A 118,458-nucleotide genomic window follows, 5' to 3' on the forward strand; every position below is an offset into this window, starting at 1 on the left:
TTAGAATACCGAATGCAGTGCGTAGTAAAGATTTCAAACGAGTCGAGTATTGGAGCATTTGATTAAAATATCCAAGAGAATTTAATGTTTTCAGTAAAGTGATCGTCTATTCTGGATTCCGACGACGTTCTTATCCCGGTTCGCGTCGATGTCGCTTGGAGCCATCCTCCTAACGACCGTTTCAAGTATCTACACAGTAAAACAGCGAGATATTCATTAAAAAGAAATTCGGCAACGACACGATATCATTTCATTTCAAACTACGGCTTTTCTTTAATTACTTGGAGTACGGATCCGCCTACCTGAATTCTACAAAAATCATCGAATCAAAAAAATGATTTTCACCCCTCCTAAGTGTTTTCATCACAATTTTTCAATTGAAATATATCAAGGGTATTTTCGGAAAAATTTTAGGGCTTCCGTATGAACCCTGGGGCCAGTTGCATAGTCGTGGCTTAGACTTAAAACCAGTCTAAGACTAACTTAGTTCTATAACCAATCAAATTAAGACCAGTCTTAAGATTTAAGACCACTTTTAGACTTAAGTCACAACTGTGCAACTGGGCCCTGTGGAAACCGAGCATTTATGTGCACGTTTTCAGAAATGTATCACTTTTTAACGAAAATATTTTTTGGCAATAAAGTGGACTTAAAAACTCGAGTTTAAAGGAACATCACCGATGGAGAATAAAACGACGATAGTCTGATCTGATGCCGCGCGCTGTTGTTGGCCTTACATCTGACAAGTTGATGGAAATAATAATTATTACTACGGGCGTTCTTCTTTTTTTCCTAAGAATGTTTAACCAGTAGCTCGCACAGTTGTGGCATTGATCGACAACACCCACCACATAAAATATACTTGTCATCATTTTATCAAATATGAAACACTTTATTCATAGCTACAGGGCGTGACGTACTTTTTGAACCCAGGATCGCTGTCGTAGAAAAATTTGAGGCAGCTATTCTACTGGTTCGACCACCTAGAGGAATTTAATGATTTGTGTAGGCGACCGTATTCTTAAGAAATGTCTACAAAGGGCAGTACCGTGATGAAATATTAATGATTGTCAAGCAAAATGCCACCGTCAACTGCTGAACGGCATTTAGAAATGTCAAATGGCGAAAATGTCGCAATTTCAAGGAGGCCGCCAGGCAGCAATAAAAAGTGACGCACTTTTTCCGTTGTATTTGGTGTGACCTGAGACGTACGAATTCCAATTTCTCGATGAAGCTGTGTAAATGTTTCACGATGCGATCACGAAATTCCGAGCGAACAGTCGAAAAAATGAGGCGACGATTCGTGACCGTATTATCAACTCGAACCAACGCGCTGCTAAACCGTGTTGGAATTTCATCGTAACTAGCGATTAACGGCGCTGTTTGAAAATTCAAAAAGCTCCTCGTTAGCCGTTAAAACCGTTAATGAAATTCGAAATTCAAAGCCGCCGTCGCAGACGTTTCGGAGAGAGAATGCGCGTTGGATGAATATCTCTTGAGTAATCTGTTCGCGTGATCAGTGATTCTGTAGGGGGACTAACTCTCCTCGGGGAGGCGTCGAAATACGTGGAAATCAAGCCGAAATTAGATACTTTATAACGAGTATTTTTAACTGAGAGGTGCCGTGGTCGTGGCAACCACTGTTATATAGTAATATCATTTTATGTTACCCCGGTCTCTGGTAGATCGTGTTGAATGCGACCCGGAATAATCCCTACGCAGACCACTCATGCGCAATCTATAGATTGACCAAATAGGTCAGTTTTTGATTGTTCTGGTACAAACCAGTTCGTGGCGTGTACGACAAAAGGTGTCCGTGTTATTGTGGTGACGGCTCTGTGGGCTCAGTTCTGTACGCGAGAATCTTACAATGAAACACTGATTTGAACATTATGCCATACTTATACAAAGTTTGATTTGTGGAGAGAAAATGTTTCAATTCAACTTAAATCTTCCAAATAATTCATAAAACAATTCCTGCCGTAAATTACACAATGGAAAATTTGTCGCAAGAAATTCTGGGAATTATTCTATTGAAAAATATCATGAAAAAATCACGAAGAATAGAATTCTTTTTATAATTCGGATCAAAAAGGAGCGTTCATTGCGAAGGAGCAACTACGATGGAATTGATTGTTAGTACAGACAAAAAACGAATGCTTCAAACTCGCAAAGTATCATTGTCCACTTAATCACCCCTGTGCTATCCGATGTGTAAAAGAGATCGTACCACAATCCACAATCGCCCCGATTACGAATCATCAATTTATTTCAACAAAAAACTATTCGACTTTTTATCTATTCGGGCACAAAAAAAGAACGTACGGTGATAACTAAATTACAGCTGATGGACCAGTGGTGATCTTTATCAGGTAATAGAAACTAATAAAGGATGGCTCCGGCAATTTGCTACTAGGCGCTGATATGGTTATTGCTGGTTTTATGGCCTCAGCCTCGTTTCAAGTTCGATTCAATTAATCGTCTGCCTCTGAATAAGAGATAAATAGCGACCACGTGTTTGCCGTTAACGACGACACGGTCTACTGCCGTCGACGGCTCGGAGACTCTGACGGGCGCATCTGCGCAGATAATCTTAATTGGATTTAAGCCTGGTATGATCCCGGATCGCGAAGTCAGCCAGGGCTAATCGCCGAGTTGTAAAAAGATCGCCGTCCGCCAAACGGTACTCGCTGCTGAATTTATACCGATAAGCTCTGAACCAATAACGTCTCTTACGTAGGATTAGTCGGCTAGGTTTCTTTAGATGGTCCGAATTAAATCCATTAATTAAAGATGACGATGACCCCATGTGAGGAGACCAGAACTAGCCGACCTAGTGCGATAGACCCAAAATGTTTTGAATTGTTATTTTGTGTAACGCTTCTTAACTTGTTACTGCCGTTCTTGTACGGTCTCCAGTGATGGAGAAAGGTTTTCCTGGAAGCTGTCACGACACCCGGTGCCGGCATCTTCTCACCAAAAGTGAGGGATGCCTTGCTGATAAGCTTAAAAATGTGCCTTTTCAATGACCTAAACAGCCCAATCTCACTTAGTGTTCAGTTGATCTGCACCACCGGAATCTGGCTGGGCTGCGACGACCACGGTGGAGGCTACAATGGAGGGAATGATTCAGTATCTGTATTTGAATTGGCCCCAGGTTCATGACCATATGTCCGAAAGTGGTCTAAATTCTTAAGACTGCTGTTAAGGTTGTAGAACTAAGTGGTCTGATACTGTCTTAGATCTAAGCCATGACTGTGCAAGACTCGGCAACGGGGAGGAGAACGTTGATTTATTGATTGGTCAATAATTGATTTCTACCAATACGTGTTGTGCGCACTGTTGTGTTTTTACCCGCAAAATATAAATTGAATCATTTTACGTTTAATGAGCCGCGATACCCGAAAGATTTCACAACAACGGTTTCGGCCGATAATTATTGCAACGAATTCAATTCAAGTTTTATTGTCTCCATGTCGTTTTCCGTCGATAATCACCAATCCAAGATGGCCGCGCCCATGGATTTCAATTTTTAATTTTCAGCGCATACGTGGCCGAAACATCGTCGTACCATCTGCCCAACGATTGCCTCGGGCCCCGATTTCGATCATTGACATTTCGATCAGTTTTTAAAGTTGGAATATGTTGCTGTGCGCGACGATTTCTCGAGTAAACGATGGTTTACCGCTGTCGGCCACGACGGATAATACAGTGAACCAGCAATCTGGTGTCGTGGACGCTCAAAAATACGTGAAAATCATTTCGAAAAGAGCGGCACAACTTCCCGAACGGTCGATGGTGAAAGGTGATGCATTTGTTATCTGGTAAGTTTTTGGTATGATCAGAATCAGATTGCTAAACCTGCCGTGGTGTCGGGCCACACAAGAATGGTGTGATTTAATGACCCATGGCCTCAACATCTTTCTATCCAACCCCAATTGTACATTTATTTATGGCAAGAAGGGGACGTAATTAATTGTTCACAGAACATAAACTAGTCGCAGCAAAGCAACATTGTCCGTGCAAACAAGAGAAAACTGGGTTTTTTTACTTTTTGGGGAATACCATATGGAATTCCCTAAAATCCCATACAAGCGGCCACATACCTGGAAATTCAGGTAATCAGATAAATCGAGAAAAAAATCAGGGAAAACAAATTTTACCCAAATACCCAAAAAACTCTGTGAATTTGATATTCTATTTAGATCATGTTTTCCTTTATCAAAGTACGAAATTCAATGAATAACATTTTAAACCTAAAAATTTCTCTGAACTTTGTGTTAATCACATTAGAAACGTCCGGGGTTTTTGACAAACAGCGCAGAATAACACTCGCGGTCGGCAGTATATTACAGCTGATAGTAATCGAAGATGTTTATCTTTTATGTTTTCAGTTTTGTGACGGACGTCAACAACGTTTGTTACATCGTAGTGTCGGAGTTAGAATTCTCGTCTACGATCGCGTTCGCGTTCCTCGACGAAATTCAAAAACAATTTATCAGTACATACGACCCCATCAGAGTTAAAAATGCGCAAAGACCGTACGCGTTTATACAGTTTGGTGAGTATGGATGGCTCGAAACAAGTAGCAATCACGGCCAGTTTGATAATTGAAGTCGAAAGATCCTCTTCGATCTTTAGGCTAAATAAAAATGATACCTTGTTTCTCCGCAGCGGCCGGGTCATTTTTGTAAAATATGATAAAATTTATAAACAGTTCATTTCTATAGCGGCCGGGTCTGTTATGGTGAAATTGATCACGATTTTTAAAAAAGTAATGTATTAGGGTAGATAGGCGGCCGGGTCAACATTTAAGCTCAGCAGAGCGGAGAAACAAGGTATCAATTTTTTTTAGCCTTAGAGTGGTCTCTTAAGTTGCCGGGTGGCCAATAACCTGGAAAACTCTGGGAATCAGAAACATCTAGAAATACTCTGGGAATCTGACAAATTTTACCAAAATCCTGGAAAACACATGGAATTTGGTTAATGCTATTGACCGCGTGTTTCATTAACCCTTTCAGTGCGTCTACACCGCAGTGCGGTGTATAAATCGGTGATGGATTTTGCTAGTACACCGCACTGCGGTGTATTGATGTAATTAGTAATTTGTAATTATCTCTATTGAAAAATGGCAGAAAGTGTCAAACATAGTGAAATACTAGTAACTAACGATACACCGCACTGCGGTGTAGACGCACTATAGTGGTATTCCCATTGTTCAACACACTAGGGTGGAATTTTTTAGAATTTTCAAATTTTCTCCAGCACTATCGGGTATTAATTAGTCAGCACTGAAAGGGTTAAATCAGTACGTGATTCAATGAAAAATGAATGAATCGTAACATTTTAAACCTAGAAATTTCTCTGATTCATTCGGGGAATTCTGTGCAATCACATGGAAAAGTCAGGGAAAACTCCAATAGGATTTGTAAATGGGCGGAAAGTGGCCATCCTGAGTTAATATATTGTTTACATAGGAATAAGATGTATATGGTCTTAGACTGGGCTTAATTCTAATATTATAAGCCATTACTATGGAACCAGCACCTGTAGCCTTCGTTTAACCCACTCCACTCGGCCTGGGACAACCTTTTCGGATATATTCATCATTCGAGTATGAAATGTAGCATTTATACTATATTAACAGATACAGTTCTACAGAAAACGAAATCGAGATTCAATAATCGCGGAATGACGATGAAAATGGATCGATTAGTCGCCGTACAACACGACTTAGCGTCGAATCCACCGCAGAGAATCACGACTGAGGAATTAGAATCGATGTACTACAGCTCTCCACAATCTCAATCAAACGGAACATCGTCGTCGTCATCGATGGTGAAAACATGGAAATCACGAGGTAACGTTTTTAAAATAATGAACTAGGCCTATAAACACCCGGGTCCGGTTTCATAGACTGAGCATCTAAGTTTTCCCTATGGATAAATCCTCAATCTGGGTGACAACCACGATAGTAACAATGAGAAACCACGGTTATAACTGACAAATTTCAAAATGTTCTCAGGGACTATTTTTCTCCCATATCTATGAAACCCAGCCCAGGCATTTAACATTTTGTCAGTCACACTTTCAAAAACTGATCGTCCACACTTCACATGTGTTCAGGACTTCACCTGAGATATTTCTAATTGAAAGTTAACTTCAAACACAAGACATTAGACATTTAATCAGCACACTTTCAAAAAATGATCATCCACATTTCACATGTGTTCAGTACTTCATCTGAGACAATCGAAAATTAGCTTCAAACATCAGATATCAGACATTTCATCAGCATACTTTCAAAAACTGATCGTTCCTATATTGCGTTGAGCAGATTGTTTGATATATTTACAGTATCCCCGAGGAGAATGTTTATGCCGTTGACGCTGAGCGGTTTCGTTGCTGGTATTCTGTGTTTAGTTTGCGGTGTGTTGAATCTTGTTCGCGGTATGTCGATAATTAACGATGGTCATATCGACACCGGTCAGGTACGTGTCAAATCTGCTAGCTTGAAAACGGTCATTTAGAGATGTACCAGTAGACTCAGTCTTACTGCTCAAGTCAGTAGATTTTACTGAATGAATCTATTTGCAAATACTTCTACTGACAAGTAGACCCCTCACACAAATCATTTGGAACAGTGATTTGTGTTAGAGTTAAATGATAATTTGACTTAAAAGTATTCGAGTTAAGAATAGTATTTCCCAGATTCTTAACTCGGTATCGAAATATTTATTCCTCAACGCTACCGAGAGTAGAGCAGAGTTTACCAAACCAATTTGGATTCGTCTACGGTTGCCCGACGTTTGTTCCATCTATTTTCAGACGGACAGTTCACACAGTTTTCACGAGGAGAAAGATGTCTATAAATACGGAACAGTCTTCCTAATGGCCTGCTTACTGTGTCTTTACCAGGTAAAAATCAATTTTACGTCTAATGTAGGACCCAGTTCTATTGACTGGTTTTGACTTTGACCCGGGGAGTTTTTATTTAAGTAGCTTTACTAACACGAGAACAATTTCACAATATGTAAGTATGCTTAAGTCTTTTGGAAAGAAATTATCGGCAATAGTTAGCCCCCGGGTTGAAGGTAATACCAGTCTATAAAACCGGGCCCGTTTTTAAGATCATGACATTATTATTTTGTACGATTTCCTTTTCTCTCCGTCTGCTAGGTCTACCTGTTAACTCATACGGCGCACTGGAGGAAATACCAGGCGTATGTCGTGCTCATCTTCGTTTTATTGTGCAATTTTTATCTGTCGGAGTTGAGGAATTTGCTGCAGTTGACGTTTCATTGCGCCGTCTGCGGTTTCTCGACCGTGCATATTATCACCAGACAATTACAGGGAAAACTGCCGCAGTACAACGTTTAAAAAGTCCAATTGTCAACTTGTCATCTTTATCAGTCAACTTATCCGTCAATGTTATAACTAAACATCCGTTCGGACATCGGTCCGAGACCAGGCATTCAAAAGTTGGATGAAGTCCTGAACACATCAAGAGTAGATGATCAGTTTTTGAGATTGTGCTGATAAAATGTCTAATGTCTGGTGTTTGTAGTTCATTTTCAATTAAAAATGCCTCAGGTGAAGTACTGAACACATGTGAAGTGTGGACGATCAGTTTTTGAATGTGTGCTGATAAAATGTCTAATTATCTGGTGTTTGTAGTTCATTTTCGATTTAGAATGTCTGTGTGCTGAATTCTGAGCACTATTTTCTTGATTAGAAACTTAAATCAAAGCCAAGCGCATAATGGAGGATCTCGTACCCTGAGGAGATTCACTACTATAATGTATAAATTTGGGCCTTGCAAGCAGCCCAGCTGCCTTGACGACAAGTGTGATTGTGACATAGCTTAAAACAATGAATATATGAATTTGAAATAGAGCATTAAAACTGTCAAACATTGATTTATATACATGTACCATTGAGTATCGATAATATATTACCAGTTATATTTTTAAAAATATAGAAATACATTATGTTTACAAGATTAGAATGAAAGTTCATATTCATCTTTGATGTTTTCGAGGTCTGGGGAACCGACCACTGAGGAAATAATCGACACAAAATTTCAGTAGACTTGGCTTGCCTCAGATCTGACCGCACCTATGAATTTCTATCTGAGGTATCCAAGTTCTGGGTTGCAGTCAGAGTATGATGATTCATAGTTAGAAAATTTGTGAAGTTTGGTGTGCGCTTATCCGAGGCAATTGACTCCAGGGCATGCAGTTATCCACTCCAGGGTCCAGTTCCACAGTTCCGAGTTAAAATTTGACCCCGAGTTAACTCACTGAAAATGAACTAATTTTAACTCAGAGTTAACTCTAACTCACAACTGTGGAACTGGGTGCAGGGCGTGTGGTATTCCAAGGCAATCCACTCCAGGGCATGCCGTAATCCGAGGAAATCCACTGCAGGGCATGCGGTAATCCCCTAAATTCTCTGAGGTACGCCAGTTCTTAGAGCAAGCAGGGAAGGGATGTTTTCACAAATTGTAGTGAAAATTTGTAAATGTATTTTCACAGAGTCAGGCCCCATACGGTACCAGTAATTCAAGTTAAAATCAGTCCTAGAGATGAAATAAAGAAAATACATGAATTTATTTTAAAAATGTTCTCTTGATCGATTGCACTTTATTGAAATGTAACAAATATCATCGATATATTTGATACAGACTTCATAAACGTGTGGGTAAAATTCAACAATTTGAAAGTTTTTCACAGTTGAGAGTATTAATACAGTCTGATCTAAACCCGGGGACCACGTAGCAAATCTAACAACTTGAAGCCTAACTCAGGTCGCACAAGATCGGATCGGAGTGCACTTAAGACCGATCGTACGGTCGTAGCCAATGAACAGCGATGTATACGTCACATGATGACTTACCGTAAGTAGCTTCGGTGGTTTAACCCTTTCAGTGCTGACTGATTAATACCCTATAGTGCTGGAGATAATTTGAAAATTTTGAAAAATTCCACCCTAGTGCGTTGAAAAACGGGATTACCACTATAGTGCGTCTACACTGCGGGGCGGTGTATGACTAGTTACTAATATTTCACTATGTTTGACAGGTACTGCCATCTTTCAAGAGAGATAATTACTAATTACATCAAGACACCGCAGTGCGGTGTACTAGCAAAATCCATCATCGATTCATACACTGCACTGCGGTGTAGACGCACTGAAAGGGTTAAAATGATCGTAGATTTCAGGTGACCCGCGAGTGCAGCCGAGATCCGACAAACAAGTCTCAGATCAGATCTCAGCGCGACGTGAGTTAGGCATTAGACTAGTCTAAACATGTAAGACCGGTCCGCACTCTGTCACGCTGGACCGGTCCGCACTCTGTCACGCGACCCGAAGGTCCGGCACACAACACCTATAGTAAATAATAACGAATAATTTTACCTGATTTCGTTTAAAAAGCAGCAATATTTTTTGTACCGATTTCGGTCAGCGAGTGAAGCACCCACACTCAGCAGAATTCCGACTGAAATCTAGCAGGTTCTAAACAACGAGATTCATTAATAATAGATTTATAAATAGATTCTATATCACATATCTAAAAAAAACACGGAGACGTAAAACTAGGAAAACGCACTACAGTCAAACTTGATCAAGTCATCGTAGTTGGGAAAAGCATTTTACATCTAAATGATGACTTACACTTAGTACATTGATTGAGACATCTTCAGTCACGTGACGACTTATCCAAATGATGACTTAAAACCAAGTCTAACTGTACAAACACACACTGAGTAGTTAACCTTACATGATTCATTCAAAATCTGTAACCCGAGTTTTAACTAAACATAAAACTCGGTCCAGTTAAGCAAGGTTTACTTGAAAAACAACCGAGAGTTAAAACAATAATACTGATTGCGAGGATTCGATAATATGATGATGTCATAGGGGGAATTCCTGGCTGAAATTGACTCGAATCCCGGAATGGATTCGGAAACGATACGAAGCATGAATTTCGATGAGGTCAGCTCAATGACCTTCGTAACGAGGTCACCGCAATCGAGGTCAAGGTTGTTGTTGTTGTTGTTGGAAAACTTTGCGCGCGAGTTGTTCCTGCGAGGCGTATGACCGCAATGCCGTCAGGTTACACATCAGCTGCTGGTCGACCGACATTTCGGCAATGTCGCAATGTTTTTCGTTGTAGAAATGAATCAGACCGGGATCCAAGGCGCGAATCACCTAGAAACAGACAGACGGAGAGAAAGAAAGAAAGAGAGTTTGAAATATTTTAAAATTGTTAAGAAAATCGAAAAATATCAGATCACTTGATATAGGCCTGTAGCTCTTTCATGGCTTAGTTTCACAGAGGTAGGCAATTTTTTACAGACATGATCAGTGTTAATTTGCAGCAGGATTTCACAATCTCCATCTTGACATACGCGGGGTAACCGGCCCAATGGATAAACAGGGGTTGTCCCCCTATACCATCCTTGCTTGCCAGGGTTTGATTGCCACCCGCCGAAGGTGACAGAGGGCACGTTTCCAAATTTTGCCTGCCTGTCCCTGCTACATGCGGTCCCGTCAGCTGTGCCTGTACCAGCGCACCCGGGCTAGTCGCACAGAGTTTCGTGTTGTGGTGCAGTCTCGTGATGCGATCAGGTTGGAATCACTACCCACTCCCCTTATCCTTGGCAGGTGAGAATGCCCTATACTAGATCAACGCCTTATATACGCAGGAATAGAGATAGTATAACGAATATTACCTTCAGATTATGATTGAGCACATGTTTTTTGTATAAACTACGATCCTCTCCGCCCCACGCGGTTTGTTTAGTATCAAACCCGGCCTGATCGTAATCCTTCCTGTATAAACACACCATACTGTAACTGTCAGTCGCCCAACGACCTGCAATTCAATAACATGGAGTTTGAATTTAACTTACAACTGCCGAACTAATTCCAGGGCCTGATTCACAAAATCAAATACATCAGACTCAAATGCTTGGTTTATTTGCTGTTGGTTACTTCATGCTCTCAATGAGGATAACAATTCAGATTTGTGGAAGTCAATCCAGTGGTATTTTGAGTTCAAGATTATGGAGTAGGCCTACACGCATGAAGCAGAGCTCTAGCAGATCAGGGAATCCAAAAATCCCTGATATTTCCCCGACACTTGACCAAGTTCCTTAATCAAATTATGAGATATCCTCAGTGAAGGCTGTGTCTTATCAAGGTTCCTTGTGTCACTAGTCACCAGCAAGAACAAGACACCAAAAATTCAAATTCCCTGATTAAATTATAAGATATCCTCAGTGAGGGCTGTTTCTTATCAAGAGGTTCCTTGTGTCACTCATCACCAGCAAAAGTAACAAGACACCAAAAATTCAAATTCCCTGATTAAATTATGAGGTATCCTCAGTGAGGGCTGTTTCTTATCAAGAGGTTCCTTGTGTCACTCATCACCAGCAAGAACAACAAGACACCAATATTAAAATATCCTGATTGAATTCCTGATTTTCCAATAAATCCAGAATTCATTGAATCATAAGAATCGTTTAAAAGACCCGCCCCTCACGAGTGTTCTTACCTGTATATTGGTTGATATCAGTGAGGTGAGAGTCGTGCTGCACGAGGAATCCACGAGGCGTAAAACGTTCGACCATCGTCGAGTTGTAAAGCGAGAACGGTACCGGGTAGTAAACAGCGACGCCGAGCTCGGCGTTCAGACGACATCGCGTCAGAAACTCGCGCGTCATCCTGACGTGCAGATCGGCGAAAAACATCAACGAATTCCACGCGACCTGCTTCGACGCGAGGTCCAAACCGAGGGTGCGCGAGAACGGCCGCCGAGTCTCGATCACGCGCAGTTTCACGTTCGCGCGACGCGTCATTCTCAGACGCTCGAACGCCGCGCGCACCACCGCGGCTCGAGTCCGCGTCGCGCGGTCCTCACCCGATACGAACAACACGACTAATAGCGTTACCCGCGAGTCACGCGACCGGTCGTAACGGTCGACGAACCGACGCGACAGGTCGACGATCGCGTCCGAATCCAGTCCGCGTCCGACGAATACCGGTAACATGACCGTCACCATCGGAATCTCGGTCAGTCGATAACGACGAGTTAACTGAATTGAGTCGACCGGTTTGACCAGTTCTAGCCGATGTCGCATAACCTGTCCGGACTCCAGTCCGGCAGACGATCCGGCAAATTCTAAATCCAGGATATACTCCTCGCCGCGTAGCGGATCGAAACGACGGTATCCGTTGACGACCCGTTTTAATTTATTCTTCGCATTGTTGTCATCGCTAAGCGACAGGAACGATGTAGCGCGAGCGACTAGATCGTGAATATCGGCCCGTTCGTGCCCGCTGAACTCATCAGTCGCCCGACCGTCCGGGTTTTTATAAAAATATTTCCCGTCGAAATATTCGTACGGTATGACGTCATTGATAGACCCCGGGCGGAACGGTTCACGAAGCTGCACCCGCACGCCCGGCTCGTCGACGATATCTTTCACGTCCAGGGGGCGCTGACAGTGAATCTGTACGCAGCGCGTGCAATCGACCGGGTACGGCCTCCACAGATCAAACAATGCTTTCATCACCATACCCGACACGAAAAACGTCAAGAATTTAACAATTTCTGTCGTTTTAATCCGCATTTTGTTCGTTTAATTCGTCAATTTCCGTGATTTACTCGGATTCTTTAGAATTCTCCATCGGCATCGCTTGAAAATTCTCGTTTCCACTCATTCTAAAGAATTGGAATAGGCCTATCTATTCTTTGCTGCTAAGAATCTGAATAAAACATCGTTCGAGCTGTAAATCAGTCGAAACCCAAATTACATATTCGTAAACACGTAGAATCTCTTGAAAATTTAATTGAATTGAAAAATTCAAGGGCTCGATATTGTGTGGATACCGTAGGTGGCAGCACTATCCAGTAAATAACTTTTCAGACCGACTTGAACTTCGTTGATAGAATTTGTTTTTTTACGACGAGACCCATTTTTACGATGATTTTTAGCATGTCACAGCTAACATTCGGGATTTCGGTGCAGTAATGGACAGGCAACCAGTCTAACCGTCCAATCAGACCATAGTTCTATGATCAGACATACACTCTCATTCAATGAACGGGTTCTGGGCCGCAACCCCCACGTGACGATTCGTTCGCCACACGTGTTCGGGAGGATGCGAAAGCGATAAATGACAAAAATGGTCTACGGCGACGGAATAGTGGTTTGAATGGCGTTTAAAGATAATAACAACAACTGAATTTGTCGCCCAAACCAGTTTTATCATTACGTTAACGTTCCAAAATCTAGATCCGGGTTTCGGATATGGAAGATTGACAATCGAGGATTTGGACAATTTAGTGAAATGATGATTTAAAAGTTTCAGATTAGCGATTTTAGACTTAAGTTCATCCAAACATAAACATAAAACTCTGTTCTATGGTCTAAACTACAATGGATAACATCGGATCCAGAATTTTGGAGGGAGTTGACATTTAAAAAAACTTGAGCGGATCCCGTGATTGAATCACCACAGATCGCGCTGAATAAACAACACAACACAAAAATAAATACATTTATTCAGGTTTACAAAATAGATTCTGCGATTTCAGTTCATGTGAACATCAATGACAACCACGTTTTGATTGATGAGAGTTAAAATAAGAGTAATTATTATAGAGATGAGATAGAAGTGATTGTGTAAGAGGTTTAGAGGTGATTGTGTAAGAGGTTTAGAGGTGATTGTGTAAGAGGTTTAGAGGTGATTGTGTAAGAGGTTTAGAGGTGATTGTGTAAGAGATTTTATCAAAACATGGCTGTAACTGATAGGATTAAAGAACAGTGACATTCACAAACAGAAAATCAATCGTACAATTATACTGGCAATCTGTAATCGCTGGTCATTGCCTGGCCATTGGTCATTTCTGGTCATCTGGCAATTGGTCATCCCTGGCAATTGGTAAATTGGTCATCCCTGGACTTCTGGTAATTGGTCATCTCCTAACAGGTTAAAACAAAATGTAGAATCATAAACGATACAAGCTGGTCAGCCAATCTAGTCAGGTAAGATGCAGCTCCAAACAGTTACTGAGAAGCTGAAACCGAGGTGAACTAAAGACCCAACGTCACCTGACCTCCTTAAGAGCGGGCAATCTGTGATTGCAGGAGGACTGATTGCTTCCTCAGGATGCACACCGCTACTGAGGAGGAGGCAGAATTAGATGATGATGATGAGGAGGCAGAACTAGATGATGATGATGATGATGATGATGTAATGATGATGATGATGAGGCAGAACTAGATGATGATGAGCTAGATGATGATGATGATGATGATGAGGATGAGGAGGCAGAACTTGATGATGATGAGGAGGAGGCAGAGCTATATGATGCTGATGATGAGGAGGCAGAACTAGATGATGATGATGATGATGATGACGATGATGATGAGGCAGAACAAGTATGATTTATTTAAATTGTATCCATACACATGTAGTACATACCGTTAATGTGTGTAGCTGACTGTGAAAATCAGTTCTATATCAGATTCTACAACTCCTCAGCAATGATTGACACTGAAATGAAAATAACAGATTCTTCAATTTATCAAATTCATGAAATGAACTGTTGAAATTCTGTTGTCATACACATACCAGTTATCGTGTGGAGTTGAAAACATGTTCAGGACCAGAATTCAGTTAATCTTCAAACGGACTAAAACAAAATGTAGAATCATTATAACGGTTATTGAATTTATCTCCAGCAAGTATCTGTATCCATCTTCAGCTCACTTCACACACAGCTGTAGATCAGAGTTCCTTACAGCGACCACTGAATCAACCTAATCATTACAACTGAAATAATGATAACACATTCTATATGAATACATATGAAGCACATCTGAAACCAAAGTGATAGAAAAATAGAAAGTTGTAAAATGTTTTCTGACGCAGTTTGATTTGTGTCAGATTGTAACTGTAGAAGTTTCAGTCTAATAGAGATATAACTGATGTACATGTAACACTGACTGTGTAAAACTGCAGTCATTTATTCACTTATTCCTCCTCAGTTTGAAGAATTTTTGTTCTCTCATCTTCATTAGCGATAAGAATCATTCTCATCCGTGTAACTACAACATCGTAACATTTCTACTTATTCAATCATAGAGGGAATGAGTAGTATGGCGCTTGGGTATGGAATGAAACAGGGTATGGGAGTTGACACGTTAGGGGAGGATAGGACATTGTGATAAGGTAAGGTCAGGTTGGATGATGCAGGGTTGTTTGATATGGTTGGATTAGATGATCAGTTTAATATAGAACTGTTTGGGGTGGGTGTATGTGGTAGTGTACGATGTATAGTTAGGGAGGTGTATGATGATGGAGAAAGGTTGCCGATAGAGGGTGGTACAGGTGTGATGCTGGTATGGTATGTGTAAGGTAGGGGGCGCTGTGTGTAGAGTGTTAAGGATATAGTAAGGTACAGTTAGAGTAATATGAAAGTGTAAGTTTGGGTAATGCAGGGTCAGGATATTTGGTGTTGTTGAGGTGAGGGTGAGGTCGGGGGTGGTGTCTGTGGAAGGTACGTGATGTGATATAAGGGGTGGAGCTAGGACAGTACAGAGTGTGATGAGTGATTGATGGGGTCGCTCCATCTCTCAGCCTCCTCCAGGCCGCTCCCTTTAGACATCTCAATGCTTCTCCAACCCTCCCAATCCCTCAAACTACTCCTCAATTCCATGTGAAATACTAGATGATACCTGCAACATTTTGAATATCAAGACACATCAAAACAATGACAAATCAGTAACAGTATTTTACATGTGTGTCACATGATTCATTTTAACAAGTGAACGATTCATGAAGCAAATGACGGCAAAATCTTCTGATTCACAAATCTCTGAATAGTTTTTACCAGACTACAAGCTTTACAAATAACAAACTGATGAGAAATGGACTCTGAACCCACAACACAATTATTCAAGATTTTCTGTGAATTATTTCTTATATTTGTCACGTTACGCCCAGTGATACATGAAACTCAGCACCTCCTCTCTCTCTCACTCTCACTCTCACTCTCACTCTCACATACTTTCTTATTTGCCATTTTGGTGAACATTTTTAAGCACGTGAGGTAGGTGTAGACCACTGCCCGCTCTCTAAGCCAGTAGTGGACTACCCTTTGGACCCAACTTTTGTGCTTGGTGGCTTTTAGCTCACCTTTCTTGAGTCGAGGTAGGAATAGACCCCTGCCCGCCATCTAGGCCAACAGAACACTAAACCTTCGAATTGCTCTCGGACCCCACTCTTTACATTTTTTTTTTTTTTTTGAGTCGAGGTAGGAATAGACCCCTGGCCGCCATCTCAGTGTGCAGGACTCTAAACCTCCGAATTGCTCTCGGACCCCACTCTTTTCATGTTCTTTCTTTTTCTTATGGCTCTCTATCTCTCTCTATCTCTCTCTCTCTCTCTCTCTCTCTCTCTATCTCTCCTTGCTCTGTATCAGTACCACCCGGCAGTACGTGAATATATAAGAAATATAGTAATTGAACTGGGTTTAAATCCATCTCAATCAGTGCTTTTACAGAATCCCATATAAGGAATGAAATCCACTTGCACGGGGGGCAAGCATATCTGTAATCTCGTTGTCCCCTACAAAAATTGCTTGCCCTTCACAGGTAGTCTGATTGGTAGCACTATCATCTGTTGTATCGAGTGGAAAAAAGCTTTTTGTGACATAAAACTGCACTAGGGCAGTGGTTCACTATAGTCAATCACAATCATATCATTGTTTGATGATATTGTTTATTTGCAGTGACATTTGGTTCAATGAAACAAGTTTCAATTCCTAAATGAATCAATGAATTCAATCTTCAATAGCATCATACTCGACGTATCTTATATAGAGATTGTGGAATAGTAAGCGCGGGAAGGAGGAAGGGAAGGAGGTAATGCCAGTCCGGACTGGACCACTTTCTCTGAATCACATTTGCCTACCCCAACATCACCCAGGCTGTACTGTCCTATCACCATCCATGTCACCATCACCAGACATATATACACAGACAAATAAGACAAAAACAGAATTCTATCTGGAGATTTCTATCTAAAGAAGTTATGGGGGGACTTTCTCCTGGTGAGTGAAACGCCAAGAGCATCACTCACCATTGTTCAAAGCATGAACTGTGGCTCCATCTATTACCCCCCTACGTAATCAATGAGTCTGACTCTAATCAAATAATCCTAGGTCAACTGGATCACACGAATCAGACCTGAATCCATTTTTTCCAAATTTGCCACATAGTCTTTTTGATTTTTGGTTCTAAATGATTTTGGTTTAACAATAATCTAACAACTTAAGACCAGTCTACGCTCATCTTGGTTCTACTGCCAATCTAACAACTTAAGACCAGTCTAAACTCATTTTGGTTCTATAGCCAATCTTACAACTTAAGACCAGGCTAAGACCATTTTAGTTCTTTAGCCAATCTAACAAGACTGGTAAAATGATTTTAAAAGCCCATTTTCTTAGATTTAACTCAAAAATAATTTTCCAAATTTGCCACTTGGACACTTGACATGGATAAATTCTACTGAATTCACCCTCACCTCAACAACACCAAACATCCTGACCCCACATTACCCAAACTTACACTTTCGTATTACTCTAACTGTACCTTACTCTATCCTTAACACTCTACACACACCACCCCCTACCTTACACATACCATACCAGCATCACTACTACACATCCTCACTCGCCAGGGTCTGGTTGCCTTCCACTGAAACTCAAAAACACTGATGAAACTTCCTTCATAGCCAGTTGCTCTCATGCGCCGAAAACTGCCCGGCAACCAGTTGTCTCCAATCGCAGTGTCGATGAAGGCTAGGCTTTAGACCACTGACGGGCGAACAGGTCACTGCCAGGGGTCGGGCGGGTGGAGAGTGGGTGGGTTGCCGTGTGGGCAGACAGGTCACTGCCAGGGGTCGGGCGGGTGGAGAGTGGGTGGGTTGCCGCGTGGGCAGACAGGTTACTGCCAGGGGTCGGGCGGGTGGAGAGTGGGTGGGTTGCCGTGTGGGCAGACAAGTCACTGCCAGGGGTCGGGCGGGTGGAGAGTGGTTGGGTTGCCGTGTGGGCAGACGAGTCACTGCCAGGTCACATGATTAGACCTTGACCCTTGACCTGACTCAGACAAATACAATGATTTCCTGTGATGTTGTTTTCCCGATCCGGAACTCCGTATTCTCCGCTGCTGACATCAACTTATCCTTTATTGGAGTTTATTGAAGGATATTTGCCAACAGTAAAACATGTACACCTCATTGTGACTGGCATCACTGGTGGTCGATAGAGTTTTTGCTTACCGAGGGTCCAACACAACAATAACGTATATTTCCATAATTTTCATTGGCTGGATAATTCCTCTGTTTTCATTGGCTGGATAATTCCTTGTATTCCAACAGACCGATGGATAAAGTTGCGGGCAGCATTTGTGTAGACGTGAGCTTCAGCAGGAAGCAACACGAGCCCTGGTGAGTGAGGATGCTACTGTACCACCCTCTACCAGCAACCTTTCAATCCGTTATCATACACCCTCCGAACATACACACCGTACACTACCACATACATCACTTACCCCCAAACAGATCTATATAAAACTCATCATCGAATCTAAACACATCAAACAACCCTGTATCATCCAACCGACCTTACCTTATCACATTACCCTATCCTACCCTAACTGTCAACTACACCATACCCTGTCCCATTCCATACCCAAACCTCATACTACTCATTCCCTCTATGATTGAATAAGTAGAAATGTTACGATGTTGTAGTTACACGGATGAGAATGATTCTTATCACGATGAGAAGATGAGAGAACAAACTTCTTCAAACCGAGGAGGAATAAGTGAATAAATGACTGCAGTGTTACACAGTCAGTGTTACATGTAGGCTACATCAGTTATATCTCTATTAGACTGAAACAATGAGTGAAACTTCTACAGTTACAATCTGACACAAATCAAACTGCGTCAGAAAACATTTTACAACTTTCTGTTTTTCTATCACTTTGGTTTTAGATGTGCTTCATACGTATTCATAAATAGAATCTGTTATCATTATTTCAGTTGTTATGATAAGGTTGATTCAGTGGTCGCTGTAAGGAACTCTGATCTATAGCTGTGTGTGAAGTGAGCTGAAGATGGATACAGATACTTGCTGGAGATATATTCAATAACCGTTATAATGATTCTACATTTAGTTTTAGTCTGTTAGAAGATAAACTGAACTCTGGTCCTGAACATCTTCAACTCCTCTATCAATAAGTGGTATGAATGAACACATAATTCTAAAACTACTTATCTTGTCTCTTCTGTGATTCATTCAGCTGCTCCTGCACTGCTCCTACGATACTCCTGCTACTCTTACGATACTCCTGCTGCTCTTACGATACTCCTGCTGCTCCTACGATACTCCTGCTGCTTCTACAATACTCCTGCTGTTCTTACGATACTCATGCTGCTCCTACGTTACTCCTGCTGCTCCTACGATACTCCTGCTGCTCCTACGATACTCCTGCTACTCTTACGATACTCCTGCTGCTCCTACGATACTCCTGCTGCTCTTACGATACTCCTGCTGCTCCTACGAGCTGCTCCTGCTACTCCTACGAGCTGCTCCTGCTGCACCTATGATGCTCCTGCTGCTCCTACAATACTCCTGCTCTGCTGCTCCTACAGCGTTGCGCTTGACTCAATCTTGTTTCATACCACAGTAAACAGGAATTGTGCCTGAAATAAAGAATATTAGATTTCAATGTGGTATCTGTTGATTGTAGACTATTTACAGATATCAGTTACACAATTGAATGAATGAGAGACAAACCTTTTCTAAAAGATGATTAATAGATCTCAGCCTAGTTACAGCCAGTGACGGGGGGGGGGGGCAGTTTATATTGTTGTTTTTATCTGATTTTCAAACCGACCGTTGAAGGAAGGATTGATGAAATCTGTTGTTTGTATCTGTAACAATAAGAAAAGGAGGTCACTGTAATTATTCCTTGTAATATTCACCACAACATAATCTGTAAACAGTAATAACTTATTTAGGTCATTCATCACAACTGGCTGTACTGCTGTTGTTACTGTTTGTGTCGAACATCGATCTTCACACCACAACTAAAGCTTTTTTAGCAGATTGATTGCATTTGCCGTTTTCATATTATTTGTTTTGAACAAGCAGGTCACATGTAACTTTCACATTTTCTCCCTCATACGTACGTGTTGTGTAGTAAGCAGAGAGGCGAGGTGCGGACCACCGAACCGTGACGTACTTCAAAAACGACTTTGAATATAGTTTGGCGCCGGGTCTCAGGTCAGTTTTAGAGTCGGTGTTATGTACCTGCATCTCCGGGGTTTATACCGAACTGTTAACTAATACGTAGATATAATTCAAGGATAAAAAAACTGGAAAAATTCCTAGACTTACCAAATTTCAATATGGCGGGTCATGACTCCACACCGGAAGTGATGACTCGCGGATTCGCCATGCATTGTGCTGTTACAAGTTAAGATCATTTGCCGAGCTACAGATTTATTTTCGTATTCATTCTGATTTATATTGTGTAAGAATTACATAATCATGATTAAAACTGACCAGTGTAATCATGCACGTGGCTCGATCAATGCATCATTGCTTGCCAGGGATGGTTGCCTCTGCTATCGGAGCTTTCCGGCTACCATCAATGGTTTTACTCGCTTCCCTGTATACACTCAGCATCCTCTGCAGGTTGGTTTTATACCGGAGCCAACTCACGCTGGCCTAATTGTTAACCGTCAAGTGCTGCCCCTTATAAATCGTAGACGGTAAATGTGTGAACTAACGTTTTACTCATATGCCGCAGTAGGAATATTGTATCATATTGTAAGTGCGTGTATTCACCGCTAATGATAAACTCAGAGGCAGCACTAGACGGTTCAGATCTGTAAACGTTGGGACCGAAGATGGTAATTAGGTACCAATAGTTCATCGGTTATTGAGCATTATCAATTAGCTGGGGTCCAGTAGGTAAACTGCATCTCAATCGAGGATAAAATGTCTATCAGGTAACGTTTCGACCTCGCGCCTGAGTATATTACAGTCTGTAGACTGAGATGACGGGCCTTGACGCATCCCGAGTCCAACTCGTTTATGTCTCAGATGGAGCGCGCGGGGCAGGGCCGTCATTATATTGCTGACTTATCCAAATTACACTTACACAGCGCAACGTTTTTCAGTGTGTAAACTCCGTCGTACTCGGCATTATAGGACAGTGAGGAATTGAATTTTAGCCACCTGAGCCCTTGGCTTGATTCGAGCAAAAGACCTTAAATGATTCACAGAATTTGATTATGAGTCAGATTTTCAAAATTTTTGAAGAATGCTTTCTTTGGTTTTGAGATCAATTAAAATTCACTCCTGAAAACATTAGTAAACTAGGGGTCCATCTGAATATGTCATTATACACTTATTCTGATATTTATGTGTTAAAAATAGAAAAATAATAGAATAATCAAACTTTTTAATGAAAAAATGTTAATAGAATGATAAAATGTTTAAATATAAAAATTGTGAGTAATGTGTGAGTAGAATAATTTTAGGTTTGCACTGAAAACATAGAAAAATAGTGAAAATAGTAAAAAATTTTAATCAAAAGTAAGGAGTGATTAACGAGTTGTTAAAAATAGATTCTTAATGGAAACATTGAAAATTAATAAAACAGTACAATAATTTAGATCTTCAACATAAAAGTGTAAGTAAAGTGTGAGTAAAATAATTTAGATTTTAAGTAATAAAAAGTTTAAGTAAATAATTTAGATTTTAGAATATAAGTAATCTAGAAAATTCAATTTAATAAAATTTTGCTATATAAATGAAAGAAGAAACCGAATTCAAAATTGAAATAAAAGAAACTAATAACTTCTTTTCACTATTTAACGTTAAAAATCACTAAAGAATTTAGTGTATGCAAGATCATAAATTGATAAAATTGATAATATCACAATAAGCCTTTTTACAGTTTCAATACTATTTAATGAAACATATTCAATTATTGAACTTATAGATACTTCAGATAATGGCGTAAAAATCCTAGAATATTTAGTACAGTTTAAAAGAATTAGTTGATTTCAACATCAGCTGAAAACAGCTATAGTTGATTTCAACATCTACTGAAAAAAACTATAGTTGATTTCAACATCTACTGAAAAAACAATCAGTTGATTTCAACATCAGCTGAAAACAACTTCCATCTAAAAAAATTGTTCCGCGTAAAATATTCAAAAGTAAAGTCCCCGATGACGCAATCCCATTATCTCCGGAATGAGTGAATTAAAGCCACAAATATTATATAAATTGGGCCAAAAGTTTCTTCATGACGAAAAGGTTGATTTCAGCGGTGTGCATAAAAAACACAAATCTTTTTACTAACATTTAAACACGAATCTGTTGAGAATCACAATATCCGTGATGAGGCAATGATTAAAATCCCACAAATAAATGAATAAATCTAAAAAGTTTATTTAAAAGTTCGAAATATTTCGGGTGGTTGCTACCACCCTTATTCAGTCTAAAATGACTTGCCAAATAAATACACAGTATATGTATGAATATAAGTATATATGTACACGTGGAATAAGACACTAACCACTGCACATTAAGTTATGGGGAATTAAGTGCTGACATATTCGGAAAGTAGATTATTATGGGGGCTGAAACCTTTGCTAAGGTTGACGGAGCGTTCGGAATGAGTGATAATCAAAGCAGATTCAACTATGTGTCTTTTAGTGAGATAACTGTTAGGAAAAATAATATTGGCTCCGGGGAAATTAAAATTATGTCCGGTTTTCAAAGAATGAAGGACACTACCCCGCTTTCTATACATCCCGTTTTTGTTCCTTAAATACGATCCTTGAGATTCCTTCCCGTTTCCCCGATACAGAAAAGGTCACAATCAGAACAATTAATTCTCTAAACTCCACAATGTACATTAGGGTTCAGATTGTTATTGGAGCAATAATTGGAAATTCTATTTTTTTTACTTGAAAATTAAATCGGTATTTTATTGGCGAAGAGCAGGTTTGAATCTACCAAGACAGAGAACAAAAGGAACTGTAATTTTGTTACGAGGCTTAGATGAGTCAGTAGGATTACGTGGTTGTGAAGGAGAGAAAAATACGTTTTTGGCTTTGTGAAGAGCTTTCTCTAAAACATTATCCGAGTTTTCTATAAATGGTTTGAATATGTAAAATCTCATGGTCTAAAAAAAAAAATCTATTTGAGATTTTGTGTCCCGAATCATCCACCATACATACGTAACGGATAAAGAAACAAAGGATTGTCTCCGTGATAAAACTGAATGTTGGTTTTACATTCTTAAAATTATCCAGGTTAGAAAATTATTTTTCAACCCGTTTCAACCTCAAAAAGCAACTTAAATTCTGGTGACGGATATATGGGATGTATTCACAGTGTAGATGGTCTTTAAATTCTGAAAGTACTGGATCCAGTGAGGGCTATGATTTTCTCATAAACAGTTGTATAAAATCATCGTATATAGGATATAGTTGGACTGCGAACTTTCGTACAAATTGTATATGATACTGCTCGGTAATTAGTCGGAAGATCGATGCAGTAGATACTGGATTTCAGAAATGCTGCCGCAGGGCAGAGAGAAAACATCAGAGTATCAATGACCGTTTTTCATGATTATTGGATTGAAGGAAGTCATTAGTTCGAGTCACGCCGATGAAACATTCCTCGGGTTTCACGAGTGAAATACGTTTTGTCAATAGAATTGACGTTGTTCGGTATGGAGCAGCGACTGAGAGCGCTGTTTATAGCGTCACTGATCGTCTGTGGAGTTCGCATCGCGCGCTCTGATCGCGCTGACTCCACCGACGAATCATCTACTGTAACGATCAGTTCGTCTTGCAACAACACTTTGCACCCCGTCGATTCTACGTCCGGTTATATCGTTTCACCGAACTACCCTTCGTTATCGCGCGGCATTGAATGTCGTTGGTTCGTCAACAGCTCTTTGTCGGGAACTTTCAACGTTCGGATATTTTACGATATCGAGTCGTCGATATTCTGCAGCGATAACTACTTCAGCGTTCGCGAATCGGGTGACAGATTCTGCGGTGACGGGCAACGCGAAATCCGTCGTAATGATTCGATATCGTTTATATATACGAGTTCTGTCGATAGCACGCGAGGTAGTCGGGTTTATATTGTGTATCGTTTCGAAAAAAGTCGATTGAAAATAAGTCACAACTGTGGAAGGTCCAAACTAAGAATAGAGCCGTTAGAAACAACTTCCGGGTACAAATTCGCGATTACTCGTTTCATGAAATGTCAGTTGTTTTTGGAATTCGCCGAAGTTACGCCGGGATTCGCTATGAACTTGACTTTCGTCGACTTGAAATTTGAAATGATACCCGGTTCTGAACGGGCCGTATTCGTGGAAATCCACGATGGATGGAACCAAACCGGTAATAAAAAACCTATAGGTATTTTAAAAGAACAAAAAGGACATCCTCCATTATCATTTTATACAAGATCAAACCGGGCCGTTATAGCCGTGCGACACAGACAAGTGAAGTTTGAATCGTCGCTGTTGTTAGTCCAGTTGTACAAAATATCCGATTGGAACATCTTAAATCCACTGATTCAAAACTATCACAACGGGTCGGGTGTTCTGATTCCCGATGACAACAGTTTACACGTTATAACCGAATCAAGACACCTGCACTGCTGGTCTATCACAGTGCAGGTGTTACAGTACGTCGTCTTCAACTGGACACGTGATCTCGTCACATACGGTGACGTCATCGGTGTGTATAAACTGGAAGGGCTACGCGTTGTAGGAACTGATATTTTACTCGGTAACAACTACCTGGAATCACTGAGTGTCAAATCTGACGGATTTCTCGTCATATTGTGCATTTTAATAAAGACAAGCCATGTAAATTCTGATATTGCAATTCATTTTAGAAGAAAGTTTTATTCGATACAAGACTTGCATTTGAAAAGAATTTATAAGGTAGGTCGCACGAGCAGCCGTGTGCTACTATCACGTGACCGACGCCATATTGACAATCACAATTTTTTCTTACAGTTTCCAAGGTTTAACTGAACATTTTCGTTTTACTGATGATGAAGTTTTGTCAAAATTTCGAAATTTTCAAACTAAATTGTTTGAATAATCAACAACTGTGGGTTTAGTTCATTAGCTTCGAAATACTGATACTATTGCCAGTCTACCATTATAATGAAACATCTTTCATAGTTGCCATGCATGTCAATTTCCAGTACATCTGGGCAAACTACTCGGATGTGTTTCTGTACACGACTGTAGGACAAATCGCCATCGATTCTACCCAAATACAAGTTAGAGTTTATTCATTGCAAGAAAATAAAAATAAAATCATTTTATACAGGGCCCAGTTCCATAGTTCTGAGTAAGGTTTGACTAAAGAGTCTAAGTAAGTCAATTCCGATGTTTTTGATGTTAATCTCGGTCAGAATTGTGGAACTGGATCAAGACATCCAATTCCAAACATTTTCAGACTATATTTGAACAGAGTTTGATGTTTAGATAGACGTATGGCATGATGAATGGGATATGAGTAAATAGACCCACCATTGCCCCACACCACATTGGAGTTAATGTCTCCCAATAGGAGCTTATCACGCTTAAGTCAAACCAATCTGAATTAAAATGTGTAACTTTTTGTTGTTATAGATGCAGCGGATGAAATCGATTTCAGTCAACTCGTTGTTTCCAACAAAAAAGAACACATTAACCTATCGCATGAATGTATTACAATTTAGATGGAAAGTCGATATCTATGAAAACAATTTGAAATTAACGGTGATGTCAGAGAACTGCGAGCGGGCTGGATTTTATATATTTGATGGTGGTAATTTCACGGCTAGGCGCTACGGTCCGTATTGTCCGAACTGGAGAAACAGCCGTAACGTCGTCAGTCTGATTACATCAGGAGGACCGGTCATTGTAGTGGGATACGCTTATGAATGGAAAGGTTCAATTATCGATAAGACTAATATTCCGAGTTTGGTATTCCGTCCGACAGACTGCGACGGATATGTGTTAAAGGAGGGAGAAAGACACATCAATGTGTCGTCAAATTGTCTCGTGATTACACCCGAAAACCGACGTCTTCCCTTGTCAAACATCGTCGTGTTATCAGAACACGAATATCAAATTGACCGGTGTTTCGAGGACAGTTTGTCGACACCGTGCACGTTCTACGTGAACCTGAGCGTCAGCCGTTTACCCGATATTGGTCGCGTGATGAACACTGTGAAAATACGTCGTGATTACTTCTTTTGGCAGATTCCGCTTAAAGTCAAAATACGACGTATTTGTTACGCAGTCAAGCGGGCAGATGTCAACGATAATACCATGTTGTTACCGCACAGAGATAGCTGTGGAATTCTACAGTCGCCGAACTATCCAGGATCGGGAGGAACATTTCCTGTACATGCATACAGATTTTCTCTGCTTTCGAACTCGAACCGAATTCAATATTACAGAATTGTCATAAAAGACATCGAAATGCGGTCTCCGTGTAAAAGGACGAAATCTGACGATCGAGATCCAATTATCTTCAAACAAATCATAACCTATAAGACTGCTCGAAATGGAAATGTTCTCGTAAGGAAAGAAGCCCGACACGAATACGTAATTTGTGAAAATAGGGCGCAACCTGCGACTGTATTTCACAGTCTAATGGTCGGCGCACCTTGGTTTGAAGCCGAGAGCCAAATACCTAAGTTTCAGATTCAGTACACTCTGGAAGAAGAGTTGCTTCCAGTGAATGATAGTAATGAAGTCTGTAAATCGGGGTTTCTCGATGCGGGAACTTCGTGTATAAGATACATCAGAGGTGAACGTCTGAACTGGGTGAATGCGGATGAATACTGCAGACACAATTATCGAGGGTATCTACTGAGCATTAACTCAGAACGGGAAATGATTTCTATTAAAAACGAATTCGCAAAATCGACTACCCACCTGAAGGCATATTCGCAAAAAGCAACCGTGGTGATGATTGGATTGAAATTGCAGGTAAGATAAACCAAACAAGGATTTATAGTATAGATGCGAAGGTGTCCTGTAGAATCATGTGCGTCCGACACACCCAATTCTAACCACAGCCCGCAAACGGATTCAGCTCGCCCAAGACTGCTATCGGTCGTAGACATAATGGTAGAGTGATCGACTCGTAATTTTATAGGTCGATCACAAATTTTTGTCCGGCTAGAGGAGGATTTAATGTAAGAGAGAAATTCATTCCATATTTCAAGATCTAATTGCATTGCCTGCATACAATAGGACACATCTGGATAACCTGGGATGACCTGGTGCTACATTCAATTACACTACTATGGATAATTGATCCAGTGCAATGGGGTTCATGAAATTAATTCCTTAAGCTATTTTGACGCTAATGTTGTCAATTCTAAATTAATATTTTGAAATTTAGGATATTAGTTTAATCCAATTTTTCTATGTAAGCGCTGAAAGCTTATAACAAAACACCTCAAAATCCTGTTTTTCTCTTTATTACGTAATATCGTTTTGAATGTTCTAGCTTAACACTGGGTATTACACTTGGACTGATGGAAAACCATTGAGCTACACAGAATGGTTTACACCAACAGCGCAAAATGAAACTATTCCAGACGTCATTCAAGGATTGATATCTTCACAAAGGAAACAACCGATAAACGACGTCAATATGCTGTGTACGGCGATGATACTGAATAATCCACGAGGATCGGCGAACTGGGTTCGATTCCCGTGTCTCATCGAGGAAATTCACACGACATTCGTATGTGAAACGGATAGACTCGACAATAGAACGCGCAGAGACAATTCAACTAATAATCCATCATATGAAAATAATAATTCAACAAATGGTGAAACAGTCTTCGAACAAAGTATTCTGAATTTCCATGTTATGACTAATGTGACGTGTACAGACGGCTGGTTAAGCGTCACTGGACAATGTTTTCAAATATTAACAGACTGGTCCAATGACAGGAATATCACTAATCATACTGCCTGGGAAATGTGTCGCAATATCGGCGGTGTATTGGGAAGGCTGTCAAGAGGAGTTGATAGTATAAAAAACATCGTTCAAACATTTCATTATGAACATCAGTATGGTGCTATATTAACTAGTGATGAAAACTATGGTTTACAGATTGTAAGACCTCGGGTCACCAGAAATGAAATAACTTATGTTCAAACGGTTGAATGGATGATAACAAGGTTTGACGAAGTTGAATATACGCCTCATTCTGTGCTGTGTTCCTACGACGCAACTGGCGAAGAGTTAGCTTCTGTAAGCGGTTGTAAATCGTGGCAATTCGAATGCAACGATCAAAGATGTATCAGCGAGCATCGCGTATGTGATACTAGAAACGACTGTCAACACGGTGAAGATGAATTCAGTTGTACGGATATAAATTCACACAGTCAGTTCCGATGCAACGATGGTCAGGTGATATCAGTTAGTGGTTTCTGCGACTTCGTACAGGATTGTGTTGATGGTTCTGATGAAAATTCCTGCATTCACCCTCTTTGTTTCGCAAGTCAATTTCGTTGTAAAAGTGGCCAATGCGTCGCTAGCTCTAACCGATGTGATGGGGTCGCAGATTGTGGCGATGGATCCGATGAAATCGGATGCACCGCTCAACTGTGCCAGGGGTTCATGTGTATTAGTGGAGACTGCATCAGTTCTCAGTTGTATCATGATGGTGTCGTGGATTGTAGCGGAAGCCTTGAAGAAGACGAATTAGTAACAGATATTGTCAGTATAGTGAATCCACCGATCCAGTGCAATAACGAGAATCACTGTACGACTAATTTCACGAATCTCTGTACGGAACTTGATGAACAAAGATGTTCTTTTGATTCTCCGCATTGTTTTCCAAGACGCCAGCGATGTATTCTAGAAAGGATGACGCTCGGTTATCCGGTATGTAGAAACCTGGAACATCTATTAGACTGTAATGACTTCGAATGTCCGGCTGGTACAGTTAAATGTCCAGCATCTTACTGTTTACCGATCAGACAGGTGTGCGATGGTCGATCGGATTGTCCTAATTCGGAAGATGAAAGAAACTGCAAAAACAAATCGTGTCCTGGAATGTTAAAATGTGGCCATGAAAATAGCTGTATTCCACAATCGGACGTGTGTGATGGTGTTGTTAATTGTAAACATACAACTGATGACGAGTCCTTCTGCAACATCACTTGCCCTAGCCGCTGTAAATGTCAAGGCCATTACATCGATTGCGATGACGGTAATTTTACAGATATCAACCACCTGTTCTCGGCATCGATGCGAGTTTTGATTTTGTCACGTAACCAAATTCTTGTGAACGCGTTGACATTTTTTTCCTTCTTTTACCTTCGCGTTCTCGATATCTCGCGCAATAAATTGTCGTATATCTTACCGAAATCGTTTTCGAACCTGCATAATCTACGCACATTAGATCTAACTTATAACCGCATAACATCGTTATCTGCGAATGCGTTCGTCGGGTTATACAGTCTAATAGAATTATTCATAACCGATAATCCGTTAAGTGATGTTGAGGAGGGTACCTTCAATGATTTGAGATCGCTTAAATCTCTCGACCTGCATGACCTCTTTTTACTGGTACTGGGTAAAAATGTGTTTAGAGGTCTATCTGCATTGCATTCGTTGAATATCAGCAGTAACAGAATCAATCATATCGATCGATATGCTTTTTCCGGATTGAACAAACTTGGAACGTTAGATCTTCGCAAAAATGCGCATTTCATTTTTGTAGAAATAACTATTTTTGAAAACCTAACATTATTAAATTCCATAGCTTCTGATGCGTATAAATTTTGTTGCATGGCCCCGACAATTGACCACTGCATTCCCGAAGCTGATCAATTTTCCTCCTGTTCTGATCTGATGGGTAACACAGTTCTAAGAGCAATCATCTGGGTTATTGGCGCATTCAGTTTTCTTGCGAACACTATTGTCATTTTATTTCGACTTCGATCAATTCGATTTTCATCTTCAAAAATGCATAACCAATCATCCGACATTCTTATCATTAATATTGCCACCTGTGATTTCCTGATGTCTGTTTATCTGTTTTTGATAGCAGGAGTGGACTATCATTTCAAAGGTACATATTTTCTGAATTCTGAAACTTGGACAAACAGTTCATTGTGTAGTTTAGCGGGAGTTTTGGTCACTACGTCTTGTGAAGGGTCGTTGATATTCTTATCCATTCTAACGCGTTACAGATACTCAAATATTGTCGATCCATTTTCTGGAAACCCGATTCTATCGCCGAGATATGTGATCATTGTTTGTTCGGTATGTTGGCTTATCATGGGAATCATTTCCATAATGCCGCTGTCCCAACTATCCTATTTCGGAGACAAATTCTACGGTACTACTGGAGTTTGTTTACCTATGAATTTGATTTCCATTGATGTCAATGCGTGGCAATATTCATTCGCTATATTTACGGTTTGCAACTCGGCCATACTTGCTACGATAATGGCGACTTATGCGCAAATGTACAGACTCGTATCTGGAAGCAGGTCCGGTACGGGCAGAGTTGATCCGACAGAACTGATTTTGGCGCGTAGGAGTTTGGTAATAGTTCTTTGTAATTTATTGTGTTGGTTGCCGTTAATAATCGTTCAAGTTTGCGTTGTATTTCGGGTAGAAATACCGAATCAGGTGGCGGCTTGGCTGACGGTTCTTTTTTTACCGATCAACTCGTCCCTCAATCCCCTTCTTTACACGATACTCAATATTGATATGAAATCCATACGTGAACGACATAAACGTGGAAGACGTCATTAGATTCCCGGATAGAATATCCCATCAGAAATCCATCTTTAAAATATCAACGTCATGTTATTTTAACGTATCGATGTTCACAAGTCCCATATAATACTACATACATTTTTATGTACCATAATATTCGTTCTAAATCTATCACAGCACAATCAAACTGATGAAACAGATCGACATCCGTGGTGTTACGATAATAGAATCCCAGAATGCGAAAGAAATAGTATTTTGAAATGCTTGAAATGTTCAGGTGGTGGTGGTGGTAGTGGTAGTGGTAGTGGTAGTGGTAGTGGTAGTGGTAGTGGTAGTGGTAGTGGTAGTGGTAGTGGTAGTTTTGGTACTCTGGTTTACGTAAACCTTGACCTCTTCTACACTATTAATACTGCAGCCGTAGGTTGGTGCGCAGTTTATATATTCGTAATTCGATGCTCTGTCCGCTTGCTATTTCGTTTCCACTAATGTTTCTTACAACAAGATAATAAAAGTTTCTCATATACACGTAACATATATTCAGAGTTAATCCTTATAGGAATACAGCTTCGTATTGCGGACTCCAATGTCTGTCAAGCCTGACCTTAAAGCAATCCACCAACGGTGCACTGACGACATCTAATGGTAGCGAATTCCAGATCTGGACCGTTCGGATGCTGAAAAAATATTTATCTACAGTTCAATTTTGCTCTTGACAGAAACAAATCAAACGAGTGACCGCGAATTCTAGTGGACAGTACCCTGGGTAGGAAATCTGGCGGGTAGTGACATATACCATGAAAATAGGTATAAGTATTGATTGCATCACTCGCTCATCCTATAAACAAGCGTTGGGAGTTTCAGTTCAGGCGCTGTTCATAAGATAAATTCTGTAATCGGGGGACCATCCTAGTCACTCTCTTTTGTACTGCTTCAATAGCGTAAATATCCTTTTGATATTGTAACGACCATTACATTTGCATACTCTAATATCGGACGAATTAGGGCCTTATACAGAGGTATCAGTGTATCCCAGTCTAGTTGGACGTATGTGGTTTTGATAGCTGATAGTGTTCTATAATATGTTCACTACATTTCGAACTTGTGATTCACATATCAATTTATTGTCGACGTCTGCTCGTCTCTCTCACGATTCGATTTCTTACAAGTAATAGCCGAGGAATATAGAATCTTATCTGACTATTGACATATACACATGTACTATTATCGTATTGAATACTATGAATATATGTGCGCAAAATGTGATCGAGAGCCAATATTTTGGCTAAGATGAATATGAATTCTGGTGGTCTGTCCCAAACGAGTACATGTTCAATAAAATCTAGATTTACATGAATTGAAACCGCGAATCAAGCCCTGGCAAGCCTCAAAAGTCCTGAAGCCGTGTTTTACAAAATCAAACCATGGCAAGCGAATGAAGTCCCAAACCAGCGTTTAGTGTCACATTGAATTGAATTGAATTGCCCGTATGCAACATTCACCAAAATAAAGATCGAGAAAAATATCTATTTCGATTGAAAACAATTAGCAAAATCTGAACCAATTAACCGATCAAGACCCCGTGTGATCAGTGACAACCAGCGAGCTTCAAGATGGGGAAAGGTTTCAATAATTATATGACAAAGAAGTTCTTCCATCCTGGAAGCAAAGAGAACATTAAACGAGTAAGATACAAACATCATTATTGAAAAAAAAAATCCATTTCAAATTCATGAATATTGAATGCAATTAATTAATGAACTGAACTCTACTATAAGCTGGCTGTTTATGTTATTGTTAGGTATGGATGGCCGAACAAAAAGCTGAATTTGATAAAAAGAAACAAGAAGAATTGATGAATCAATATCAAAAAGAGCAAGACGTCTTACAAAACAGGTATAAATAATTCACCTCTTCCTCCGCATCCACGCTCCCTGACAGTTTCAGATCAGTTCAATTATAATCCAACCTGCCGACAATTTTCAGATCAGCTTCAAAACCGACGCAACAGCTTTCAGATGAGCTTGTTAAAGATAATAGATTTGTGTTTCAGGGCTCTTCTCGGTGACGAAAAAGCTAAACTCGGTCTCAGTTTTCTGTACGATGCGCCACCTGGTGCTAAAAAAGGTAATTATGCCCATTACCCTTGTTTATGAATCGTGTTGGAAGAACACTATTACTCAAAGAAAGTTAACGGGAAACCTCCGAATCCTACTGTGGCAATTGAGGAATATAAGGGTTTCTTTGACATTTCAGTTAAAATCGAATGAAATTTTCCCTTGATAAATCAAGCTATTCAAAACTATACCAAATACTGAGTGAAAAATAAATTCTGAGTATATTTGGTGGGGACATTTTGTAGACAAAGAAAAGGAAGACGATGAACCTGAATATAAATTTGAATGGCAGAGAAAATTCAACGCGCCTCGAGAATCGTAAGTGCACGCGTAATGATGATGTCATAGACATTTCTTTCAAAATACACATGTATCGATGATGTCCTACACGCTTTCTGACAAAATACACACGTAATGATGATGTCATGGGCACTTTCTTTCAAAATACACATGTATCGATGATGTCCTACACGCTTTTCTACAAAATACACACGTAATGATGATGTCATGGGCACTTTCTTTCAAAATACACATGTATCGATGATGTCCTACACGCTTTCTTACAAAATACACACGTAATGATGATGTCATGGGCACTTTCATTTGAAATACTCTCACAACAATGATGTCATACACACTTTGTTATGAAATACACTCACAATGATGATTTCATACACGCTTTGTTATGAAATACACTCACAATGATGATGTCATACACGCTTTGTTATGAAATACTCTCACAATGATGATGTCATACACGCTTTCTTATGAAATGGGCTCGTAGTGATGATCTTGCACACGCTTTCTTTTTAAGTACTCGCATATTGATGATATCGTACGCACTATTTCAGGTACGCGAAAGACGATGACACAATCCGCGATCAGCCGTTTGGTATTGAAGTGCGTAACGTACGGTGTATCAAGTGCAAACGCTGGGGTCACGTGAATACTGATAAAGTTTGTCCGCTGTTCGGCAAATCATTGACAATGGAACCACCGGCAGGTACGAATCGAAATTTCAAGGGGGGTGCCACAGAGGGGGAAACATAAATCGGCTTAAGTAAACTCCACTCAAGATCGGTAGCTGCAGTTGCTCGAAAGTTGGTTAAAGATAACCGGCCGATATCTACCATAGTAACAATGAACTTTCAACTGTCACTACAGCATTTATCTAACCCTAACTAATTTTTCAGCAACTGAAGCCCCTGGGGTGGGTTTCATAGATGTGGAAGAAAAAAAGTAGTCCTTGGGAACATTTTAAAATTTGTCAGTTATAACCATGCTTTCTCGTAACTATACAGGGTCCAGTTCCACAGTTGTGAGTTAAGATTTGACCCTGAGTTAACTCAATGAAAATGAACTAATTTTAACTCAGATTTAACTCTAACTCACAACTGTGGAACTGGATCCTGGTTGTAACCTACAGATTGAGGATTTACCCCCAGGGATAACTTTGATACTCGGTCTACGATACCGAGCCCTGTATAGTACCCGGTAGTGGTGTTTTTCAGTCGAGCGCCGCATTGAAGTTAAGACGGTAAAAATGCGCGTTAAATTTCAGAGCCGATGAAAATGACCGATTTAATCGAAGGCATGAAAACGGATTCTGGATTACGCATGAAATCGTCGGCAGCCGGAAACGTTTTAACCGATGAAAAACTCGTCGATCAGGTAAAATTGACTAAGTGTCTGATACGATGGTGGAAAGAGGCCCTGAACCACGCTCTAAGAACTGGCATTTATTTGGGCTCTTACAGATCCAGGAAATCAGGGAATTCTGACTCTTGAGTTCTTGTGGATCGGGGGAAAACTTAAAATTTGAATATTTCAGTGTCTGGGATGTTCTTGCTTAGGACGAGTGGCACAATCAGGGAATTTGAATTTCTGGTGTCTTGTTCTTGCTGGTAACGAGTTGCACAACCTCTTGATTAGAAACAGCCCTCACTGAGGATATCTTATGATTTAATCAGGGAATTTGAATTTCTGGTGTCTTGTTGTTCTTGCTGGTGACCAGTGACACAAGGAACTCTTAATAATAAACAGCCCCAACTGAAGATATCTTGTGATTAAATCAGATAATTTTTTCGGTCGAGGGTCAGAGGAAATATCTGGGGATTTGCGATCACTGATCAGTAAGACCCCTGATTAAAAACCTTGAAATATATGTTTTGGTTTTCAGAATCTAGATAACGCAGCTGAGGGTGATGACGACCCTGAGGTCGAATTCTTAAAAACATTGACGACGAAACAAAAGAAGAAATTGTTAAAGTAAGCTTTGGTCGGGTAGATATTTGCCGTTTTCTGTGGGTCGGGTTCTGTTTAAATGTTCCGTTGTTTCTTCGAAGGAAACTGAATCGAATTCGGAAAAAAAATGACAAGAAAGATAAACACAAATCGAAGGGCAAGAAAAAAAAGAGCGATAAAGAAAAAGGAGGTAAACTTTTGATTAAATCTGATTAGTTGTTCGTCCATTCGGCTGGCTTCTCTCCTCACTGGTGGAAATTGTATCCGAAAACTTTTATTATCTTCTAGAAAAGAACAAGAAAGATGAAAAGAAAAGTCGCAATGAAAGTTCCGAGGATTCTGCGAGCGTTGCGACTCCGTCTCCAAAAAAATCCCGTAGATCATCGCAGCGCGGGCATATAGATGATCATAGGCAAGATAGATCACCTCAGCGCAGACAGATGGCTGATCACAGGCAAGTGAGATCACCACAACGCGGGCAGAAAAATGATCATAGGCGAGATAGATCACCTGAGCGCAGGCAGATGGGTGATCGCAGGCAAGATAGATCACCCCAACGTAGGCAGATGGGTGATCACAGGCAAGATAGATCACCTCAGCGCGGGCAGAAAAATGATCACAGGCGCGATAGATCACCTCAGCGCGGGCAGACGGATGATCATCGCAGAGAAGAATCGCGTGAAACGAAAGCCAATAAAAGAACGTCTACAGATGAACGTCGCGGTCGAATAAGAAAACGTTCAACGAACAGTGAACGCGATCCCAGTCGATCAAGGTCAGATACGCGTAAACAAAGATCTCAAAGTCGCGAGGCCGAGAATCTGAGGAAACAAAAGAGGTCTCCGAGCAGAGAGAGAATGAGAGAGGCAAGAGGTCGCCGGTCTGAAAGTCGAGAGGCCGAGAAAAGGCGTCGGTCTCGTAGTAATTCTAGAACTCGTCGTCGAGGTAACCCGAACCGCGCGAAAAATCATAGATCTCGAAGCACGGAGCGTAAACGCCGGTCGCGGAGTGCGGAGCGTAAACGCCGGTCGCGGAGTCATTCCCGGAATCGCAGTAGATCACGTTCTATTCCTAAATTCATCAAGAAAAGACGTTATTCAGATTCTTTAAGCGATTCGAGCGATGATTAAATTATGAAGATGTTTTTCAGATATTTCGTCGACTTTTTCACTGTTTCTCCACTTACAAAATGGATGAAGTTGAGAACCACGACCCGGCTCGGGTCCATAATTGTGCATTCAGTTGCAATTACAATAAACTGCATGTTTTTGTTTGCCTCGGATCTGGACCAATCGATCCTCTCTGAGCTATTTCCATGGTATTTGATGGGTCGTTATCAAAATGAATTGAATGAAGAAAATTTGCTATTTTTTTATCATACACGGCATGCAATAATCCGAGACTCCGGAATAAAGAGAATCTTTGTTTTCAAATATTAACCAGTAAATTTGCTTTTAAGTGAAATTGTAAATAAATCACATCTGTTGAACTGCATCCAGTTATCTGTGTAATTATATTGTTGCCAATTAGGAAGTGGATATTTTGCCAACGCGGCATTATTTTAGTAAACGCCATTTTGCCAATGGCTGTTTATAATAAGATATAGTAATAAAATATAACAATAACGGTGCGCGCATGCGCGGTGTCAATTAGCCAATCAAAACGCACCATTGGCAAAATAGCGTTTACAGGAATAATGCCGCATTGGCAAAATATCCACTGCCTAACCATTATGATTAATATTTAATTGTAATTATTATAAATATTTTCAATGCTGTATAATTTAAAACTGGTGTTTGTATCGTATTATTGTATTGTGAGAATAAAGTAAGGGTTTTTCAATAGAGAAATGTCTCCTGCTGAAGTGGATTTTTACGAAATCAAGGAAGTTTTCAACTCAACTTGTAGACTCCATCCAACCAACATGCAATCTCTTCCCATGTAGTAAATACAGCAAGTGCTACGTTATGGAACAAAACAGTCTCGGCAGATGCCATATGTTGGCCCGAACTAACGAACTGGATCAAATAAACGGATTTTTGCAGCAGGACTCCTAAACTCTTTACAAGCCTCCAGCATTATTGGAATGGATATAAGGCTAAAAAAATTGATACCCTGTTTCTCCGCTCTGCTGAGCTTAAATGTTGACCCGGCCGGCCGCCTATCTACCCTATACATTACTTTTTTTTAAATCGTGATCATTTTACCATAACAGACCCGGCCGCTGTAGAAATGAACTGTTTACAAATTTTATCATATTTTACAAAAATGACTCGGCCGCTGCGGAGAAACAAGGTATCATTTTTGTTTAGCCTAAATGGTGCATTTATCGAGATCTATTACCCTTCGGTAATTTGCAGAGTTGAAACACCGTCTACTCCATTGTATAGTGCAGTACGCCGGGACTCGGGAGTAGTGAATGGAGCATCCCGCCGGTGTGTAGGTATAAATTCAATAACCTCAACAGGAATCCTTTGAAACATCGAGCAAACGAAACAAATTTCTTTTTTCTTCCATTAAAAAAACGGACTTTAATAATTTAAGTATAATATTTTCCATACGAGTACAGAAATCGTCTCTTGGGAGCCTAAGATTTCTGCGGATCCTAAACGGCGGTAGGCTGCGCCACGAGACTCCGCCAGGAAGCAGAATTCAGACTCCCCGAGAGCAGACTGCGGCAACCCAGGCTGACGTTTCACACTTAATTTTTTACCCTTACACACGAATCGTATCAATTCTACTAAAATCTGAAATTACAGTAGAACCCGCGGAGTTGGGAGCGATGAAATTCATCTGGTGGTCGAGAAATTTCAGATTTTTCCAGATAAACTAAAAATAATACAAGATCGAAATCTGGGTTCTAACTGTAGTTTCAATAAATTAAAAACATCGAAAAAGTTGATGACAATTTTTCGTTTAGTTTTTCGTTCTAGATTTTAAAAGCAGTTTTTCCGTCAGCGTATAATAATCAACGGGCGCCACGCAGTTTAAGATGATAAAATTTATACCATTGTGGATTTCTACTACAGTTGGTTTAGGTTCGTTATGAACATGTTTTTACGAGACAGCTCACAGACACAGACACATTACAACGAGACTCAAACCATCATACCAGGGTTCATTGCGTCGGCCGCTTCTCCGGTTTACTACAGATTTTGCCATCCCCCGGAGAACCAGTCGGGCAAAACGTGCACCAGGCTTAATCGGAAGGTTTAAAACTGCGTCTAATTCCAGTTTGAAGAAAAAGCGTAAGCTTAAAAGTTCCTCATTGAAACCATGATTTAAACAATAGTAATCAAACCAAAAATTCTAACTTTTTCGCGAAACTCAGCCCCAAGATATTCTGGAGGGCCGATTTAATGAATTGTTTTCGACTGCCACCTCCGATTCTAGCAGGCCCTTCTTCAAAATTAATGGTTAATCGCAGCCTTGAAACAATATTTTCATCAATGTTGCTGCTTCCAATGAACCCTGATATCCTTAACGAGTCACTTTTTATCGGGAAATTAAGCAATTTTTTTTTCTCTTAACGTTTCAATCGCACTCGGCTAAAGTAACACAAACTCTTTCGTCTTTTCTTTAAAGCTACAAGGCAACGACAACATCTTTTTTCGAGTTCGAAATTTCTGAGCGGTCAGCCGATCGGAAAATGGCCGCACCGCGCTACGACGCACAGTTACTAGGACCTAAATTTGGGACACGCGCGCGCGCGCGCGCAAAAATAAACAAATTTTCATCGTTTATTCCAAGATATCGCGGCGGATCAATAAATTCTATATAATAAGCCACGATTTTGAATGCAGATTTTTGAACAGGTAACAATGAAAATTTACAATATAATTATAATTATAATCATAATAACATTCAGATCACAGAAAATCAAACGACAATTTTGCGCTACTAAATGTCATTTTCCTAAAGTAAGCCGTCATTATTTACTGTTGCCGTTCAATTTCAGCATTTCTTGTTGCGACACTTTGTTGCAGCGTTTCACCAGTTTTTGTTTGTACGAGAAAATGCTGCCTTCCCACTTTGTGACCTTCTGCTTGTCGCAAATCCAAATTTCCTCCGCGACCTACGAGAATTTTGAAACGAGAGAAAAATTTAAATCTCTGATCGTAGCTAATTGAAAATGAACTACAAACACCAGACATTAGACATTCTATCAGCGCACTTTCAAAAACTGTTAGTCCACACTTCACATGTGTTCAGTGCTAATTGAAAATGAACTATAAACACTAGAAATTTTATCAGCACAAAACTGATCGTCCACACTTCACATGTGTTCAGTGCTTCACCCGAGACATTTCTAATCAAAAATGAACTACAAACACCAGACATTTTATCAACACGCTTTCAAAAACTGATCGTCCACACTTCACATGCGTCCAGAACTTCACTTGAGACATTTTTAATTGAAAATGAACTACAAACACCAGACATTTTATCAGTGCACTTTCAAAAACTGACACTCAACGGTTCACCCTATATCAGTAAATGCCTGTAGGAGTTGTTTCAGATTGATTTGAACATTTGATTCAAGTCCAATCCCTAACCAGTGCGTATTTACCATTGTCAGTTGCAAATATGTAATAATAATTCACCTGAGCTATGAGTCTGAAGTCGTGACTAACTAAAACCATTCCTCCGTCGAAATCATTGAGAGCTTCGGCCAACGAATCGATCGTTTCGATGTCCAAATGATTTGTAGGTTCGTCCAGCAACAATAGATGCGGCGATTGCCATGCCAACCACGCGAATATCACTCGACAACGTTGACCGTCGGATAGATTTTGCATCGGACAAATCTAAAATCATAACCGCAACACAGTTCAGTAAACTATTTCAGCGTTTTAGCAAATCAGGGAATCAGAGATATTAGTTCAGGTATTTTCCATTAAGAAAGAAAAAGAATCAAGGAGTCGTAAGAACCCTGTAGAGAATTCCCTCTCATCTCTCCCTCCTCCCTCTCATCTCTACCTCCCTCCCTCTCATCTCTCCCTCCCTCTCATCTCTCCCTCCTCCCTCTCATCTCTCCCTCCCTCCCTCTCATCTCTCCCTCCATCCCTCTCATCTCTCCCTCCATCCCTCTCATCTCTCCCTCCCTCCCTCACAATTTACTGTATACACCAATGAGGGCTTGCCACTCACCTGTTGTTGACCGGTTAACCCGAATCGACCGATAATCTTCCTCATTTCCTCGCGTTCTTTAATATCTGGGAACTGCTTCATCATCCAGTCGAGGGCGGTTTGCTCCAGATCTAACAATTCCTAAAACGACGCGAAAAAACGAATACAAGACCAAGTAACTACCGGTACTAGCGACACCTGGTGGATCCTCACTTGCCATAGTATTCTTACCTGTAAATGCTGATGATATCGGCCTATTTTAATATGCGAGTGACGTCTGATCAATCCGTCTGTCGGATGTAGTTGCCCGGCGATCAGTTTCAACAATGTTGATTTGCCGGCACCGTTCGGCCCGACGAGCGCGACTCGCGTGTCGAGGTCCATCCCGAAGTCAAGGTCGCGGTAGATGTACGGTTTATCGTCGGAGTAACGGAAACAGACGTTCTGTACCTGGATCACCGGCGGTGGCAGTTTACCGCATTCCGGGAAATAAAACGTCAACGTCTGCAATAAACAGCAGCAAGAGAATTATTATTTATAGTTTAAAATAATCACTTTTTATCATGAAAATCGGCATCTTAGGCGTCAAATGTAAAGTCACAACTGCCGAACTGAGCTCAATTTCAAAGAAAATCAATATCTTCGGGATCCAGTTTCACAGTTGAGATCACTCGGAGTTAAAAATAGTTAATTTTCGACGAGTCGAATCTTAATTCACAACCGAGGAATTGCATCCAGAATTTCACGTCTCCAACGACACTGACCCGGTCGGTTGTGACTTTCTGTGTGAGACCTCCTTCGACCATCTTCCGCAGTGTTTTCTCTTTACTCTGAGCTTGTCGCGCTAACTTCGCGCTACCGTGACCGAACCGAGCGATATAATCCTGAAATATAGACGCATAAAATGTATTTAACTACAGAGAAAATTAATCCGCAGTGTGGCCACTAATTGGACTTAGACTTGCTTTTCCCCTGACTTCCCAGCTGACAAGTTGTTTTCCCTGACTCGATCTGCTAAGAATCCAATCAATTAACACAGTCAAATACGTAAGGCATAGATGGAAACTGTTTGATTTTATGAGTGATCTAGAAATCTCAACTAACTTTTCTGACTTATCCCTAATTTTTAGCTCTTTTTTTTTTACAAATTTCCCTGACTTTTCTGAAGAAAACATAAACCCCCGACTTTTCCCCGGTTTCTATGTTAAGTGGCGCCACTTGACGTGAACGGCGATAAAAAAGATCGAAATCGACCGATCGTTGATTTACCTTCATGTGAGCGATTTCACTTTGTTGTCGTTTGTAAGATTTCATTTGATTTTCCTCTATTTCCGAGCGAGTTTGAACGTACTGATCGTAGTTACCCTAATGCGTCACAGAAAAACAATAGAAAACTGTCTTAATCGCACGGAAAAAAAACATCATCAAAAATTACAAAGCGACCAATGTTTCGAGCGACTTAAAAAACATCTTTCCGCAGTATTATAGTATTTCGTAACTGATTGCTCACCGTATAGAATAGTATTTCGGTACTGATTGCTCACCGTATAGAATAGTATTTCGTTACTGATTGCTCACCGTATAGAATAGTATTTCGGTACTGATTGCTCACCGTATAGAATAGTATTTCGGTACCGATTGCTCACCGTATAGAATAGTATTTCGGTACTGATTGCTCACCGTATAGAATAGTATTTCGGTACTGATTGCTCACCGTATAGAATAGTATTTCGTTACTGATTGCTCACCGTATAGAATAGTATTTCGGTACCGATTGCTCACCGTATAGAATAGTATTTCAGTACCGATTGCTTACCGTATAGAATTTGAGTTTAGTTTGATGCATGTGAATGATATTCGTACAGACTCCGTTGAGGAAATCCTGAGAGTGAGACACGATCACTAGAATTCTCTTATACCTGCACAGACGAACGAAATACATATAACCATTAGAACTACATTCAGACGCCTCATTAGCATTAAACGTACATTTTCAAGCCACAACTGCGGATAAGGATCCAGTCGCTTAAGATATAAGTGAATCTGAGGGTTCTCATAGATCAGTGAATACAATGACTAAATATACCCTGGTTGAATTGTAAGATATACTCAGTGGGGTGGGGGGTTTCTTCTTATCAAGAGGTTGCTTGTGCCACACGTCAACAGCAAAAACAACAAGACATCAAAAATTCAAATTCCCTTATTAAATTAGGATATCCTCCATCCTCAGTGAGGTTTGTTGTTTCTTAACAAGAGGTTCCTCATGTCACCTGGTCACCAGTAAGAACAAGACACCAAAATTTCAAATTATGTGATATTTCCGGACTTTCAAGAAAAGAGCAAAAGTTTGCGAACGCCGAGATATAAAAATTTGAGAGAAACGGAATGCTTACTCCTTAAGTTCCGATTCGAGCCAGACGCAGGCGTCTAAATCTAAATGATTCGTCGGTTCATCGAGTAACAACATCGTCGGTCTGATGAACAACGCTCGGGCCAGAGCGATCCTCATCCTCCAACCTCCGGAGAAGTCCTTCACCGCTTTCCGCTGCATTTCTGGAGTGAAGCCGAGACCGTGTAGAATCATACCGGCTTTATACTCGGCCTTATCGGCGTCCATCTCCTCCAGACGCTCCGTCACGTCTTGTATTCTTTCGTGAGCATCTGTAAACGCAGCAAAAAGATGTCACACGGGGAATATTGGAGGTAGGTGATGTCATAACGGAGAACTTCAAATGATGGGGAATAACAAAGAATGATGATGTCATAAGGTGAATTATGCAGAAATAATTCAAGGGATTGAGATGATGATGTCATAGGGAGAACTTCGAATGATGAAGTCATAAAGGAAATCATGGAGGATGATGATGATATTAAAGGGGAAATACGGAGGCATTTCAAACTAACTGCAGAAAAATGTGACAGGGGAATAGTAGGCGGATAATGATGTCATAAGGAGAACTTTGAATGATGAATTCATAAAGGAAATCATGGAGGATGATGATGATATTAAAGGGGAAATTATGTTAGCTGATGTCATAGGGGGAAAAACGGAGGCATTTCAAACTAACTGCAGAAAAATGTGACAGGGGAATAGTAGGCGGATAATGATGTCATAAGGAGAACTTTGAATGATGAAGTCATAAAGGAAATCATGGAGGATGATGATGATATTAAAGGGGAAATTATGTTAGCTGATGTCATAGGGGGAAAAACGGAGGCATTTCAAACTAACTGCAGAAAAATGTGACAGGGGAATAGTAGGCGTATAATGATGTCATAAGGAGAACTTTGAATGATGAAGTCATAAAGGAAATCATGGAGGATGATGATGATATTAAAGGGGAAATTATGTTAGCTGATGTCATAGGGGGAAAAACGGAGGCATTTCAAACTAACTGCAGAAAAATGTGACAGGGGAATAGTAGGCGGATAATGATGTCATAAGGAGAACTTTGAATGATGAAGTCATGGAGTGAATTATACGAAGGATGATCTCGAAGGGGTAAATTACATTAAGCGATGGGGGAATTATCGAGACATTTCAAACTAACCGTCGTCTCCGCGTATAATTAATTCCTCCATCTCTTTCTCGAGGATTATTCGCTCCTTGTCGACTTCCATCACGGTTTCTAACGCCGTTTTATCCGACGGCGGCATCTCTCGTTTCAGGTGGAATACGTCGACGTGGTCGGGGATCGGGATCTCGTTGTTACCGAGCGCCGCCAACAACGAAGATTTACCTACAAACATAAATCATAAATAAAATCCCCTTTCAAAGACAAGCGACTGTAACTTAATCGAAATAAAAAATCGATAATTTGAAGTCAAACGAATCTAGAGAAAAATGTTTGAATTTTGGCTTCCATCTGAGTTGAAACATCAAAATCGTCCGTAGGTTTTACTTTTTTCTTATCATCGGATAATCAGAAATATCGTACCGCAGCCGTTAAAACCGATCAGTCCGTAACGTCTGCCGCAGTTCAAGGTCAGCGTCGTTTCCGTCAGTAATTCGACGCCGTGGAAACGCATCGTTAGTTTCTCGATTCGTAAATCGCGACTGTCTTTATACGAGGCTAGAACACCGGTGCACGACCGTTCAGCCGCTCCGAGGTCGATGCCTTCTAGTTTAGCTGCCACTTCGTCTAAACCATTCACTACAACATATACATAATAACCCAGCGTTCACTACTGACGACAGTTTAATACATTACTGAAAACAATTTGAAAATTCCACCGCAGCGATTAACGAACGCACTGCTATCTTTCCTTAACGCCACAGCGTGGCGTATAAGATATACAGCTTTAGCCGATAGAACTGTATAGTATTACCTCAACCCCATAGTGCGACGTAAAAGATATACAGTTCTATTAAATAGTCAGAACTGTATAGAATAACCTCAACCCCACAGTGTGATAGAAAAGATAAACAGTTCTATTAACTCTACCCTGCAATGCGGTGTTTAACAAATGCACAGCTAATTTACCTTGCAGTGCAGCATATATGATATACAGTTCCATTCAGTAGAATTAACCCCACAGTGCGGCGTATAAGGTATACAGTTCTATTCTATAGAACCCTACCCACAGTGCGGTGTATTAGCTATACAGTTCTATTTAATAGAACTAACCCCACAGTGCGGCGTGTAAGGTATACAGTTCTATTCAGTAGAACTAACCCCACAATGCAGCGTATAAGGTATACAGTTCTATTCAATAGAACTAACCCCACAGTGCGGTGTATAAGGTATACAGTTCTATTTAATAGAACTAACCCCACAGTGCGGCATATTAGATATACAGTTCTATTTAATAGAACTAACCCCACAGTGCGGTGTATTAGCTATACAGTTCTATTCAATAGAACTAACCCCACAGTGCAGCATATATGATATACAGTTCCATTCAATATAACTAACCCCACAGTGCGGGGTATAAGGTATACAGTTCTATTTAATAGAACTAACCCCATGGTGCCACGTATAAGATAAACAGCTGTTTACAATAGAACTGTATAGTATTAAATCAACCACACAGTGCGGCGTATAAGGTATACAGTTCTAGTTCAATAGAACTAACAAGTCAGTCCACCGGAACCACCATCAAATACACACAATATAAAAGATACTTACATGTACCATTTTTTTTAACGGGAGTCGATGAACCACTCCCATTGGCTGTTCCGTTTGCAGTAGATGAAACTGAGGCTGCCGAACCGCGTCTGCTGCCGTCTGTTTTTTTCTTGGATGCGTCTTTCTTAGCGGCTGCGCGCTTTTTCTTAGCATCTGATGGCATGTTTTTAACTAAAATTTAATTTTTAAAAACTTTTCAATCAAACAGAAAATAGATCAATATCAAAGAGTGGATGGCCCAAAAAAAAAGCTCGGCAGGGGCTTAGCTCTAAGTAAGGCTTACAAAAATTTTGAAAATATATTTATTCAATCAAATGTTCTCAAGTTGTGACAATCAGAAAACAATGGTCTCTTTGGAAAAACAACCTGAATAGAAATATATGGATTAATGAAATGTATTTTTTTCAAAAAAATTTATGACGTCAAAGAATGAGTGATGACTAAACATTCAATAGTAGTAGTAGTACGAAAAAGGGTATTTTAAAAACGATTTTTAACTAATTAAGGGTCGGTTCTAAACCCAATGAAGGGCACACAACGATAGTTTATCAGTTTATGAATATTAATGATTAACCGATTGAATGATTATCAGCGGATTAACGCGTCAAACTCACTTTAAATTGTCACTATTTTATGTTACCAGACTGTAGAAAATCCCCACATGGGCAATACCAACTAATCAGCTGTAAGGGGCACCGGACGTTGTGTCCGGTCCGTAGTCTGTAAGCAGCAATTTCTGTTTACTCGGCCAAAAAAGGACTTCTGCAGCTAGAAACATAGTGAAAACATTTAATGAATTACTGAAACAGCATTGACACCCAGGAATTTAATTTCTTATGTTACTGTAGAAAACTATATCGTGACCCGGCCCTGGTGGTACACGCTGGAACTACAATAATTGATGAAAATTTCTATCCCGTACAAATATTATCAAATACTCCAAAAACGCATCATTTTGGACGCAATCAAAAAATGGTGGGGTTTCGGGGCACCCCGTGCACCAAGCAGCGGTCCCAAAATTAGATAAGGTCCGGGTCGTAGTCAATGAGTCCGGTACCACTTGAATTCATCCGGGTATGCTCGTTGTCAGAAGTCACGTGGTTCACTCCTCCATCATGCATGCGATCAGGCGCTGTTGTTATTCCGGAGCTCTGAGGGCTTCAAAAACCTTCCAGAACACCTCAGCCATCAGCGCGTACCACTCCAGTACCGGTTAGTTCATTCGAAATTCAAATATAACCGTTTTCAACCGATTTGATGTGCGAATTATGAAAAAATTGGACTCGTTTTTCGTTCCCGACGAAAAAGAAAGATGGCCGCCGGTCGGTTTTGCCGGCGCGTTCAGCCATGACCTTGGTTACACTCATTAGAATCTCTGTTGTCACTGCTGTGTGTGGTTCATTTAAATGGTTACGAAATGTCTGAATTTTTAACCGTCCAATATTTGAATTTTGAAAACTTGGATCTATGAAATAAAAGAAAGATAAAACTTATAATCTATGAAAGATAAAACTAAGATGGCCGCCAGTAGTAGTGACCTTCAACCTGAGACGTGTTGGTTACGACCCCTAAATAAATAAAATGTAATTCTTTAAAAACTTGAAATGTTGTCAGGAATTGGACTGGAATTTTTGAGGTTATCCTGTGGAGGGGCATCACTGAAATATATCTAGCTGAAGTAAATATAGAATATTCTATTTGACACACCCCCTTTTAAGTGAGGAGGTTCTCAAACTCTACCTGAATTTTCTTATACCCACCCCTGAGTTACTGGGTCTAAAGCTTTGTGGCTAATTAATGAAAATCTTTTATTTCAGGGCGCAATAATGCTGCTGCAGCCACGAAGCCCGCGGCTGCCAAACTGCCCGAGGGTAAGATCGTCGCGGTTATCGGTGCCGTCGTCGATGTCCAGTTCGAAGAGGATCTGCCCCCGATTCTGAACGCTTTAGAGGTCGAAAACCGAAGCCCGCGATTGGTCCTCGAGGTTGCCCAACATTTAGGTACGTTTCTCTCGTAAACCAGATGAATTTCATTATTTTCGAATAATCCTTAAATTAAGCAGGTTTTTACTGTAAAACTAAAATTACCTAAGACTGAAGGCTATTTTTCCTGGAATTTTCTTTTCTTGATTTTGAAAATTAGGTGGGGAATTTTGTGAAAAAGCTTAAAAATGAGGGAAATTAGTTGTTGAAATTGGCAACGCTTTTCATCCATGTCGCAATACATATTTGACTGTGACATCTGACTGGATTCTAAGCAGATCAAGTCGTGGAAAACAATGCACAGTTTGTGTCGGGGGGAAAAGCAAGTCAAGGGATCATTCATTTATTATGTACGCATAAAATTCGAATTTTTCAACCCCCCCTCCCCCTCTGTACGCAAAATCTGCCATTTTTTCATATACATTAAGCATTACAGTACGCAATTGCACTGACCCCTTCCCCCACCCCTAATGCGTACGTTATAAATGAATGACCCCCAATTAATAGTCGTCATGCCTATTCAGATTGATGGATTGTATCCAGGCTGCAATATTACGTAGATACGATATTTTATGTCTCTGATTTAATTGGTTGTTGATTGACTCTCTTCAGGTGAGAACACGGTCCGTACGATCGCTATGGACGGTACCGAAGGTCTCGTCAGGGGTAACGTGTGTAAAGACACCGGCACGTCGATCAGTATCCCGGTCGGACCGGAAACGCTAGGACGTATCATGAACGTGATCGGCGAACCGATCGACGAACGTGGTCCGATCCCTACCGACAAGTACGTTTTATTTTTCATAACTTCTTCTGAAAAGAACCCGGAGAAGAACGTAAATTTTAACCCTTTCAGTGCTGACTAATTAATACCCTAAAGTGCTGGAGATAATTTGAAAATTTTTAAGAATTCCGCCCTAGTGTGTTGAATAAGGGGAATACCACTATAGTGCGTCTACACCGCAGTGCGGTGTATCGTTAGTTACTTGTATTTCACTATGTTTGACAGGTGCTGCCATTTTTCAAGAGAGATAATTACTAATAACATCAATACCATGCAGTGTGGTGTACTAACTAGCAAAATCTATCATGGATTTATACACCGCTCTGCGGTGTAGATGCACTGAAAGGGTTAATTTTGTCCCTTCTTCGCTAAACCCTCTCGTTAACATCTGTCAAAATTTTAATACGTGTGCATAGTTGTTATCAATGATTGCTTGCGTTAATTCACTTCGGCGTGTTGCAGGGTTCATTAAAAAAACCCAGCGACCAAAACCAATTCCAATAGATCAGACACTCAACGTAAATTCATGCGCTGCAAATTGAGTGCAATAACGAATTTTCCGTTGATTTTGCGAGTGAACTGTATAGTTACTTAAAAGATTTAAAATGTTGTTGCGGTTTTGATTCGGGGGGGGGGGGCAAATTTTTACTGATAGGGAACATTAGAGTTTTCTGTTGAACATCTGATCGATGAAACGATTGATATAATTTCCTGTTTTAACAGACGAGCTTCGATTCATCAAGACGCCCCTGAATTCGTAGATATGAGCGTCCAACAGGAGATCCTCGTCACCGGTATCAAAGTCGTCGATTTACTGGCACCGTACGCGAAGGGTGGTAAAATCGGTAAGTCGTTACTTGGCTACCTTGTTATCAATGAAACGCAGATTTTACCTCGATGTAACGAAAGGTGGTCGCCAAAATCCCAACGCCGAAAACTGAAGCTTTAATGGCGGTTCGTGCACCTCCTGGATTTGCTGGAATTTGAGCGAAATCGATTCCAGGACGTTGAATTCCTGGAAATTCAGGGTTATTTATCTTAGAAAACTCCTGGGCTCGGTTTCATAGACTGGGTATCAAAGTTATCCCTGGGGGTAAATCCTCAATTTGGGTGACAACCAACATAGTTACAATGAGAAACCATGGTTATAACTGACAAATTTCAAAATGTTCCCAGGGACTATTTTTCTTCCACATCTATGAAACCCAGCCCTGGAGTTCCAGGATCTCGATCGAAGTTAGTTCGTTATGAACTAAGTTAATATTTATCCTCATAAACTGGACCGAAATGTTTGGGTTATTCGTAGTTGAAGTGGTTGACGAATGAATTCTGTTGTATTTTGTAGGATTGTTCGGAGGCGCCGGCGTAGGTAAAACCGTATTGATTATGGAACTGATTAACAACGTGGCTAAGGCTCACGGAGGTTACTCCGTGTTCGCCGGAGTTGGAGAACGAACGCGTGAAGGTAACGATCTTTATCACGAGATGATTGAATCGGGAGTCATCAGTTTGAAAGATGACAGCTCCAAGGTGAGTTCAGTAGAGTCGCCCCAATCACGGTTAAATGAACTTTAATGCGCGGCCACTTACCTGGTATTCAGGGATAAGTCAGGAATTTTGTTAAAATTTAAAATCGTCAGGGATATTTGTTAAATTGCACAAACTGTTTCTGTCCATGTTTTACATATTTGACCGTAGTAATAGGATTCAGATGATATCAGGGGCTACGGGATAACTGGGTCCGCCCGGTTCTGCAGCTGTTGCTGAATGAGTGTTTATCGTTATCTGCAGGTATCTCTCGTGTACGGGCAAATGAACGAGCCCCCGGGCGCGCGTGCCCGTGTCGCCCTGACCGGTTTAACGGTTGCTGAATATTTCCGTGATCAGGAAGGACAGGACGTGTTGTTGTTCATCGATAACATTTTCAGATTCACGCAGGCCGGTTCTGAGGTATGTTTGCGGGGTTCGAGGGGCTTCGATCGGTATTTAAGTTAAGGTGGCAGCTAATATTAAAGTTATTGTGTAGCGAGTCTTTTTGTTTAAATTTTTGTTTTAAATTAGGGGTGGTGAAATTTTTCCTTGATAAAGTAAAATACAGTAAAAGTCCTTTACAACGAATTTAAAGAATGATATTTTCGTTGAATTTGAGTTATTCGAGCAAATTTCCGCTCTCAAAAATGTTGGCCTTGTTGACTATGTTTTAACGGACTTCAGCTGTACGAGCTCTTCTTTAAACGCTCTTCTATTTCTTAAACATCTATGAATATAAAAAGATAAAAGCCCACTATCTACAGATTAAAAGAATTTAAAAACAAGAATTTATTTATTAAATCTAAAATATATGAAATACACGACGTTTCGATCTCACCCTAGAGATCGTCGTCAGGTGTGAGGTAAACAGTATTATTAGTTGGTATTATTTGGTATTAGTTGGTTATTATTATCAGGTTCACCTGACGATGATCTCTAGGGTGAGATCGAAACGTTGTGTCTTATATATATTTTAGATTTAATAAATAAATTCCTGTTTTTAAATTCTTTTAATCTGTAGATAGTGGGTTTTTATCTTATTATTCGTTCACCACATTTGAGTGTGGTTATCGTTCTATCTATGAATATATTTAGGTTTACGGTTTAGGTTTAAGTAAGTTGTGCGTAGGTGTAGGTGTAGGTTCTCTATTGGTGTTGTGTTTCAGGTGATGAACTGCTTACATATGGATTCCCCTTCTGAATCTGATACTGATGCGTTCAATATGTTCTGATGCTATTTACACGCAACACGCGTTGAACCCGTCGTAGAATCGCAGCCGATTGCGATTTCTTCTTGAAACTAACGGTTTTTGCCGGGTATTTTGTAGGTATCCGCGTTGTTAGGTCGTATTCCGTCTGCTGTCGGATACCAGCCGACCTTGGCCACTGATATGGGTACTATGCAGGAACGTATCACCACCACGAAGAAGGGTTCGATCACATCCGTACAGGTAAGAGAATAGTAGTCGATATGGACAGTGTAGTTAGACTAGTGGCTCAGTCCAGTTCCACTAAAAGTTGAAGCTTTAAAACTGAACTTTCCATATTGTGTTCTTGAAATATGGAGAGTAACAAATTAGCGATTCTAGCAAAAGTAAGAGTTGAAAAATTCTCAACTCACCTCGAGTGCGTAAAATTTGGATGAGAAATCGATTGGACGATGGATGTCTTAATGAGATGAGGTTAAAAGTTGATTCAGGCAAATCATGAGATTTAAGAATCTGACCTGTGGTCCCTTGAAATAGAGGGTCAGTTGGTGGATAAGTTAATTAAATGAGCAACTGGTCCCTGCTTGCCAGAAAAGGATCATGCGGCGCTCAAACTCGTTCTCTTCCTATACCAGAGGATTCTAGGACAACTGCCCCCCGGACAATTGCTCCCGAATGAAATACTTTTGATTTGGATTAACCTATATACTTAACTTAGAAATTCATTTGTATATTATTGAATATAGATTTATAAGATATAGAATTACTGATGTTGTGTGCAGATCAAAAACTTTAAATCGGTCCTCGAGTAATTAGCTAGCATTGGCTCGCTTTGTCTAATTATTTAGAAGTAAATATCTGTGTTATTTTAAGATAAAAAAGATTTAATTTTGGGGGCAATTGTCCTGATACCGTAACCAGAGATTTTTGTTGAAAAACTATTTCTATATAATTTTTGCTATATAATTGAATGATGTTCATTGAATTGTTTGTAGGCTATCTATGTACCTGCCGATGATTTGACGGATCCGGCGCCGGCTACGACTTTCGCTCATTTGGACGCGAACACCGTGTTGTCGCGAGCTATCTCCGAACTGGGTATTTACCCGGCCGTCGACCCGCTCGACTCCAACAGTCGTATTCTCGATAAGAACATCGTCGGCGAAGAGCATTATAACATCGCTCGTGGTGTACAGAAAATATTACAGGTACAATTTATTTCGACGACATTCTAAGAATGTTGTAAATAATTGTATGCAAATAAATGAATTTTCTTTCATTTATTTGCATACAATTATTCTTTTGAAAAGAATAATTTCTTCGGAAGAAAATTCATTTATTCGCATCTGATTGGAAGAACTACTGATTCTACTTCACTTTCTGCTCGCTCACGCTGTTTTACCAAATATATAGGGAGAGCTTCCTACTTCTCTATGCGCTCTGATTATGACATTCTACTTTGAGAAGGAAATTCTCAGGTCTCGGACCTGTCTGTTGTTTGTAAAGGACCCGCCTGTTTTTGAAGACAGCTTTCGTTTCAGGGATTGTGACATATTATGGGACCCTTCTGTTTTTCAAAGGGACCTGGCTTGTTAATTTCTTATTGAAAACACTGGAAGGAAATTCATAACCCCTCTCAATCTGTGCATCCAATATACGGGGGAACTGTTCCCCCTCACAGCACTCTTTCAATTAATACTCTCTCCATGCCCCCCCCCCCCTCTGCATTTCATTGTGTACGGTTGGCCTCGATAGGTCCATCCTTGAAGGGAGAAATGCTATAGTAAAAAGATAACTCAGTACCTCTCTAAAACTGCTCTGCACTGTCAGGGCGGTATTGTACAGGATATTACAAAAATTGGTCATCAATTACCGGTAAAATATCTCTCGATCAGATATAGATGCATTTCATTGTGTACGGTTGGCTTCAATAGGTCTATCCTTGAAGGGAGAAATGCTATAGCAAAATAACTCAACAATTTTCTTAACTGGTCTGTTCTGTACTGTCAGACCGGTATTTTGTGGAGATTACAAAGACATATTGTTCAAATCTTCAGATATCTTGAGAACTGTGCCATCAAATTCTTCTCCGCATTTCATTGTGTACGGTTGGCCTCAATAGGTCTATCCTTGAAGGGAGAAATGCTAAATAAAATGACCCTGTATTTTTCTAAAACTGCTCTGCTCTGTCAGTCCGGTTTTGTACAGGTTTTTACAACAGAAAAAAATTGGTTCATTCAAATTTTGAAATATCTCTCGATCAGATATAGATGCATTTCATTGTGTACGGTTGGCCTCGATAGGTCTATCCTTGAAGGGAGAAATGCTATAGCAACATTACTCTGCAATTTTCTAAGCTGGTCTGTTCTGTACTGTCAGACTGTTATTTTGCGGAGATAACAAAAATAAAGGAATCAAAGGCAATAAATCTTTATTCGGCAATGGCCCAGATTAGACGGTTGCTACGACTCCTTGATCCCTTGAAAACTTTAATAAGTGCCAAAAACTACTCTAAAAGTTGCATAACAAATATACTACGCCTAAATAGGTGCAGTTAGCTCCAGGATTTGTTGCCCAATTGAATTAAGCAGTCATCGAATTCGTAAGGATATGAATTTGCTGCTTACAAAACTACTGAATTACCGAGATAAACAGTACCGATTTAGGCGTATATTGTAATTGGGATACAGGAAAGTGAAGTAGATGCTTTCTCATAATTTTCTCCTTGAAAACTTGCATGATCTGACGGTTAAACGATTTACTGCGTATTTGTGATGGTAAATAACGACGTCGTCGGTTGTTCGCTATTTGTAGGATCATCGATCGCTGCAGGATATCATCGCTATTCTCGGTATGGACGAACTGTCCGAGGAGGATAAACTGACGGTCGCTCGCGCTCGTAAGATCCAACGATTCTTGTCGCAGCCGTTCCAGGTCGCCGAGGTGTTCACCGGTTCGCCCGGTAAACTGGTACCGCTCGCCGATACTATCAAGGGATTCAAGATGATCCTCAGCGGTAAGTGAACGATCTCAATTTCGCTACGGGAATCGAGCTTACGGTTGAACTTTACCGATAAGGGTTCATTCATTTATTACGTACGCATAAGGGGAGGGGGAGGGGGAGGGGAGGGCAATTGCGTACTGTAATGCTTAATTTATACGAAGAAATGGCCGATTTTACGTACAGAGGGGGAGGGGGGGTTGAAAAATTCAAATTTTATGCGTACGTGATTTATGAATGATCCCTAATTACAGAACTGGATCCTGTAGGGGGGGGGCGTGTTGAAAAGTTTTGCGACTTCTCTTATGTTCGTTTCGTGATTAAAATCGCACACGCGACAATAAGGAGAATATCCAGTTATGTGTGGTGTACGTACAGCCCCTTGTTGGTTCGTGTTCCCTTTGAAAATTCCTTTGATCCGGGTTCTTACCGATCAGGAAATTCCGGAATATTAAATTCAGGGAATATTTGGTCAGGTTGGGGAATATTCTATTTCCTGACCATGTAAAAAAAGGTTTTCAGGGCTCTTGAATCTGCTTCGGGTTCATCAAACCGCGAGTGCAGGGGTCCGAATCAATCGGCCATTTCTCTCGATTCAGGATTTCAGTGCCTTAGATTTCTAAGTACAGCCTATTGGCTCGCACTGTATCCCTCGGAAACAACATCATGTAGAAATATTAAAATTTAAAAAAAAATGTATCGATTATCATTTATATTGTATGTACGGTTTACGAAAAATAAATATCTATCTATCCCGAAAAAGCATTGACGGTTCTTCATTTTCCTTTTCAGGAGAACTAGACCACTTGCCAGAGGTCGCCTTCTACATGATCGGACCAATCGAAGAAGCCGTAGCCAAGGCCGAACGTCTAGCCGAAGAAGCCAATTAGACACGATTTAATTTATAATTAGTTAAATAAGATAGTAATCATCATTTTTGCCGACTAACGACCTTCGATGATATAGTTTATTATTAGTTATTGATGATGAATGAAAATAAACTTGTTCTTTTTGTATTGTAAATTATTTCACGATGGTTTTGTCGACTGCGGCAAGTGAGTGTGTCAGTGTGTTTAGAAAAGGAGAAATATATGTATATTATTGATATCCAATGGAATACGTAGGACTCGGATTTTCATCATCAACGTCTTGTGGTGAAATATTTCGCGACCTTCCAGCAGGATCTGTGCTAATGAATCCGAACTGTTTTCTCTGAACCGGTCTCTTCTCGGCGGAAATCATCGCAATGAGTTGATAGTTCGGTCATGTTTTCATCGACTGTTCCTCCGTCTTGGGAAGAAACTTTTTTGATTGCTAGGATAAACGATAATTCTGTACATTTTGTGGGGTGAATTAAATAAATTAATGGAAAAAAATGCACGGAATTTGTCTTTTTTGTCGAGTATAAGTAGACGATACATTTCAGTCAATGTACACCGCTCTGTACAGAACAAAGGATCATTGAGGAACGGCAGTAGTACTTCGTAGTGGGTTCGAATCTACTATTAGTAAGCCAATGGACAGGAGGAATGGGACACATGCCAGTCTAAGCTCTTGTAATCATTTATTCCAACTAATTTGTTTGACGAATGCATCAATCAGAAATTTACAAAAGTAGAAAAAAAGGGACGTGTCGTTTTGGTCTCTCACGCTAGGGTCGAATTCTGTTTAACACCTAAATATTTCGAGCCAGGAAAAGTGTTGAATCACGTGTTCTTCCACCCCACTCGAATAACTCGTCTGATTCACGGGATAACAGAATACACCTCGGCCTGGGAACTGGACTGGTTGCCTGTCCCAGAGACCGGTGACCAGTCTACCTGTGCATCCACATCCAACTAATCAACGAGAGCCCGATGTACCAATTTTACCTACTCGATTCAGTGCATTCCACCGTATTTCAAATACACAATCTATGGACACTCAGATTTCAAATAAACTTATCCATACGTCGGTTCGTGTTCGAGTTTTCTATATAGATTGTACCGAGTCTCATGACTGTCATGTGACCAGTCACCGGTTCGGTTTTGTTATTTTTATGTCAGGAGAGTAGTTTCGGTTCTGACGGCGGTAAGTTAAGTTTTATCTCCTTTGGGCTGGTTGACAGTCTATTTTTTTGTGCGAACAGTGTGAGGCAATTAATCTGCGTTCATGCATAAACCATTTAAGGATGATTTATTGTAAAGAAAATCAGAAAATTAAATTCTCAATTAAATTCAAAATCAATCTCGCAACAATAACTCGTTGCGACTTTCAGTTTCAGTTTCTCTTTTTTATCGATTTGGTCTTATTTCAGTTAAAATGAATGTTGGATGTCATTTTTAAGGGCGACGCAACTGCAGTTTAGCTATTCCCAACTAACATTGTTAGAATACCATAACACTATCCTTTGAAATAAAACTAGCGTCACACAATGGAAAGCTGCAGTTTTAAGTCACCTTAAGGTGACTTAAAACTGCAGTTTCATTGTTTTTTATTGAGGGCACCAGGAGACTAGAAAATCAAAACGACATTGCAAAAAATCCATCAAGCTATCTTGAACTAACTCATTATTATTTTATGTTTTTTAGAGATGGCAAAATTAATCAGTACCACTCTTTTGCTGCTTTGCGTTGAATTATATTCGGCGCAGAAGTTGTTTTTCGAGCCAGCGACATCGCCCGTACGCGAGAGTAGCTCCCAGACGGCTGTTATTTGTCCCGATAAAAGGAGTACATGCCCGAACGGATCAACTTGCTGTGCTCTCGGTGCTGGCACATACGGCTGCTGTCCGCTTCCAAAGGTGAGAGAAATGTCCTGGGTTCACCCACTGGTTTAGGTTTACTTGGTCTGGGTTCATCTCTTCTAGATTTACCAGTCTAGCTTTACTGGAACTTTACCTCTTCCATTTACATGTTCTTGATAAACCAGTTTTTTGTCAACCCTTTCTAGATTTATATCTAATAGGTTTAAACAAGCCACAGCGGCTACATATTTAGTTACATCCACATTTACTTATTCTATGTTGACCTGAGCTTCTAGATCTGAAATGTTCTAAGTAATGACCTCTTCTGATGCTCCATTTGAAAATTGTTTGATTAAATTATTTGACCGTTTACCGTACCTTGATGTTTTAGTTGGGTATTATTTTTTTAGTAAAATATAATCATCGTTTAGTTAAGTTCACGTGTCAACTTTTTGTATTAGACAATTTTGGACTAGCATCTTCTAAAATTGTCTAAAACGGATTTAGAAATTTCAGTGCTATATCTAAAAAGGCTTATGTCTACTGACTTAATAAACGAATTTTTTTTTTTTTTGGTCAATTAGTTTTACTTTGTTTCCATCTCTCTTTATTCCTCCTTCATTTCCATTGTATCCTCTCAACCTGATTCTTTATTCATCCCTGGATTCTTTGTTCATCCCTTTATTCATCCTCCTCAACCCAATAGGCTGTTTGCTGTAATGATCACTTACATTGTTGTCCATCTGGTACAACCTGCGATGTGACTGCTGGAAAATGTAACCGAGGCAGATTATCATTTGCCATGGTTACAAAAATTGCAGCATCTCCGTCAAATGAGATGCTCTCTTCCAATGTGATCTGTCCAGATCAGGGCACATGTCCAACTGGTAATACATGTTGTCAACTAAGTTCTGGAGGTTATGGATGTTGTCCTTTGCCTCAAGTAAGTTTTCATCTTGAGCTTCTTGAAACGTTGAAATAAACTACTATCTCGAAGTTTCATTTTCGGACTTTTTATTATCATTGTGGGATTCTCTCCTCTTCTTTTCTCCTTCTCAACCTTCTGTCCCATCCTTCCTCGTGTGCAGGCTGTTTGCTGTAATGATCACTTACATTGTTGTCCATCTGGTACAACCTGCGATGTGACTGCTGGCAAATGTAACAGAGCCGATGGTTCATCTGTTGCTATGGTGAAGAAAGTTCCTGCTCTTCCACAATCAGTTTTATGCCCGGATAAACAAGGAACTTGTCCAACTGGTAGCACTTGTTGTTTGCTTGGAAGTGGAAAATATGGTTGCTGTCCTCTCCCAAACGTAAGGACTCTTTTCCCTCTTAATGGAACTGTTCCATATTTCTATTCAGTAATTTTCTTAAATTGTAAAATGTCTTGTTTCTTTTCTCCTTCCCAACCTTCTGTCCCATCCTTCCTCGTGTGCAGGCTGTTTGCTGTAAGGATCACTTACATTGTTGTCCATCTGGTACGACCTGCGATGTGACTGCTGGAAAATGTAACCGAGGCAGATTATCATTTGCCATGGTTACAAAAATTGCAGCATCTCCGTCAAATGAGATGCTCCCTTCCAATGTGATCTGTCCAGATCAGGGCACGTGTCCAACTGGTAATACATGTTGTCTACTAAGTTCTGGAGGTTATGGATGCTGTCCATTGCCTCAAGTAAGTTTTCATCATGAGCTTCTTGAAACCAATTTTGATATAACAGGTTCTCTGTAAATCTCTTCTCTTTCCACCTCTCCAACCCTCCTTCTCAACCCAATAGGCTGTTTGCTGTAATGATCACTTACATTGTTGTCCATCTGGTACAACCTGCGATGTGACTGCTGGCAAATGTAACAGAGCCGATGGTTCTTCTGTTGCTATGGTGAAGAAACTTCCTGCTCTTCCACAATCAGTTTTATGTCCGGATAAACAAGGAACTTGTCCAACTGGTAGCACTTGTTGTTTGCTTGGAAGTGGAAAATATGGATGCTGTCCTCTCCCAAACGTAAGGACTCTTTTCCCTCTTAATGGAACTGCTCCATATTTCTATTCAGTAATTTTCTTAAATTGTAAAATGTCTTGTTTCTTTTCTCCTTCCCAACCTTCTGTCCCATCCTTCCTCGTGTGCAGGCTGTTTGCTGTAAGGATCACTTACATTGTTGTCCATCTGGTACGACCTGCGATGTGACTGCTGGAAAATGTAACCGAGGCAGATTATCATTTGCCATGGTTACAAAAATTGCAGCATCCTCGTCAAATGAGATGCTCTCTTCCAATGTGATCTGTCCAGATCAGGGCACGTGTCCAACTGGTAATACATGTTGTCTACTAAGTTCTGGAGGTTATGGATGCTGTCCATTGCCTCAAGTAAGTTTTCATCATGAGCTTCTTGAAACCAATTTTGATATAACAGGTTCTCTGTAAATCTCTTCTCTTTCCACCTCTCCAACCCTCCTTCTCAACCCAATAGGCTGTTTGCTGTAGCGATCGCTTACATTGTTGTCCATCTGGTACAACCTGCGATGTGACTGCTGGCAAATGTAACAGAGCCGATGGTTCTTCTGTTGCTATGGTGAAGAAAGTTCCTGCTCTTCCACAATCAGTTTTATGTCCGGATAAACAAGGAACTTGTCCAACTGGTAGCACTTGTTGTTTGCTTGGAAGTGGAAAATATGGATGCTGTCCTCTCCCAAATGTAAGGACTCCCTTCCCTCTTAATGGAACTGTTCCATATTTCTATTCAGTAATTTTCTTAAATTGTAAAATGTCTTGTTTCTTTTCTCCTTCCCAACCTTCTGTCCCATCCTTCCTCGCGTGCAGGCTGTTTGCTGTAATGATCACTTACATTGTTGTCCATCTGGTACAACCTGCGATGTGACTGCTGGCAAATGTAATAGAGCCGATGGTTCTTCTGTTGCTATGGTGAAGAAAGTTCCTGCTCTTCCACAATCAGTTTTATGTCCGGATAAACAAGGAACTTGTCCAACTGGTAGCACTTGTTGTTTGCTTGGAAGTGGAAAATATGGTTGCTGTCCTCTCCCAAATGTAAGGTCTCCCTTCCCTCTTAACCCTTTCAGTGCGTCTACACCGCAGTGTGGTGTATAAATCAGTGATGGATTTTGCTAGTACACCGCACTGCGGTGTATTGATGTAATTAGTAATTTGTAATTATCTCTATTGAAAAATGGCAGCAAGTGTCAAACATAGAGAAATACTAGTAACTAACGATACACCGCACTGCGGTGTAGACGCACTGTAGTGGTATTCCCATTGTTCAACACACTAGGGTGGAATTTTTTAGAATTTGCAAATTTTCTCCAGCACTATAGGGTATTAATTAGTCAGCACTGAAAGGGTTAATGGAACTGCTCCATATTTCTATTCAGTAATTTTCTTAAATTGTAAAATGTCTTGTTTCTTTTCTCCTTCCCAACCTTCTGTCCCATCCTTCCTCGTGTGCAGGCTGTTTGCTGTAAGGATCACTTACATTGTTGTCCATCTGGTACAACCTGCGATGTGACTGCTGGAAAATGTAACCGAGGCAGATTATCATTTGCCATGGTAACAAAAATTGCAGCATCCCCGTCAAATGAAATGCTCCCTTCCAATGTGATCTGTCCAGATCAGGGCACATGTCCAACTGGTAATACATGTTGTCTACTAAGTTCTGGAGGTTATGGATGTTGTCCTTTGCCTCAAGTAAGTTTTCATCATGAGCTTCTTGAAACCAATTTTGATATAACAGGTTCTCTGTAAATCTCTTCTCTTTCCACCTCTCCAACCCTCCTTCTCAACCCAATAGGCTGTTTGCTGTAGCGATCGCTTACATTGTTGTCCATCTGGTACAACCTGCGATGTGACTGCTGGCAAATGTAATAGAGCCGATGGTTCATCTGTTGCTATGGTGAAGAAAGTTCCTGCTCTTCCACAATCAGTTTTATGTCCGGATAAACAAGGAACTTGTCCAACTGGTAGCACTTGTTGTTTGCTTACCAGTGGAACATATGGATGCTGCCCTCTCCCAAATGTAAGGTTACCACATAATTTTGTGTAAGGTTTTGCCTCTAAGAGATTTTTGTCTTCATTTCATTCTCTGCATGGTAACTAATGCCGCGTTGTTCTCTTTTCAAACAGGCTGTCTGCTGTAAGGATCACTTGCATTGTTGTCCAGCTGGTACGACCTGCGATACAGTTCAATCAAAATGCAACCGAGGAAATGGTGAAACAGTCGCCATGGTGAAGAAAGTTAAAGCACATATTGTTGTGAAGGAAAATGTTACGTGTCCCGATGGCGGAATCTGTCCCTCCGGTCAGAAGTGTTGTAAAATTACGGCTTTGACTTACGGTTGCTGCGCCTACCACACCGTACGTAGATTTATTTTCCATCCCTTTCATGAACCTTTGCAGGGTTTGATCTAAGGAATGAAAGCCACTTACCCGGGGGCAAGCATATCTGAAATTATGCATGACCCCTTAAAAATCTACTTGCCCTACACAGGCAGCCCGAATATAGGCATATTCATCCATTGTATCGAGTGGGGAAAAAGCTTTGAGACATAAAATGGAACAAGCGACAAGTGAAAATGATAACCTTCTTCCCCTAATGAGAATATACTTGTCTTGGGCAATCAGACAACTGCTTAGATTGCACCCTACTTTGCCTTGAATCATTTCATCAAACAGTCTAATTCACTTCCGTCGTCGTAGCTGTGATGATCATTATGTTGACGACTTATTCCAATGACGACTTAAACTTATATAGTATTGCGAATTTGAAATACAAATTGGAATTTTATAAGTAGTGGTTACTCACGCAATGTGAAGACTTACCTGACGATGACTTAAGCGACTTTGACTAGTTTTTCGTACTGCAATACTCTGGGTTGTAACTTTTTATCATTGAATGATTATATAAGAGTATTTCTTTAACTATTCTAATATTCCTACTTAATTAATGGTGATGATTTTTTCGATTGGTTTAATTTTGTTTTCGTGCAGGGCGTCTGTTGTGAAGGTCGATATTGTTGTCCCGAAGGATCGACGTGTTCGAAAACGCATACATGTGTCACGTCGTCGAGACGTCCAGCCGCGTCGAAAACCCTGACCAAGTCAATTCGATTATCCAATATCATCTGCCCAGATGGGCGATCCCAATGCCCCGAAGCAAGTACTTGTTGTAAATTAGCTTCTAAAGAATATGGATGCTGTCCATTGCCTCATGTAAGTATAGTTGATGACATACCACATGAGGGGTTAGTTTTGTAACTGAAGGCGATATTTCAGTTGGGAATTGTTGTTAAGAATTTAGAAAATGTTATTTCAATCATCTGCCGTTGAGTATTCTTATCTTGTGGTTCCTCAATCGTCACAGTTGGTTTTGCTCTCAGTTTTTGAACAGAATTCAATTTTCTATATTCAGGCTGTTTGCTGCAGCGACGGCTCACATTGCTGTCCAGGGGGTACTACCTGCAATTTGTCTGCTGGAAAATGTGAAAGCGCTGACGGTTCATTTGTCGCTTTGGTGAAAAAAAGTGCTGCTAAAAGCAGTGGTGCGGTTGAATCATTGAAATCAGGTCCTATTTGTCCTGACAAGACTCACGCCTGTTCGTCTGGAAATACATGCTGTCAACAAGCACCCGGGAAATATGGATGCTGTCCTTTACCGAATGTACGTAAAGCAGACAACACTTGATGATATCATTTCATGTTCAAGAACATATTCATCTACTGTTAGAGATCCTTCCCAAACATCCAAATATCGCTTCATGGGATCATCTAATTGTCTGTAGATGGGAAATCTGCTTCCATTATTCCCCATATGAAATCATAATCAAATTGTCAATAGATTTTTAGAGAGATGTCTGCCTCCGTAATTCCCCGTGTGATATCATCAAATGTCTGTTTTTGTGGAAAAGATATCCGCTACATAAATCCCCCTATAACATCATGGATATGTTACGTGTCGATAATATTTTTGTGTAGGCTGTCTGTTGTAATAACAGTAACTATTGTTGCCCCGCCGGAACGCACTGTAGTTTACACTACACTTGCGCTAAAGATGGCGTCGTCATCGGTGCGATCGCGAAAACATTGCCGCCAGTGGATGTCATCTGTGACGACGGTTTGACGACTTGTCCGACAAACTGGACGTGTTGTAAAGTGGCCACCGGTCGTTGGGGTTGTTGTCCATTTCAAAATGTGAGCACGGAAAATATATCAGTTTGATTTTCCAAATATCCTGCTTGAATTCCTTCCGTTATCCCAGCAGCAGTTGAGGATTCCTTCTCTGGCAATCGACGATCCACCAGGGTGTGCTTTTACAAATCAGTACTACTATCGATTAGTTCACCGTCTGCTTAAGGTCCACGATGTGTGATTATTGTAGTAATCATTGCTATCCTTAGCATTTAAAGCTTCTTCCTCTGGCAATCGATGATCTACCAGATGTGCTTGCAGTAATCGATGAGGAATTTGATCGGAAATGTTATGATTTCTTAAGTGCTTAACCTTAGCCTGTCCGAAGCTTGCCTCTGATCAGATCAGTCATTGTGTGTTGATCAAACATTGCTTTGAACAATCAATCGAATGCTTTCGAAAAACGCCGATATCGCTTCGTCTGCCCTCTATACTGATCAGCAGCTGTCGTGGAAACTAAATTCACGTTTTGCTGTTTCAGGCGCACTGTTGTCAGGGTGGAACGCATTGTTGTCCACAAAGCGATTACTGTGACGGTTCGTCACAAACTTGCAAGAACAGCTTGGGATTTCCTGTCGTTAAAACGGCCAGAAAGATTCCGGCTCGTCCCCTGAATATAGTCGTCTGCCCTGGTGGTCAGGAGTTCTGCCTCGATGGAAGTACATGCTGTAAACAGACTAGTGGAGCGTGGGGCTGTTGTCCTCTACCACAGGTACGTCGGTTTCTAGCCTCCATGACTCACGGATGTGGATCCAGGAGTGACTTCCGACCAATAGCAAGACGACCCTTTACCGGCAAAATAGCTCTAAAACAAAAACGATATCCCCGATTCTCCATTCCCTTACTAAGACAGTCTCGCTTACTGAGGTTCTGTAGTTATAATGTTATCTATTCTGACGAATTGCACAAAGGAAAAAATTGATTGACCCCTAATTTCTCGTATGAAGGAAGCATTTAGGAATATTACTGAAATAACTGTGAGCCTCATTTAACACATCAGTAACAGTTACAGTGTAGTAGCCTATATAGTAGTGACTAATTGCTTCCTGGTCAAAATACTGCCACCAAACGTATATCATATCATCTGAAAGCCATATGTCTCTCTGTTAAAAACTGGTTTCACTATTGTTCTATCTTGATTAGTTTACAAGATATCGTACCCTAATCGTACCCTTGGTGTGAATTTAGCACAATTAGTAGAGTTAAATGTCACGAGACCGTCAATCTCTCATGTTTTAACCACAATACCGCGAGACTGATAAGATATCTTAAAAAAAAAAAACTCGTGACGTGTTTTCGAGCACAATGCTCGTGTTTTCTGTTGTTTCGACACGTACCGGGGTAAAGTTCAAACTGTTGTTAAGTGTTGTTCATTGCACTCGGTGAAGTTTGTTCTTTTGTACTTGATATTAAAGAATGTAGATATATACAGTACTGGTACATGTACCGCGATTGCACGTGCGTCCATCGGATATGTCCACCTCCTTTAAGTCCCCCTATGACGTCATAGTTACCGCATCAATTCAATGATGCTGGGATTAATTCGGGCGGCTTTCTTTTCTGAACCAAGGCGATTATAGAACTGGATCCAGTTCGACAGTTGAGGGTTACAGGTAACTCTGAACTCAGGATCCAGTTCGACAGTTGTGAGTTAGAGTTAACTCTGAACTCAGGATCCAGTTCCACAGTTGTGAGTTACAGTTAACTCTGAACTCAGGATCCAGTTCTACTGTTGTGACTTAGAGTTAACTCTGAACTCAGGATCCAGTTCGACAGTTGAGGTTTTACAGGTAACTCTGAACTCAGGATCCAGTTCCACAGTTGTGAGATTTTCAATGAATTAACTCCGACTAAATTCTCAACCCAGAACCGTGTTACTTGCTCTAGAAGTTCAAAAATAGGAAATTCAATTGATGGACGCAGATAACACTTTGTGTAGATGATTTACGTTATCATGGAGTATTTAAGGAGGTAGATTTCTGGAACGTTCCTATCTCGTTCGGTTAATGTGCATTTCATACACATGAACGCTGGGGATTTCGGAATAAAGCGAGTCATGATCTACTTTAAATGCTATTTATCTATAAACTCACGATCGAGGATGTAAAAATTCAATTGATATGTTCTCTTATCCAAACCTGAGACACAATTGTTGTGGATATTTGCTCTATGATTCATTGAACTCATACCTACTTCAGATACAATACTCTCCGATATCTGATCTAAGCTTATCTTGGTCCTAAAAACCCCAAAGTAGAAATGTTTAACGAAATTCAACTGGGTCGACAGAGAACTGAGACAAGAGTCAAATTAAACCGGCACAACTGTTGAACTGGGACAAGAGTCAAATTAAACCCACACAACTGTGGAACTGGGTGCAGAGTCAAATTAAACCCACACAACTGTGGAACTGGGTGCAGTCAAATTAAACCCACACAACTGTGGAACTGGATCCAGAGTCAAATTAAACCCTCACAACTGTGGAACTGGATCCAGAGTCAATTTAAACACACTCAACTGTGCAACTGGGACAAAGTCAAGTTAAACACACACAACTGTGGAACTAGATCCAGAGTTGAATCAAAATGTCACTTTTCTTTTTACCCATGCTAGATTATTGAAAAGATAAACGTACGTTGCTATAGGTATTAACTTGATATTTGTTTGATACTTCAGGCTGTATGCTGTTCAGATAATATCCACTGTTGCCCGACAGGTACCAAGTGTGACGTAGCTCACGGTAAATGTCTCCGAGGCAACGGTTCATTGTTACCGATGGTTAAAAAGTCACCAGCGAAAACGGTTAAAAGTAAAGTATGCCCGGATCGTGAATCACGATGTCCTGATGATAATACTTGCTGTAAATTGAGTACTGGAATGTACGGCTGCTGTCCATTGCCCGAGGTAAATATTGGTCGAAGAATTTTTGTATCCAGAATTAAGTTTGTTTTCAATCAAATCAACTCTTGAAAGAGTCAAATTAAGCCCACATAACTGTGGAACTGGATCCATTCAAATTAAACCTACACAATTATGGAACTGGGTTCAGAGTCATGTTAAACCTACACAACTGTGGAACTGGGTTCAGAGTCATGTTAAACCTATACAACTGTGGAACTGGCTTCAGAGTCATGTTAAACCTACACAACTGTGGAACTGGGTTCAGAGTCAAATTAAACCCACACAACTGTGGAACTGGGTTCAGAGTCATATTAAACCTACACAACTGTGAAACTGGATTCAGAGTTATCTGAGTTAGCAGGTCCAGATTCAAATAAAATTCACTTGTCCTCACTGTATTTCGATCTAATTTTCATTTCAGGCTGATTGTTGTAGTGATGGAACTCACTGCTGTCCGAAAACTTATAAATGCGACACCAAACACAGAAAGTGCGTCCGAAACTTCGAGTCTATTCCGTGGTTCGAGAAAACTGCTGCCATTTCTCGAACGCCGCCGAAAAAACTCAACGAAGTCGTCTGCCCCGGAGGTCAGGTACGTGAGAAACGAAATGGAAAATGTAAAACCAACAAAAGTGGGAAAATAGATGAATGAGTTTCTGGGTGAATTGAACAATGTGCCGTAGGGGGGGAGCCGGTTCCATAGTCGCAAAGTGATCTGATTTTTACCACTATCCCATGAATATGAATGCCTCAATATTTTATAGATGGTTTATTAACACTTTCCCGTGGAACGCGATCGTTTTCTATTGAGCCCTATGATCCCCATGTTCGTTTGTTTACGTTCCAGTATCAATGCCCAGATCGAACGACGTGTTGTGAAATGTCCACTCCTGGAACGTACGGATGTTGCCCTCAACCGCTGGCCGTCTGCTGTTCCGATCATCAACATTGTTGTCCGCACGGTTATACATGCAACGGACAGGGACAATGTGCAAAAGTACGTGAAATAATGATGTGAAATTGCTCTTTTTACACGCTCGACTTGTTGCCGGTTACCGGTATGTTGATAAAGAGTAGATTTACGATTGATGAAACACTCCAAGTCTGTGTTGTAAAGATAGTATAAAATCCCCTGCACGCTAGAAGAAAAAGGATTCGAAAGTTTTTTCATTCCATCTTCATGACTTAATTGCCGTAGTCCCTTTGTCCTGATAGTATACCTCATAATTTTCTTACAACGCTAGTATTCCTGAAGATGACTACATTGTATTTAGATAGCTCAAGGAATATCGTCGTTCCTGAAGATGACTATTAGGATAATGTTGAAACATAGAATGAAACAAATTAGTTCAAGGAAACATTTCAGACTTGTTTTATTTATTCCTAGTTTCGGATTCTGTATAATTAGTATATTTATTTCAATGATGGCCGTGAATTTTCATCGTGATTCTCTCACTGCATTTTTATTTTCAGGCCGGTGCTGAAACTATAGCCGCGTCTCGAAAGTTGCCCGCGAAGCCGCGCTCCGAAAACCATTTGACGTTGGTAAGGTGTCCCGACCGATCTACATGCCCAGATGGTGCTACGTGCTGTCAGCTCGCTTCTGGACATTTCGGCTGTTGCCCGTTCCCAAAGGTAAAAGCAAACCGCATAGATATTAGTTACCTATATCTCAGTCTAATTTTTAAGGAGGATCTGGTAATGCTACTGTGGTAAGTGAGGATTCACCGGGGTTCATTAGTGCACAGTACAATGGTGCCGTATTCAAATTTTATCCATAGCTTGCTCAAATTTGACGAAAAATGAATGAAAATCAAGCAATCTTTGAACCGTCCATCTAGAGACTTGATTTGTCTGATTTCTGTCATGGGAGGATGAAAATGTAGATGGAAGTAACTGGAAAATGAGTTAACGTTGATTAACTGATATGTCTTTGAGATTTCGGTGTCGCCATCTAGTGTGATAACAGGACTTTATATCGTATTTTCTGTAATTGTTTCATAGGCTGCTTGTTGTAAGGACCGAGTTCACTGCTGTCCGAATGGGTATAGCTGTTCAGGCCAGGGAACCTGTGTCCGAGTAAGTCTATTGCTATTTCCTTTGCACATTCACATTTTCGAATATATTTCCGAAGAAATGATATCGAAAAAATGTTTTTTCTAAGTATAACGTTCCGCAGCTATAAAGAACTATATGACCTTAATGTAAAATCTCACAACTGTTGAAAGTTTATTTTATATACTAAGAATATTTTGGGCGGTCTCTACCACCCTTCTTCAGTCTAAAATGACTTCTAGGGCAGAAAAAAATGAATTTTAGACTGCAGAAGGGCGATATGAGCCCCTGGAATATTTCTAGCATTTAGAAAAATATCTTCAACAATTGTCAGATTTTACATTTATTGTATTACGGATCTTATTGAATCATTCATAGGTTATCTTACCCCTTTCGCTCTTATTTACGCGATTCGAAGCGTTAAGAGAGAGAAGTTTTCGATCGTTTTGTTGATATCCGTCGTTTCGTTTTTTTTTCTTTAGGCCGGCGAAAAATCAATTCCTTGGCTCAAAAAGACGGCTGCGAAACCGGCTTCACTGAAAGCAGACGTTAGTGAGGTCATCTGTCCGGATCAATCGGCTTGTCCGAACGGTAATACTTGTTGTATGTTACCTAATAGAAGATACGGATGCTGCCCTATGCGAAATGTAAGTATTGTTGTAAGCCCAGTTCCAAAGTCATGACTTATGTCCAAAAGTAATCTTTAACCTTATTCCTAAGTCATTACTTAAGTCCAAAAGTAGTCTTTAACCTTACGACTTTCCTTAAGCTGTTAGATTGGCTATAATTTTAAAGATGGTCTCAGTTTAGACTGGTCTCAATTCTAAGCCATCAACTTGCAACTGGATCTCTTGGGGTTTCTCGTATTTCAAGCAGAGGTTTCAGCAAATTGTGTTTTTAAAGATTTTCGTGAACTGTTACCGATTTCTTTAATTGTTATTTGTAGGCTGTTTGCTGTGAGGATCACTTACATTGTTGTCCGTCTGGTACGACCTGCGATACGCCGCGCGGAAAATGTAACCCAGGCAAATTATCGTTCGCCGTAGCTACGAAAATTGCCTCCGCTCGGTCGAATGAGATGCGACCGTCTAACGTGATCTGTCCGGGTGGACAGGCGAGTTGTCCGACTGGTAGCACCTGTTGTAAACTTAGTTCTGGACAATACGGGTGCTGCCCCATCCCAAATGTAAGTTCGATTGATTGATTTATTTCCATAGAACTATAAATTTAATACAAATACAAAATTAAACATTTCAGTTTCAAATTATATAATCATGGTCTATGATGGACATCCCAAGGAGCCTAAAGGCTGTAACGCTAGCAGAGTGGACTGCCTATGACTTATTAGTTTTTGCTAAGAGGCTGTATTTTTTACTTTCATTCTCTGCATTGTTCTTTTTAAACAGGCTGTTTGCTGTAATGATCACTTACATTGTTGTCCATCTGGTACAACCTGCGATGTGACTGCTGGAAAATGTAACCGAGGCAGATTTTCATTTGCCATGGTTACAAAAATTGCAGCATCCTCGTCAAATGAGATGCTCCCTTCCAATGTGATCTGTCCAGATCAGGGCACATGTCCAACTGGTAGCACATGCTGTAAACTAAGTACTGGACAATACGGGTGCTGCCCTCTGCCAAATGTAAGGTTGACACATTATTTTGTCTATAATCATCGTTCATTTTGTAGACATTTACTGATTCTGTATTTCTCTCTCTCTTTTTCAAAAGGCCGTTTGCTGTAAGGATGGTCTACATTGTTGTCCGGCTGACACGACCTGTGATGTCGCTCAGGGAAAATGTAACAAAGCCGATGGTTCGTCCGTAGATATGGTGAAGAAAGTCGCGTCGTTAGGCACGCTCGATCGAGTCAAGAAAACGTGCGGAGATGGACGTTCTACCTGTCCGTCCGGTACTACTTGCTGTGCGACCAGAGGAGGAGGCTACGCGTGCTGCCCTCTACCGAATGTATGTATTCTCAAAGTTAATGATAAACTAATGATCGATACCCCAAACCTAACACTAGTTCTGGGACCAGGAGTAGCGTCTAGACTTGCATTTAAGACCAGGCTTCAATTTTTTATGAATAAGTTAAGCTCAAATTGTTGGTTAAATCGTTGAATTGGTCACTTCATTGTTTCAAAGAGGACAACAATTCGTTTTAACTGTTATAAGCTGAAGCATGGAATTTCATGGACCCTTGCCCTAAATGGTTTCATTATCAATCTAACTTATCTATTGTCTGTCCGGTTTCTAGGCAGTTTGCTGCTCGGATAAAATTCATTGTTGTCCGAACGGAGCAAAGTGCGACGTGTCGCGCGGTAAATGCGTGCGTAAAACAGACGGCGTCTCGTTTCCGCTCTATACGAAAATTCCCGTAACCCAGATTCAAGATGGCCGCCTTGATTATGTTAAGTGTCCCGACGGACAATCGGAATGCCATAATGGAGAAACTTGCTGTCGTGTAAAAAGTGGAAGTTATGGATGTTGTCCATTCCCGAAGGTAAGCGTTAAAAGCGTCTTCAACAGGAGTACCTCTAGGATCCAGTTCAACAGTTGTGTGGGTTTTATTATTACTCCGGATCCAGTTCCGCAATTGTGTGGGTTAAAAAATTGGCTCAAATTATCATAGAAGACTGGAACTGGATCCAGAGTCAAATTAAACCCACACAACTGTGGAACTGGATCCAGAGTCAAATTAAACCCACACAACTGTGGAACTGGATCCAGAGTTAGATCAAACCAACACAACTGTGGAACTGGATCCAGAGTTAGATCAAACCTACACAACTGTGGAACTGGATCCAGTTATTTACGTGTTCGGAATGTAGAAATGAAATGTTCATGGCTTTGAAAAGGTTTTACTCATCGAAAGATCAATTCGTCTATTCCAGGCCACCTGCTGTTCCGATCAACTACATTGTTGTCCGAATGGTTTCAATTGTGATCTCTCTCAAGGCCGATGCACTAAAGGTTCTCGCGTCGTACCGATGTTAGCTCGAACACCTGCCAGCAGTTTATCAGGTGTTCTCTGCCCGGATAAACACGCCGTCTGCCCCGATGGTAACACCTGCTGTCTGATACCGGGCGGTGGGTATGGCTGTTGCCCCCTAGTCGAGGTAATTATCACGATTTTTGATTAGTGGTTAAATCATCCCTGTGGATTGAAAAATAAAACAATATCAGTGATCTCTCTTTGCCAAGTTTTGTTAAATTCAAGGGGTTTAATTTGGTCTGCAAAGAGAAAGAGAGACAGCATTTAGACTGAGATATGACCGTGCGACCGGGCGCTGATTTTTTCCTAAGTGTCTATGATCATAATCATCGCTAGCCTACTGAGAATCCTGTGCATGCAATTATTGATGTGCTTATTTTCAGGCTGTTTGTTGCGCTGATAAAGCTCATTGTTGTCCAAAAGGAACAACGTGCTCTGTTAAAATGGATATTTGTTTACAGGGCAACGCGAAATCCGATCAACAGTGGATGCTACGACGACCGACCGAGATGGTCGACACTCTCGTAAACTGCGGTAATGGGAAGGTCTGTCCGTTTAAACATACGTGCTGTCAGCAGGATAATGGCGATGTGGGATGCTGTCCCGCCGCTAAGGTATGTGTATCAAAAAAAGAATGCAGTAAACTCGACCTTATTCAGTCTTAGCCTGGAACCTTCACTGCTGAAGACATTAAGTACTTTATCACAAATCTGCCAATTTATGATCGTCCACACTTCACATGTGTTAAACTTCACCTGAGATATTTTTCGATTGAAAATGAACTACAAACACCAGACATGAGACATTTTATCAGCACACTTTCAAAAACTGATCGTCCACACTTCACATGTATTCATTGCTTCATCTGAGACATTTTAATTGAAAATGAACTATAAACACCAGATATTCTACATTTATCAGCACACTTTCAAAAACTGATTGTCCACACTTTACATGTGTTCAGAACATCACTCATTGTCTGAATGGATGGTTCCAGGCTGCAGTCTGTCTTCAAGGGTTGTTGCAAGCTTCTCGTATGAGTATCTGTAATATATATGATCCCCCAATAATGATGAAAAATAAATCAGCATCATTTTTGGGAATGGGGTTTTTATATTTTTTGTGGAGAAAATAAATCATATCATATAATATTAGTGTTTCACAGTGATTATAAGCATTGGTGTTTTTGTTTTTGTGAACAGAAATCCAGGGTTAATCCCCGATATAGATGAATCTAATCTCGATTGTGATAACTCAATTATTGTTTATTTGTTGTAGGCTGTTTGTTGCCGTGGTTCCGGACAATGTTGCCCGGAAGGTTGTCGATGCGGCTCCGGGAATACGTGCGAGTGCCCGAAACACGAGTTGTTTTTCAATAAAATACGTAACTTGTGAACGACATGATTGCTATCTGTGATATCACCACTAATATCCTTACGTTCGAGACTCAAAATAGATCATGTATCGCATAACTCAAATTAATTATCTTAGATCTTCATTTAGTAACTAAAATTGATTTTTAGTGAGTCATTGAAAATGAGAGAAGGTCATCATTTAGTTGCTGAAATCGTAATTTACTGAATCATTGAGATTATTGGGAATAAGGTAGTCATGCAATTAAAAGCTAATCATAATTTTACAGAATATTTGAAGTCATTGAGAATGAGAAGGTTGTCATTACCATGGTTTCATCGTAATTTTACTGAATTATTGAAGGTATCAAGAATGCGAGAAAGGTCGTAATTAGTATAACTAATCATAATTTTGTTATCATATCACTATCTCAATATCAACGTACTATTCTTCAGTTAACATTCATTCGATCATCTTCCAGCCGATGAGAATATGTCATTTCGTAAAACTTTTACCGTTCAAAAAAGTGAACTGAACAACTCTTTTGCGCAGAGCAACATTTTATGAAATTTTGTAAAACCATTCCATGTTTTCTATCGAGTTTCCTGTGGATTAACGCTTTTTAGTTTGTAGAATGAGGTCACATGTAAAATGATTTGTGAGCTCCAGTCGACCTTTCGAATTTCTTTCTATGATGGCCTTGGGCTGATCTTAAATCTAAGCCCCGGCACCCAGTTCGACAGTTCTGAGTTTAAATTTGACTCTGAGTTAACTCATCGAAAATGAACTAATTTAACTCATAGAGCTGTTGAACTGGGTCCTGATACCGCGGTAGTTAAATTTTTCGAATATTTCCAAATACTTTCTTTATCGAAATAATGAAACTACAGTCTCAAGTCGCACTATGGAATGTAAATATTAATCTAGAATATTTGTGTAATTGATATTAATGGAAGTAATTAATTTTCTAATTAATCGCGCACAGCTGTATCTAAGATCTGTGTGTGTGTAGTGTCGTATTCTAAATGGTGTAATTTGTTTACTCTTAATAATGGTGTAATTTTGTACTTAATAGGAAAATAAAAAAAATTTGATGGTTTTTTGGACAGTTTGCTGTTGAGTTGATTCTTTTTCTAAATGGAGAATTCTCGATAGACGTATAATGGACATTCTCTGGTTTTTTTTTTAGACAGTTGAAATTTCAACTATCCAAATCCATTTTCAGAGAAGCTGGTCGTGGGATTATTCATTACCATTGTTAAGAAATTTAAGAATGTTTCTAATATTTCCAAATTGATTCAGTAGTTCAATTCTTACAAAGGAGTTCGTTTGGCCGAGTCATACTTAGAAAGGAAAATAAAAAACGCATTGGTTTATTAAATCATTTTATCTGATAACACGAATTGTGTCTTTATGTTATTTGTGTGATTTTTTTTAAAAATAAAAGCCTATTCAGTTTCTACTTCTCAATAAAAGATGAATTGATTTGAATACACACAATTCGGACTCGCATTTTCGAGGGCGTTTAACTCGCAAACTCGAATTCACGATCTGGTAGACTGGTTACCGTATTGAATGGGACAGGCAACCAGTCCTAGCGATATACGCGCGCATCGCTCGCCATCTATAAACGCCGGTCGGAACTAGCATAAAAATGGCCGAACTCGTCGAATGGTTGAAGTCTTCGTTCTGGAACGAAAAGTTTTGGTTTCCCGAGGGAAAATCATGGAAATTGTTGGAGAACGTACCGGTCGGGAAGTACTATCCTCAGGTCAGCGATCTGTACATGATAATACCTATGGCGGTTTTACTGACGTTCATTAGATTCGTGTTTGAAAGGTAAGTCGCGACGTCGGTCGATGAACTGAATCAGTAGTGAATGAATATTAAAGTGAAGTGTGTTTGCCGTGGGTGGGTTCATTTCAAGTGGATCAAAATTTTGTTTTGATAGTTTAATTTGAATGGGCCTGACCTCTCTCTCCATAGTGAGTTATGACGGATGAGGCAGAGTGATGTAGTGAAACGCAGCAGGTTGCGATAAACAGATTAAGTAATTTACAACTTAAAAACTTAGGGGTTTCCTGCGCCTGTTTCCCGCTTGGCCTAATCTAATTATTGCTGTTGTAATATGGAGGATTGATTAAAAGGGGTTTATGATCAGAAGGGATGGATGAGGCCGGTAAGGAAGGATAGAGCAGTGTTTTCGATAAGAGCCAGGTCCCAGCAGACCCGTCTGTCATTTGTAAAGGACCCGCCTGTCTTTTCAAACCAGCTTTCGTTTCAGGGACTGTGACATATAGGGACCCTCCTGTTTTTCAAAGGGACCTGATTTGTTAATTTCTTATTGGAAACACCATACAGGGTCGAATACTACAGGCTTAATTAAAGGGTGCAACAAAAATGACTATAAACCTTAACGGTTCCAGGTCCAGGAATAAAAGTTTCTTCATGTTGGACGCGCCTCGTTTTAACCCTTTCAGTGCTGACTTACTAATACCCTATAGTGCTGGAGATTATTTGAAAATTCTTAAAAATTTCACCCTAGTATGTTGAATAACGGGAATACCGCTATAGTGCGTCTACACTGCGGCGCGGTGTATTGTTAGTTACTAGTATTTCACTATGTTTGACAGGTGCTGCCATCTTTCAATAGAGATATAAGCTAATTACATCAATACACCACAGTGCGGTGTACTAGCAAAATCCATCATCGATTCATACACCACACTGCGGTGTAGACGCACTGAAAGGGTTAACATGCCTATTCTATTTCCAGGTATGTGGCTCGTCCGATCGCCAAGTATCACGGATTACGCGAAGGTCGCGTCCTTTATCCGGAGCGCAGCGTCGTTCTCGAGAAAGCGTTCAAGAAATTGAAAAATCCCGACAACAAACAATTACAAGTACGTATCACGACGTCGGGCGCAGCTGGTTTTAGGCGTTTTGTCGGAAATTGCGTTGAAGGGGCCTCGGTGTTCTCTTCACATAGGCTACTGGAAATTTATTCGGGCTGCATTCATTGTTTTAGATCTAAGACATCAGGGTTGCTGTACGTAGCTAGACTTTTCAATCCCCCAAAAATACGCTTGAAACTTAAGCATAATTCCGGTGTAATTTCCTATTTCAGGGACCGTGGTAGATATTTATAAGGGGTGGCTGTAAGAATCAAAAGGGGCCTAATGTTCTATTTTCCACATTAGCTCAATATATATTTCAAAGCAATTATCAGCATAGATAGAATATTGACATCCACTCAGAAAGGGGCAGCAGATATTTCATATAAGGGATGGCTGATTATCAGAGGGCCGGATGAAAAAATGAATGAGGTGGCCGCGCTCTAAAACCTGTTGCGGAGAACCCTGGATTTTCGTTTTGTTCTCTTAGAATCGTCTGTCATGGGCAGGTTTAGCCGGCTAACACCATCCTCTCAAACCTGGGTAAATACCACGAATTCTAATCGCTGTTTGTTTTTTTTGGTTTTTTTTTTCTAGGATTTAACGAAACGAACAGATTTCACGCTCCGTCAAGTGGAACGGTGGTTCAGAAAACGGCGCAATCTCGACCGAGCGAGTGAAATTAAAAAGTTCACCGAAACGGCGTAAGTTTTGTTCTTAAAACTTCGGATCACAGTTTAGAAATAGGGTCTAACTCTGAACTCGAGATCCTATTCGGCAAATGTGTGTTATAGAGAATAACGCTGATCTCAGGATCCTGTTCGACAGTTATGAGTTCGAGTTTGAGTTAATTCTGAACTCGGGATTCAGTTCGACAGTTATGAGTTCGAGTTTGAGTTAATTCTGAACACAGGATTCAGTTCGACAGTTATGAGTTCGAGTTTGAGTTAACTCTGAACTCAGGTTCCAGTTCCACAATTATGAGTTTGAGTTAATTCTGAACTCGGGATCCAGTTCCACAGTTGTGAGTATGAGTTGATTCTGAACTCAGTATTCAGTTCCACAGTTATGAGTTTGAGTAAATCCTGAACTCAGGATCCAGTTCCACAGTTGCGAGTTTGAGTTAATTCTGAACTCAGTATTCAGTTCCACAATTGTGAGTTTGAGTAAATCCTGAACTCAGCATTCAGTTCCACAATTGTGAGTTTGAGTATATCCTGAACTCGGGATCCAGTTCCACAGTTGTGAGTTTGAGTCACCTCTGAACTCAGGTTCCAGTTCCACTTAGTCAGAATTAGGCCTAATTACAGGGCTCCGCTCATACTACAAGCCTCCAACCATATTTGATTCAACTTACAAACTGCTTAGCATTAGTTTCTTTAAAAGTATTTTGAGAAATTACTCCTCAAACTGCATTGATTCCAGGAAAGTCTCTAGATATAGGTTAAAATCTCGAAACGTTTTACTTTTGTTGGGCAACAACCTGTGTCTGTGTCTTCGAGACACAAACAATCAGCACAGACCGTTCGTACCGAGATCTAGTTATTAACCCCACAATGCACGCACGAGACGCTTTCTGAATGAATACTGGTTTCGATTGTTATCGAGTTGATGGTTTTTCGATTTCGATTTTTTTTTTTCCAGACGACAATTTCTAACTGCATTAGCGACGACGCGTTTTTCGACGTATTGTTTCCGTTCGTCGCGCATGAATTGACGTTTTGGCGATAAATGCCGGAATTATTTGATTGTCGCGGCGTTACTATTGTTACGTCCGTGAACCATGGTTTCCACAGAACAGGGAAATTGGGAAAAACTTGGGAATTTTGAAATAATAATTCCCGGTTTGGAAATATTTGGGAATTTGAAAAAAATTTTCTTCAAATCAGGGAAATATTTGGGAAATTCATTACATTTCACATATTGCATTTGCCAAGGGCAACTTCCCTTTAAAATCACCTTTATCAACTGGTCACCGCTAAAATGTTGGCTGTTGCATGACGATATGTGTTCATTTCCATTTGGGAAAATTGAATGATCACCCATGAAATACTTGGGAATTTTGAATCGGTATAACTGTGGGAACCAGGGTGAACATCCGCAATCTCAGCGTTATTGGAACCATCAGTTTTGACCCAATTTCATGTGTGTTATTAATGCATTGTTGTATTTCGTGAAATCTGCGTTGAACCACTTTAGACTCGGATGCTCCTCACTGCGCATCGAGTCGCGATATAATTATGATTAATGATGATAATAGTCGAACAGATTGTGTTCACTAATAGTAGTACACATAGTACGACCTGCATAGTTCAATTCATAGTGACGTTTACATTTTGATATCGATTTTGTGTGATTGCATTAGTGAGATTCGTAGGTCTGTGACCATCGTTTCGCGGTTGAACATTTCATGGTAAATCGAATTAAAATTAGAAAGGACTGAAAAATATAGAGATGACTTCGACGAGAGAAATCCCACAATAACGAAGCCAAAACGAGAAACTTCAATAGAAGAGTATATATATATATATATATATATATATATATATATATATATATATATATATATATATATATATATATATATATATATATATGTATATATATATATATATATATTTGTGCATGATGATTCACGCCCGATGATGGCTGTTAGTCTTTAGCCGAAACATTGCGCAAATATATATATATATACTCATCTATTCAAGTTTCTCGTTTTGGCCGAGTTTATTGCGGGATTTCTCTGGTTATCATCATACACGGATTTCGCGTATGTTCTCGTCTCAAAAGAGATGACTTCAGCGATGTGACGACTTCCAAGTGACTAACGCTTAGCACATTGAATTGAAATGCGACAAATCGGGACTCAAAAACAGAGATGACTTCGGTAATGTGACGTTTTTTATCCGAATGAATGAATTACGCGTAGTAATCGTGAATTGTATCAGGAATTCGAATTTGGACCACAAAATATGGAGAAACACTTCAGTATTCATTGAAGTGACGACTGATGAAGACGGTAGCTGTAGATATTGATACACGCTACACGCTGTTACTGTTACATTGTCGATTGTCTGAATTGTCTAAGACTTCGTCTTTATGCGTTAGATTGGTCGGTGGAACGATCGGTTTTGCCCGCGCGCCTAATTCGGCCCCCTGGCTCACGGGTCGTTCGCCGGTCGAATAGACAAAAGATCATCGGATCAATGAAAATCGATATTAGCGTTAGATTTTCATGCGTTGATGAGTTCGATTGTCTCCGCGCCAGACAGTTCGTCCGGTCCTTATAACAATAGGTATCGATGTTGAGCTGATAGTACTGAGCCTGTCGAGTGTCCGCTTCCCTCTCCTCCTCATCCAAACTCTACTCGTGATATCTTACATGTTTCAGGAACATTTTAGCCCCTCCTCACTGACCACCCCCCCCCCCCCATGCTCTCAGTCTTTGCCTCTAGTCTCTCTACCTGTCTCTCAATTCTCGTGCTAACAATGACTGAGTCTGTTGTATAGTTATCAAGATTTGCTATTATTTATAATTACTGATATATGATGTCTAGTGTCCGCCTCCCTCTCCTCCTGGTTATCCAAACAATACTGGTGATATCTTACATGTTTCAGGGACATGACTAGCCCCCTAACCCCCTACCCCCTCCCCTTACCCCCTCCCATGCATTCAGTCTTTGCCTTAGGTCTCACAATCTCACAAGCTTTAGCAGGAAAAAGAGCTAAGAAGACTAGTCTCCCTCCCTCCCGCCCTCCCGCCCTCCCTCCCTCCCTCCCTCCCTCCCTCCCTCCCTCCCTCCCTCCCTCCCTCCCTCCCTCCCTCCCTCCCTCCCTCCCTCCCTCCCTCCCTCCCTCACTCCCAATTCTCGTGCTAGCATGACTGAGTCTGTTGTATAGTTATCAATTATTATTTATTTATAATTACTGATATATACAGAGATATAACGGAGGTGATATCAGGATGCTGTTAATATTGCAACCTGTGTATATTTATATTGATCACGGGGCGAGCTGTGAATTAAGGTGTGGTTCGTCGTATCGACTCGAATTTCCGTTACTGGTCGCAGATATAATATAGAGCCTACCCTACTATTCTACTCGGTGCACTTAATGATGGAAAAAATATAACTTCCTCTCTTCTATGATACGGGATGCTGTATATACAGGCTACACCCGCACGTATAGCTAGTGTAGTGTTTAGTGTGATTTATACAGTGATAATTTGTAGTGTAATTACAGCTATCATCGAGTTGTACAATGGTTTAAAATGGTTGACGTCACGGTTAACGCGTGCCGGTGCTGTTGTCCTATCGTGTCTATTCAAAAACTGTATCCGAATTCCACAGTTGTGTGGGTTTAATCTAGCTCCGATCCCAGTTGTATAGTCTCGATTTGACTCTGATCCCAGTTCCACAGTTGTGCGGGTTTAATTTGACTCTGAACCCAGTTCTACAGTTGTGTGGGGTTTAATCTAGCTCCGATCCCAGTTGTATTGGTTCAATTTGACTCTGAACCCAGTTCTACAGTTGTGCGGGTTTAATTTGACTCTGAACCCAGTTCTACAGTTGTGTGGGTTTTATTTGACTCTGAACCCAGTTCTACAGTTGTGTGGGTTTTATTTGACTCTGAACCCAGTTCCATAGTTGTGCGGGTTTTATTTGACTCTGAACCCAGTTCCATAGTTGTGCGGGTTTTATTTGACTCTGAACCCAGTTCCATAGTTGTGCGGGTTTTATTTGACTCTGAACTCAGTTCCACAGTTGTGCGGGTTTTATTTGACTCTGAACCCAGTTCTACAGTTGTGCGGGTTTAATTTGACTCTGAACCCAGTTCCACAGTTGTGGAGACATTGACAAACGTTTTTGAAAGATTAGAAGTAGTGAAATTGATAAGTAGGCTAGTCATGTACGATGTTTATCAGTAAGGACGTGACGTGGTGGTTAGTCACCGGGGTTTTTGCGGTCACTGTTCCTTCTCTCACCTTGACTGTTTGACATTTAGAGAGAAAAAAACAGTCTCGATACAAAAAAAAAGTTTAAAGTCTCTCATTTTAGTAACAATGTCTAATATATCAACAGCTCTGACAAACACAAACACAACCATGCGTCATCGACTAAAACTACTTGACATGGATAAATGTTTAATTATTGGGTTTGATTTTTGTCATGACAAGGTGTAGAAACGTGAAGCATTCGAATGTATTTTTAGTCACGCAGGGCAAAGTTTCATTTTCGATCGAAATATGGTCCTATAACCATTAACACCGACCAGTCAATTTGATTACATAGAACCATAATTATATCTTTTTAGACTGGTTCATTTTGGTTCTTAACCGATCTCGATAACTTGTTAGTTGTTGGATTGACTGTAGAGCCAAAATGACTGGTCTTAAGTTGTGAGATTGGTTATAGAACCAAAATGAGCTTAGACTGGTCTTAAGTTGTTAGATTGGCTATAGAACCAAAATGAGTTAAGACTGGTCTTAAGTTGTGAGATTGGTTATAGAACCAAAATGAGCTTAGACTGGTCTTAAGTTGTTATAGAACTAAAATGAGTTCAGACTGGTCTTAAGTTGTGAGATTTGTTATAGAACCAAAATGAGCTTAGATTAATGGGCACTGAATGTTAGACCCGGATCGCGGAGTCTCGTGTCCAGGGCTGAATGGTCATCAAGAATTGGAACCCCCATGAATTATTATAACTCCCTTCTCCACTCGCCCCTCGTCCTTGTATCGATACAGAATATTTAGGGCTCACCTAAGAAATAAACGGCCGTTGTGAATTCGTGCTATACGTTAAACGCGCGATCGTCGTATGTGTAATGTATTAAAAGCTGACGCTCGGTTGTGACATTGAAACTGTTTATGATATATCAATATTGAATTAATGATTCGTGTTTTAATGGATACTATGTTTTTTACGCGCGGTATCGCGGCGCTGTGCGATTGTAAATATTTGTTTTGACTTACGGCTCGGGGGGAACATTAATTTTCGGAATTTTTTTTTACGGTGAAATGTTTTATCCCATGACAAAATGTCGATATCATTGCGCATTGATCGGGGAAACCACCGACCCTGTGTAGACTGTGTAGACTCCGCGTAGACTCTGCATAGACTTGGCTAGAAATATCTCATTATCAGCTGAGTGATTTCATACTGTGTCTATGAATATGTTTAAAAACGTTGTCGTATCTGAGCAAAGTTTATCTTCCGTTAAATTCATTCTGGAATAATGACAAGTCTGTGTTGTTTTTGTGATCTGGAAATTTGTTTTTTTTTTTTTAGTGCGATATCTGAGTTGGATGGTACAGTAGACTCCACTCAGATCTGATCTTTTCACTTGAGAGTGATATCTGAGTTGGATGGTACAGTAGACTCAGCTCAAGTCGGATCTTGACTTGAGAGTGATATCTGAGTTGGATGATACAGTCGACCGCGCTCAAGTCGGATCTTGACTTGAGAGTGATATCTGAGTTGGATGGTACAGTAGACCCAGCTCAAGTCGGATCTTGACTTGAGAGTGATATCTGAGTTGGATGGTACAGTCGACCCCGCTCAAGTCGGATCTTGACTTGAGAGTGATATCTGAGTTGGATGATACAGTAGACTCAGCTCAAGTTGGATCTTGACTTGAGAGTGATATCTGAGTTGGATGGTACAGTAGACTCCGCTCAGGTCTGATCTTTTCACTTGAGAGTGATATCTGAGTTGGATGATACAGTAGACTCCACTCAGGTCTGATCTTTTCACTTGAGAGTGATATATGAGTTGGATGATTCAGTAGACTCCACTCAGGTCTGATCTTTTCACTTGAGAGTGATATATGAGTTGGATGATACAGTAGACTCCACTCAGGTCTGATCTTTTTACTTGAGAGTGATATCTGAGTTGGATGATTCAGTAGACTCCGCTCAGGTCTGATCTTTTCACTTGAGAGTGATATCTGAGTAGAATGGTACAGTAGACTCCGCTCAGGTCTGATCTTTTCACTTGAGAGTGATATATGAGTTGGATGGTACAGTAGACTCCGCTCTGGTCTGATCTTTTCACTTGAGAGTGATATCTGAGTTGGATGGTACAGTAGACTCCACTCAGGTCTGATCTTTTCACTTGAGAGTGATATATGAGTTGGATGATTCAGTAGACTCCACTCAGGTCTGATCTTTTCACTTGAGAGTGATATCTGAGTTGGATGATTCAGTAGACTCCGCTCAGGTCTGATCTTTTCACTTGAGAGTGATATCTGAGTTGGATGGTACAGTAGACTCCACTCAGGTCTGATCTTTTCACTTGAGAGTGATATCTGAGTTGGATGATACAGTAGACTCCACTCAGGTCTGATCTTTTGACTTGATAGTGATATATGAGTTGGATGATTCAGTAGACTCCGCTCAGGTCTGATCTTTTCACTTGAGAGTGATATCTGAGTTGGATGGTACAGTAGACTCCACTCAGGTCTGATCTTTTCACTTGAGAGTGATATCTGAGTTGGATGATACAGTAGACTCCACTCAGGTCTGATCTTTTGACTTGAGAGTGATATATGAGTTGGATGATACAGTAGACTCCACTCAGGTCTGATCTTTTGACTTGAGAGTGATATCTGAGTTGGATGATACAGTAGACTCCACTCAGGTCTGATCTTTTGACTTGAGAGTGATATATGAGTTGGATGATACAGTAGACTCCGCTCAACTCAGATATATTTTTCCAGTGCCCATGAACTATATGCTTCTAATCCTGCCCAGGTGTTCCAGAATCACGTTTGCGTGGAACCATACATCAGATTTGATCGTAGTCTGAATATATTTTTACACAGCTTGAATCCAATAAACACAATAAACATTCTCATTCCATGCACATGGTGTTCGTACATCAATCTGTGATGTGATTTTTATGACTATTATTATTTGTTTTACAGATGGCGATTTTTGTTTTATTTCCTGATATTTGTCTATGGTTTTATTACGCAAACACAGGTTAGTTACGGATCTCATTAGTCACCCCTCCCTATCACCCCTCCCCTCTCTACCACCCCACCCCTCCCTATCAACCCTCCCCATCGACTACCACCCCACCCATCCCTATCATCCCTCTCCTCTATCACCCTTCCTACCACCCCTCCCCTCTCTACCACCCCACCCCTCCCGATCACCCCTCCCCTCCCATCTTCACCCGTCAATAGATTCGAACCCATTACGCTAAAGCTGTTCCCCGAACCCCTTGACCTCACGAGTCGTTGGAGTCGTTACTAGCCGACCAGAATCCGGTCGTACCAATCACAGCGCTTGTAACAAACCGTCAGTAGACTTCTGTTGGTTTTCCCGTTAAATTGACCAATCAGCGAACGTTTTACCGAACAAGGAAGTATTTCGCAAATCGATATATGACATCATGCGCAACAGCGCCAGTAATGAAATCGCGCGTCGTGAGGCCAGGGGGCTGGTGGAAGCGAGTTCGGGAGTGATACTGGACCCTTGGCAAGCGAGGATGCTCCCCTCCCTACCACCCTTCGTACCACCCCACCCTACCACCCCACCCCACCCTATCACCCCTACCCTCCCTATCACCCCTCCCCCTACCACCGTAAATTGTAAATTACATGTGAATACCAATTAGACTGAAAGTGAAAAGGTTTTGTTTATATTTTCAGAAACCGTGGTTTTACGATACAGCTCACTGTTGGATCGATTGGCCTCTACATCACGTTACTGATGATATGTACTGGTATTATATGGTATCATTCGGGTTTTACTTCTCACTTATATTCTCATTGTTCTTAGACGTTCGTAGAAAGGTAAGTTCTCAAAATCTAAAATCTTTTCTTTAAAAACTCGTCGAAGACTAGCTATATATCCAGGAATGGCCGATCTGTAGGGAGCCTGGCAAGGTTCATAGCGCTCCTCTGAACGACATGGAATGGGTCAATTCAAGGCCTTGAAAGTCATGGAATGAGACCGGTCATGGAGACTATGAACCCTGCCCTGGTTGTTTTATCGTTTGAAGGAACATCACGGTTTCTGAGTTATACAGTTTTATAGTCAGGGTCTATTGTTTGAGGTTAGTTAAATCACGGTTGATCTGATGTTGTTTTTTTTTCGTTACAGGATTTCGGTGAACAAGTCGTTCATCATATAACGACGATACTGTTGATGTTTTTGTCGTGGTGTAACAACTTCCTGCGTATGGGTTCGTTAATTCTAGTACTTCACGACGCAGTCGACTACTGGATGGAGGTAACACTCATACAAAACATCCCCCTATGACATCATCGAATTGACCTAACCATTTTTACAGGTCGCAAGATGGCCGTCTCCTTAAATTCCTCCTTCACATTTTTCACATCAATGACCATTAAGACCGACTATCATGTGATCAAGTCGACTTGTTGACTTTTTAAGGTGCTCCCAAAACATCCCCCTATGACATCATCAAATTGACCTATCATTACCGGTATGTGCTTTTTTATATGAAAGATGGCCGGTTTCATTGAGTGCCCCTATGATGTCAATGATTTCATATTTAGAATGGTTGTGCCCATAAAGGCTGCCGATCACATCATCAACTTGACTCGTAGACCTTTTAAGGTGCCCTCCAAAAAAATGCCCCTATGAAATCATCAAATCGACCACCTTTCAGAAGAGATGGCTGCCCCCGAAAATCCCCCTATGACATTAAACAAACACTATAATCAGGTACTCCAGAACGTTTTATTGATTGATTTGTTTCAGGGTGCTAAACTAGCGAAGTATTTGAAGTATGATCGATTGTGTGATACTCTGTTCGTCATATTCGCAATCGTTTGGTTCTTTACGAGACTTCTGCTGTATCCGATAAAGTACGTATAACTGTCTTCTGTTCACCTCAGTTAATTGTCAAATTCATAATGTGTTAACCTGATAGAAGTGACCGGTAGAGAGTTTGTAATCTGTAAACCTGATAGAAGCGGCCGGTAGAGAGTTTGTAATCTGTAAACCCGATAGAAGCGGCCGGTAGAGAGTTTGTAATCCGTAAACCTGATAGAAGCGGCCGGTAGAGAGTTTGTAATCTGTAAACCCGATAGAAGCGGCCGGTAGAGAGTTTGTAATCTGTAAACCCGATAGAAGCGGCCGGTAGAGAGTTTGTAATCTGTAAACCCGATAGAAGCGGCCGGTAGAGAGTTTGTAATCTGTAAACCTGATAGAAACGGCCGGTAGAGAGTTTGTAATCTGTAAACCCGATAGAAGCGGCCGGTAGAGAGTTTGTAATCTGTAAACCCGATAGAAGCGGCCGGTAGAGAGTTTGTAATCTGTAAACCCGATAGGAGCGGCCCCGGTAGAGAGTTTGTAATCTGTAAACCCGATAGAAGCGGCCGGTAGAGAGTTTGTAATCTGTAAACCCGATAGAAGCGGCCGGTAGAGAGTTTGTAATCTGTAAACCCGATAGAAGCGGCCGGTAGAGAGTTTGTAATCTGTAAACCCGATAGGAGCGGCCCCGGTAGAGAGTTTGTAATCTGTAAACCCGATAGAAGCGGCCGGTAGAGAGTTTGTAATCTGTTAACCTGATAGAAGCGGCCGGTAGAGAGTTTGTAATCTGTAAACCCGATAGAAGCGGCCGGTAGAGAGTTTGTAATCTGTAAACCCGATAGAAGCGGCCGGTAGAGAGTTTGTAATCTGTAAACCTGATAGAAGCGGCCGGTAGAGAGTTTGTAATCTGTAAACCCGATAGAAGCGGCCGGTAGAAAGTTTGTAATCTGTAAACCTGATAGAAGCGACCGGTAGAGAGTTTACCGAAATACGTTCAATGAAAACCTGCTTCAAAGTCGCTGAAATCCAGTCCTTACCGCGTGTGACAATAATTATCGAGTATATTTTGTGTATCTGATTGATGTATTTTCAGGATTCTTCATGCGATATTTATAATAGCACCTCAATTTTGCGGTATGGCTCCCGTATACTACCCATACGTCGGCCTACTCTCTTGTTTACAAGTTCTACATCTAATTTGGTTCTATCTAATATGTAAGGCCGCGTATATAGCTATACGCACCGGAAAGGTATGATAGTACGACGATCCCTGTCCTACTCCTCTCCTGCCCTCATCTCTCTCTCCTCCCTGTCCTCTCACCTCCCGCCCTCATCTCTCTCTCCTCCCTGTCCTCTCCCCTCCCGCCCTCATCTCCCTGTTCTCTCCCCTCCGCCCTCATCTCCCTCGCCTTACTCCCTAGGATCTCCCCTACTCTAACACTCTCCCCCACTACCTGTCCTCCCTCTAATGCCCTCTCCATCTTCCTCCTTCCCCTACTCTCCCTCCCTTGTACCCTCTCCTCCCTCCTTTCCCTTCTCTACCCTCTCGCTGCTGCTAAGCAAATCTTCAGAATATTCAGCAAATTATAGCGCTTCAATTATTATCAATTTTAATCGACCGTCTGCTTAATACGGATCATTCGAGACTGAAGACATTTCTTCCGATTGATAGAAAAATTCAGATTTAACGTTACATTCTATAATACATGTATATATTCATTGTGTAGTTCATACAAATATCCGGACTCAATCACGATCCGTATTAAGCGGAGTCTACATTTTTCTTTTTTGATACTCCTTTGATCAATGATTGACGAAAAAGTAGCAGACATGTAAAACATGCTCATGTGCGGCAATGTTCGCTTAAATGTTCATGTGCGGCATCTCATGTGTGGCATGTTCACGTACATGCTCATGTGCAGCAATGTTCGCGTAAATGCTCAACTGCGGCATGTTCGCATACATGCTCATGTGCGGCATGTTCGCATACATGCTCATGTGTGGCATGTTCGCGTACATGTTCATGTGCATACTTCAACATACTTTACGTTCTATGTCAACTGTGATTTAATTGATTGATTACTGCGTCTGCTACTGCGTTCGTGGAAATCAAGGTTACGCGCTTCGTATGATACTTTATACGCTATTTCATGCATGTGTACACGCGCTTCTAGTCAGTCGGTTATGTAGTTCTGTAGTTGTACTGTAGGTGGCTCTGCATGATTACGATTCGATTTCTGAGGGTGTGGATTTATTTTCTAGCTATGATTAATGTCCCATCCTCGCTTGCCAGGGGTCTGGTATCACTCCCGAACTCGCTTCCACCAGCCCCCTGGCCTCACGAAGCGTGATTTCATTACTGGCGCTGTTGCGCATGACGTTCACTACGTGTTCGCTGATTGGTCCATTTACCGGGAAATTCCATAGATGCCTAATTTCGTTTGTAACAAGCGCTATGATTGGCCCGACCTGATTCTGGTCGGCTAGTAACGACTCGTGAGGTCAAGGGGTTCGGGGAACAGCTTTAGCGTAGTGGGTTCGAATCCCTTGACGGGTGAAGATGTTAATGTCCTGGCATGTTCGGTATCGTAATGCGAGTAGTTTTTGGGAAATTTTGAAAATCAAATTTTTTTTTCCAATCTAACATTTTCTAGGATATGAATTGTGGTGTTTTTCAGCTTTATTTCAGAAATGAAGGAAGAGAGAAAATATTCAATTTTACGATCACTTGATATTATTTCTTTTTCCATTTTCCAGCTGGTCGTAAAAATAGAAAGTGCAGTGCAGATTTATATTTTTCTTGTTTAGTTCAAATTTCGGCTAAACAGTGGCAGCACCTGACGACACATCCGTTATACACTGACTGCGGTCAGGATCCAGTTCCTCAGTTGTGAGTTAGAGTTAACTCAACTTCGTCAACTCAACTCTTACGTATGAAATTAAAACCCAGAACTTCGAAACTCGATCCTGAGACGCCAACAGTTGAACCCCTTAAAGGCCGTATATTTACATAGTGTTTTGGACATTTTCTGAATTTTGTGCAATTAATTGAAACACTGGGAAAACGAATTCAAGAGGCAATCGAAACCTTTAAGGGGTTGTCGAATAACGACTCTGGTCAGTTATCGAGGGGGCCAGTCGCATAGTCACGGCTTAAACTTTAGACCAGTCTTAGACTATCTTACGTCAGTAGCGTCAGTAGCTAATCAAACAACTCAAGATCAGTCTGAAGATTTTTCAGAACATTTTCGGTGTTGGCCACGACTGACCCCTGGACCCAGTTTCACAGTTGTGAGTTAAGATTTTACTCTGGAGTTAGCTCATTAGAAATGAACTAATTTTAACTCGGAGTTAACTGTCAACTCACAACTGTGGAACTGGGTTCTTGTTAAACCGTGAATCCAAATTGATTGATTGATAATGATATATTCTCTCTCTCTCTCTCATCGCGTTAGGTTATTGAATACGGCTACATTTATTCGTTGGTCGATTATTAAAGAATCGTGGTTCGCTGTCGAGTTGATGGCCGCATTACTCGGAGTCTTACAGATTCTGCACATTGTGTGGAGTTATATGATCGCGCGTGCGGTCTATCGTTATGTCATACTCGGACAGGTGATTCAACATCGTTCCCCATTTTCTAGAAACTCCTCTTCTTCGAGTTGTGTTCATTTATTTTTTTCTGTTTTTAATTTGCGTTTGGCGTGTTCCTACTACTAAATAAACACCGATGCACCTCACAGGATTGTAGAAATGGTTTACTGTTCCCTGATTGTCAGGAACAGTCTCAGAAAATGGTTTACCGTCCCCTGATTGTCGGGAACAGTCTCTGAAAATGGTTTACTGTCCCCTGATTATCAAGAACAGTCTCAGAAAATACTTAAATGTTCCCCCTGATGTACATGTCAACGATCCCTGATTGTCTGTAAATGGTAATTTACCGAAGGCCATTTGTTTGTGGATGAAACCCCCCCCCCCCCCGAGTTGTGAACACTCTACAAAAACACATGCACACAGACACTCGTAACTGTTATTGAAACACCTAATCATGTCGTTATTGTTTGATTCTAACCTCAGCTGACGAACTTTGAAAGACACCCACACACACATGATTCGTTCATTTAACCGACGGTGCAATTTTCAATATTATTTTTAGATCGAGTTTAACTGAAAAAATCGGGAAAAATTGGAAGCAGTTTTAGTAACTCATTAATGAAACTAATGTTTAGTTTTTGTAGCCGACGACGCGAGACGCAGAAGAATTTCCTTCCTTTTCACATTTTCTTATCGTAACGAAATCGCGAGAATTTATATTCGTTTCTTGCACCGCAAAATCTATAATGTACATGTGCCTGTTTGAACAAGCACATGTTTAAACAGGCACATGTACGTTATATCTTTATATTTAACCAATTATGTTTTAATCTTGTAAACGGGGTTGGAATCGACGGTACGATTTGTCACCTGCTCGAGGCCCTGTTTCATGCGACGACAAAAAACTTTTCTTCAAAGTCAAGAGCGGAACAGCTGTGGAACTAACTCCCGGATACAGTTCCACAGTAAAGGTCCAGATTTAAGACATGTCAATGAAACTGGGTCTGAATTCTAACTATCGTAATTAATTACTATTAATTAATTACTATTTTAATCAGTGGTTGTTGTTGGTGTGTTTGCTGTGTTAGTTTTCTATTAAATCCTTAATGTTTGTCGTTCCGCTGCTTTTAGCTTGAAGCTTAGTATTATGATGATGACCCCCAGTAAATTGTTAATATGAAAACTAAAGAAATTCAATTCAGTAAAGTTTGTGTCTCTGCTCGTCTTTCTAATTTGTACCGGGTCGATATTTTTCTAAGCAGTGTACCCTACTAAACACTGCTTCGTAAAAAAAACAGGGGCCAGTTTCACAGTCGGGACTTAAGTCAAACATTGGTCTTAAATCTTAAGATTTGTCTTAAGTTGTTAGATTGGCTATACAACTGGCCCCTGAACCCAGTTCCACAGTTCCGAGTTCACATTTAACCCGTCTCAGAGTTAACTCACTGAAAATAATCTATACCGGTAATTTCAGCTGAGAGTTAAATTAAACCGTTTCAGTGCCTCGACACTGCAGTCGTGTAAAAATCGTTGATGGACTTAGCTAGTACACCGCATCGCAATGAATAAATGCTATTAGTAATTAGTTTTTATGTCTATTAAAAGATGGCAGCACCTGTCAAACAGTGAAATATTAGTAACTAAGGATACACCGCACTGCGGTGTAGATTCACTTATTCAACACAATGGGATGAAATTTCTCCAGCACGTTCGGGTATAAGTCAGTGCTTAAAAGGTTTAAGTTCTCGCATCTGTGGAACTTGAGTGCAGCCCTATAAATCGGAAAGAACGAGCAGGCTTCGATTTCGTGTTATTCTAATTCGTTTCTTTGTCGGCGTCTCAGATTCAGAAAGATTCTCGTAGCGAGACGGAAGAACCGGTGAGCAGCGAAGAGGAACGAGGTCGAGGCAACGGCGGCGGCGGCGTAGACCATCAGAAGAACAACGGTAAACAACACAACAACATCGATACGAACGCCAATCAAAGAATTAATCATAAAAAGATCAACTCTTAACAACATAAGGTAAGCGAAGGGGTGGATTTAGGCAGTGGTCTGGCGAGTCCGAACCCTGCCTTCCCATTGAGGTTGCCGTTTTGCGTCAAGACAAAGATCGTTAAAACCTTTAAATTTGACATTCATTTTCTCGAAACTTGCAACCTTTCGGATACAGAACCCAATAATGGCCGCCTTATCAGATGAATGCATCTTCTTATTTTAACACAACAAAGAAAGAAAAACGGTTTTGAAAATTGCCCCAAAAAAAAGAGTTTCATTTTATAATTTCAGAATGAAATTTGCTGTGGTTGCATTATTCATATCATATCAACACTAATGCACGTAAACGGACTGCGCGGATGAGAAAATCAACACAACATTTCCGTGACAAATAAGATCTCGTAACAATGGCAACAATATAGCTTCAACGGCTGATTGATTCGCGTGATACTTACTTACCCTCTCGTGTATCTTCTAATAGATTTGTGCTGCTCAACAGAATTTATTATTCAAGGCTTTCTATATTCAATCCTGCAGTCGCTCTGTTCTAAACAATGTAGTGCGTGCGTGTGCGTGTGCGCGTGCCTGTGCGTGTGCGTGTGCCTGGCTCCACGGTTGTTTGTGTTCAATTTCACTCTGAATCCAGTTCCACAGTGCTGGGTTTTAATTTGACCGCGGATCCAGTTCCATCTGCACAGTTGTGTGAGTTTAATTTCACTCTGTATTCAGTTCCACAGTTGCGTGGGTTTAATTTGGCTGGGTCCAGTTCCACAGTTGTGTGGTTTTAATAATTTGACTCTGGATCCAGTTGTACAGTTGAAAAGATTTTGATTTGACTTTGGATCCAGTTCCACAGTTGAACAGATTTTGATTGGACTATGGATCCAGTTCCACAGTTGAATAGATTTTGATTGGACTTTGGATCCAGTTCCACAGTTGAACAGAATTTGATTTGACTATGGATCCAGTTCCACAGTTGAACAGATTTTGATTGGACTTTGGATCCAGTTCCACAGTTGAACAGATTTTGATTTGACTTTGGATCCAGTTCCACACTTGATCAGATTTTGATTGGACTATGGATCCAGTTCCACAGTTGAATAGATTTTGATTGGACTTTGGATCCAGTTCCACAGTTGAACAGATTTTGATTGGACTTTGGATCCAGTTCCACAGTTGAAGAGATTTTGATTTGACTATGGATCCTGTTCCACAGTTGAATAGATTTTGATTTGACTATGGATCCAGTTCCACAGTTGAATAGATTTTGATTCGACTATGGATCCAGTTCCACAGTTGAACAGATTTTGATTCGACTGTGTATCCAGTTCCACTGTATAGGTTTTAATTTGACTGTGGATCCAGTTCCACGGTTATGTGAGTTCAATTTGACTGTGGATCCACTTTTGTCGAGTCTATCGTTTTTACCGTTGATAGATGAAGCTTATTTTTTGTGAGCATGCTTTTATACGAATTTATATATATATATATATATAAGTAACGTATCGAAAAGTAGCTGTTCGACGCAGGTACTCTTACCGGTACCTGGTCAAAGCAGATGCTTCTATATATTTTTTGCGTAAAATTGTAAATTAGAATTTTCTGAAAATCAATGCATCATCACATATCGAAGGATGGATTCAGGTCCTCATAGCGTTCGGTTGTTGGTTCTGAATTCCAGCTTCGCGTTGAACTAGTCACTAAAAATGTTCATAAGTGGTTGTCGGTTTTATAGGCTGCTGGTCGGGTTTAACCGGTTACTACCCTGAAATTTCGGGTTACCGGTAAGCTCTCTAATGAAGCCGAGATCGCGCGAGCATTTTTGGCCCGGGCCAAATTTCGCTGGTGCCAAATGAACCTAGTTTACAAGGGTCAAATTTGCCTGGTAGCAAGTCTGTGTCGAATAGCACTGGTTAAATTACTGCTAACTGGTTCCGGAAATGATGACTCCTCACTTGCCACAGCATCATTTCGATATCACAGTAGTAACGAGTTAGTGTTTTACGTGTCACCATGCATACTAATTAGGCACTCGGCAAATTCGAATCGGGTCATATCCTCTCTTTGTAATCGCGCAGCTTATGTCGTCGTATTTTTTTTCGATCTTGTTTTATTCATTAATCAGTAGAGCCGACGGACCCAACGGAGGTCGTGGTTGTCGGTTTCGCGACCCGTTCTATAAAACCGACCACTTTCGTTACCGTAATAACCAAAAAATACGAAGTTAGAATGTGCTTCCCTTTCTGAACTTCGAGGTAGAATTTTCTGGTTTGATTTCTTGTTATCGGTTTGGTTAAATGTTTCCGGGTGTATTCTTCGGGTAGAACTAGTTCCGTCAAAATCTTTGTAAAGTAAGAAAAATTGTGCTGTAGTTAGTAGTTTGAAAGGACAGATCTAGGGATGGTGTCCGTGGTCCGGGGATCCCAGCCTTCTCTCGGAGGTTATCGTTATCGTCAAAGATGGAAATCTTTAAAACCTACAATTTTGACACTCTTGTCCTCTCTAGAAATTACCGTATTTCAGATGTACTTTTTCAAAAAAAATGACTCTTGGCTGCTTAATGTGAGGAGAGTCCCTTTTCTTTTGGACCCAACTTCCAATATTTCAAGATCCACCCCTGTTCGAATGGCTACTTTAGTAGCACGTAGTTGAAACATGATGATGACTGCTACATTCTCTAAAACAGGTTGGACTTTCTGAGCCCATAGAACTATCTGATAATGCAAGCATGGGTTTTCTTGTGTATAAACATTTTATAAACTATTCATATAGACTCTAAAGGATGGATAACTATTTTATTTGGGCTCGATTTCACTTTCTTCATCACCACTGCCCTGAATTGATAATGTTTGACTGTTGCTATGGTGAATAGCGGATGCATTTGCGTCGAACTGCGACGCGCACCGAAATGGGCTAGAATTCTTGCGAGTATTTCGCTTTGAGCTTTCGCGCTTTTGAAATTGTAAACAACATAAATACGAAACGAAGCTCTATGAATCACGTTCCGGTATATCATATGTAAGGTAGATTCGATAGTAATCAGTTCGCTGGTAAGAATTTTGAGTCGAAGTTATGAAACCTCACGGAATGAAATCCAACAGGTTGATATCATTTTCCTCAAACAAATAAAACTTTGTCCAGAGCCTTTATTCAGCAGATCTAATACAGCCTGGAAACTTCATTTTTTGAAAGTGTTCTGATCGAAATGTCATATATCAGGTGTTCGTAGTTCATTTTCAATTAAAAATGTCTCTGATGAATTCCTTAACACGGCAAATCAATGGCTGGGTCAAGGTTGACGAGCACTGGGTCCAGGCCGAAGGTTAACACCTGAATCAACGGTATGAAATTTTAATACTTGAAAAATGTGTTGAAAGTGTTTATTTTATAGATAATTAAGTGTAGTTAGAGAAATACTAACTAATTGATTTTTGGGGAAGCAAAATTGGGAAAATAAACGAATGAAATAAATGCCTTCTTTTTTAGGCCTAGTTATGCTATACAGATATACATATTTAGTTATATATAAGGTAGTCGAATATAGGTATATATTATATTTAAGTAGATATTATGTAACTTTGTCAGCAATTTATGGTGTCTTTAATAATAAAACTTTGCCTATAACATCTAAAAGTTTCTTATTTCATCGTTTCCTTGAGTCTCCCTTTATGGTAATACAAGAAAAATTCATCTAGTTTCCAATTGTTTCCCGACCCAGTTCTTTCCCGAACTATACGGATCCTGATCATCGTTACGCGATTCACTGTAAGCCGCCCGATTGTCGTAAATTGTTGTTTCCTCCCAGCATGTGCTGCCATCTACAGCAACCTCGAGAAGCCGTAGTTTTTACTATCGGCTGGTGCTGCCACCTGAAACAATCTCGAGTAGCCGTAGTTTGTGGTAAGTCACGTGACGCGGAACTAGCGCGCTGATTGGTCGAATCCGCTGATTTGAATAGATCAATGGATTCCGGAGCGAATTATGAACGAAATGTAAATAAATCCTCGAGAAAAACATCGAAATTCGAGTGGAATTTTGCGAGGAAGGTATACGCTTGAATTCCAGCGGACACTCGAATATCCAGCGCCAGATTCAGGCTTAAAATGGAACCGATTACTTTGATAATATTTGACGATTTTATGAGTTGAAGAAGTGGGCCGAAGGAAACTTTTTCTGATTTTTTTTGTGAAGTTAACTGGTTGGAAAGAATTTGTCTTCTCCTTCCTTCCCTCATGCCTCACGATCGATATTTCCATTTCTTTCTGAACTCAGTGATATCCACAAGAGAAATGTGTGGCCACCCCATTTTTTATATCCACCTCTGAAAATATCAGCAACCCCAATCAATCATTTGTGAAAGTTATGTGATGCCATCATCATCCATGATCATGGCTGATATGCTGCCTGACTCTGATCTGGCCACCGAACCTGTCTGATAGTGATTTACCGGTTCGATGTACACCACAGTTGGTTACACTTTCGTAGATCTCTGTGGGACGACCACTGCCCCAGAACTTGGGTGTCTCGGGAGTTGGAAGAATCAAACTCAACCCATCATCATCTCTATCTATGTCCTTCTTCTCATTTTCTTTGTGTTTAGTTTTTGCTGATCTGAAAACCGGCGACCGAATAAAAGATGAATAATAAAACGAAGTCGCGGCCGTCGATTGTGTCGCTGTATGATGAGCTAATGAGGGATCGAGCCGTTTTAACTAAAGGAATTGAAGAGGGTAAGCGTTCGTAAGGTCCACAACTTAACTCTAATAATGTCGTACCGGGAATTATGATAATTAAATAACTGACCTAAATCCAGCTTTGAAAAACCGCTCGAATTAAAGCGCTTTCCATAAAAGCCTCGAGATATCCAGAAATGTAAGACCGTAGCATTCCTAGAAGTTGATTCCACAGGGTATGCTCCACTAGATGGCGTGACTAGATTAGCGATCAATTCTTCGGCTATCTAATCCCTCAGCTGCCATAGGAATAATCCTTGCCTTGCTCAATTGCCGCAGTTGGCTTTACAGCATAGCCCTATTGACCTGGATGGTTCCTCAATTTCACCGAAAGCTCCTATCGACGATAATGATGATTAACGAATTTGAAACATTTAAAAGAGAAATTAACAGATATTTAAATAATCCTTGCCTCGCTTGCCACAGTAGGCTACAGCTATTGACCCTGACTGTTCCTCAATAATTTCACTAAAAGCTCCTTTAGGCGATAAACTAATTCGAAGCATTTAATTAAAAGAATTAACGGATATTTGAAGATTGGGTGATATATTTTTGATTTCAGATTTCCACGCGTTCGTCGCGAATCAAGAGGAATGTCGTAAGAAATGGTATCAAACGGAGAAAGAACGCGATAATTTAGAATCACGCGTGAAAACCTTGGAGTCGGAGAACAGCGCGTTGGAAACTAAACTCCGACACGCCAGGTACGGGAACTGGGATTATTCGGGGGCAGAACTGGGGCTCGTTGCTCAGAAGTTCATTAAAGATATCCGTCGGATCATGGTAACGATGAACTTTTAATTGTCACTGTGTCAACTATTAATCGGTCAACTATAACCAACTTTTCAGCAACTGCAGCCCCTGGTCTCAACTATCAACTGGTTACTTATAACCAACTGCAGCCCCTGGTCTCAACTATCAACTGGTTACCTATGACCAACTGCAGCCCCTGGGGCCAGTTGCACAGTCGTGACTTAAGTCCAAAAGTGGTCTTAAATCTTAAGACTGGTCTTAAGTTGTAAGATAGGCTAAAGAACCAAGTTGGTCTTAGACTAGTCTTAAGTCTGAGCCATAACTATGCAACCGGCCCGGCCCCTGGTCTCAACTATCAACTGGTTACCTATGACCAACTGCAGCCCCTGGTCTGTATTGTTGAGTACCGCTTAGAATTCAAATCATTTCGTAAACAGCGGCCACTGGCCTGGAAAATTCAGGGAATTCGTTTTAAAATGTGAGAGAAATTTCGATTAAGAAATCGTTGTGACTTTCGTTTATTTTTCCAGGGAACAAATCGACCACGAGATGAAAAAACGAATCAAAGTTGAACACGATCGCGACGCTCTGGTAACTAATATATTTTTCCGTTAAAATAAGTTCATATTCAAGCTTTGACTTTAGAATCAAACTCAACTCAGACCTGTGGAACTGTATCCTGGGCCCATCGGGATCATTATAATCATAATCGAAGAAGTCCCACAATTTATAAATTATATGAAATATCCACCAGATAACAAATAAAAAACAACGGCAGATTTGTAGAAACAGTTTATTTCCTTACAGTTTCGAGGTTAAAACTAAACAAGAACAAAATTTTTGTTCCTCTGGGACCAGTTCCACAGTCATGGCTTAGACTTAAGACCAGTCTAAGACTGTCTTAGTTTTATAGCTAATCTTACAGCTTAAGACCAGTCTTAAGATTTAAGACCACTTTTGGACTGAAGTCTCGACTATGGAACCAGCCCCTGAAGATGAGGTTTAGTTTTAACCTCGAAACTATAAGGAAATAAACTGTTTCTACAGATCTAACTGGGTTTTTATTCGTAAACTCTACACTAAGATTTACATCAGTTCACTGCAGTCATATCCGCCTGATGATGGCTGTTAGTCAACAGCCGAAACGTTGTGGTTTCATTTTGATAAACTATTTTATAGAAAATTCGAATTGTGGGACCTCTTCGATTATCTACAGTGACGTACACGTATTAGAGTGTTTCATTCAACTGCCATCATTCTACTTCTACTTCTACCTATTACTGGCCAACTTCAACATGTTGAAGATTTTTGCCAGGTACAGACTTTTGTGGTTAAATCAGTGTGGAGTCGACGAGCACTGATACGTGTCCTGCCTGAATAACATGGTTTCACTAGGATTCGAACTCGCAACCTCTCAGTCAAACACCTTATCCACCATGCCACATGACAGGACAGGATCATAATTATGTCCACTGTGAATTTAACGTCTCCCTCGCCGATATATAGTAACAACGTTTGTGTCGGATTCTAATTTTTTAGGAAAATCAGGTTCAGTTAATTCGCGAATTGTTGATGAACGATAAAAACCACGGCCGCACGAATTTAAACGACGAACAATGGGCGTTGTTGAGCACGACCTGGCAACCGTCGCACGTCGATAATAACACTCCTAAACGGTACGTTTCAAACTGATCCGGCATCCGATTGTTGTAGATTGCTATCGATCGCATTTTGGCTTCGTTACGGCACCAGTTTGTGTGTGTCTGCGCTTTTTGTTTACTACATGGTTCCCACAGAACAAGGAAATTGGGAAAGCTTGGGAATTTTGAATTATTTTTGGAAATATTTGGGAATTTGAAAAAAATGTCTTAAAATCAGGGAAATATTTGGGAAATTCATTACATTTCACATATTGCATTTGCGAAGGGCAACTTTCTTCAGCAATTTCCCTTGAAAATCATATTCATCAACCAGTCACCACTAAAATGTTGACTGTAACATGACGATATGTGTTCATTTCCATTTGGGAGAATTGAAAAATCACCCATGTAATACTTGGGAAAAACTTTGGAATTTTGAATTCATATAACTGTGGGAACCATGTGTTTAGCTATTTCACTTCGACAAACCTTTGGCCGTTAGAAGTCGAACCCATTTGATTCGGATCCTTTGAGTAATCGTGTAATATCATTGACGATCGATCTATACAACATAAATGTTTGTGAAATATTATAAGTTGGATGATGATTTTGCATATTAAACCGCATGAATCGGTCTCAAATGATCCGATTTAAGCGAATTTGATTGTATCGAATGAAAAGAAAATGAATATATTTCTGAAACCGGGGGCTTGATTAGGGGATTTGTAGTATGTGATTACGTAAATCGATAAAATGCTTTTATTTGCTCGTGCGATGGTAAAGTACGAATGAGCAAGTTTTCTGCACGCTGTTCAGTTAGGTGTTTATTCGATCGAAATATGATAACGATATAAAAACGGTTCTAACATTTTGAATTTGAATTATCTTGATAATTCGATAGTTTGTACACATATACTCGGTAACAACATCTAACGCACTTGAATGTTCTTCGCACCATGCTGGGTCCAGTTGCTTAAAAGTTGTTTAGAATTCATGGGTGGAAAAGTGACTAGGATTAAAGTTGTAACTACAGTAAGTCAGATAAATCTGACTTATGACTGAATCCTGGGTGCCGGTTCCATAGTCGTCACTCAAGTCCAAAACTGGTCTTCATTCTTTAGACTGATCTTAAGTTGTTAGATTGGCTACAGAACTAAGATAGTCTTAGACTGGTCTTTAGTCTAAGCCATGACTATGGAACCGGCCCCTTGGGCTGGTTGCACAGTCATGGCTGATATTAAAGACCAGTCTTAAGACCGAGTTAGTTCTGTAAGACTTAATCCAAGTCTTAAAGATTTAAGACCACTTTTGTTTGGAGATGAAGTCACGACTGTGTAACTGAGCCCTAATGTACATTATGATAATTGCTCTTTTGAGCAAACTGGTCCCGGGTCAGGAATTTCTATGTTTAATACCGAGCAGATTTATTTAAATCACCAATTTCCTTAATTGGTTTGAGTGACTCACAGGTTCAAACTTATATTTTCAAGTTCTCATTTTGTCTTAACGGGCGGCTCTGTGGTGCCCTCCCCGGCTGCCAGCCATAGCCGCGATAACTCTCCCACTATTTCATCACTTAATACAGGGGTCAGATTGGTAAAACTTGTAAAAAGTGGATGTCCGCTTAAAGTTTTGTGAGATACGTAAAAAATCATGAAAATGTGTCGTAAAAATCTGTTCAGATCACGATCAGTAACTGCTTAATGTTTTGTACCTTAAGCAAAGTGTAAGGATATAAAAATTTCTAAATATGAAAAGAGTTTATCAATCTGACTCCTGCTATCGAATATCGAAAATTCCTCGGGTTTCGGGTCGCGAAGTTGATAGTTTCATATTTGTCGTTTTCGTAACAAATATAGCAAAGAATACGAGTCTCGAGTCGCGGAACAGCCTGTAGAGCAGACGTTTGACAAATCGACCGAGGTGTTGTCCGATAGTTGTTACGACCACACCGGCGACGACCTCGACACCTCGTATTTAAACAGCGACAAAAACAAACAACGGTAACTTTTTTCATTCGAAAAACAATTTCGTCGGATTAAATTTTTCGCATTTTTCTTTTTCAAAGACTCGAAAGAGCGAACGAGTCGGTGTCGATTTTATCGGACATCAGCTACGATAAAACCGACGATGACCTCGAAACGTCGTATTTACGCAGCGGTCGCAAGTGGAAACGCAAACAGGCGTCGGCGCCACCTATCGAAGAAGAGGAAGACGACAATCGCAAGTCGCCGCCGAAACGAGCTCGTACGAGCACCGAGGTACGTTACTCGCCCGACCCTCGCTCGGGGGCAGGGGGTTTTTCTCACCCAACCCTCAATCGGGGGTAGGGGGCATTACCTACCCAACCCTATCACTCGGGGCAGGGGCTCTGCTAGGGTGATAATACTGTATTGTTATTGTCGATGATAATCGGACCTACGACCTCAGTCTGCACCCTGTGAACCCACCCCCTAGCACACAGTGCTTAATATTCCCATTTATTTATTCATGGTTCAGACTGAAGGGGCTGGTTACAGCCTAACGGTGGCCACTTGCCTGGAAATAAAGGAGAAGTCGGGGAATGTTCTTTTCTTTATAAAAGTCAAGGAATTTTGTGTAGAAGCTAAAAAATCAGGGAAATATGTTGAGATGATATGGTGTAAAATCAAACAGTTTCCGTCTATGTTTTATGTATTTGACTGCGTTCATTGATTGGATTTCTAGTAGATCAAATCGGGGAATAGGCGGGGTAGAAGCAAGTCGAACAAAAGTGGCCACCTTTAGAGCTATTCCCATTGATTGATGGTTGAGATTGAAGTGTTTTTACTGGTATTGTGAAGTGCTGTGTATTTTGTATATAGACCGGCGGCGAAGATGTGAAGAATACGTCAGTTACGGCTAAAACGACGATAACGATACCGCACAACGGAGGACCGATGTTAGCAGTGTCAGAGATAACTACAGATACGCCTAAACATCACAGTACGTTCATTCCATCCTCGCTGGAACTATAGCGTGATTTCATCGAAAAACGCATTTAAAACTGCGCTCAAACGCGGTTCAGTTGTCAGAATTGATTGACTTTTAAGCAATGTGACGACTTATCCTAATGATGGACTTAGATTTAGTGAAATGAATTAGAAATACAAATTAAGACTAAAAAATGTTACGTTTTATCCAAATGACGACTTACCGCGTTTGATTCTGTCTAATTCCTAAGTTAATGTTTTATGTCCTTTTTTTCAACAGCTACGAACGACAACAACAGTAACGCCGCCTATCATCTCAAAGACGGCCCTCCTCAAACTCCCGGGTAAGTGTTCGTCGGTCTGTCGAGGGAGCTGTCATTGATTGAAAACTAAAACTGAACTGAGATCACTCGGGGATCATCCAGTTTTTCTCAGCATCAGGGGCGAGGCAGTTCAACGCTGTTGGACTTAAATTTCATGGCCACTATAGAAAAAAATCCAAACAATTAATTTTCAACTGGACTTATAACTGTTAGCCTTAGCGATCATCACAAAAGGATATTGGAACCAAAATAATTTCTTGTGTTGTTTGAATAATCCCACTTTTTATTCAATTTTTTGTTGACAGTTGCCCGATTACGAGGTCTCACAGTTCAGCGTCTAAACTAAACCGAGCGCACGCCTTCGTACAGAAAACAGTCATCAAACCGGAGTCTTGCACTGTGGTAAGTTACCATTCACCGGGACTGGGGCTCAACAGTTTCTCGTTCAGATTGACTCAACGGTTTATATTAGTTAATTTCAAAAAGGTTAAATCTGAACTAAATGTCTATGGAACTGGATTCAGATATTTTTGGAACCGTTTAAAATACTTGATATATCTGTAGAATTGATCGTTTTTGTAGCTACCCGGTATTCTCTAGTGACTCAGTCAGTGATTGATTTGTTTGTTCGATTATTTTCTAGTGCGGGAAACGTTTACGATTCGGAAAGACTGCCTATAAATGCAGAGGTATGTTATAAAGAATTCTGAAATAACAACAGTCACAGTTCTGGACTGAGTTCCATAGGCGTCCGCACGACTCTGCTCTCGAGTTGTTTCAACGGAACCGGTAATTTTAAAATCATTTTACAGATTGTCGAACTTCAACTCATCCGGAATGTAAAGAGAAAGCTCCGTTTCCGTGTATCCCGGCGACGCCGAGTTCACCTCACAATAATCGTAGAGACGCCGTAAGTACCGTCGCTACAACTGCCGCAGACAATCAGAAAATTTAGAGAAAAAAATGAGGGTAAAATCTACAGGATATTTTTTAAGGTATCTTGTTATTAATTTTCAGTTGACAATCACTGATTTCGTGACTAATGAATCTCCGATGGTTCCGGCACTCGTGGTAAGTACCCGGCCCGCACGAGGAGGAGGGGAGGAGTACCCGGCCCGCAGAGGGGGAGGGGAGGAGTACCGGCCCGCAGAGGGGGAGGGGAGGAGTACCTGGCCCACAGAGGGGGAGGTGTACCTGTCCCGCAGAGGGGGAGGGGAGGTGTCTGTATTGGATTAGTATTCCGTCACTCGTAGTAAGTACCCGGCCCGCAGAGGGGGAGGAGTACCCGGCCCGCACGAGGGGTAGCGGAGGTGGCTGTATTCGATAAGTAAAGTTGAATTTCTCAATGTTAACCGGACGTGTTATAAATGTAGACAGTATATTATTTTGTTTGTAGATCCACTGCGTGAATGAGATCGAACTACGAGGTTTAACCGAGGCCGGTCTCTATCGTTTATCCGGCAGCGACCGAGAAGTTAAAGAGTTGAAGGAGAGATTTCTACGCGGACGAGGTCTGCCTAATCTCGTAAGTACCTAGATGCCTCTTACTCCCTTCTCCCCCCCCCCCCCCCCCCGCGGACGAGGTCTGCCTAATCTCGTAAGTATCTCGATACCTCTTACCCCCTTCTCTCCCCCTGCGGACGAGGTCTTCCTAATCTCGTAAGTCTCTCGATACCTCTTACCCCCTTCTCTCCCCCTGCGGACGAGGTCTTCCTAATCTCGTAAGTCTCTCGATACCTCTTACCCCCTTCTCTCCCCCTGCGGACGAGGTCTTCCTAATCTCGTAAGTCTCTCGATACCTCTTACCCCCTTCTCTCCCCCTGCGGACGAGGTCTTCCTAATCTCGTAATTCTCTCGATACCTCTTACCCCCTTCTCTCCCCCCTGTATTTCTCTCTGTCCTCTCTACCTATATCCATTTCCTCTCATCTCTCCTCCCCTTATCTCCCTACCTATTATCCCTCTCTCCCTCTCTTTCCTCTCTCCACCATCTATTTCCCTCCAGCTTTCTCATCCCTCTATTCTCTCTTCTCTATCTCCCTCTTGCCCTGTATCTTGCTCGCTATTTCTGTTGACATTTTCTCATCGAACATAGCTCATTTCCTCTTATCTTACTCTCCCTTTCTCCTCCTCTTCCCCTTTGTCCCCAATCTCTCATCGCTCTATCCTCTCCCTTATCTCTTTATCTCCGTGTCTCCGAAAATTTACTCGTCTAATAAACTAAAATAGCTATTTTTTCACTGATTTGTATTTTGTGTAGTCAGCGATCTCCGATATAAACGTAGTGACCGGTTGTTTGAAGTCGTTTCTGCGCACGTTGAAAGAGCCGTTGATCACGAATCGATTGTGGAAGGATTTCGTCGCGGCCGCCGAATGCGAGAATCATCAACAGGCGATGGATCGTATGTTTACGGCCGTTAAAAATCTGCCGCAAGCGAACAGGGACACGATCGCTTTTATTATACTGCATTTACAACGGTGAGTTTCCCCATCGCTTAACTACACAACCCTCGACCTGGACCCTGCGCTCCCTTAGCCTGGAACCTTCATCCCCCTCAACCTGGACCCTGCACTCCCTCAACTTGGAACCTGCACTCCCTCGACCTGGAACCATCATCCCCCTCAACCTGGAACCTGCACTAGCTCAACCTGGAACCTGCACTCCCTCAGCCTGGAACCTGCACTCCCTCAACCTGGAACCTGCATCCCCTCTGTCATTCAAAACTTCAGCACCATTCTTTCTATTTCTGATCGTCCACACTTCACTTTTGTTCAGGACTTCACCAGAGATATTTTGAATTAAGAATGACAAAAACTACTAACACCAAACATTAAACATTTTAGCAGTTTACTTTCACAAACTGATCGTCCACACTTTCGACAATACCGTATGTCTGAATGATTGACTCCTCCAGGCTTTAGAACGTTGGAGCGGATATTTCCAGGCTAGAAACTCCTCCAGATGAAACGATTGATTATCCATCCGATAAACCGTGATATATTTGTTATTGTAGCGTATCGGATAGTCCCGATTGTAAAATGCCGATCAGTAATCTCGCTAAAGTGTTCGGTCCGACGATCGTCGGGTACTCTACGCAGAAACCGGAACCGTTACAGATGATCAATGAGACAAGACGTCAGGCTGCTGTAAGTATATTCTATCAATCAATCTACATTTGACTATTGAGTGTGATGGATTAGTCGACAGGAACAAGTCCGAACGGACGTATAGAGGCCGGCCCTTTCAAAATTGACATCGATATCAACATGGTTTTGGTTTTCATTCACAATCAGACAATCAGCGATGAATAGATAGATGGATTAAACTTTCGTGTTTTACTTCGGCGTTTGACGCCATTGGCGACTAGACGGCGCAAGCGCATGGTGCGCGATTTTAAGATTAAGATAAGTTTATCAACGAGTGTTGAACTGTAATTATTTGTTGCCTTGTGTTTTTCAGGTGATGGAAACGTTGATGAATATCTCCAGCGATTATTGGTCGGAATTAATCAACGACGACGACGAAGATGACGAGGATAATAACTACGATCGGCGCCACCAGGGCGGCGTTACCGGTACGCCGACCGTATTGACGAGTATGTTAGGACCGGCGACGAACACGCCGGGTTCCCGTCCCCGGCAACAACACGGGTTTACTACAGCCTCCAGGTACGTGGTTTCATCCTGTCTCTGAGCTTCATTCATTGAAGTTTAGTTTGTCCTTAAATCCTGCGCGGGTCATAGTTGTCCAGTTGTGCAGTCACAACTCGCAAAATGGTCTAATATCTTCGTAATGGTCTTAAATTGTTAGATCAGTCTTAATTTGTTGTTAGATTGGTTAAAGAACCAAAATGAACTTAGACTGATCTTAAGTTGTTAGATTGGTTATAGAACCAAAATGAGCTTAGACTGGTCTTAAGTTGTTAGATTGGTTATAGAACCAAAATGAACTTAGACTGATCTTAATTTGTTAGATTGGTTATAGAACCAAAATGAGCTTAGACTGGTCTTAACTTGTTCTCTATAGAACCCCCTATAGAACCAAAATGAGCTTAGACTGGTCTGAAGCTATTAGATTGGTTATAGAACCAAAATGAACTTAGACTGATCTAAAGTTGTTAGATTGGTTATAGAACCAAGATGAGCTTAGACTGGTCTTAAGTTGTTAGATTGGTTATAGAACCAAGATGAGCTTAGACTGGTCTTAAGTTGTTAGATTGGTTATAGAACCAAGATGAGCTTAGACTGGTCTTAAGTTGTGAGATTTGACTGTAGAACTAAAATGGTCTCAAGTCTAAAGCCTGACTGTGATTGTATTATTCATTTCAGGTATAACAGTCATAAGACTCCGCGACAATTCTTTTCATCACCGACACTGAAATAGATTCCGCCAACTACCGCTATCTCAACTACCGCTATCTCAACTACCGCTATCTCAACTAGGCTGCTTTACATTATCAAGAAAAACGAATGTGTTGTTATATCCTTTCTTAGCTCAAATGTCGTGTCAACAATTTCGAGGACTTTTTTAGATCGCCGTCTGTCACTGGTGTTTGTACGAATGGCATGAATAGAATTTAGGACCAAGTTCCGCAGAGACTTCTCAAGTCAAAAATAAGATTTTGATATTTTAAACTATTCAATAGTGAATCTGAACTGAAAACTGGAATGATTGCGGACCCCGATCCACAGTGTATGGTTAATTTTTAAGCGGTACTTTTCGGGAACTGGGTCCCACTAAGCGTTTAGTAACTTAACTTCTGTTTAGTTTTATTAATAATTATCATAATATTATTATGTCGTGTAATCTCTTGTCCCGTGTGCAATTTTTAATCTGTAGAAAAATTCGACTTGAGAATTTTGAAATGTCAAAGCAATTTCTCAAAGTCAAATGTCTCGAACGATTTGCATTTAATATATATGGGTAATTATTTTGTATCAGTTCGTACGTCTGAGGGGGTGGGTACAGATAGCTGATTGACAGCTGCAAGAGACTTTGCCATTCAAAAGTTGGCCGTCTCTTTGAGAGGGGTTAGAGACTCGTTTTCGAGTAATTCATCGGAAAACGTTTAAGTTAAGGAACATTTGCTCATCTTTTTGACCCCCGCCCTTAGTTATAATAATATGTATACATTCGAGTAAATTAACCGTATGTTTTTGATGTCATCGACAATTTTTGACTTTTAATTTCATTGCTATGTTTTTAATACTTACCGTAAATTATTATCCAATAGAAGCTACGATAAATCGTCGCTTGCTTTTTACTAGAAAATACTCTTCTAAGCAGCGATAATCTTATTTTTTAATATCGCAATTTCCTGAATTGAAAATCTATGCAAATTCGATCTAGTATGTAATAAAGTGTAAAATAAACTCTAATTCAACTCTGCAATTCATTTGATATGTTTTAATTTAGGGGGTCATTAAACACAATGTGCATTAGTTCTCCAGTGTTATCGGTATCAATTTGCAGTCTGCAGCGTGCACCGTCTTAGAACCTGCGTAACCCTCAGCCTGTGACCTTCACTATCCAATGCCTATATTACCATTCTTTATATTATCCGCATTTCACATCATCTGTCAAGGGATTTAAACTCACTAAGCTCACAACTCGTTACCAGCTAACCAGAATTAGGTCATACCAATCAGTGCTTGTTAACAAATGACATTAGCCTTAGAACGAGAAAGTATTTTTTTGCACGTTACACATCTGGGCCCGGTTTCATAGACTGGGTATCAAAGTTATCCCTAGGGGTAAATCCTCAATCTGGGTGACAACCACCATAGTTACAATGAGAAACCATGGTTATAATTGACAAATTTCAAAATGTTCCCAGGGATTATTTTGCTTCCACATCTATGAAACCCAGCCCAGTACATTGTCTGAGACATTTCTAATTGAAAATGCAGATCAATACCTGCATAAAATGAGAGGACTAGAAAAATGTTTAGATTTTAAAAGATTAATCGTAGAGACATTAATTATTTACGGTCAATGATTAGAATTCATCTAAAACGTTAAAATGATTGTCTATCGAACCGGGTTCGTCGCCGAAATGAACCGCGTTCGTAACGTTCACTCCTAATTCGCGTAACACCTTCACGAACTTCTTCTGTTCCTTTCCGATCCAGCCGCGCATCGGATCTTTCACCTGGTACGGGCTGACGTGGGCGTGAATCCGTACGCCCGCGATATCGGCGACGCGGGCGAGCACGTCCCGATCGGTGACCCACGTGTTACCGCCGCCCGAATGGCCGCCGTCTAGCCAGTAAATCTCGCTCGTCGCGTCGACGAATTCGCTAAGTTTTTTGTCTTCGATTTTCGCCGATTTTAAATCGTATAAAAGTTGATTCAGAACGACGCATCCTTTACTGAACGCGCACAGAACCAACGCGAGTCGCGGGTCGAATTCCGCACCGGTTTTAACGCACGCGTTGCGTAACAGTCGTCGCAGGTGTTTCCACGATTGTTGACCGTCGCTATGCGTCGGCGAACCGAACGCGTTCGACTCGACGAAATTCGAATAAACGGCGAACGTTTTCAGGTGCATTCGAGTCGGTTTAACGAGCCAGACGTTCGCGCGTGGGAATCGAACGCTCAGACGAGACGCGACGTTCTCCAGACACCGCGCCACGTAGCGATGATTGTCGCGATGCGATAACATGTTCTCTTCGTAATCCTAAAACCCCCCGCGAAAAAAAAAGGGGAAAAGATGTTTGAGAAATCGGCGTTCACTATATGGAATATCGCCACTGACCAGATGGCGCCACAAAACACTGGGTCATTCGTAGTTTAAATCAGTTCATTTTCGATGAAATTTGAACCCGACTTTTAGATTTCTAAATGCGAAAATGATCATACGAGTCACGGATAAGATTCCACTTTCTCACTGAGATTATTGGAAAAAGATGTCGCTTAAAATTGATTCACTAATCAGATCGGTTGATTCAAATTAGATTAATTATTTCTGGCAGATCTGGGAAAATTGTTGAATTCTGGATTCCCTGATCGGCTAGAACCCAGGAGAACTGAGAAGAGTTCTGTCAAACATTCTAAGAAATTTTAACAATAGCTAAGAGTTTAAACCTGACATTATTTTTTAAAAGGATTGATATTTACCTGAACATCGCCTCCGAAGTATACAACATTCTGTTCTGCGACATGAGCCGACGACGGGGGGTGGAAAATGATGTCGTTAAATTTCCCCGGCAATCCCTCAACCTGTTCTAAACGCACTGATGTCATCGTCGCTCGACGAGGAGTTAGAAAGGAGGCCTTAGATCGGAAGGAGCCTGAGGTCAGCGCAGTCCAGAATTGACGAAGGGAACTCGATTTAGTAGCGGTCAATAGGCAGCAGGGACAGGGTGAGGAAGATGGGCAATTCAACGACGAAAAACCTCTAGAAATAGAATAACACGATTTATTTCAAATAGTACATCAAAATATTCCTAATAAAAATGACTAGTTCAATACCTGGTCAGATTTGTAGCGAAGAAAACACGAAAGAAAATTATCTTACGATTCATTTATTTTATTTACCATGGCGCGACGACCTTGAGAACTCGCTTAATTTGTTAACTCGGTGGCAGCACCGTACGGTCAACTAGCGGAACTTCTGTGAACTAGCGAGGTGGCTAGACTGGTTATGGAGGGACCGGCAACCAGTCTAGCTAGGTCGTACGCCCGCAGTTAACCGTAAAGCCATTTTTAACCAAATACAGACATTTCAAAATGAACTCGGGCCGCATCAAATCATGTACAGTTAATAAATGATAGTGTATGCAGATTTTATTGATATTCCCGCAAGCTTGGGGGCAGCACCATATGGTCATCTCGAAATACTGCGGGCTAGTCCAGTTCTAGTTCTGGGCTATATCGAACTATTTTCGGGTTATATAATATACATTCGATGTAGTTATTTCCACTTTTATGAAACAGTCACAGCACGTACAGTGAATTACATTAGTTTGCAGAAATTCCACGAGGTGACACTACGGGTAGTGTCTCCACCAAGTTCGGGCATCGGGTGGCGACAATCAGTTTGGCTCAGCCCGCCTAATTCAAGATTACTAAGCTGTTCGACTCTATGAATGTGGTGAGTTTCAAAGTCATTGGTTTTTGTATATGGTCACCAGGGGGCGTTGAATATTGAAATTGTAAGATTGTTGAGCATTTGAAACCACAGGGGCTTGTCACAATTTGATAATGAATGGATGATACCAGTGCAGTGGCAGTATCCTGCTTAAATACTACACGGATACTGGTATCATCAATTCATTATCAAATTGTGACAAGCCCCTGTGATGGAAACCACTTCCCAAGGTGGGCATGGTGTCCCTGGACCCCTAGTTTGGGTTTACGTTGCTTTAACATTGGTAAATTAATCTACGGCCATGAACACTAAATCATCAAAACAGCGAGTGCGCAAACATAAATTTAATCCTTAATTCTAGTAATCCTGCCGTGAAAATATCCAGTGTTTTGAAGCATGAAACAACCCGAAGCGAATCTCTTTACCACATACTGTGCTGAAAAAAATCAACACTTTTCATTCATAAATTCATTTTTGAGGGTTATTCAAAGTATGAGAACTGTTGAATTTTTTTAGACGGCCGGCGAGTGAACGTGTTAAAGTGGAGTGTCTACTCTATGTTGGACCTTATCTTAATCATTGTTGACCCTGTTAATCTGTGATTCTGTTTGTTTTTAGATTCGACGTTAGGCTGATTTTTGAACGTCGCGATGAGTTCGTCACAACGCCGCAAAGAATCGACCATCCACCAGGGGGCGAAGCTGTTTGAGTGCGAGTTCTGTGAAAAGAGTTTCAGCGGGAAATTCAATCTACGACAACACAAACTCCGCATACACGACCGCGTGCGTCCGTTTAAATGCGATCACTGCGATAAAACATTCTTTGGCAAAACACAGTTAAAACATCACATGTCTGCCGTTCATTTGAAATTAAAGCCGCACCACCAGTGCGCCATCTGTCAGAAACGTTTCATAGCAATTGCCAGTTTGAAAACACATGTCAAAATTGTCCACGAAGGCATTCGGGAGTTTCAATGTGAAATCTGCCTCCGGACATTTGGACGAAAAGGTCATTTAAAGCGACACATGACCATTCATAAGGAGGCGAAGCCGTTCCAGTGCGACATTTGTAAACGGGGGTTCAGTCAGAAAGGTAGCCTGCAGTACCATCTAATGACAAACCACGACAACAGCGTGCGTCCATTTGAATGCGATCACTGCGATGAAACATTCACCGGAATACACAACTTAAAAAAACACACGTCTGTCGTTCATCTGAAACTAAAACGACACCAGTGCGCCACCTGTCAGAAACATTTCGTTAATAAATTGGATCTTAAAAGACATATTGACGTTGTACATGAAGGCATCAGACCGTATAAATGCCATATCTGTCAGCGGTCGTTTGCGCGAAGAACTGAATTAAATCTGCACGTGGCGCTCATCCACCAGGGGGCGACGCCGTACCAGTGCGAGGTTTGTCGTAAACCGTTTGTTAATCAATCAAAATTGAAGAGACACGTCGAAGTCGTCCACGAAGGCGTTCAACCGTACACGTGTGCAATCTGTCAGCAGACGTTTGTACAAGAGGGAAGTCTAAACCGGCACCTGGCAACCATCCACCAGGGGGCGAAGCTGTACCAATGCGAGGTTTGTGAAGTGCATTTTGCTCTGCGCAGTAACCTGAAGTACCATTTAAAGACCATACACGACGGTGTCGGTCGGTTTAAATGTGATCACTGTGATAAAACATTCGTCAAAAAGGCAATGCTGAAAGATCATACATCTGCAGTTCATCTGAAAAAGCCGCACCAGTGCGCCATCTGTGAGAAACGTTTCATAGCAATTACCAGTTTGAAAACACATGTCAAGATTGTGCACGAAGGCGTTCTGGCGTTTCAATGTGAAATCTGCCTCCGGACATTTGGACGAAAAGGTCATTTAAAGCGACACATGACCATTCATAAGGAGGGGAAGCCGTTCCAGTGCGACATTTGTAAACGGGGGTTCGATCAGAAAGATAGCCTGCAGTACCATTTAAAGACCATGCACAGCGGTGTGGGTCCGTTTAAATGTGATCACTGCGATGAAACATTTACCAGAAAGGCAACGCTGAAAGATCATACATCTGCGGTTCATCTGAAATCAACACCGCACAAGTGCGCCACCTGTCAGGAAAGATTCACAACAAAATCGTTGTTGAAAGTTCATTTAGAGAGCGTTCATAAACGCGACAGACCGCGTCGTTGTAAAATCCGTCAGCAGACGTTCAAAACAAAGAATACCGGTACTCCGAATGAGCAGGTGTTAGCAATTCATTCCACCAGGGGCGCTAGTCGTTCTAGTCTTTCGTCGTCATCAGCAACGTTTAATTGTGAAATATGTGAGAAATCATGCAGAACAAAAGACAGTCTCGCGATGCACGTGTTTTACAAACATCCTAAAGAGGGCGCTGAAAGGAGATTTCGGTGTAAATTCTGTTCGAAAAGTTATTCGCACAAGGCTTCGCTGAATCAACACGTGATAAACATTCATCATCGGTTTGAAAAAGACTCAGAGACAGTTGCGGAGGAGACAGGTTTAGAAATTGAAGAAGAGACAAATGAGGTAAATACAGACTCTGAGATGGTCGACACAGATTTAGAGGTAAAATCCGATTCCAAGACTGAGGAGGAGATCGATGATGTGAAAACTGAGGAGGCAAAGACGGTAAATGCTGTTTGTCAATCAGATAAGGTGACAAAGGGGGTAAATACAGTTTCTGGAACAGATGAGACAAACGAGGTAAATACCGACTCTGAGATGGTTGACACATATTCACGTATTAAATCTGATTCCGACACTGAGGAGGGAACGGAATCTGTGGCAGATTTTGAGGAAGAGGAAAATGTGAATCCGATAAAGAAGATGAAATACGACAAATCATTCGCGTGGCAACACTACGCGGTTTGTTCTGGGAAAATATGGATTTTTGTAGACGACGAATGATAATGAATTTATCAAAGATTGCCACCAGGCAGCTGCAGTTCCATTGCCGATGACAGATATGATATCTGATGACATCTTGATCGCTTTTTGTCTGATGCTTAGCTGACTTGATTGATGATAATTATCTTCGGTTTTTGATAAAGATAACGATGTTGTTAAGGTGTCGTCTGCTGAGAAAGTGTTAATTTTCATTTTAGACAAAGAATAGTAATTCATCAACTTTTCTAAATCGAGATTGCCACCAGGTGGCAGCAGTTTTTTTGTTGGATTATTCTGATGTTAAGTGGAATCGTTATATTTAAGGTTGTTATAACGAGGTTCCACGGTAATTAGGTTTGATTAGATTTGAAGTTTTTGTTAGCTTCGTGATTTTTTCACTGCGAAATCTTTCTTAACAAGTTAATATGTGACATTTTTATCAATTCATCAATGTAGGATCATGTGTCCTATTTTTGAATAATGTAATATACATATTCTTTTGTAATGTGTCATTGTGTTTACATCTAGTGAATTCATGATTATATACAAAAATATATTCATTATCCTTATCAGAAAGCTTCTCTGTTTTGATGTGCAGGGCGGATTTAGGGGATGTTTTCTAAACCCCATGATCATTATACGTTTACAGAATCGTATTTGATAAACGTTAATCGTTAATTTCGTTAATACTATTAACGAGGTTCAACTGGACTGATGACACAATTCCAGCCACTGAACGCAATGGAGCAGGTATCGCAGGCGCGGATCCAGGATTTTTTCCAGGGGGGGGGGGGTTCATGAAAGAATATAATGTTAAAACGACCCTGTACCGTTTATCTTGCTCATTCCCGCTCCAATGGGGGACAAAGCTTTCAGTTCGTATTTTAGTCAGTAATTTTATTAATTCCATTGCCGATATCAGGTCGTCAGGTATTCAATCAACGCATTGCCGATATCAGGGCGTCAGGTATTCAATCAACGCAAACATTTTCTTTTATTTCAAAGTGTTTTCACTTCATTTTTTTCTGCTTACGACACAGAACGTTACGAAATCTAGAACTCGACAGACAATACACCAAAAAATTCACACACGAATCAAATTGAGAAAATATATGTCGGCTCGGGCTAAATTCTAAATAGATTTTAAAGATGGCCGCAAGGCGTTCAATAGCCATCGGACCTTCGCAAACTATGTACACAAGTACGGTCGCTATGGCGAGGATTGTCGCTTGCTTGTCACTGGAACTGTAGTAATGGCGATGCTGGGTTGTTGACGGTTTTGAGATGAACGTGGCCCGTTGGTGCGCAGCCCTATAAAGCGAAAATATCAAAACAAAATTAGTCAACGACAACAGTCCGAACGGCAATATCGTCACAACGACGGCGTTCATGATTTGGCCGCTGGGGGCGGGAATGTTTTGGAAGGCCCGTGCCATATTCCGGTCGAAATACGGGCAATCGTTGTATCGAACTCCCAAACGTTTATAAAACCATCTAAAAATCTGCGACCCGCTACAAATAATAACCAATGCTAGTAGACTGATGTTGTATTTGGTTTTCGTGCATGCGACCCGGGCGAAAAACGGCCACAGAATCTGTAACACCCGCTCCACGCTGATCATCGCGATGAACCAGTTACGAATCATCTTGACGATCAGATGAGGCACGGATAGGTAGTGACTGATTTCCGGTCCGACGAACGCGTTTTCCAGCTGGAAGAATCGCCGGCCGAATCTAACGCGACCCAGCAGTTCCCGCAACGACGAAACTGGGAACGACGTGGTCAGAAACGTCGCGTCGACTATTGTCAGTAGTTTCAACATGTAGAACGTGGTCAACGTCTTACGCCGCATTCGATGGAAAACGATGAAACTGACGATGTTGAAGATAACGCCAACGATACAAACCGGCCCGCCGAGCCACCAACCGATAATATACCTACGCCTGGATGCGGCGGTTAATTTCAAACATAAATGGGAGCGGTTCATTTCTTCAACTGCTTCGTCCACAACGTCAGACAATCAGCTTTATCTTTTGTCGGGTATTTATTTCGATGCACCAATCAGCGCTCTCTACAGACAATGCGGTAAATTGCGACAAAAGTTCAAACGATTTGTTGACTCTGACTATTTCATTACCAACACGCGCTAAACGACTATACTCATGGAAGTTTGCAAATTAAATCAAAGTTGGAGATACATGTAAACGTATATAAACGTGCGAATACATATCGATATATATAGTTGTGTTTTTTGTTATATCTGGTGATAATAGTAAAATTTACCAGGCCGCATTTCAGTATCTTTTGAAAAGACGAGAGCCAATCTCAATCTTACACAAACGAGTATGAAATACATCATGTAGTTTATTCATATTACAATAGTATATAAAGATTCTACTGAAAATTGATTGAATTCCACCAGTCAACCATACGCTGACCCTAGAGTATATATTTTATATACGGGCGATGCCGAACCCGATTCCGAACTTTTTAATAGCTAACTCTCGGACAAACGAGATTATTTTCTGATTTCCCGTCCTATTTTTACCATCATCGCTCGCCAGGTTTTGAGATCGTCTCTCGCCGAAGCTCGCACCAACACAAACCGTTAACCCTTCGTTGGTCTCGATTTTTCTAAGTTGGTTTTAATTTACATTCTTCCTCGATATCGATAGGAATCATGCGCTGCGTTAAAGCTATAAACTTCGATACCGGACACGATTCTGAACAGCCTATAATCGAGGAAAAAACAGCAACAACATCAGACAACATGTGGTAATACAACTCATAGAATCAGTAAGGCTGTATCACTAAGGGCAAGTGAATTTTCAGCCTGCTTTTGTGATTACAGATATCAAGTCAAGGGAAATTGAAGATAATTGAAAATGAGTCAATAAACACTTCTAACAGAGGGTCGTTGCGCGTACCTGGTAGTTTAAATTGATAGGGTGGTGTAGTCGAGTCGTTTCGGTACCACATTTTAAAGTATGGTTCTTCATCGGGTAGATTGTCGTCGTGCAGCTCCACAGTGTAGCAGGCGGCGTACGGCGGAAGTGACCTATAATCAAACACTCTCATCGCGTACATGAAATATGCTAATAACGTGTCGTGCTGAAATAATATGAATAAATTTGCATATACTTGCATACATTTACATATATTACGAAAAAAGAATCAGAAACAGCCAAAAACTGAATGATACTTACAGCTGAATACATGAACATCTTTCTAGCCCTGTTGATCCTACCGTGAATATGATCCAATGAGTCGGCGATAATTTTCTTTAGTAAATTACCTGGAACATATTTAAAAACGTGCTTTCCATTGGTAACGGTTTGGTTGCTAAAGTTTTGCAAATATCGATCTGTTGCCTAAGCCGACCTTCCAAATTTTTACCGCGTCCAGAACTTCAGGACTTGGCCAGAGACGTTTTAAATTGAAAATGAACTACGAACACCAGATATGACACATTTATCAGCACTTTTCTAAACTACAGTATATCTGAAGACAGGGTGGTTCCAGGCTGCTCCAGGTACCAGGTTGTAGAAATATGTGCAGGAGATCGTGTGTAAAATGATCAAGTTAATACTGACCTCCCAGAAGTCTGACTACCTCGTCAAGTCGTCCCATCAGGTAATATTTAAATGATCTCAACTCTACCAGTTTATTCCATACACGAGGCGTTACCCAATCGGGTATCGTACAGTTGTGTACTTTCTACACAGAAAAACGAATAAACAAAAATGTATCAGCAAACGTAGTCTAGACAGTAAACGAGTTTTATCAAAGATAATTAACTAGATTTAACTGAAATACGAGCTTTCACCACTAATGCCTGATGAAGCTTATCCTAGACTCCAACAAGAACATATCTAGGCGTCAGGCTTATTACGTACCTCCACGTAAAGGGTGCCTCCGATTTTCCAGGCGTTTTGTAGCTGATTATCGGAGATTTTTCCGGCATGAAAATCCAAATAATCAAAAAACCTCTAAAACAAGAAATGAGCCGCACACTCAGTTCCTCCCTGGTTTCCTATCTGGACCCGTATTTTGATAAATTAGTGAAAATTAGTTTGATGCCGCTGTTGGAGGAAAATAAATAACTTCTATGTACCTTATTTTCTTTTATTTTGTTTAAAACGATGGGCGAATTCTTCAAGAAATCCGTTTTCAGTTGATCCGCCCGCGGACAGCACGAGTAATGCAACAACTACATAGAAACAACAATTCATCTGCGATTAACATCTCGAGACATTCAATCAAATGCAATGTTGGATGGGTTCGAACCTAGGACACTAGGCTTTATTGCTCATTGATACAAATGCATTGAAAATTCTATCGGAATTCACATAAAAGATCTATTGTGATTTTAGTTCAGCGAAAATCCAACAGAGGGCGCAAAATATCGAAATACTTTTTAGGGCCCAGAATAAGTTACAAAAACCTCCCGAAATGAAACTTTACAGTGTTTGAAATACATCTATGATTTCAAAACCAGTTCATATTACTCGTAAATTAATTAATTAGGCAACGTAATTATTTGTCTAACGTATTTGAACTAATTTAGAAACGACCATTAATAGTCGCTGGATCACAGATTTCCACCCGAAACCGTCAGCTGCTGGTATCTGAGAATGTGGTACAGTCGTTTCTAAATAAGTGCAAATACGTTAGACAAATAATTACGTTGCCTAATTAACTAATTTACGAGTAATTTGAACTGGTTTTGAAATCATAGATGTTTTATAAGGAATGTTTATCATTATTTCGGGAGGTTTTTGTAAGTTTCTCTGGGGACTAAAGGGGATTTCAAAGTTGTACGCCCTCTGTCGGATTTTCACTGAACTAAAATCACAATAAATCTATTGTGAAAATGTCGATAGAGATTCTACTATACGTGAGGCATATAAAAACTTAAGATTTTCGTTTTCAACTCCGGAATTGATGCAGGGTGGACAAAAATTAGATATTTTTCGAGTATTTTCAGTACTAAGTGGATTATAGAGTATATTTCCGAAGTCGAAACACCATTGCCACTTTGTTATTGTAAAATTCCTCAAGTGATATTTCACGAGACATCTGACATTTGTGAACTCACTCGATCCGTATTTTGGGGGACTGTATGCACTGGAATCGGTTGCCAGGCTAAATGTTTATTCCAATGGTCCTGTTTTACCGGCGGGTACAATCCGGCTAGATTCGTCTCTGCGCTCATCAGCGTTCTGTCTATATCTGTACTTCGCACATATATCTAACATCAAAAATACATCAATAGTTTATGTATTTTTGCTAAAAGCAACATCTCGATCAAAAGCGAGTGGCAAATAGTAATTATAATGCAATCTAATTTCAAACCAATAATTTATACCTCTTTTGCAAAATATCGCGCGCTTAAAAATCCGTTGTATTTTCGGCGTAGGAATTTTCCTAGTTGATATTGTTGGTTCATCCCCGTCTGAAAGAGCATTTAATCATTATCATTGTTCCGCAAATAAATGTTTAGAAAAGATGGAATAATTTTACAACACCGATTATCGAAATTACTTTTGACAATAATGAACGAGGAAGTTAAATGTATGCTATATCTCAGCTATGGCGTTTATACCGACTTTCGTAAGTTGGGCGAATCCATTTGGCCAGATACTGTCTGGGTTGGGATCTGTCGGGTATGGCCCCATTGGTGCGCGGTCGCCGTGTCGGTAAATCTGAAAATCAATGATGTGACTGATGAATATGAATCGTAGGACGAAACTCGAGTCACATATTCGGCTCAAGTTTAATCTGAGAGCCAAGTTAGCTCGGGCCAAGTTTGGCATCGAACAAGCACAAACCTGATTAGCAATTTGGCTCATGCTTGATCATAGAACCTGGTTTTAGGAAGGGCCAACTTTGGGACCGTGTAATCAGACAGGCATGGATGTGATTGACACTTGTAAACCATTGGTCCGGACCAAATTTGGTACCGGTGCGATCGTGCACTTCGATTGTGACGGCCGCTTTGATTGCTGTAGATTCCGATCATCACTTCTTCGACGAATTATGTGTATGAGTTCTTATTCTTACCACATGTACGAGTCTTAACGAGGTAGGCGGATGTCGTCGGTTCGTCTCTGTTGTCGCGTCCTTCAAATGTGAAAAATCCGCTCCAACAATAAATATCGTCAGAATTATCGAAATGCCTGCCGCCAGCGATTTCATGTTGAATATCCGTAATAGAAAATGCCGGAAAATGGAATATTTTTTTAAATTACGGAACAGATTTAGAACACGATTCAGGACGGTTTATAATGAAAGTAGCAGCTGACGCGCGCGTGGTTGGGGCACCTGGTACTACGTATCCAATAGTCGAGGTTTTTATCGCTATGTGAAGTGCCGTAATTTACATAATACGGATTGTTATTCAGATTTGCAGCCGCGTGGCTCAGAGAGACAGGCTAGTGTTCGTTGTTCATTCAGTATTTCGAAAATACGATGAAAAATATTGCTACAGCATCCAGTTCCACTATTTGGGTCCCGATTCATTCTCGGGGAAGGGAGGGGTGA

The 118,458-nt window shown here is 40.7% G+C and overlaps 11 protein-coding genes across 22 annotated transcripts; 7 read left to right on the forward strand and 4 right to left on the reverse strand.

The window, feature by feature from the left end:
- The first annotated feature begins 3,500 nt into the window (after nt 1-3,500).
- Nucleotides 3,501-7,954, forward strand: LOC141911950 (vesicle-trafficking protein SEC22a-like). The gene is made up of 6 exons (XM_074803072.1): nt 3,501-3,824; nt 4,395-4,561; nt 5,648-5,860; nt 6,358-6,491; nt 6,829-6,918; nt 7,180-7,954. Exons 1-6 carry the CDS (start codon nt 3,643-3,645, stop codon nt 7,378-7,380), a joined length of 987 nt encoding a protein of 328 aa, XP_074659173.1. The 5' UTR covers nt 3,501-3,642; the 3' UTR covers nt 7,381-7,954.
- Nucleotides 7,955-8,639: 685 nt separating this feature from the next.
- Nucleotides 8,640-12,845, reverse strand: LOC141911922 (chondroitin sulfate synthase 2-like). The gene is made up of 3 exons (XM_074803027.1): nt 11,564-12,845; nt 10,740-10,882; nt 8,640-10,215 (listed from the first exon to the last, which is right to left on the reverse strand). The coding sequence occupies exons 1-3, from the start codon at nt 12,639-12,641 to the stop codon at nt 10,042-10,044; spliced, it is 1,395 nt and encodes a 464-aa protein (XP_074659128.1). The 5' UTR covers nt 12,642-12,845; the 3' UTR covers nt 8,640-10,041.
- A 19,547-nt stretch (nt 12,846-32,392) lies between these two features.
- Nucleotides 32,393-37,085, forward strand: LOC141911745 (uncharacterized). Its single transcript, XM_074802780.1, has 9 exons — nt 32,393-32,582; nt 32,699-32,793; nt 32,951-33,024; nt 33,260-33,332; nt 33,866-34,017; nt 34,576-34,685; nt 35,194-35,282; nt 35,360-35,448; nt 35,547-37,085. The coding sequence occupies exons 1-9, from the start codon at nt 32,511-32,513 to the stop codon at nt 36,386-36,388; spliced, it is 1,596 nt and encodes a 531-aa protein (XP_074658881.1). The 5' UTR covers nt 32,393-32,510; the 3' UTR covers nt 36,389-37,085.
- A 1,652-nt stretch (nt 37,086-38,737) lies between these two features.
- On the reverse strand, nt 38,738-46,193 carry LOC141911858 (ATP-binding cassette sub-family F member 2-like). Its single transcript, XM_074802932.1, has 12 exons — nt 46,132-46,193; nt 45,518-45,688; nt 44,327-44,542; nt 43,940-44,128; nt 42,782-43,049; nt 42,205-42,307; nt 41,658-41,753; nt 41,153-41,272; nt 40,620-40,892; nt 40,410-40,529; nt 39,863-40,066; nt 38,738-39,333 (listed from the first exon to the last, which is right to left on the reverse strand). Exons 2-12 carry the CDS (start codon nt 45,678-45,680, stop codon nt 39,190-39,192), a joined length of 1,896 nt encoding a protein of 631 aa, XP_074659033.1. The 5' UTR covers nt 45,681-45,688; nt 46,132-46,193; the 3' UTR covers nt 38,738-39,189.
- A 409-nt stretch (nt 46,194-46,602) lies between these two features.
- LOC141911859 (ATP synthase subunit beta, mitochondrial-like) lies at nt 46,603-55,398 on the forward strand. Its single transcript, XM_074802933.1, has 10 exons — nt 46,603-46,729; nt 47,335-47,517; nt 48,112-48,286; nt 49,007-49,128; nt 49,629-49,813; nt 50,075-50,233; nt 51,142-51,264; nt 52,017-52,229; nt 53,836-54,037; nt 54,815-55,398. Exons 1-10 carry the CDS (start codon nt 46,633-46,635, stop codon nt 54,910-54,912), a joined length of 1,557 nt encoding a protein of 518 aa, XP_074659034.1. The 5' UTR covers nt 46,603-46,632; the 3' UTR covers nt 54,913-55,398.
- A 617-nt stretch (nt 55,399-56,015) lies between these two features.
- LOC141912098 (uncharacterized) lies at nt 56,016-73,369 on the forward strand. 6 transcript variants are annotated; one of them, XM_074803309.1, is made up of 29 exons: nt 56,016-56,092; nt 56,593-56,804; nt 57,454-57,690; nt 57,836-58,060; nt 58,186-58,422; nt 58,526-58,750; nt 58,876-59,112; nt 59,216-59,440; nt 59,566-59,790; nt 60,208-60,444; nt 60,548-60,772; nt 60,880-61,110; nt 61,744-61,965; nt 62,165-62,413; nt 62,728-62,943; nt 63,422-63,652; nt 65,617-65,844; nt 66,263-66,433; nt 66,689-66,838; nt 67,315-67,476; nt 67,846-67,920; nt 68,379-68,543; nt 68,843-69,082; nt 69,303-69,539; nt 69,628-69,864; nt 70,154-70,399; nt 70,791-71,015; nt 71,275-71,505; nt 72,170-73,369. In XM_074803309.1, exons 2-29 carry the CDS (start codon nt 56,595-56,597, stop codon nt 72,284-72,286), a joined length of 5,916 nt encoding a protein of 1,971 aa, XP_074659410.1. In that variant the 5' UTR covers nt 56,016-56,092; nt 56,593-56,594; the 3' UTR covers nt 72,287-73,369. The 6 variants fall into 6 exon arrangements, with proteins under 6 accessions (XP_074659410.1, XP_074659411.1, XP_074659412.1 ...); XM_074803310.1 differs by having other exon boundaries at nt 71,353-71,505; XM_074803311.1 differs by lacking the exon at nt 62,728-62,943.
- Nucleotides 73,370-73,898: 529 nt separating this feature from the next.
- LOC141911704 (ceramide synthase 2-like) lies at nt 73,899-94,110 on the forward strand. Its single transcript, XM_074802714.1, has 10 exons — nt 73,899-74,083; nt 75,021-75,147; nt 75,736-75,842; nt 83,063-83,120; nt 83,795-83,938; nt 84,249-84,377; nt 84,873-84,979; nt 86,020-86,176; nt 90,364-90,543; nt 90,808-94,110. The coding sequence occupies exons 1-9, from the start codon at nt 73,899-73,901 to the stop codon at nt 90,532-90,534; spliced, it is 1,185 nt and encodes a 394-aa protein (XP_074658815.1). The 3' UTR covers nt 90,535-90,543; nt 90,808-94,110.
- Nucleotides 94,111-94,478: 368 nt separating this feature from the next.
- Nucleotides 94,479-106,148, forward strand: LOC141911839 (rac GTPase-activating protein 1-like). 2 transcript variants are annotated; one of them, XM_074802903.1, is made up of 18 exons: nt 94,479-94,562; nt 95,117-95,246; nt 95,812-95,953; nt 96,533-96,593; nt 97,542-97,678; nt 99,502-99,645; nt 99,801-99,903; nt 100,486-100,606; nt 100,874-100,937; nt 101,222-101,318; nt 101,560-101,605; nt 101,729-101,826; nt 101,934-101,987; nt 102,313-102,441; nt 103,176-103,393; nt 103,930-104,062; nt 104,376-104,584; nt 105,245-106,148. In XM_074802903.1, the coding sequence occupies exons 2-18, from the start codon at nt 95,153-95,155 to the stop codon at nt 105,297-105,299; spliced, it is 1,905 nt and encodes a 634-aa protein (XP_074659004.1). In that variant the 5' UTR covers nt 94,479-94,562; nt 95,117-95,152; the 3' UTR covers nt 105,300-106,148. The 2 variants fall into 2 exon arrangements, with proteins under 2 accessions (XP_074659004.1, XP_074659005.1); XM_074802904.1 differs by having other exon boundaries at nt 94,490-94,508.
- A 168-nt stretch (nt 106,149-106,316) lies between these two features.
- LOC141912049 (mitochondrial protein C2orf69 homolog) lies at nt 106,317-108,526 on the reverse strand. Of its 3 annotated transcripts, none has more exons than XM_074803222.1 (3): nt 108,436-108,526; nt 108,036-108,315; nt 106,317-107,595 (listed from the first exon to the last, which is right to left on the reverse strand). In XM_074803222.1, exons 1-3 carry the CDS (start codon nt 108,456-108,458, stop codon nt 106,915-106,917), a joined length of 984 nt encoding a protein of 327 aa, XP_074659323.1. In that variant the 5' UTR covers nt 108,459-108,526; the 3' UTR covers nt 106,317-106,914. The 3 variants fall into 3 exon arrangements, with proteins under 3 accessions (XP_074659323.1, XP_074659324.1, XP_074659322.1); XM_074803223.1 differs by having other exon boundaries at nt 108,456-108,525; XM_074803221.1 differs by having other exon boundaries at nt 108,390-108,473.
- Nucleotides 108,527-108,869: 343 nt separating this feature from the next.
- Nucleotides 108,870-112,340, forward strand: LOC141912048 (uncharacterized). Of its 3 annotated transcripts, none has more exons than XM_074803219.1 (2): nt 108,870-108,901; nt 109,627-112,340. In XM_074803219.1, the coding sequence occupies exon 2, from the start codon at nt 109,659-109,661 to the stop codon at nt 111,933-111,935; it is 2,277 nt and encodes a 758-aa protein (XP_074659320.1). In that variant the 5' UTR covers nt 108,870-108,901; nt 109,627-109,658; the 3' UTR covers nt 111,936-112,340. The 3 variants fall into 3 exon arrangements, with proteins under 3 accessions (XP_074659320.1, XP_074659319.1, XP_074659321.1); XM_074803218.1 differs by lacking the exon at nt 108,870-108,901 and adding an exon at nt 108,911-109,011; XM_074803220.1 differs by lacking the exon at nt 108,870-108,901 and adding an exon at nt 109,277-109,291.
- A 1,977-nt stretch (nt 112,341-114,317) lies between these two features.
- On the reverse strand, nt 114,318-118,225 carry LOC141912090 (prostatic acid phosphatase-like). Of its 2 annotated transcripts, XM_074803298.1 has the most exons (10): nt 117,979-118,225; nt 117,525-117,620; nt 117,284-117,370; nt 117,014-117,166; nt 116,030-116,125; nt 115,812-115,904; nt 115,509-115,632; nt 115,122-115,210; nt 114,843-115,026; nt 114,318-114,647 (listed from the first exon to the last, which is right to left on the reverse strand). In XM_074803298.1, the coding sequence occupies exons 1-10, from the start codon at nt 118,111-118,113 to the stop codon at nt 114,550-114,552; spliced, it is 1,155 nt and encodes a 384-aa protein (XP_074659399.1). In that variant the 5' UTR covers nt 118,114-118,225; the 3' UTR covers nt 114,318-114,549. The 2 variants fall into 2 exon arrangements, with proteins under 2 accessions (XP_074659399.1, XP_074659400.1); XM_074803299.1 differs by lacking the exon at nt 117,979-118,225 and having other exon boundaries at nt 117,460-117,555.
- Nucleotides 118,226-118,458: the final 233 nt, after the last annotated feature.

This window comes from Tubulanus polymorphus, chromosome 10, assembly GCF_964204645.1.
Source record: "Tubulanus polymorphus chromosome 10, tnTubPoly1.2, whole genome shotgun sequence".
NCBI lineage: Eukaryota > Metazoa > Nemertea > Palaeonemertea > Tubulaniformes > Tubulanidae > Tubulanus > Tubulanus polymorphus.

What these genes read in the sequence shown, in the direction of transcription:
- LOC141911858 (XM_074802932.1), bottom strand. Translation starts at nt 45,680, where the DNA reads ATGCCATCAGATGCTAAGAAAAAGCGCGCAGCCGCTAAGAAAGACGCA. An exon ending in GATCGGTTTTAACGGCTGCG is followed by an intron (nt 44,129 to 44,326) that starts GTACGATATTTC and finishes TTATGTTTGTAG; the next exon opens with GTAAATCTTCGTTGTTGGCG. An exon ending in AATTATACGCGGAGACGACG is followed by an intron (nt 43,050 to 43,939) that starts GTTAGTTTGAAA and finishes CTGCGTTTACAG; the next exon opens with ATGCTCACGAAAGAATACAA.
- LOC141912049 (XM_074803221.1), bottom strand. Translation starts at nt 108,442, where the DNA reads ATGAATCGTAAGATAATTTTCTTTCGTGTTTTCTTCGCTACAAATCTG. An exon ending in TTCGCTACAAATCTGACCAG is followed by an intron (nt 108,316 to 108,389) that starts GTATTGAACTAG and finishes TTCTATTTCTAG; the next exon opens with AGGTTTTTCGTCGTTGAATT. An exon ending in ACTTCGGAGGCGATGTTCAG is followed by an intron (nt 107,596 to 108,035) that starts GTAAATATCAAT and finishes GGGGGGTTTTAG; the next exon opens with GATTACGAAGAGAACATGTT.
- LOC141911704 (XM_074802714.1), top strand. Translation starts at nt 73,899, where the DNA reads ATGGCCGAACTCGTCGAATGGTTGAAGTCTTCGTTCTGGAACGAAAAG. An exon ending in ATTAGATTCGTGTTTGAAAG is followed by an intron (nt 74,084 to 75,020) that starts GTAAGTCGCGAC and finishes TTCTATTTCCAG; the next exon opens with GTATGTGGCTCGTCCGATCG. An exon ending in AAAAAGTTCACCGAAACGGC is followed by an intron (nt 75,843 to 83,062) that starts GTAAGTTTTGTT and finishes TTTGTTTTACAG; the next exon opens with ATGGCGATTTTTGTTTTATT.
- LOC141912090 (XM_074803298.1), bottom strand. Translation starts at nt 118,113, where the DNA reads ATGAAATCGCTGGCGGCAGGCATTTCGATAATTCTGACGATATTTATT. An exon ending in CGTTAAGACTCGTACATGTG is followed by an intron (nt 117,621 to 117,978) that starts GTAAGAATAAGA and finishes ATTGATTTTCAG; the next exon opens with ATTTACCGACACGGCGACCG. An exon ending in AGATGTTCATGTATTCAGCT is followed by an intron (nt 115,027 to 115,121) that starts GTAAGTATCATT and finishes ATATTATTTCAG; the next exon opens with CACGACACGTTATTAGCATA.
- LOC141912098 (XM_074803309.1), top strand. Translation starts at nt 56,595, where the DNA reads ATGGCAAAATTAATCAGTACCACTCTTTTGCTGCTTTGCGTTGAATTA. An exon ending in GCTGTTGTCCTCTACCACAG is followed by an intron (nt 63,653 to 65,616) that starts GTACGTCGGTTT and finishes TTGATACTTCAG; the next exon opens with GCTGTATGCTGTTCAGATAA. An exon ending in GCTGTTGCCCCCTAGTCGAG is followed by an intron (nt 71,016 to 71,274) that starts GTAATTATCACG and finishes GCTTATTTTCAG; the next exon opens with GCTGTTTGTTGCGCTGATAA.
- LOC141911745 (XM_074802780.1), top strand. Translation starts at nt 32,511, where the DNA reads ATGGGGAAAGGTTTCAATAATTATATGACAAAGAAGTTCTTCCATCCT. An exon ending in GCCACCTGGTGCTAAAAAAG is followed by an intron (nt 33,025 to 33,259) that starts GTAATTATGCCC and finishes GACATTTTGTAG; the next exon opens with ACAAAGAAAAGGAAGACGAT. An exon ending in GAGCGATAAAGAAAAAGGAG is followed by an intron (nt 35,449 to 35,546) that starts GTAAACTTTTGA and finishes ATTATCTTCTAG; the next exon opens with AAAAGAACAAGAAAGATGAA.
- LOC141911950 (XM_074803072.1), top strand. Translation starts at nt 3,643, where the DNA reads ATGTTGCTGTGCGCGACGATTTCTCGAGTAAACGATGGTTTACCGCTG. An exon ending in GTCATATCGACACCGGTCAG is followed by an intron (nt 6,492 to 6,828) that starts GTACGTGTCAAA and finishes ATCTATTTTCAG; the next exon opens with ACGGACAGTTCACACAGTTT. An exon ending in GCTTACTGTGTCTTTACCAG is followed by an intron (nt 6,919 to 7,179) that starts GTAAAAATCAAT and finishes TCCGTCTGCTAG; the next exon opens with GTCTACCTGTTAACTCATAC.
- LOC141911859 (XM_074802933.1), top strand. Translation starts at nt 46,633, where the DNA reads ATGCATGCGATCAGGCGCTGTTGTTATTCCGGAGCTCTGAGGGCTTCA. An exon ending in GGTCCGATCCCTACCGACAA is followed by an intron (nt 48,287 to 49,006) that starts GTACGTTTTATT and finishes CTGTTTTAACAG; the next exon opens with ACGAGCTTCGATTCATCAAG. An exon ending in TCACGCAGGCCGGTTCTGAG is followed by an intron (nt 50,234 to 51,141) that starts GTATGTTTGCGG and finishes GGTATTTTGTAG; the next exon opens with GTATCCGCGTTGTTAGGTCG.
- LOC141912048 (XM_074803219.1), top strand. Translation starts at nt 109,659, where the DNA reads ATGAGTTCGTCACAACGCCGCAAAGAATCGACCATCCACCAGGGGGCG.
- LOC141911922 (XM_074803027.1), bottom strand. Translation starts at nt 12,641, where the DNA reads ATGCGGATTAAAACGACAGAAATTGTTAAATTCTTGACGTTTTTCGTG. An exon ending in TGATATCAACCAATATACAG is followed by an intron (nt 10,883 to 11,563) that starts GTAAGAACACTC and finishes ATTGAATTGCAG; the next exon opens with GTCGTTGGGCGACTGACAGT. An exon ending in TGCTCAATCATAATCTGAAG is followed by an intron (nt 10,216 to 10,739) that starts GTAATATTCGTT and finishes GTCTGTTTCTAG; the next exon opens with GTGATTCGCGCCTTGGATCC.
- LOC141911839 (XM_074802903.1), top strand. Translation starts at nt 95,153, where the DNA reads ATGAATAATAAAACGAAGTCGCGGCCGTCGATTGTGTCGCTGTATGAT. An exon ending in GATAATAACACTCCTAAACG is followed by an intron (nt 97,679 to 99,501) that starts GTACGTTTCAAA and finishes TAACAAATATAG; the next exon opens with CAAAGAATACGAGTCTCGAG. An exon ending in AGCGACAAAAACAAACAACG is followed by an intron (nt 99,646 to 99,800) that starts GTAACTTTTTTC and finishes GTATTTACGCAG; the next exon opens with CGGTCGCAAGTGGAAACGCA.